The following is a 144179-nucleotide window of genomic DNA, read 5'->3' as shown; positions in this document are numbered from 1 at the left end:
CTCTTAAAGCTCTCTTCACTTGTTTGTCGAAAATGTGTATTTATTAGATCTCTAAAATTGAGATGGAGAAATAGCTGACAGTCTAACACTGCATTTTGGTTGGATGTGTACTTCATCTGATCTAAGTGGCCTTTCAACACTGCATTTTGGTTGGATGTGTACTTCATCTGATCTTAGTGGCTGTCCAACACTGCATTTTGGTTGGATGTGTACTTCATCTGATCTAAGTAGCCGTCCAACACTGTACTTTGGTTGGATGTGTACTTCATCTGATCTAAGTGGCTGTCCATAGTTCAAATATATTAAAGGAGCATCATTGAAGCATATGAGAAAATTAACTAGATTTAATGTTTGCAGACCATTAAAATTTTAATAATATTTATTACGACATACACATCAAGAGAAATATATCTGAAGCAGTTTGACAAAACAGAACACCTGTTTTGCGTGTAAATAAAGGTCGGTCAGACTCTGCACATACATATGTCCGTATACATTAATTTCTCATGTAAAATCCTGTCAAAATATTTCAATATCAAATCCTTGTCGTCTCGCACATCAGACAAGTATACTCTACAAACTGAGCTGAAGGTTTAATCAGCTAAAATCTACTTATAAGGTTATATATATATATATATATATATCTTGAACTACCTTTTCTTTCCTACCAAAATCACTGGTCATCATTAACAGTTGAATCCAACATTAACTTTCTCTAGAACTTTAATCCAATAACTTCAGTTTGACCTAGTTGTGTATTTAGAATTTCGACTGGTTTGCCGAGATTCATCACTCGCTGGGACAGCGGTAAGTCTGCAGATTTACAACGTTAAAAACAAGGGTTCGATTCCCCTCGATGGACAGAGCAGATAGCTTTGCTATAAGAAAAACACACACACACACTGCCAAGATTTTATTACAAGACAAAGAGATCGAACGATTAACGTGAGACCTCAGACAAACATATCACAACTAAATTTGGCTTTATAGCTCAGAAAGATTTGTAATAAATTTCCAAACAACAAAATATACCGACTATGTAATAATCGGCTGGTTTCAACATAGCATTCTGGAGACATTTTACTGTATACCATCTCTTGTAAGCTCAGAATGCCACCAACTTTCACTTATGATTTTTTAATTAAATGATTATTTGAACTGCTGATCAGCTAGATTGTTTATTTTTTGAATTTCGCCCAAAGCTACTTGGACTACTATTTTGCCATATAATAGTGGGATTAACCGTCACATTATAACGTCTCCACGGCTAAACAAACGAACATGTTTGGTGTGACGGGGATTCGAACCCGCGTCCCTCAGATTAACTTTTAAGAGGGACTGTGAATATTGTTGTAAACGTTGTGCCGTTGGATTCTTAGAAGAACAAGAACCACAAAAACGACGCCAGGTACAACTCTGAAACCTACACCTAGATCCTCGTCATGTATGGGTGGGTGGTGATGACAAGCTGCCTTTCCTGTAGTCTTACACTGCTAAATTAGGGACGACTAGCGCAGATAGTCCTAGTGTAGTTTTGCGCGAAATTCAAAAGAAAACCTCTAGGCTCGGCATGGCCAGGTGGTTAAGCCAGTCGACTCGTAATCTGAGGGTCGCTGGTTCGAATCCCCGTCACACAAAACATGCTCACCCTTTCAGTCGTGGGGATGTTATAATGTTACGGTCAATCCCACTATTCGTTGGTAAAAAGAGTAGCCCAAGAATTGTCGATGGGTGGTGATGATTAGCTGCCTTCCCTCTAGTCTTACACTGCTAAATTAGGGACAGTAGCTTGGGCTACTCTTTTTTACCAACGAATAGTGGGATTGATCGTAACATTATAACACCCAGACGGCTGAAAGGACGAGCATGTTTGGCGCGACGGGGATGCGAACTCGCGACCCTCAGATTACGAGTTGCACGCCTTAACACGCTAGGCCATGCCGGGCCACGAACACAAATTATTTCATGCATGATAAATAATAACAATGGCTTACGAAGAGATAATAATGTATTTTTAGTCTACAGAAACATACGATGGAGTTGTTAAAGATTTTTCTGTTACACATGACAATATAAAAGTGTAACAAAATCTCTGAAACAGTGCGTAAAAGATTTTTTGTAAAATCAACACCGACAGTTATTTACGAGAGAAATGCGAGAAACATTGTTTAATCTCCATACCTTCTTCTGCCCCCCCCCCTTTTTTTTTGACAAATCCTGAGTGTAATACAAATGTTAACAATTCACAGTTTTCTTTAATATGAACGTAATCTTATCCGACTGACTGTGTCGTTTCGAAGACGTATAAGCACTTCTATTGCTCTCTCTTCTAAAGAACGGTACATTCGACACTCCGGCTCATCTACGCGACAACTGTATAGACCTGATGGCACTGCTACCGCCCGTGGATTGGAGGACTTTCGGAAAGGACTTCTTGCCCTTCGAACTTTATTGTAAGCATCATGAACGTGGTAAATGCCAGAATGGCAACATTCTGAACTAATCTGGATCATTCTCGTTTTAAAAATATTTCTTTAGTGTTTTATTTTCAGCAATCACAGTTTTTGATCAGCGTAACTTTAACCATGTCGAACAACGTGACACCATTTAACTTTATCGGGAAACTTTGATTATACAAGCATGTGCTCACATTCGTGCGTTCGCCATTGAGAAAATGAAAACTAAAGCCTTGCCAGATCGAAGATATCTCGTGCAACCCACGTGCGTCCAAGAACGTGAATTTCTTCGCCTTTTGCTGAAAAATGGTTGAAGAATTTGTAAACGTGGTGACACAATTATGTGTTTCAATTGCTAAGATATTGTAAAGCAACTGAGTGAGATTCCTCAAATAATAGCGACTGTCGACAATACCAGAAATATTTTACCGTGGCAATTACTCAGTTCTCAGTGTAGATGATAATTTACATATTGCCGAAACTTAATCGTTGATGTACGAAATTTTAAAACTACAGAATTAGAAAGTTCAAAATGAATTCATGAAATGCACATTAAGATTTAGTAAAGAAATGAACATAGCTATAAACATTTTTCGAAATCAAGTTTAGTGGCGGGGTACATGGAAGTAGGCACCTCCGAGGTTCAATCTTTCCTTGTAAAAATGTATTAAGATTAGGAAGGCAGGAGAATGCATAATATTTAATCAATAACTCCCAGGGCTCTAAGGCGAGCTCTGGATCCAAGCAGTAACAGGTGCGCCTCAGGCGTACATTTCGTCGCTTCGTTAGGTTAAATAAATCTTGCCCCTCCCCAGTATTAAATTGCCTCTTATGTCACTGAAGTTTAAACATGTTTTAAAACTAGAAACTGGATTGTGCATTATTTATTTGTGATCGATTTCTTCTCCCAAAACTTTTCAAAAAATAAAATAAAAATATGTAGTATTTCTACATCTAAAGTGCTTTGGAATTTTATTTTTGGTATGCTTTTATAATAAATAAACAGACGAACTATCATTTAAACATCAAGGTGATGTAAAACAATAGACAGAACAATTTTCAATCCTGTAAAATATCCAAAAGGGTCTTCACCAATAAAATTAGTCACTGTAAATGTATTATTCTGACTCTGGCCTGGAGTGGCCTAATAATTAGCATATGAGGCTGTGAATACGAAGATTTATGAAATTTATATGCAAAAACGGCTCGTTTGGGTTGAGAAAATATTTTACATAGAAGAGCGAACAACGTTTCGACCTTTTTCGGTCATCGTCAGGTTCACAAAGAAAGAGGTAACTGACCGGAAGCTGACCACATGTTTGAAAGGGGTTGTGTAACTGTGTGTCGAAATGTAGAGGGCGGTATTAGATGTTTGAATATATAATTTTATTTATTTATTATATTAATATAGGTATAAAGGCGTTCCTTTATATTGGTTTATTTTGGGTTTAAGTTGTTGTATAAGTAAGGCTTCTTTGATTTTGCGTTTGTTTATGTTTGTTTCTTTATTTAGTATTTGAGTGTTTTCTATGGTTATGTTGTGTTTATTTGACTTGCAGTGTTCGAAAACGTGTGAAGGTGACTTTTTATGTTCTTTGAATCTGGTTTCCATTTTTCTACTGTTTCTCCAATATAGAAGTCGTGGCAGTTTTCACATTGTATTTTATAAATAATGTTGGTGTGGTGTTTGTCAGTGTAGTTTTTACATAGTATAGACCTCAGTTTTGTGCCGGGTTTTTGAATAAATTTGGTATTAACTGGAATGTCATATTTTGTTACTAATTTTTGCCAAATGTTGGTTATTTGTTTACTGATGTCAGGAATATATGGTATAGAGCAGTATATGGTTTCGTGATTTTTTAATTCGTGAGCTGTATTTACTGTAGTTGGCAGATCTTTTTGTCTCTGTCGTTCTTAGTATTGATTTGGTTTATGTTTCGTTGTATAAGTCCGTAAATCTCTGGTTTAATGCAGCATGCCAGTTGATGGTCTAGGTTCATTTTTTGTTTTTGTAAGTCATGTAGTTCTTTGTATTTTGTGTTCAACATGGCTTTAGGTAGTTTTTTCTGTAAATTTTGGATAATGTTCGTGTATGTATTAAAATTTTTTGAAAGTTTTACCTTTACAAAATTAGGACTTAACAAAGGACTCAACTTCGCAATAGCACCTAGGTACATTCCAACCATAGAAATCAAAACATGTTTAGAAGACCTAGCCAGGAGACTTGTGATACTTTCTACACAGAAGAAAAACAAGGAAACAACCAAACACAACCAACAGAAAGAAGACAACTTAAATAATTTTATTGACATCCAACAGCTAAACTTCCCAGGTAAAATTACAAATTTATATTTTCCAGAAACACCTAAAAACAACATCTTAAACGATTTTTCAAAGAATTTTCTCACAAACCATCAACATAATTTCACAAAACAGAAAACTAAAAACAACCTTACAAAAGAGACATTAATTCCATTAAAACCTAAAACAAGACAAAACATAAAAATTCTAAAAGCAGATAAAGGTAACGCTATAGTCATAATGAACACGAATGAATACATCCAAAAAATGAATAACATCCTATCAGACACGAACAAATTTAAACAAATAAACACAAATCCAACAAAGACACACGAGACACAACTGAACAAATTACTACTACAAATGAAAAAAAGCCAACACAATTTCACAAACACTTTATTCCTACCTACGTAAAACCGACTCACGCACACCGCAAATATACGGCATCCCCAAACCTCATAAACCAGATTGTCCATTACGACCAATAATGTCCACATGTGAATCGTTTAATTACAATCTTGGTAAATACATAGCATGGGAATTCTCCAAATATGTAACATCAGCCAGCTCATTCATCAAAGACTCTTTTAATTTCGGTTGCGGGATTCAAATCTACAGAACACATACTTAATTTTTTCAATCACATTAACTTTATACATCCCAACATTAACTTCACATGTGAACAGGAAGAAAGCAATCAAATATCATTTCTTAACCTCAAAATTACAAGAACTGACACACAATTCAAAACAGAAATCCACCGAAAAATCACCCATACTGGACCATACATTCCTTGGGACTCAGCACATGAAACAAAACAAAAACTCAACATACTAAGAAACCAAATAAACACAGCCATAAAACTATGCTCACCAGATAAAATTAACGATGAATTAGACAAAATAAAACAATACTTCATCAACATCAATAAGTTTCCTCCATAAACCGTAGAAAACATTATACGCACACACCTAGACAGAAAGCAAAATCAACCAACTACAGTAAATACAGCTCACGAATCAAAAAACCACGAAACCATATACTGCTATATACCATATATTCCTGACATCAGCAAACAAATAACCAACATTTGGCAAAAATTAGTAACAAAATATGACATTCCAGTTAATACCAAATTTATTCAAAAACCCGGCACAAAACTGAGGTCTATACTATGTAAAAACTACACTGACAAACACCACACCAACATTATTTATAAAATACAATGTGATAACTGCCACGACTTCTATATTGGAGAAACAAGTAGAAAAATGGAAACCAGATTCAAAGAACATAAAAAGTCACCTCCACACGTTTTCGAACACTGCAAGTCAAATAAACACAACATAACCATAGAAAACACTCAAATACTAAATAAAGAAACAAACATAAACAAACGCAAAATCAAAGAAGCCTTACTTATACAACAACTTAAACCCAAAATAAACCAATATAAAGGAACGCCTTTATACCTATATTAATATAATAAATAAATAAAATTATATATTCAAACATCTAATACCGCCCTCTACATTTCGACACACAGTTACACAACCCCTTTCAAACATGTGGTCAGCTTCCGGTCAGTTACCTCTTTCTTTGTGAACCTGACGATGACCGAAGAAGGTCGAAACGTTGTTCGCTCTTCTATGTAAAATATTTTCTCAACCCAAACGAGCCGTTTTTTGCATATAAATTTCTCAACAAGTGGGTTTCTCGACATCACGAAGATTTATGGTTCCCATCGGTTGCGGACAGTGAAGAATATACCAAAAGTTGACGATCATTGTTGTTGACTATCAGGTTAAAATTAACCCTTTGTGTAGATTTGCGAAAAAACTCTATAACCTATCTCAATTCGTGTCTTTGATAAGTTTACAGTTACGAACGTACTTGAAAAGGGGCCCCAGCATGGCCAGGTGGTTATGCCCTCAACTTGAAATCTGAGGGTTGTGGGTTTGAATCCCCACCACATCAAACATTCTCGCCCTTTCAGCCCCCAATCTACCCTAGATTGATCATCACGTTATATAGCCCTCATTCACAAATTCATAACAAAAGAACTTTATGAAGATGTTATTTGAAAAATCGTTTTTTTACAATAAAACTAGAAATACCCTCCCTCCCACGCAGATAGCCCTCGTGTAGCTTTGCGCGAAATTCAAAACAATCCCTCCCTCCCCATCCCTAGTGGTACAGCAGAAAGCCTGTCGTCTTGCGACCCTGAAAGAAATAAGTTTTCCGTACCTGTGATGGACGGAGCACAGATAGTCCACTGTACAGTTTTTACGCTTGACAACAAACAAACAGTTTTTTGTTTGTTTTTTTGAAGGAGGCGTATTTTCCTCACTAAATTTTAGTGCATATCTTTATATAGTAAAACCTGAAATATTATCGAAGAAAATACAACGCTAGAAACTGGGTTTCGATACTAGGGGTGATCAGAGCACAGAAAACCCTTTGTATAACTTTGTGTTTATCATCAAACTTCATACAAACAAATAAGTCTGTTACTCAGAAAAAGGAAAAAAAAAAAATCTTACACAAAAATAGAGTTAAACGTACTTCTCTTATGAGTTTGATACAAAAAGTTATACGTTGGAGACAAAAGCGTCTAATGGTCTGGTTTTGCTAACAGTTTGTAAAGTCTTTATTTAAAAAAAAAAAAACACCTTTAACGACAACTAAGTATTTCAGATAGTCACTTTTCTTTTTCAATTTACCTTATTCCCACTCAGATTTGGAAAAGGCTACTCGGATATTTTATATTAGACAGGGATTTTTATACTTGAGTAGTTCACCCTGATGTGTGGTATAGGACTGCATGGTACCGTTTCGTTCACGCTATAATTATTTGTTTGTTTCTGAATTTCGCATAAAGCTACACCAGGGCTATCTGCGTTAGCCATTCCTAATTTAGCAGTATAAGATTAGAGGGAAGGCAGCTAGTCTTCACCACCTTACGCATACTCTTGGGCTACTCTTTTACCAGTGGAATTGACCATCACATTATAACGCTCCCATGACTGAAAGGGCGAGCGTGTTTGGTGTGACGGAGATTCGAGTCCACGATCTTGAGAGCAAATCTAAAGGGACGAGCATGTTTGGGGATAGAGATTCTAACCCGTGACCTGTGGATTGCTAGCAGAATCATAGTCGGAAGAGAGGCAGCCCTCTGAAAAATGTAGGCATATTGATCACATATTATTTTTCAGCTTTTATATATAATAAACTCGTTTTGTGTAATTTAATAAAAATAAATACATTTGATTTATTTTAATGACCATTTTATTAAACATTTAGATCAGTCTCAACTTTTCAATTTATTGACCTCCTTTACCTTTTCTTACCCCCTCCCAAATGTAAAACATGGCTGTCCTACTGATTGCAAGTAAAGAGCCCTAACCATCAGACCCCATTTCAGATGGATATTCTCTTAGTTTCAAAAAACGAGTAGGTTTCTTAAAGTGAACTGGACTTTTTCCTGACATGGCACAGTGATTATGACACTCGACTCACAATCTGCGGCTCTCTGGATCAAAATACATCACCGAATATGTTCCACCTTTCAGCGGTGAGGGCGATATAATGTTACAGTCAATCCTACTCTTCGTTTGTAAAAAGTGGGTCAAGAACTGGCCGTGTTTGGTGTTGACTGGCCGCCTTCCCTTTTGTCTATCACCTCTAAATTAGGAACAGCTAGCCAGAGAGTGTCTTTAGTAGTTTTGGACGAAACTCAATTAACAAACAAACAAAGTAAATGAACACCTTTACTTACTGCGCATTAAATGCAACTTGACTACAGAATAAGGTCAAACACAAACCAGTAGATAATAAATAACCTCGGACGAAATAAAGACTTCTACTTTTAGCTGCTACACTATTTTATCTGGTTATGAGAATGCTCTACAGTAGGACTTGTGCTACAATTAATTTATTTGGCCGTTTGAACTTGTTTTAAATTATGATCTTCCAATCCTTGTTATTAGTTTGATCATCGAAGTAAACTTCAACTTTAAACGAATACGAGTTGTAAAAATATTTTTAATTGTAACATGATGTAGGGAAACCAGTGCCAAGAAGAATCCAAACAGCAATACAAAGTTGATAGAGCTACACACAGGCATCCCTACATAGCTTTCAATATTAGTTTAATATCACCCTGTAAAAGTGCACGAGTACAAAATCGCTACTAGGTCGGTCGACTTGACCGGACGTGATCAAGATATTATGATAAACAAACTGTATATCAACAATTAGGAATATATAACTGCAGTAATATTAAAGTATGCATTGTATAGCGTCATCTAAGTACAATCTTTATGTGTTTGTTTAAAGTTAAGCACAAAGTTATCTGTACTCTGCTATCCATGGATATCAAAACCCGGTTTTTAGTGTTGAAAGTCCGCAGACATAGCGTTCTGATACGGCAGGGCAGAGATAAATTATGTATAGCTGTATCATTTCTACATTATTCTTTGCGTTACTTTTGGTACTGCCATCCCTACATTATTTTACATTTGTTTTTATCACTTGTTTTGAGACATTTTCCCACTGACTGAAAGTTTATGTAGTCTTTAAAAGCGTGGAATAAAATTTAATATCATGTCTACTGATTTTTTTACTCCTTCACTTAATACATAATATAGGGGTTAGCTCCCTAAAAACGCCAATTGCATAGTGTACGAAGCATTGAGCATATTGCAGTCATCTGATGTTCATTTGTTATTGACTGGTAATTCCTGTTTCACCCTGTACTTAAGTTTTTGAAGTAACACCAGATTTCCGTAAGAAAGTTAATTTCAAGGTGTAATGAAAATATTTTACACTAGAATTGGCCCGGGATGGCCAAGCGTGTTAAGGCCTTCGACTCGTAATCCGAGGGTCGTGGGTTCGGATCCCGGTCGCACCAAACATGCTCGCCCTTTCAGCCGTGGGGACGATATAGTGTTACGATCAATCCCACTATTCGTTGGTAAAAGAGTAGCCGCTGGGTGGTGATGACTAGCTGCCTTCCCTCTAGTCTTACACTGCTAAATTAGGGACGGCTAGCACAGATAGCCCTCGAGTAGCTTTGTGCGAAATTCAAAATAAAATAATAAACACCAGAATTGTTTTTGTTGTTTGTTTGTTTTTAATTACTACTAGCTATTACGGTAAAGCGATGGCATTGTGCGCTGCCCAGAAACACACAGAGTGGATTGAGGTTTTACTCTGGTACTGTACAGTTATGAAACTAAAAATTGTAATACACACAAAATACGAAGGCAAACAATTTTTATTTGCTTATTTTATATAACATTTTATTAAGCTAAATGTGGTTGAATATGTAATTGGCGTTCCAGGTTCGAACTAAAGGCATGCATAAGTATAGCGTCTGAACCTATTTCTAAAACTACGTCATCACATCGTTTCACCAAATGTCACTTTAGTATTAGAAATAAACTTAGAATCAGATTAAAGGTTATTATTTACACCGTTTGTATTCTCATTTTTCATTTGTGTTTTTGTGGAATGCTACTGAAGCGGTAAAGCGAAACGTTGAATGTCCAGTTAAAGAAAAACAATTTACTGTTGCAAGATCGTTTATTTCTTGTATTAAAATGTCTTCTCTATACCCGTATACACTAAAGAAATTTAAATTTAATATTTTTTTACCTTTAGTTTGCTCTACGATAAAATAATTTTATCCGTTAAATTGTCCGTGTTTTTAAAATGCAAACATTAAATTGTGAGCTGTATTTTATTGACGTGCGTTAACATTTTCAGATCACAACAACTGTTATCAAGTTGACTGTTGACCTGGGTATCAAAAAGACTCTGGCACCTTCAGGTTTAATGTTTATATTTGTTTTAGAGTCTTTGAAAGTGTTTGACAAAGCGATAAGATTTGTCTTGACCTAACTGAAAAACTTACTTTTTCCTCTCTTCTGGACCGGACATGACATGAAGGTCTGCGCCCCCAATAAATAAAAAAAACGTTATCCGTATTAAAGTGTGCAGCTGTGTGCTATAAGTGTGACAATCAAATGAGAGGGGCCCTAAAGTTGGCTGTTGAGTAACTGCGTTTTCTCCAGTCTGTTTGTTTGTAATTAAGCACAAAGCTACATAATGAATTACCTATACTCTGCCCACCACATGTATTGAAGTCTGGCTTCTAAGGTTGTAAGTACAAAAACATCGCCGTGCCACTAGTGGGGGTGGGGCTCTAGTCTGTCAGTTTAGTATTGGAAATGGCTATGTACAGGTAGCCATTGTTTATAGTTCAACACCAAATTCTTGAATAAACAAGATGATGCAACTATGTAACTCACAAGAGAGCACTGAACTAAGATAAAATATCTCAGACATCTTGAAGGTTAATATAAACCCTAATTCGAAGCTACTGCAATAAACTTCACAATCTCAAGTGTGTTTGAAAAACAACACATCGATAAGACTACATCTCTAGTTAGGCATATTTTCCAAAAGTCTAAATAGCTTTGAATATGACTGCAGAAACGTCTTTTACAAAAAAAAAGTCTAAAACGTGTATCACAGCTGTTTTAACGTTTGGCTCTGTCGTGTGATTAATCCCGTCTTTTATTTTAAAAAGTTTTAGATGTGTATCAAATAATAGTTATTTTACATACAACAGTTTATATGCCCCATGTGATTTGCCCCGTGTTTTGCTTATATGGGGTGTTTTAAGCATGTATCAATAATAACTGTTTCTAACAATGTTTAGCTATATTGTGTGATTAATCATTCCTGTCACAGCCATTTAAATAGAATGTAATGTACGTTTATTATATCGTATAGCTGGTCAGTGTAAACTAATTTGATTACCCACATTACTATATATATTTATATAAAATTTGTTACAGGTTATTATATCATACAGACAGTCTTTTTTTTTTTAATATACGTATAGATGTCTTCTAGCGTTATTCAACTAAAATGTTTCGTAGATACTATACTTGCATGTGTTCGGCCTCATTTATGTTTTACTTTCCGTTGATAACGTTCCAGATTATTTTTTGAATGTATACGCACTCTTTCCAATTAGAGTTAGATGATCTAGTGGTTAACGAGCCGGTCTAAGAATGCATTATGAGAGTAACAGTCAAATCCTACTATTCGATTCAAGTAATCCAACAGATGGCGTTGGGTGCTCTTGGCTAGCTGTGTTTGAAATTAAGCATAAAGCTACACGATTGGCTATCTGTGCTCTTTCCATCACGGGTATCTAAATTTAGTTTTTAGCAGTGTGAGCCCACAGACATCCCGTGTGCCAATTGGGGGACAGAACAGCTACGATCCCTTTAGTCTGACAGTTCAACATTTTATACAGGTTTGTGAGAACATCTGAAAAACAAAAGCTATTTCTTATTAGTTTCAAATTCCTGTTGTTTTAATAGAAGTATAAAAAAAGCTATAAGAGAAACATCCTGTTCGGGTGCAACAAGTAGTTCTGCTCTCGCATACTAATCTTTGCCGTTTTAAAATGAATGGGTGGGAGGACAGGTTTGGCGTTTTATGGCGCAAAGCAACTAGGCTATATGTGCCAAACATTCGGTATAAAGTTAATATTAAAGTAAAGGTATTAAAATTCGTGACAGGAATCAAACAAAACAAAGTTGAATTTTTGAATTAAAAACTTAAACAGCATGAAATCCAATTTTTATATCTAGTGTACAGCAGTCAGGGAGAAATTATAGTAACACCAGTTTTGAAGGACATTCTGTAGCATAAGTTGAATGGTCATAACTAGCCAGGATAACTAACAGGTAAGTACAAACACCAGCGTTAGTCACCTAAAGTTGGCCTTTCCAGTCCTGGTTTCGAGTTATGTGATGTTACTGCTATGTTCAGAAAGGAAAGTAATACGAGTTGTAAAGGACTTTTTGTCCTTTACAAAAGATGGGGGATGAATCAGAAGTATTAGATGCATGAGAAAACTTTCGTGGAGAGTATTAGTGATGCTCTGGGTATCAGTAACTTCCTAAATGAAAAATGGTGACATATGCCCAAAGGATTTCTCAGATAAGAAATGGAGAATCAGAAATCGAGGTGTATAATCTGGCTGTATTGTTGACTGTACAACAGAGTCGTACATGCGTGGTCGTTTTCCAATGATCTGTTTTTTTTTTCAATTCTTTCATTTTTATTTATTTTGTTAGAAAGAGGGGCATCCATAACAAAGAAGCTACATTTCAGTGCCCACTGACCCCATCCACCATGGAGCCCTACGAGGGGACGCACTACAATGCCAAACAAGGATACTGCAGCAACGCCAGGGTTTTGTGAGCACTATATCCAAACACCAGCGTCAGATACAATGTCCACAACACCTGTTGAGAACATCCGACACTGGTACTTAATTGACCCTAGCCCAAGTGGACAAGCCAATTGACCCTAGGGGAGCCATCCCAATAACGCCCGTCTACAGGAATTCAAGGGTCACCACGCACGGCAAAAACGTGGGTGGATGTTTAGATTCCAGAGGAGGTAAACTGAAAGAACAGAACCTTCCCTGGGAAGTCCCCTCACCACGTACAGGAATCGACACCGAGGGGCCGTTTGTAAATAAGGAATTTCATTATTGAAATAATATATGTAAATACCTCACTGAAAGATAACATCAGCTAACAAGTAGAACATATTCGAGAGACCCGAGGGCAGTTAAGGCATCAATGTCCCCACAAAAACTAATTCTTTTTATATCTTAACATATGTGGGGAATCATAGTTCTACCATATGAGACTGATATGATAAGACATATTATTGGTTTAAATGTAGATTTTTTTAATTACCAATAATACCATAAGTACTTTAGGTGTTTGTATTACATATTGTTACAATTAATTATCCATTAATATAATCATTTAACTAACAAACTATTTTTTGCTTAATTATTTTCTGTACCAAAACAAGAATTTTAGTGAAGAAAATATTACATAGAGACCTAATTTATTTTTTTACTGAAATTCCGGTTTGGGTGAAGAAAAAACTAACAAATAAACGCAAGCTATTATTAATTTTCCAATTATTGCAAGACTGTTTTTTCAAAACAACTAATCAAAGGCAACCCTTAAGGTTGGAATGCATTTACAATCAGGAAACTTTATTTCGTTCACAACAAACAAACAAAATTAGTGATATTGATTGAACAAAGATGCCTTTGGTCATTTTTGATATCTCTATTACCTCAATTTGTTCTACCAGTAGGATTCACACACAACGGGTTGGTTTCCTGGAATTGGCGTCTCATAAAAATAAAAAAAAACATTAACTAACTTTCACGTTAATGTTTCATGGTTTTCAATAAACCTATTCCCTCTGAGTTTTTTAATCTTATTATTTTTCAAGTCGTGAAGTAATTACCCAGCTGGCAAAACGAATACTGCACCAATAAATAATTCTAAAGGTGAGCTATTTACCTCATTATCTTGACGTATGAACGTGTGTGTGTGTGTAAAGCTACTCGAGGGATATCTGTGCTAGCCGTCCCTAATTCAGCACTATAAAACTAGGGAGAAGGCAGCTAGTCATCACCACCCACCGTCAACTCTTGTACTCTTTTACCAACGAATAGTGGGATTGACCGTCAAATTATAACGCCCCCACGGCTGAAAAAGCAAGCATGTTAGGTGTGACGGGGATTCGAACCTGCAACCCTCAGATTACAAATCGAGCGCTTTAACCACGTGGCCATGCCCGGCCCAAGAAAGAGAATCAAATAAATTAATAATTGAAAAGTATATATATTTTACGTGCCCAAACGTTACACATGAATTAAAAAAAAACGATGTTAATAGTTAAGTACAATAACACAAGTAAATTTTATGAAGATTTTCTTCGATTCTTGTCTATACTTCCCAAACCTGAACAGTGCAAGTTATCCCTGCAATGAGGTCAAACGGTATTCTTTACAATACAAGATCGGGAACAACTGAACTATAATAACGTGGTTTTAAAACCAGAAAGTTAAAAGTGAATTTTTCAGAAAAAAGAAAACTTTGCAGTCAAAAGAACTATTCATAATGATTAATTTTGCAGGTTCACATTTTTTATAAAAATATGTGCTAATAAATGAAACATAGAACTTGGTGCAGAAAGAGCCCTTTTCGAGCGGCAATCCCAACGTTTTAGTTTTTACGTTTGCCGCTAGGAAAAGTACCGTGACGTAATAGTTGCCAAACAAACCGTAAACGTCAGCGCGTTAAATGTAAATAAACATGGCTGGTGCATACTGAGAAACAGAGGTGGAGTCTGTTTTGACTTTGTGTTCTGAACAGTGTCGAGTAGCGCCATATCAATTCGAACATACTCTGAACGAACTTAGAACAGTTACTTTTGACACAGATTTGACAAGTTCTAGTGATGAGGACAGTTCCACGAGCGAGAGTAGTGGAACTGTGAGTGATACTGATAGCGCCAGGTCGGTTGCGAGTCGGTCATACCTCCAGTAAAAGCCTAAGTCATGACAACAAATATGGTCTGTATTATTTCACGTGCAATTTTAAGCATCTCGAAACCTGTCTGGTATTTATAAATTATTGGTATCACAGACTGGTTTTTATTTGTTTATACTTTGCCGACTATGGCAACTAATACTCGGCTCTTCCACAATCATTGTACTGGGTATTTATGACTCGTAACAAAATGAATTTCAATTATACGTCATAATTCTGTCTATAAAATCAAACTGGATGTAGCAGTCTGAATAGTTAATTTAATATTTGCCATAAATGTATAATTTATGTGACATATCCCGTATGTTTGTGCAAGGTGTAGGTGTGGTTTATGCGAAAAGATGCCAACCAGGAGAGAGTGCGTTTGTTGTCGCTCATACGACCAGGTGTCAAACCGATTAAAAGATGAAGAGTGCATTACCCAGACTCAAGGCTTTGATGGAAATTACCTGAATATCGATGTCTTGGATGCATTATACTATGAATTTGTTGACTTGAATGGTCTCTTTGGTGATGAGAAGCCAAGTCACCAATGTGTATTTTTCAAGATGCAGTTAAACCTAAAATAGTATATTTGAGTTTAACCTACAATTAAAGGTACTGTTTATCCAAAATTATGATTCTACTTGAAACCCACAGAATCCAAAACAGTGGGATCCCACACAAAACATGAGCGTTCAAAGTGATCTTGACAAAGCTTTGCATGGTTTGAAGGAGTCCAGTTCTTCCTATTGACTATCCGCACCCACTGTCGCCACCTTGCCGGTTCCTTCTCCTTGAAGGGAAACGAAAAGAAGCTTTTGTCCAAAGCCGAACTGTTTTTACAACCATAAGCAACGCAGTAAACCATGTTATCATAAAACAAATATAAAGTAGCAATATCAAGACAAAAAAAAAAGTCTCACAAAGTATGTAATCTGAAAAAAGCGCCGATAGATTTACATAAAACAGCAGCACTGAAAGGAACAAAATGGTCGGCGCGCAACGAAACGTGTTTGGCAACTATTACGTCATAGTTGTAAAACGTCACAGAAACAGCCGAACGACCAAGAGGAACTTGAGTTCGAGAACCCGCATATTTTGTTTCATTTTTTTACTCAAAAACTAAAGTGTTTTAAAATATGGCAACCACACAGGAATTATACCTAACCAAAGTACAGTTTCTAAGGGAATTATTAAATTTATTGAAAATTCATCTTAAAGCTAAATATAGTACTTTATAGTGGTTAGTATAAACTGAAAGCCATAGAAGGAACCTTTCTAAGCTCTAAATCGTCCACTGGTGTGCCAGCAATGAGTTTATACAATTGAAACTCTACAATCAGGGATTCGACTCCCATGATGGACAGAGCATACGTAGTCCATTTTGCAGCTTTGCATTAAAAACAATAGCATAATAACGTTTATTTAACAACCTTCTTTTTCGACGTCTTTTAAACTTTATTAAACAAAATGTTTAAGCCAACGTCCACTATCAAATGTAACGGTTATTAGTGTAAACTAGAAATTAATAGAAATCTGGATAGTAAATTCGTACATAATAGAACTTCCATTAAGAACTTTGCTGACATTTGCTTTAATAGCGGCCATGTTGTAGTCTCTGAAACTTTTGATTATACAACTGTTTTCAATTCAATTCAGTTGTTTGTTCAAGAGCAAAGCCACAATGGGTGTTTGCTCTGTCCACAGCGGAAAAATGAAACCCGAAATTTCAGCATTGTAACTTGTAGACTTACCGCTGTCCCACCGAAGTAGTTTCACTACAAATGAACTAGATTCAGCAACAAGTTGAACTTCGAGTTCTATTTGAGTTAGTTATTTATCATCTTGATCAAACAAACAGTTATCTTACTATAGCACCGGTACATAAGCACAAATCAACTGTGGTAAGCATCTTGGTTCACAAGATTTGTTGCTTGGCCAAATATTAACTATCGTAAGGGGGAAACCCCCAGCGAGAAAACAATAAATTAAGTGTAAGTTAACTATTTCATCAGCAAGTAGGCCTTTTCTTTTTTTATTTTACGGTTAGGAAAATTTCGTCAGTTAATAGATGTTAACCCTACTTATACAGAAGAAAAATAATTAAACATGCCCTATAAAACCTAATTGAGGACAACGTTTCCCAGTGGCTTCATACTTTGAACTCGTAATTGGATAGTTGCGATTTCGATGCTGGCGTGCTATACGTTGTCGTGTCCTTGAGCAAGACAATTTACCCCAATTGTTCTAGCCAACCCAGCTGTTAGCTGGAGGGTTAACCTGTGATGGACTGACATCCTGTCCAGGATATACTGCACCACCATTTTTACCAGTTTGAGCCAATAAAGGCAGAATTCAGCACTGATTACGAAGTGTCATCTCGGCATAGGAGAGATAAAATATAATTATTATTGTATACCCAAATTATTCTGCAGTCAATTAATATTTTCACCCAATAAACAGTGGTTATCATTACAATGGGATGTCGTGATGGTACCTGGTATAAACGAATCAGTTTTGTTTTGAAATGCCGCGAAGTTTTATGTATGTATTCATTGATTTTAAAATGATCGCTGGGAATAACCGCTATGCGTCATGAATTATTCATATAACGAATATTATGTCGTAAGTGACAACGAAAATTTATTATAGCTTTTCTCTGCTTATGTAACTGAAGACCTTACTAACTATACCATTTTAACAAGAACTTAATAAAATCGTTTGCCCAAAAAGTAACATTTGCAGCTCTAACCTTTAAAACCCAAAGCGGTCAAACCCAACAGTCATGTCAGGAAGAGACATGTTAAAAACCCAAGCCGTGACACTAAGACATGTTAGAAACCTAAGTCATGCTAGTAACATACGTTAAAAACTATATAGTCATGTCAGTAAAACCTACAGTTATGTAAATAAGATAAAATGAACCCATAAGCATATTAGTGCATTAATAATTTATATTCTGTTTATTTGTTTTTTAATTTCGCACAAATCTATTCGAGGGCTATCTGTGCTAGCCGTCCCTAATTTAGCAGTGTAAGACTAGAGGGAAGGCAGCTAGTCATCACCACCCACCGCCAACTCTTGGGCTACTCTTTTACCAACGAATAGTGGGATTGACCGTCACTTTATAACGCCCCCACGGCTGAAAGGGCGAGCATGTTTGGCGCGACGGGGATGCGAACCCGCGACCCTCAGATAACGAGTCGCACACCTCAACACGCTTGGCCATGCCGGACCATATTCTGTTTAAAGCTAATGGGCTACCTCTTACCAAAATGAGGCTCGGACAACATTCCGTTTGTCTGGCACAACGAAGAATGCAATCTTAGAATGTAACTAAATGTAATTAAAATTAATTAAAGTACGCTGTTTGTTTTAAAACACAGCCGCGTGGACTATCTGCTGTGTCTACCGCGGGGAATCGAGCTCTGGATTTTCCCGTTGTAAGTTCGTACACTTACCGCTATCCAACTTAGGAACGTAGAAGTTAATATTGGTGATAAAAGTAATAAAAAAAACGATCGTTTACCATAATTCTTTGTAAAATAACCTGCCACAGTTACACACACACACACACACACACACACACACACACACATATATATAGCTCTGGTCTTGTGACCGTATGACTACATCGGAAAGTCGCCGCCAATGTTCAAACGGGAATAGACGTTTGAATATCACTGACAAATAAGTGCCAACTTCTCAAACATTGCTCAAGAGTTGTGCTTGTTTTAATTACCCAAACAAGCGTAAAAATGTCTCAGGAATCTCCTTCCATAAGGAAGTATTCACATTTATGAACTTTTTTTTTTTCAAAATGAAGGCTTTAAAGCTCGAGCAATTGAAAATTGTCATATGCTTTGCGTCTATGCAGACCCAAAGGGCCAAATGTACTAATTTCCACTAGATCTACTAGGCTATACACCGTAGGCCTAATTAAGACACTAGACGCCAGAATTGAGTTTGATATGATACTGATTTAGACTGAGGTATTAAATAAGCGATCAAGCAGCCAAATTATGAATGGAAATGGCCGCTGGTGAAAATTAGGCGCAGATTAAACAAGTTTTTGGTCCCAATGCTGTTTTTTTCTCCGATTTTAAAATTTGAAAAGAAGATTTTAGATGTTGCGGAGAGACGTCGGAAAGTATATCCTCAAAAACAGTTACAGGACAATTTCATTATTAGGTTCTTTTCTGATGGAGCAGTTCGTCAACAATGGTTGAAGAATGTAAGTCGTGAAATATTTCAGTCATCCAGACATCACAGGGTATGCAATGAACAGTTTTGGGCGAAAGATTATACGAGAGGTATAAAACTACTTGGACAATACTGTCAATACTTATCAATATTTTTGGAAAGAAAACTCAATTGTTTTTTTAAAACATCAATCAGTGACTTTATAATATATGTTAAATACATAATAATGACTGCCTATGTTTGTTACTGTTTATAGGACATGTATATTTAATTTCAGGTCTGTTTAAAAAATAAGATAACAAACTTCCAGTGGCCTTTGTGAAAACCTGGTGCAATCACAAAATTAAAAAACACAAAACAGTTTTCATTTATTTCCAGGAGTGCACCCAAGAGACATAAAAGAATATGACATCTTGAAGTATGAACCTCTGGCAATGCCTACCATCTTTCCAGATCATCCTCTACATAAGCAAGTTGTAAAATCACAAAGTAGACCACCTCCAAGAAAACGAGCTCCTGAAATCAAGGAAACATGCCCAGTAGCTGCCAAAAAGAAGAAAAGACATCAGGTGTCGAGCATTCATATTGTTCAACTGTCCCAGTGGAAGATCAGCTTGAAACAAGTAAGGACAAGCTAAAAAAATTACAAAACGACTTGCAAGTAAGCGAGCAAAAAATGTATTCTTTACTGTAATCTCAAAGAGAAAAGGTAAGTTGTAACATGAAATTACTGAAATAAGAGAAACTGTTTAAAATGGTCCCCCAGTGGCATCGTGGTATGTCTGTGGGCTCACAACGCAGAGCACAGATAATCATTGTGTAACTTTGTGCTTAATTCCAACAGCAAACAAACAAAATACTTAAATGAATTGAAAATAAACAACAATAAAAACACAATATAATGAATTTATTTCCCATGAAATGTATAACAAAGTAGAAATAAAGTTATATTTAACCGAGACGGTTGTTTTTTGAATTTTTGCACAAAGCTACACGAGGGCTATCTGTGCTAGCCATCCCTAATTTATCAGTGTAAGACTAGAGGGAAGGCAGCTAGCCATCACCACCCACCGCCAACTCTTGAGCTATTCTTTTACCAACAAATAGTGGGATTGACCATCACATTATAACACCCCCACAGCTGAAAGGGTGAGCATGTTTGCTGCGACGGGGATTCGAACCCGATAATCGAGACAAATCTAAATGTCAGCAACTGGTATTACTTGTAATAGAAAGAAATCACAGGCTGTTGCACAGAATGACTTAATTTCTCTAGATTTGGAATCACTCTCTCTAAGACTGCTTTTAAAATTAACACTCTTTCTGTATTTTGAGTAATTACATGATTAACTTCTGGGAAATAGGTGAAAATCAGAGGAAGATCTAGAATTTTTAGTGTGTGGGGGGAGGGGGTAAAATGTTAACTTTGGACAAAACCTTATGTTGTACATTTTGTTGTAAACTTAAGCTTATAAACCTTTCTGGTTCATTTAGTATCTGAAACTAGTGACATTAATAATACTTTTTAGTAATTGTAAGTTCGCCTTTTTTTTTTTTTTTTTTTATAGGAATGTGGTATTCTCAGGTGAAGGTAGCTTTCACTGATTAATTGCAAATCCAACAGAAAATATATCATAGATTAAGTTCAAATTCTTCGACCTCGAGTTTGAAGATTAAGAGAGATTGTACACCATTTAAAACACACTGAAAACCATCTTTATTCAACACTCAAAAACAATCAAAGTTCAACAAGTGCACAAGGCTAAAGATAGTTTCTTTATCAAATCAGTAAAACAATATTCTAACTTTTATTTTTAATAAAGTTAAATAGTTTTTAGGATAGTTATAATCTCATCCTAGAACAGTGAAATTCATGATTCTGCTTGTTTAAGTTGCGCACAAATTGTTCCCTGCCAGTTTCCTTTAGATGGTTATATAGATACTGTCACTAAAACTTTTAAAGTTCAGTAGTCTATTTATCAACAATAATCCACAGTAAGCCCAACAGAAACATATACACAACTAAATTAGACTTTCAGATAAAATATCCAATTATATAGTTTTGTATTCACAACACTTTCTAGCCTGTATAGTTATTTTTGCCAATATTAAAATAGTAATTGTTTAAGGCAAGGTGACCTGAACGTCAGACCTCCATGTGGGTGTTTTAAATTCATCAAATACGTACTGTATGAACTAGTTGTACACAGATTTCACCCCTTTTATGTTATGAATTAAATAATTACTTTTAATATGTCAGTAATACCAGTCTATCACATCTGCATCACAAATAATGTAGTAAAATGTTTTAGTTTTGTGATACTGTGGAAGAGAAAAATTGCAAAAAATATAAACATGCATTTTCAAAATCCAATAAATTAGTCATTATAGCAAGAAGTATACAACTGGGATAATAGAAATTTGGTACAAATCAGTATATTTCTTATTAAGTTACTTTAGAGCAATGTAATTCTTTTATAGAATATAGTTGCCTCGTTTTATACATACAAAAAATTTGACTTTTTTTTTCTTGTGTATTTGTTGCTAGTAAGTGATTATTCATTCTAATTCATGCTAGTTTCGATACATCAAATAGCTTTCAAAGGTTTATCCTTTTGGACGAGTATTCACAATAAATGGATGCTATATCTATCAAGTTTCCAAAATTAAGGGACAATTGAACCAAAACATCTCAAGATAAATGTAAGTGTTGACTTTTCACGAAAGGAGAACCAGTTTTACATGCTAATACCAGCTATTAATCGTTCCTACAAATCTTACCAAAGTAGATTCTGGATGTTATTTGTCTCGAATAACAATATGCTGTGTATGATATATAACACAGTGCATTATCTTGCTGGAAAAAGTATGGTACTTCTTCACAGATTTTTGTAAATGCAATTAGACAGCACTGTTCAGAATATTATGATACGACAAGATGTTTATGACAACCTAGTTATATTCAAATGGTTCTCAATATATTATTAAACCCAGGCCCATCCATCTCAAGTGAAGGAACAGTAGGATTCTTCATATGTTAGTTTTGTTTTACTGTAACATTGTTCCACAATTCCATAAAAGCCTAGTGTTAAAACGTTCATTAAAGTCTTAAATCATAGACTTAATGGCAAGTTCATGGCCTCATTTACAAACATTTCACAGTCTGTATGACTGGAAAGTGATTAATTTCAAGCATTTAAGTTGAATATGCCACATAAGTATGTCCAACACTTTAGACAGTAGACTTTGGAACAATTAAATCTGTTAAGATATCTTGGATACATATGCCACAAATACTGAATCAAATAGGTGTTCACCTAGCTGGATCTGGCACCTGTTAACCTTTATATATCCTACACAACATTGCACCATATGGTTAACGTGTAAATTAATTGGTAATGAGACCAATACTAGCTGGGGCATATTGGTCTGATGTGTCTTTTGTAATACAATGTGCAAGTGTGGTGTATACAGCATACAGCTTGCAAAATCTCCATATGCATGCAGAGCAGCTGCAGTCAATTGATTAATAATCATAAAAACTCAATATATATTGGCTAATATACGATATTAAAATAAACCTAATTACAATAATTGCTGTAAAGATTTCTTTATATCATGTTCACAGTTGTTTTGGAGAGCTTTTTTAACTAGATTTCTTCCATTTTTAGAAAAGAAGATAATCTTTCCTAACAACTAAAGATAATAGAATAACATATACTCCTGGAAGGTTTATGCTTCCTATAAATTTAAAAGTTATTAGCTTCATTTGCATATTACCATATTGCCATACCTAAATAAAATCTACATGCATGCAAATTAAAGCCATACGACAATATAGAAACATTTAAGTTAATTAGAAAGAGCTTAGAAAACTTCATTCATCTTTAATAACATTTTTCTTTTCAGGATATGCTTTGGGATTTAGACAACTATTACAAAAGATATATTATCCATATTAATGCTGTATTCAATTATAATTATGTATCATCCTCTTTCATTGTATGTTATGGACATGTTAACAAAAACACCAAATTACAATGATACATTTTGTTACTCATACTATTATAAAAACGGACATAGAGATTTTTATTCAATACATCAGCTGGAGCTTTCAACACAAAGAAAAATCAAAACTACATGTGCTTTTATCGGCATACTGGGTTTCACGTTTTAAAACAATATATCACAGTAAATATGACAAACAAGCAACACAAATAACTTATCTACAAAGTAAATACAGAAAAATAAAATAAAAATATTAAAATCACTGAAAGAAAAAATTGGTCAACATTTAAGTCAATCCCCCTTTATTAGGTTATTTGATAAAACTTATTTTTTTCTTTTTTGTCAATTCATCAAATAAAGCTAACACAACAACACTTAGTCTAACTAGAAGCCAACAATAAAACTCAAAAATGATCAGAGGTACCTAATGAGATTTTGGGAAATACAACAAACAGGATATAAAAAAATCACCTCTCCAGCTAAATTCACAATGATGTAATATTCTCATGTTTTCTGTATCACAATGTACACTTTTCAATATGTTTTGAGCATCCTCATTCCTCAGCATAAACTCAGAATCTGTCTTTTTCAATTACTGCCCAAAACATATTTCTTAGCTTTTTCATCAATTTGTGTACACAATGTTTTCAGCCTACTATTACAATGTAAATACCACTATGAAAGTATCCAAAACATAAACTTCTCAGTCCATATTCAGAAAATATACTTCTCAGTAACTTTTGATCAAACATTTCTTACTCTCCTTCAAAAGGTTTCTTTTCACTGAGTTCACAGTTCTAATTTATCATTTTAAATTATGATATGTGAAAAGTAAATTTTTAATATCTACTTCAGTTTTGTTTTGTTTTCTCTTTAAGTCTTGTATTACTTCTCAGCCTTTTTTCTTAGAGTTTCTTGTAAAATGAGTATTCTTTTTTCTATATCTGACATCTTCCAGTTCTATGTAACAAACATAATCACATTAAAGTACTATATTAAATTTGTTTATCAAATGAACTTAATGACCTCATTTGTTGGAAAAATGTAACCACCCTCATTTCACATTTACATAGTACTATAAGGCTAAAAAAAAATTTAAACTTACAGTTATTAAACTCATCTTAATCTTCAAAACTAACAGGAATGACAATACCGTAATACTATCAGAGCCTCACACTAAAACTACACAACAATAAAATGCAACTTTCACATTCTTTCTTCACCTACAATAAACATAATAGTTCATATAAGCCATCATTAAACAATCGTATTGTTTCAATGAACAGTACTAAACTACTAATCCATAATGGATTAACCAATGGTATAAATGATACTGCCCACTTAATATCTAGAAACACCCAGTAAGTAAGGAAACAAAAATAAACAAGTGCATAATCAAGGAAGCCCTACCTATACAGCAACAAAAACCAAAATTAAACCAATATAAAGGAACATCTTTATACTTATACTAATTAATAACCTAACATCCACATGCAATACCCCCTACAATCCCATACCTGTTTATACTCTTGTCCCTAAGACAAGTGTCCATCAACGGTCACATTCAAACTCTCTTTTTCTTAACCTGAAGATGACCTGAGAAGGTCAAAACATTATTCTCTCCTTATCAATAAAAGTGTTAATACCCATACCAGCTGTTCTGAGATTCAAGCTAAGTTTAAATCATTTTGTTCTAACCTTCATGTGTATCCCTGCTGAAATTAGTCTCTGACGTTTACAGTTGAAAAGACCAGAAAGAAAGCTACGATGATGTGTTTAGGCCAGTAGCCTAAGCTTCTGAGTTAATTTCCTCACACAGTGACAACTGAGGTTGAGAAATGACTGTTAATTAAAACCAATAAAAATATACTTTTATTAAAGTTACGAGGAAGGATTAGCCATGTTTCACTCAAAACTATTATGACATTCCATCTAAAAAACTACAAGTGTCATATCATCATCCTCCAGAAAAATTAAAGAAATACACAAACACCAATGATTTGTTAGGAGCTCACTGAAATAAACCCTAAATCAAAATGGTGTAATTTTGTCCCCAGATGTTAAATAATAATTGCAAAATAGGGGAACTGGTTTGGAAGATCACACATGATGATCAAGCCAAGTCTTAACAATTCTGCTAGACTGATATAACTCCAAATATTCCTCAGTCACTGACTAAAATAACAAGGTTTGCAAAAAATACACACTTTTAATGCAGTGGTCACCTTCTTATTGACATCTTCATAATCACTAAATATATATAATAAAATACTCCCCTTTTTTGTAAAACCATTTGAAAAACAATTTATATTCTTCTATAAACAGTTATTTTTACCAGTAAAAATAACACAAAAATTTTTTATTTGTGTAGAACTTAGTTTGAGATAACAGTACAATATTTTAAGATTAAATACGTGATATTATATACATATTCTAAGCATAAAAATTATTAGCACATATCATATGGTAGACTAAAAGATCAAAATACTACTGTTACATTTTTCAAGTTAGTTATATCATACAGTTGCCATAGTGGACCTTTCACAGATAATTTCTGTAGTCTAACTGCTATATGTTGAAAACCTTGTCTGTCAAAGAAGATAATATGCTTGTTTTATCTTGTAAATTAAACTGGAATACTCAGAGTTCATTTTATGTATTTCATTTTTACCTCTCAAGACATTACATTTATTTCTCTTAAAAACAGAATATGTACTTATAATAAAGTACATCAGCTCTTAAAGAATTGGAAAACAAGATATGAAAGAAATAACAAAAAGAATTATACCACTTTGTGAAGAAAATTGGTTACAGTTTCGTAATTCTGAAATTACTGCAAACTATATTGCAGTCCAGTTCATTCCTGTACCATAAATGGTAAGTTACAGGAGTTGTGGTTAAAAAATAAATATTAAATATCTGACTTTAACAGAAACATATTGAATAAATTAAACATATATAAATGGCAAAAAAAAGTTTTCAAAAATGCATGCTTCACGTACTGCCAGAAACACAACATTCATTGATATTTCCTTTCAGCCTCCACTCAGGTATTTACACTTTTTAATGACATTCATTCACATCAACATATGACATCTGCCAAATAAAACAGTCAAATTTTTTCTGTTATAAATATATTTCTCGTGAACATAAAACTTGTATATATGAATATAGCACTAGTTCTATTTCTGCATGAAAAAAAATAATTCAGTATAATTTTACCTACTTCATACTTTCTTTCCACTTCAGTTTTATTTTTGGAGTTTCCCTCACTATGTACTGATGGAACCTAATAATCAATGAAGATATAAACCATAATTCTAATTTTTACTCTATATATTTCATTACAAATATAAATTAATCTTAGCATAGATTATATACATTAAAAACAAACAATATGTGCTGACAATTAACACAACTTCTGTCCATTATACTGTAAAAATTATCACATCAGATTAAATGTGAAATTAGATTAATATTTAAATAGTATTTTAGGAGGGAATTAACCAGTATTATACTAGCTGTGGATTTATAAAGATACATTAAGGTTAAATATTTAACTTTAGAAAAAATTAGTATCATTCATGTTAAAAATATTTACAATTAATATGTACTTGAAATAATACAATTTGTCAGAAAATGTTAAAAAGTTGACATTGTAAAATTTAGTGAAGAATTAGAATAAATATTCCTCTTACCATGCTCATGTAACTTGGAGACAGACCTTCTAAGAACAAGATTTTATCTTCTAATACCTTCAGTCTTCGGTAAACATCCGGTGACACTGGCTGACCTAACAAAAAACCAAATTTCTCAAAATTCTTAATTTTTTACCTTACAAAGATAATATTCCTAAAAAGTGTTTAATTGTAGAATTGACTGTGGTTCAAGTTTTCTTTTTAAACACATTACTTTAGAGCATGTCAGCATTAAGTTGCTTGTGGGCCAATGACTGTTTGTTACAGAATCCTTCATAACATACCAGTCAACTAAAAATATTCAAAGAACACCCATAAATTTCATATATCACAATAACACTGTACTTCTATGTATTTACAAAGAAAAAGTGTAATTTAACGACAAAAATTATTTAATATGATGTCACACTGTGTAATCTTTCATGCAAATATACCAACCCAATTAAGGAAAACAATATTGTGTATAACAATAACATAAGCAATTATGACAATGACAGGACTTAGTGACGACTACACGACATAAAAGTTGAAACTGATGATCACTCGTCTCTTGATAAAAATGCTAAGTTATTAAAAATTCTAATGAATACCGATAGCTAAAATTTATGTTTACAGTGATGAAGAGCTGAAAGAAGATTTTTCAAAACATTATGTGGAGTGGTTTACAATATCAATGTTATCAGCAAATGCTTGAAAAAAAACAGACCAGGTCCAACTATATTTGTAAGAAGAAATAAGGGCACAGAATCATCTGCATTCAAGCTGTTCTTGAAGAATATTACAAGGAAATACCAAAATGAACGAAGAAAGAATGGCATTGTTTATTGATATAAAAATGGAATCATCTGAATTCTAATGACTGCAATGTTTCTTCAGTGTAATGGTGCTAGCTGGTGTTTTAATTCAACAACATAATTAAATATCTTTGTAATCAAAACAACTGGAAACTATTTTTCCACAAGTAAAGAAACATGACAGATTTCAAATTTCAAGATGCCTTCAAGTGAATACTACTAAAAATTAAAAAAAACCTTCAATGAATGGAAAAACTTCAATTAATCAATTATCTATGAGTAGCATTTACAGCATTAATCTTGTAAACTATTTGATTAATATCAAAAAATAATCAACTAATCAAAATTAATGTTTGAGGTTATTATTATTTATTATTTCAACAACTGCTCAATCAAAACCATAGTTAAATCTTTTTATGAAAATCATCAACTACCCAAAAATATTCATTAGTTATAACTGTTTATAATTATTTAAACTCTCCATGTGATCAAAATATTATCAACAAGTTATGATTTGAAAACTTCCAATTAGATTCCCATTATTGCTAAACTTGGTCATCATGTTGCAAAGCTACTAATGTTACTTGTCATAATTTTGAACAGTTGACTAGAGTGAAGACTGGCTGATAACATTCATCATCAGTTCTCTGGGTACTCAAGTATTCAATAAAATGCAGATTCACTGTTTCTTTTACACTGTTTTATGTTTTTACTTTATAATTATATAACTGTATTCTTTATTGTTGTATGCATAGGCATAGATATGAAAAAGGTGTCGAGGGAAGTGAAACCTACTTCACTCAATTTTTTCCTTTTTAATTAACAACTATTCATTTAATATTTAAGCTCTCCTTCCATTTTTTTTTACAGAAATTAATAAAATCAGCCATTCATTTTTACATTGTCATAGTGCATCAAAAAGAAATACTAGAGGTCAGTGTTTTTATACAACTGCTATTAATTACTATAAAACATTGAGGTTTTCTGAAATTAATACAGATAGAGTCTAATGAAATCCACTTAATGTCTAATTCAGTAATGTATTTTATCTAAGCTAATATAACAATACGAATGTTAATTAGATTTTCATGTCTTGCCTTTCTTCCAGACACACTATCAGCACGTCTAGGCTATAGAGATTTGGTTTAGAAGACTTGCAGCTCTTATAACATAAAACTGTTAATTATGCAACTCTATCCCAGTAAGTATAAAAGTGGGTAAAATGAAAACAATGCACCCCAACATGTAGAGTGACTAAAGTGTGACACACCATACATGGCAAGTCGATTACAATCTAAAACCCAGCTGCTGAGTACCAACATCCATGTGGGGGTAGGAAAGAGGATCATACTACCAGCAAGATGACAACATTCCTAAACCCATGCCACCAGAAACCAACATTATGTGGAGGGAGGAAAGACAATCCTATCGCAAGTCAACTATAATCCAAAACTTGGCCACCTGGTGAGAGTAGGAAAGAGGATCATATAATCTTCACCTCAAGTTCATGAAAACAAAGAAAATGTAGTACCCCTTAACTCACAAACGAGGCAAATATGAATATGATAAATTGATCCAGGAACCCAAAATCCAATATCAAAAAATGTCTACATAATGTAAAACATCTCCCTCTAAAATGAGATTGACTGGCAACACCCCAAGCACATTAACATCCTCTGAATAAGAAACATTGAGGGATAGTAGAAGGGAAAGAATTGTAACAGTCTACAATTACCTTCATTGTGACCCACAGCAATGATGCAGTTTAAACGAGGAAGGAATATAGACATTTCTAATATATAAGGACTTATGATGATTGGTTCAATTCTAAATTGAAAACCCACTTACAAGGAACCAACATTCACATGGAGATAGGATGATGGATCCCAATTGATGGGGTGAAGTGCAATTTTGACATCTCACTCCCACTTGTTTTTATGTTACAGATTGGAAGATATCATGTCATCTACATCAGCAGACCATACCAATTCATTAAATACAAGACATGGCAGGGATGGGCAACTATCCCATTGTGTTTTACCAATGTAGTCCATAGGATAGGCAAACTTATGAAGCAATTCTATTGAAAAAATAAACCTACAAAAGATCTTTTGGAACACCAAATCTCTGCAGCATGCATTGTATGGCTATGTAATTATGATATGCAAATCAACAGAACAAATATGAACAGTTAGATAATACCTAGTCTGGCACCACTCACCACAGAGTGGGATCCAAACAATGATCATTAATAAAATGGAAAATGGTCCTTGAAAAGAAAAAAAATACAAAAAAGTCTCATTGAATTTTGATATTCTAGAATGGCTATCTGCAGAAGACAATAACATTCAAAGAGAAAGAAAACTGTAATCCAATACAAATAGTAATAGACGAACATATCATGGGTAGTCCACAAGCCTGATTGAAGAAGCATCTTTAAAAGGTGATGAATATTAAATGTCAATGAAAAAGTAAAATACTGAATTTGGTGAAAACACACTTGGAACAAAATACAGGAGGAACATGATAAATCAAATGAAGAGCCAAATCCAACTGGTGAAGAAGGAAGGAGAAAGAACACAAGTATAGAATGGTTGCCAAGGATAAAATAAAAGAGGTGTAAATGGGCACTACAAGAGGAAGCCGTGCAGGCAATATAACAGGGAAGAGTATGTACAGGACCTAGAGGCCTATCCAGATTAAGATGGGAATACAGGTGTAAAATGGAAAGAAGGGAAAGTAGCTAAATGGAGTTATCCTTATGAGCTGCTTAAATGTTAGGGAGAAAATATGATTTGGAAAAAGGAAAAGATATGTAGAAGGATAAAGAGTACGTGAAACATCAATGGCAAATAAATAAGACCACTGATGTCCAGATGTGAATAAGAAAAAGGAAAACATAAGAGAAGGTGAAACAATGGGCACTGAGAGGGTAGTATGAACATAAGCAAAGTGAAGCTGGGCAGGACCACACTAATATCACTATCAGGGTAGCCTGATGCACAAACAGCAAACTGATAAAGTGTAGAGGAAGTAAATACCTGTGGGATTGAGAAAATTGAAAAGTGGGGACAGAACCACCCAAAAATCTGAGATTGAGGATCCAGATGACCCCAATCCAAAAGTAAAGAAAGAAAGAAAGAAAGAAAATACACATGAAAAACAATGGGTTGATCAGGGGAAAGCCATGGAACCAGAAATCAACAACAGAAAAATTCCTTATGCATTGAGAAACCTCCATGGATGAAAAGGCAAATGAAACAAGCCAGAAAACCAGGTAAGAAGCTGGATCATAGGAAGGTCTGGATGAAACACTGGTGACTGAGGATGGTAAAGAACAAATGGAAACAGAGGAAATGAAGTTGGACACTGGAAGAACTGCTGAAACCATAACTGAGATGGCTAGGAAAGAGCTATCAGAAGGACTTAACAAGGATGAATGAAGTTATCTGGAGAAGAAGAAGAAAAATTGGAGGGTAAACAAATGTGTAGATCCAATCCTGTCTGAAAACCTCAACAGCCAGAGAAAGAAAAGGAAAGGGAAACTAAAAGCAAGGTAATTTCTAATTAATGGATGCAGCAAAATCTTCAATACAAGGAGTATCCCACTGAAGTAACAGTCACTGGAAAATAAAAGAACTGACAGACCAATTCATTGGATAAATGTCATCTGGACTGGAATTTGAACCACAATAAGAGCAAAAGCACCTAGAACATGACATACAATTATAGGAATATCAAACTTGCAAGCCCAAAATGATATCCAATGTATAAATACAAAGGGATAAAAAGAATGGATGCCACCCTAATAACTGAGATAAGTAACTACTGAAGAAAATATGGAATAGATCATTATTAGATGATTTCTGACCAGATGGAGAAAACAACCCCTAAACATGGCATACAGTGAGAAGGTCCAGGGCATTGAAAACCAATATTCCAAATCTTCCATACATCAACCCACACATTCTATCTCCTAAAGGATGCATCCGTGAAATGTGGAAAACTAGATGAAGAGAAGGAAGAGGAACACTTTCCAACATGCGAGTCATATCTAACTACTAATGTCAATCAACAATAAATGTAGGAGGAAGTGTAATAATTGCCAACAAAGGATACCTACAAAATTTCATTGGTTGTAAAAAAACTTTCAAAAGAGCCTGCACATAAGTCTGACCCAAAGGGAGAAGAGCTACAATCAAAGATCACATCCCCAAGAGTGGGAGAATTTCCCAAGCTGTAACTGAACTGTAAAATACAGTTTTTTTCCCCATAATAAAAATTATAAGCTACAGATATAAATTAATTAAGAAAATAAATTTGAGCTTTGACATCTCAAAGATCAAAAGTGCTTTAAATGCTATAAAGTAAACTCACAGTAAACAATCTTGTGCAACAAGCTACACAGTGATAAAAAAAAAAAAAAGTCTTTATTGTATGGTACAATTCAGCAATTTGGAATGTGCATTTGTTTGCTTTAGCACCAAACTACATAATAGGCTATGTGCACTCTTGTCCATTGCAGATAATCAAATCCCAAATATAAGCATTGTAAATCCAAATACCTACCATTAACCCACTAAGGAAATAAGTTTTGGATGTATGAATTTCTTTTGAAAATGAAATGAATGTCAAGTACACTGTTTTTCAGTCTTGCATTTTCTCCTTACCCATTGCTTAAACACAGGGATATATAACATACTGGATAAGCAAAATTTCAACCGATATTTTTACTGGTATGGTCAAACACCAAATAATTCAATACAAGTTAAAACACAGTGTCCAATATTAAAAATATGGATAAAATTCTTTATTGGATGCTTTCTTTAGATACAAAACAACAAATTTTTTTTGTAGATGTAGAATAAAATTACAGACAACGTTTGAGTTAATTAGTTCAAGTTTCTTGCTTTGAATTAATTAATTCCTATACTTATTTCACAGAAAAGTTTGAGTTTTATGACATTTATCACAAAAAAAATTTTTGTTTTAATAACTATCTACTTTACTCACCAGCTTTTACCTTCAAATGGGATTCTAAATTTCGTAGCCTTTCTTCCACACTCTCAGGCAACTCAGAGTCTTGGTGCACTATACGTTCAGAACTCTCTTGTCTTTTAATATCAATAACATGATGATGTAGTTGGGTTTGGGGTCCCCACTTATTATCTACCCTAGAAACTAAAATAAAAACTTTTCAGTTCAAGATGCTATGTTGGTAATTAATTTCACAAGCTATAATTTATTCTAAAACAACTAACTATTTAAGAACATTGTATAAAAATTAATTAATCAATTTTTTAGTCTTTATAACAAAATAATTACAAAAAAAAGACAAAATAATGTGTTTTTTTAATATTTCTTTTGATAGGTAGGTAACTGATAATTTACAATATAGTGATAGCATTTTTGCAATGTTATAGAGAAGTAGAGACCTAAAATCACATTTTATATGAAAAAGAACACAAAACCATAATATTACAAAGTCAACATACATACACAATAATAAATGGATTAAAAAAACTTTAAAAATTCAAAGAAAAATATAAAATACTTCTTAAAAATTCACAATTAATCATCATAATAAACATATTTAAAAGTACTTATTTACCTTTAACACGATTTTTACCCACAGACCTTGGTATCAATGGTGCATCAACTCTAGCACAAGTTGTTCTTTCTCCATCTCCTACAAAGTATCAAAACACAGTTGATAATTTATGGAGAATGGGTTATTCTTGTGAAAATTCTAGAGAAATGACTGAAAGAAAAACATGTAATAAAAGGGAGAAAATCACTATAATTTGATAGCCATATTCTTGTGTACACATAATAAGCACATATGCTTTTATTCATGTTTACTGAATGAAAGTATATAAGTACACAATATACCATTGTATAAACACATTCCCATATGTGTTTGTATGATAAAATTCCTATACAAGTGACTAGAAAATAATCATACAAACTTAAGTGTACACATCTGCACTCATTATGTTTCTATAGCTGCAGGTATTTAATCATAAATCTTTCTTCAGTTTCTCAAAACAAAATGATAACATGGTAATTCTGGCTTACAGAAATTATTTTATTCCACAATATTCTCCCCCTTTTTTCCTGGATTTTTCAACAAGACTTTACTTATTTTGGCCCAATTTAGTTAGTTTTCTCAAGAACAAATAGATATCAATAATTCTTTCAAAGTTGTAATATTTTTCTGTTCAATAGGCTACAGAAATGTCAAAAAGTTGAATCAATTTGTATAAGAGAAAATGTTATGTCCAAGAAATTTTGAAATACATAATTTCTACTATAAATCATTTGACATATTAGTCTTAATATTTCCAGGCTGATGTACTCAGCACATTAATACAGTTTAATAGTATTTTTAGTTGTTTTATCCATACCAAAATGTTGACTCAGATATTTTGTACTATATATAAATGATTCACTCAAATATTTACTTAAAAATATTACATGCACTTATAGAATTAATTAAAATTGTATATTGCATTTTATTTGCTGAAAAGAAACAAAACTGATATGGTCTGTGGTTTATCAAAGCACACTTGGTCATAGTCATCATCAGATCAGTTCTATTTATTCAACAAAAGGTTTAGGATTTTTCAGCATTCCTATCCACCCACACAACCAAGTTACTAAAGGCCAGCTCAACAAATTTATCAATGTAAATGTCACAGAGAATAATAAACATGTTCTTGAACTAGTTTTATAGTGTGCACAATAAGTACAATTCAAGGTTGGGCACATCCTGTTCATTCAGAACATCTAAATACCACTCTCTTTACTGGAATTATATCTCATTATATGCAAATATTGTGTGTTATATAAGAACTAAAGCTATAACATGTATAGGTTGAAGATAATTTCAAATAATAAACTTTTATATAATTGATACTTGAAACTGTCTGTACTTGGTGAAACTCCATAAGTACAGATTTGAAAAGAAAACAAAAACAATTACATGTTTAACAAAAACTTCATTTATTCACCACCATGGTTTCACCACTGAGGGCACCACAAAGTGTTGACAAAAGCATGGTTGTGAATAAATGAAGTTTCTGTGAAATGTAAAATTGTCTTTGTTTTTTCCTCAATATTGTAATAAACTTTTAGTTGGGCCAAAAGTGTAAATATTTCTTCTATTAAGACTTTGAATAACAATAAAACTTTATTATACATTGTAAGTTTTGTCATACATCTAATACTTTATTAATAGAGCACACAATACTGTGTATCTATTAAATTTTCTTCAGAAAAACGTACATATGTATCATGAAGAGTTATTCATTGATCATACTCCACTTTTAGAAACACAATCTTTTTCTTGCATGTGTTCTAATTATTAATATGAGTAGACATTTTCTACACTGATTTTGGTACAAGCCAATGGCATGACAAACTGTAAAGAAGATTTGACATAACTAATTCATCTGTTACAATTAGTGCTGCAGTTTCTGGCTCACATCCAGTGTTTTAATTGAAAGTAATAATAGGAAAAGTAGAACACTGAAGTTACTTATGTAAATCAGAGAGACTACTTGTATCATCCTTCAAGAGAAAAAAATTTGCTAGTACAAAATGAAAGTCTCTCCTTTTATGCATCTGGAATTGGCTTTAATTTTTAAAAACAGTCCAAACGTATGTAAATTATATGATGACTTTAAATAAGAATGGAACATGAACAGAATTCAATGAAAAATCTCTTATTTGAAGAAATTAATAGCTGACAACTGAAAAAGCCCAGTTGTTGTCTTATATAATAATCAAAATACATCATTGAAAACTACAACTTGTATTAATAATCTTCTTTTAAATGTTTATAATATGTAGATAATTGTTTTGCAATTAGCTATTATGTACTTGCTTCATATGCAAAAAAAACTTAGTGTAAAAAATATGTAAAATAGTTGCAAATTATATTTGCAGGCAGGTTTTCATAAAAACATTGACTGTTTAACTAGTAAGTTCTATTTATCAAACAAAACAGAAACATCAACACTATGAAAGTATTTCTACCATGTAACATTACTTAAAATAGTGTAGCACGCTAATTAAAGTCCCAACTAACACTCTGCTCAACTTTTTTTCTTTTTATGATTTAGAACCAACACAAAACAAAACTCAGTACCCCATGATTGGTTATATTCATCTTCAGGAGCATGATTACAAAACTCCCGTAAATTCCATTCATCAACCTCTTTCCGTTTTCTGCTAATAAACGCTGTGATTCTTCTTTCCAACTATATGTAAAAAAAATAAATGGTAACACATTCATAGTGATACATTTACACCAATCAAATTTATGAAATGAAATTTTTACAATACCAGATAAATAAACAAAACACTTTGAAAACTACATTATACAAAAGTGGTCAACAGCCAAAGTGTTATACTAAACAATTAAATAATGAATAATCCAAAGTATATAATGAAACATCATACAGATGAGCATCTTGTATTCAGTTAATTTAGATTATGAAATAAGATTGAACTTTACCTCACTTCTAGTGGCTTTAATCTGGATTAGCTCTGCATTATCTTCATCAACTTTTATAGTTTCCATTTGTGGGGCAGAAGACACTGTTATACAGTCCTAGATCATTAAAATCAAGTCAGTTTTTTGCATGCAATTTGGTATATAAGTAAAATTATACAATGTAACACTGTATTTAAATATGAAGGTCCCTGTTTTTCTCAAATGAGGAACGAAAACAATTTTTTTCTCTTAAATTTTGAAATAAATACAAGTATTCATGTAAGATTACTGTATGAAAACAATATAAAAACTTTCAAATTATAGTGATATACAATCAAGAGAAAACAAAAAACTGGAAGAACACAGCAAAAACATCAAACTATTAAATAAAAGAAATTAAACTGTCAGAAATTACCAACAATGTAAATATACATGCAACAACAGACTCTTACTTGTAGTTTCATAACATCTGTATGTAGTTTTTGCAGTGGCTTTAAAAGTTCAATCAGGACTGATGTTTCTAAGCTGGAAGACAACTTGTACTGCATTGTAAAATCTTCTATTATTTTATTCTCCTTACCCTAACACACCAAGCAGAAAAGCATAATTCAAGAGTAAATATTTACGACACAATATTATTTCAACTGGATTATACATCCAAAGTCAAAAATGTTTAAACAACATGTAATTATGATAATAAAATGATAAACCTACATAGCTTAAAACATTTGATTGGAAAACAAGTTTTATACAGTTAATTCAAATAATTAGGACTTTTATAATCTGTCTCTAAGTCAAAGGTTGCATTGCCTTTTACAAACCTGTATACACCAATGAAGGAGTTTTCAAAAATGAGACTGGCAGTAACAGATTTATCATATGCTAAAATGCAAGGAACAAATCTATTATTTTAAATAACTAACACTAAAAAAAAAGCATAATACATTTTTTACAATGACCACTATGTACAATATCAACAGAATCAAATTTAAAATTTGTTAGTTAAAGATTGCTGCTTTTTATTGAAATGTAAAAAAAAAACATTTATTACTAAGTCATCCTCAAATGACTCTGGTCCATCATGTTGATAGGCAAAAGACATCAATGTTGAAGTTACCTAACTGTGACCACTGTGCTGTGAGAACCAATTTTTACATACTAAGTACTCTCTTTCTGACAGAAATGCTGAGAGATGTGTTTGCAACTGTACAAAACCTAAAACACTTTTTTAATAGTTGAGAATTATAAGTTAACAAGCTTTAACAACTGTGATGCTGCATGGAGATACTCTAAGTATCCTCACAGCCCCATTGGTTAGCTCCTATTTGTTGGGAGAGCACTGAATTAATCAGAATATATATTTTTAAAAAATTTGCACAATTAAAGATAAAAATGTTTTGATAACTGCTACCACCAGGACTAATGAGTACTAAAGATAGAGATGATGATAGCCATGTCACCAAAACTAGTTGACTAAAATTTTTAATAGATATTTTATCTTTTATTGTATCAAAAACCTTTTTTTTTTTTACTTATAATAAGAAGCACAGCATGCTTAAAATTAAAGTAGAACAATGAACTGTTGGGAAGAGTTCAAAAGAGAGCTAATAGGATGATATCTAAATTAAAAGGCTGTTACACAACAGCAGAATAAAATCCTGGAACTGTTTTCTCTGGAAAAAAAAAAGAGAGAGATGTTGTTGTTGTCAAGATATTTAATAGAGAGAATAGCAGGACAAGGGGACATATATAAATTCTGACATGGTAGGAGTCACCTTCAGATAAAAACAGTTTTACTTTCCTAAAACAATGGTTGACCTTTGTAATGGGTAAATAGTAAAACAGTAATATGATAAAAGCTGGCTTTTAATTCATTTCTGTCATTTGAGTTTAGTTTAATTAATTATAAGAACTTGTGAGGGAAAGTAAAAAAATATAATAATATATGTACACACTATATCTGCTACATCCATAAACCAAAGCAGATGAGGCCCTTTGTCCTATAAAAGTGGCTAGGTTGTAACTACCTGCTGCAGTATTCGAGATCAGTAAATCAGACACGAGCCTCCAGAGCTGCATGAACAATGTAGTAATAGAAAAAGGCAACTCTTGCATCCTCATTAATTACTTCCTCATTCACATGTAATAGTGATGTAACTACAATATGTTTTCATAATTCTGAGCTATTATTTTGTATCTTAATACTCAAGTTGAAGTCACTAGTCAGCAAGGTAAGTGTGTTTCAAAGGCAGTTTTTAATGTGATGAATTGATTATTTTAGACTACATGGAAAACTGAGAATCGATCCTCTATAAGCATTCAGGGCATTTTTCTGTTAAAAGCCAATAGCAGCCTAGTCCAAATCTGCTTGTTACCAAGCTGTATTTTAATTCTTTTACCTTCAAACTTGCATATAAAAATGGGCTTTACCTCATATATTGTGTATAACAATAGCAACTTTTGTTAAAGATCAATAAAAAGTGTTTTAAAAAAATATGGGCCTGCTAAGTCCAAATTTATCAATACATGTTTTTACTCTTCAACCCTCAATACAAAAATTATCATCAAAATAATGGATAAATGAGTGTTGAAATTACAAAATGAATATATACACAAATGTATATAAACATTTAAGTAAATGAAGCAATAAATACATACAAATTCTTATTTATTTACTGTTTTAACATTTACCCACTTACTTCAATGTTTATTTTTTTAAAATAAAGCTAATACTTCTGTGTTATATGTAAAATAGTATATAATGTGTCTGTTTCTTGCACTTAATGTACAATTAACTTAAAAGGATAACACATTTTTCCACAATAAACCAAGTAACAGCTGTTATATAATATGGTAGTTTTCTGAGTTCAGTTGTGTCAGTTGAAATTTTTTACAAATTAGTTGGTGAAAATTTTTTACTCAATCTCAATTGCTCACTTCTCTCCCAAAGGGGCCACCTTAAGCTCTGACTTTAGAATATACAAGAAATGGCTATTAATTTAGAAACTAGAAAGTCACTATAATAAAACTCTGTATTACATTAGGCATGTCTAAATTTGGTTCTCACTGCAAGTGCAAGGCAAAGTGCTTAGCTTCAATATGATCCAGGGCAAGAGAAATGGCATACAGTTCAGCAGTGAACACAGAAGCTGTAAAGGGGATTCTGCACACAACCACCGAACCGCCACAAACCGTGGTAGAGCCCACAGAGGTACCTGATTTGGAACCATCCATATAAATTGGAATGGAAAGATTGTTTGAAAGATGTTCAGTAAATAAAAGACAATATATCCAATCGGGAGTATCTGCCTTTCTCAGACGACTGAAAGAAAGGTTACATTTGGGGACTGTAATAAGCCATGGTGGGATGGTCTGACCAGTGGATTCTGCAGTGTTATCCAAGGACAGACCCAATTCATCCAATTGTGCCTGGATGCAAAGGCCAAAAGAAGCAATGGCAGATCATCTGTTCTGAAAAAGTATGGCCCAATGAGGAAAGAAAACATATCCCCAGGTGGAATGCTTTAGTAAGGAACAAAGTTTCAAAGAATATAGTAAAGATAGTTGCAAACGGCAAAGGTGCAGAGAAGGTTCATGAGATTCAAGTATAAGCAACGTATAAGAGTCGAAGTCCTTGGTGATGAATGGTGTCCAGCATCTTTAAGGCTGAGGGTCTGGCAGAGCCATAGACCATTGATCTATAGTCGAGTTTTAATCGAAAAAAGCACGATATACCTTTAACATAGAACATCGATCTGCTCCCCAACTGGCAGTAAAGAGGACACGGAGGATGTTCAGTGCTCTTGTGCATTTGACCTGTAGCTGCTTTAAGTGTGGTATAAAGATCAGCTTACGGTCAAAGATAAGCCCCAAGAACTTGGTCTCAGGGACCAATGGCAGCGAAACTTCACAAATACGGAGTTCAGAATCAAAATGAATACCTCGTTGGCGGCAAAAGTGCATACATACACTTTTAGAGAGAGAGAAATTAAAGCTGTTCGCCGTGGTCCACTTTAGTACACGATTGAGGGCAGTTTGTAGTTGCCACTCAATATATCTCATGTTCGACGATTCACACAAGATGTGAAAGTCGTCGACATAGAACCAGTTTGCAACAGTGAGAGGGAGTTGTTCAGTGATGGCATTTATCTTCGTATTGAAAAGTGTGACACTCAAAACACAGCCCTGAGGGACTCCAAGTTCCTGTACAAAAGAACAGGAAAGTGTCGAACCCACACGACTTGGAATCTCCTGTCCATTAAAAATATTTTAATAAACATGAGTAAATGGCCACGTAACCCATATGTATGGAGGTCTCGCAAAATGCCATACCTCCATATTGTGTCATAAGCCTCCTCAATGTCAAAGAATATTGATACAAGATGTTGGCATTTGAGAAAGGCTTCTCTGATTGACGTTTCAAGTCAAATTAGGTGGTCTGTGGTGGAGTGCTGTCGTTGGAACCCACACTGGGTGGGCGAGAGGAGGTTGTTTGATTCAAGGAACCAAACAAGATGAGCATTAACCATCCTTTCTAAGGTCTTCCAGAGACAGCTCGTCAAAGCAATTGGATGGTAGTTTGAAGGAATCTTGGGATCTTTCCCTGGCTTAGAGAAAGGTAAAGTAATAGCCTGGTGCCAGGCATCAGGAAAAACATTCTCCTGCCAGATCCGGTTAAAGACAATAAGAAGGACATCAAGAGAAGCAGGAGATAGATGGTGCAGCATGTCATAGTGTACATCATCAGGTCCAAGAGATGTACTGCCAGACCGATGAAGGGCCATTTTCAGTTCCACCAGTGTAAAGGGACAATTATAGTAAAAAAGACAGTCAGTTCGAAAGGAAAGAGGTGAACGCTTCGCCCGAGTCTTGATGGCCAAGAAGGTGGAGGAACAAGCAGAAGTGCTAGATACCCAGCAAATGCTTTCACCTAGAGTATCAGCGATGCTCCAGACATCAGCCACCTCCTGACCATCAGAGTAAGATCGAGAGGGGGACAGAATTGTAGTGCCCACTGACCTTTTGAATCCTGTCCCATATGACCTTGGAACTGTTGGTAGAAGATATGCTAGTTGTGAACTGAATCCAAGATTCCTTCTGGCTTAGACTTCTTACTCACCTAGCATGTGCATGGGCCCGTTGGAAAGCGACGAGGTTCGAAAGTGTGGGATATCTACGAAAAGTATCCCAGGCCCGTTTTTGAGCCTTCTGTGCTAACTGGCAAGCAGGATTCCACCACGGACAAGGGTATGGTGGAAAACGTGTCGAGGTTTTAGGTATACACTGAGCAGCTGCTTGAATAATACAGCCAGTTACCGCTGCCACACAGTCTCTGTTGATGGCTGATTCATGATGGCAGGATCAAGTTCTGCGAGAGCAGTGAAAGTGGACAAGTCTGCCTGATCCAGCTTCCACCAGGGCACGAGGATAGGGTGGCATCGACCACGGCCAGTCTCTCTCAAAAGTAGAGGAAAATGATCACTGCCTAGTGATCCTCCATGAATAATGGGAGAATAATGAAGGGGAGCAAACTGAGAGATCAATAGTGGTAAAGGACTGACTAGGTGCATGAAAATAAGTGGAAGACCCAGTAGTGAAAAGAGAAAGGTTGTGATCAGAGAGCATACTTTCTACAGAGCGACCCCTCCCATCAATAAGAGCACTTCCCCAGAGGGGATGATGTCCATTAAATTCCCCCAGGAGTAGAAAGGGAGATGGCAACTGTTCAATGAGAGCATCAAGGTCTGATTGATCATATGTCTCTCCAGGGGACAGGTAGAGAGAACAAACAGTGATTGTATGACCCAAGAAAACTCGGATGGCTACGGCCTCCAAGGGTGTGTTGAGTGGCAAAGACAGGGTGGGCACATGCTGATCAACCAACAGTGTACCCCTCCATCACACAGTCTGTCATTTCTGTACAGAGAAAACTGCCGAATAGTGACTGTACCAGCAACTTTTAGAAATGTTTCTTGTAAGGAAAGACATACAGGATGGTACGAAGCAATCAGTGTTTTGATATCATCCAGATTATAACGTAAACCTCGACAGTTCCATTGTATCAAGGTGGCCATTTTTAATGACGAGTAGGCGAAGTGGCTGGAGAACCCTTCTGTTTACGACCACGTCTTTTTTCCTTACTGTCCTTAGTCGGAGGAAGCCTATCAACCTCCATGGATCCTGCCCTGGGTCGATTGGGCAGGTCTTTGTTATTGGAAGGGGATTCCAGTAACTGAGGATGCAAACGAATGATTGTTTTGCATCTTGGGGTGGGAGAAAAAGATGTATTAGAAGAAATGCCTGCATCTGAAACTGAAGGATGTGGTTCATGGTGCTTGTTGGAATGCATGTGAGGAACAGAGATAGATGTAAGTCGATTCATCAACCTTTTTAACCATGGAGGTCAAAAGGCTTTTCATTTGTTTTGAAAACGATTCTCTTGGAGGCACAGAGAGATCTGTCTGCACTCCCACTGTAGTTATGGAATGAAGTGCAGCAACATATATCCGAGATGAAGTGGCGGAAAGCAATTTCCGAGCCTCAGGATAACTAATGTTAAGAGTCATTTTCAAATGCTGCACCTCTTTTTCCTCCAACCATTTTGAGCAAAGACGAAAGTAGGAAGGGTGAGAACCATTGCAGTTGACGCAATGTGAGCCCATGTCACATTCATAGGTATTGTGGTCCTTGCCACCACAATGAGCACATGTCAGGGAACCACGACATGATGTCTTTGAGTGGCCCAACCTCTGACATTAAATACATGGGAGAGGGTTTGGAATGTATGGCCGTACCCTGCAAATTAGATAACCTGCCTTGATGGTGCCAGGTGCATGTGATGTTGTAAATGTCAAAACGAGAGCATTTGTTGGCAGTGTAACTCCATCTTTGTGAGTAGAGATGCTCCTCACTGCAGAAACTCCTTGAGACTCGGGGATGTTCTTTAAATCCCTCTCAACAATAACTCCTCGTGATGAATTCAAGGTAGCATGAGGGGTAACCTCAATAGGTATATCCCCAATTGCCGTTGAATTCAAGAGGAGTTCACTGTGTTGGGTTGTGGATGTTTCAACTAATATGTCTCCAGATCGAAGCTTCTTAACTGACTTTGGAGAGCCAGCAAGACCCTCTAGTCCCTTCTGAATAAAAATGGGGGACATTTGCCCTAAAGGTTTTTCTCAAAGAGAATGTAATATAAGAAAATGAGGTACGTGTGTTACAGATGTTGAAGATTGCTGCTCAGAGTCTTCAAGGCATGGTCATTTACCTATTGACTGTTTTTTCACTATTTTATTTAAATTTTTTGAAGGAGGATCCATAGGAAAAAAGAAAAATTTCAGTACCTACTGACCCCACCCACCATGGAGCCCTACGAGGGGACGCACTACAATGTCATGCAAGGACAATGCAGCAATGCCAGGGTTTCTTGAGCACTATACCCAAACACCAGCATCAGGCACAATGTCCACAACACCCGTTGAGAACTTCCAACACTGGTACTTGGTTGACTCTAGCCCAAGTGGACCAGCCAATTGACCCAAGGGAGGCCACCCAGAGACTGCCCATCTACAAGAATTCAAGGCCAAAGTGGTGTGTTAGGGTTGGACCCCTCAACCACCAGGATCCTCTCCTCCACTTCACGGGTCACTACGCACAGCAAACACGTGGGTGGATGTTTAGATCCCAGAGAAAATAACCAGACAGAACAGAACCTTCCCTGGGAGGTCCCCTCACCACGTACAGGAATCCACACAGAGGGGGGAAGAAGTTCAGAAACAAAATGATTGCATAATGCTTGTTCAACTTTCAAAACAAACAACTGAGAGAAGCTTATTAGCTAAAACCTGGATGAAGTTGAATATTTAAAGGAAACTCTAAATCTAAATGCTTATTTTTCACTGGAGGGGAAAGAGCCTGTTAAGCAAAACCCTGCTAAAGACCACCAAGCAGACATCTCACAAATTACAAAAAAAGACATAACTCACAGTAGAAAATATCTACTCACTCGAACTTTACAATGCTTCAAAATATACTACACCTAAAGAGAAATAAACAGTTTTCTGAAACAAATCAGGATTATAAGTTCATTATTCTCTTTCTGTGGATTGGAACAATGGCACAACTATGCAAATTTATAAAACTTTTTCAATAGTTTGGTGATCTCATAAGCAGTGAAGCTACTACGTTGTCATAAATTACACTTATAAAATCAGGCATTAAAATGCTTGTGATGTGGGTTTAAATGACATTAAAGCTCTGAATCAAAATGTTCTTCATAGGCTTAATAACCACTTCCCCTGAGTGATTGAGTGAAACTAACTTCATGTTTTGACATTAATACAAAGAGTTGTATCACCAGTTCCCTGAAAAAGAAAACATACCTGATAACTAAAAAGTTTGTAAAGGAAACAGAGAAGCAAACAAACACTCTTCCATCTGAAGAGCATCACCTCACAGACAGAAATTGCACAATCATACCAAGTTTTAAATAGGCATGTATATCTTTATCATACAATAATTAACCACCAGTCCCCAGTTCTTAATGGAGCTGTCAAATCATATGCCTATTTTAATTTTATAACCTATATTTCTTCGTTAACATTCCCACCTCCTCTCTACTACTAACTGCCTTTTTATTTCTGATGAACAGAAAAGCATCATGTGGTATATCTTACCCAAAAAGCACAAGATAATAAATAACCTGAAAAAGTCATTTTAAAAATTTCACCGAGATGGAGTCGTAAAAATTCAACTAGCTGAATAGGTTGAAATTTAGTGCAGTCAGTCAGAAATACATTTATGACTGATTCAGGAGCCAAGTACATGTTCTTTCACTTGCTTTGTCCATCTACTTTAATAATTATTATTTTTTCTATATTAAAAGCCAAACAATCAAAGTACAGTTTGGTAACAAGCAAATTTGGACTCAATACATTCAGGTTGTGTTAAAAACAGTTGTTATTGAACTTTAATAAAAAAAAAAAATGATATTGTTATACACAAGTAAGAAATGATTTACAATTTTGAGGGTCAAAGAGTTCAAATACAGCTTATTAATAACAACTTACTCAGTCTAAGAAAAGAATTGTACCCAACTTTTAACAAAAAATCCAGTCAAACTATTCAGAACAGTTTTCACATACTGCAAGTGGAATTTCCCTAAGAATGTATACTGATACTCCAAATACTCAAATTTTATTTTGTGATTAGCATGAAAACCAAAAAATACTACATATAGAGAACGTTCTATGTATAGCTCTTCAAATGAAAGACCACATTAAATTAAATGCAAAGGTTATTTATTATTATTCTACTTCCTTGAATAGGCTAAATAAAAAGACCTATATTTGTCTATTAATTAACAAATTTTTATACTTCCTGTAAAATGTGTTTCCAGTGGAGCTATAAGATTGTTTTGCAGTGGAAAATGAATTACCAAATTACAAAACCACCAATGTACCACACATCAATACTTTAGGTCATGCAATTTGTTTTTATGGTTATTTCTCCTTATGGGTGTTCGGAAAGTCACTGTGCACTTATATATTGATTAACAGGCATGTTTCAATATAGAATACATGAGGTAAATATGAATGACAATTGTGAACAATGTTGAAAGTGACTCTTACTGGCATCAGTACAGGCCTGGATCCTTCTTATTTTGTTTCTAAACACCGCTATCAGTTGCTGGCTTGAAAAAGACTGAATAAAATGCTTAATTACTATCCTTTTATGTTAATATAACCGAAAACATAAGAAATCTACATTTTGAAAGTGCTGTACTTCTTGTTTTAAAATATAAAAGAGAAATTAGCAAAATTCCAACTCTTGTGAGTTTTATCTGCACTGAATAATTGGTTTGATTTCAGTTGAATTGTTTTATGTGGGTTTTTTTTAAAGAAGGGTCAACAGATGGGTTAGCCTCAATGAGTTGATCTGGAAGTTTATGGACAAGTACTGGCAACATACCCTTTATTGTCCTCAAATGTTATATTAAGTTTAAAGTTTCTGTTCTGTTTAGAGCAACTCTGAACTCTAGTCTACTAGTGCTGATACTTATATACTACAGTGTCTAGCTAACTTTTTTTAGTTAAGTATTCATGGTTTCCAGTCCGATTTACATTAACGGTGGCTATTTCGGTTTCAAAAATGTCCGTGTATTATGTAGTTACTTTTAAATTTACGTTAACAAATCCGCAACCATGGTAGTCATCACGTATTAGAAAGTTTCGTGATTATGTTTTATGGGCGCGGGGATTTTCACCATTTCAGTATGATGTCAATGAAGGTTATTTACTCTGACGTTTCAAGGCAACTGACAATTCGGGTTACCGTCATATAGATACTGTCAAGAGAATCGGGGGATAAGCCCTGCGTACCAGCGCCTAGCGACGCCTCTGGTCACATGTTGAAAAATAATTTTGTATCTTTTAACAAAAATAAAAACACAAACTTACAATATTAAGTAATAAACAAAAGGAATCAAGCACGCTTCTTAACAGCTCCACCATAGTCAACACGCTCAAAATACTTTCGTTCCCGTAATTCTGGTACTTCTGCCAGTAATACTCGTAGTCCAGCAGTGTCAGTGGTACTTACGTCACTAAAGTGTAAAAATACAGGCGTAGTATATATTATTTCCCATATATACTTTAATTAAAGATATTAACGAATTAAGAAACACCATATTTACATAAATTCCGTATAAGTGCAAATATAGCAGTTTCATAGCGATAAATTATATTTCTTCTCAAATGTCTTTTCAAAAGCTAGGTCTATTCTTCTTTCAACAAAATGAATATTAATATACCATGTTGCAGAGAAGTAATAATCCATAAATTTAATGTTGATGAAGAATTTTTTAAATATTATCACACTAATCATCCATAATTTGAAGCTAACATATTAGAGAGAAGGCATCTATAATATAATGGTCAGGCCCACTTTTCGTTCATAAAATAGAAGCCCAAGACTTGACGTTGAGTAATGTTGATTAGTAGACTTTCCCTCACTCTTGTTTATCACTTCAAAAATAGTGACTGCTAGTGTAGATAACCCTCGAACACCTTTGCGTGAAATTCAACAAAGTTTCTGCGTATCGCTATAACATTATCATTTGGAATACATGATTCAGTTTTGTTCTCAAGCTTTAAGCTAGAATGCGAGCGTTTCTTTATGAACTTCTTGGAAAGTAATGTATCAAAATTGATATCTAAAGTTAAACAGCTATCATATGCATACATTTCACAGGAACTTTCGGCTTTTCTGTTGTACATCAGTGAGCCTGAATAACACATTAGTGTGTTATACCCTGGTACAAATTAATTGCAAGAAGACGGAAAATTACGATTTATTTTCAATTTTTTGCGTTTTATTCTGAAAATCCAAAAATTACTCACAAATTAATACATGATATGACCGCCTTTATTTTTCAGAAAATCATTAATCTGCTTTGGCATCGAGTCCACGACTTGACTGCATTCTTTACTAATTTTAGGATCGCGATACAACACATCAATTATGGCCTCAATTAGCTTATCTTTCGCAGTACAGTCTTTTCCTCGAAGTCTTTCTTTACAAATCGCCCAAAGAGTTTCAATAGAATTTAAGTCCAGAGAGTTTCCAGGCCAGTCCAACATCTTTATTCGCGTTGTAGTCATAACATTCTTCACAAGTTTCGATGTGTGGCATGGAGCCAGATCTTGCTGAAAAAAGCCAGATCCATCTGGAAATCTCTTTTTCAATTCTGGAACGATTCTTCTCTGCAAAACTTCGATGTACTGTGTTCCTTGCATCATATCTTCTACGATATGTAAGCCTCCGACGCCATAGTAGCTGAAAAAGTCCCAAAACATCTTCTTCAATTATGTTTTACGAACTGATTGATGTGAGATTCTCAAAGTTTCTCACCTGGAGCTCTGCGAACATGCAGACTTCTTTGACCCTGTACGAAGAAATGAATCTCGTCACTGAATAACACCTTCCTCCATTGTTCTTGCGTCTGATTCTTGTATTTCAGACCCCATTGATACCGTTGTTTCTTCATTGTGTTGGTAAGAAGTTGTTTTTTGACTGGTCTTCTTGCCCTTCTAACGCAATTTTGAGTGACGTAACATTCCTCAACATTTCGTCATATATCCCAAAAATAGATCGACCGTACTGACAAACACAGCTAATGACGTAGTCTGTGTCAAAAAATGACTATTAGAGGAAATCAGCGGGTCCAGCAACCCTACACCGGCCGCCATGCTGAAAATATTGTTTGTTTATTTTTTAATTTCGCACAAAGCTACTCGAGGACTATCTGTACTAGCTCTCCATAATTTAGCAGTGTAAGACTAGAGGGAAGGCAGCTAGTCATTACCACCCACCGCCAATTCTGGGATTACTCTTTTAACAACGAATAGTGGGATTGACCGTTACATTATAATGCCTCCACGGCCGAAAGGGCGAGTATGTTTGGTGCGAATTGGATTTCGAACCCGCGACCCTCAGATAAAAAGAGAGAGAGAGATGAAAAAGGCTACAGTAACAATTATAGTGACTTCATTTTGGATAGATCACCCTATCCAGATACACATATCAAACTATAGTAGAGCCCAACCAAGGGCCAACCAACCACACTTGTAGCCAATGAACAGACAGGACTATCTTGGTCCTCCCATGTTTTATATGTCATAACTTATGTTTCTAATGCCTCAACCAGGCTGTTACTCTGGAATAGAAAAGCAAAGCACATACTTTGCCTACAAAATGTTGAGTCCCTTTCAAATGAACTGCCTGTATATTGTGTTATGTATTATAATTTATCTCGAACAAGTCTCTAATTTATTAGATAACGTACGTCACGTTTTGCAATTACAAATTGCTGGAGATTTTAATTTTAAAATAGAAGTTAACAGAGTCTCGACATGTATCAAATTTATGATATTTGACAAGATTGATACATACGAATTTCTTTCTTAACACAGATATATTTTAATATTCAAAAAACAATACAATTTATAATAACCGTTATTAAAAATAAGGTTTATATACAAGAGATTTACAAACAATACTGAGTCTTACATCTGGTCTAGAACTGAATATTTTATCGATGTTCATGGCATGCATCAAACTGAAACAAACGTAGATATTGAAATGAATGTATAACAGTAAATACGTTACACTTAAAAAACAGCAAGGTAGTCAAGGGTATTAGTTTTTGAATAACTGTGTAACAGATACAAAGAATTCAACAGTAGACAGTGAATACTGCTGCTACATCTCTGAGAAAATAGAAGACCCCAAGTTGGAATTGACTCCAAAACTGGGGTGCAACAAATAGTTTGCACTGAAGAATGTAGTGGCTATCCCAGCTATTGTAGAGCTGGGTAGTTCTTGTTATATGCTTATCGGAATACAAAGGCAAAAGATTGAGTATGTGGTTAATATGAAAGTAGCCATAATACTGGTATATCTCACAAAATATCAGGTTCTTTGAGGAAAATTACTGCTTATTTCTTGTGGATGGAAATAGTATGAATGTGAATGAAGAGGTCATGCTACGACTACGTCTATGAAGTTTTGCTTAAATATCTGAGGCAAGATAGTTAGGGCGCTCAACTAATAAGCTGAGAGTCGCGGGTTTTAATACCCGTCACATCAAACATGCTCGCACTTTCAGTCGTGAGGGCGTCATAATGTCACGAACAATTCCACTATTCGTTGGTAAGAAAATAGCCCAAGAGATGGCGGAAAGTGGTATGACTAGATGCCTTTCCTCTAGTCTTACACTGCTAAATTAAGGACGGTTAGCGCAAATATCCCTTTTGTAGTTTTACGTGAAATTCGAAAAACAAAAAACAAAGCTTAAGAATCTAGAATGGCGTCCTTGGAATGCATGTGCTTTGAAGTATATCAATCAGTTTTGCCTTTGAAATTAGCAAACTCATGTTCTGTAGCAGAGTTGTTTGATATAAGGTGGATCAATCCCAAGAAGAGTGATGAAGAAAGTCGCAATATCCTAAGGTAAATATATGTAGCGTTCCATGGTTTATAACAGTCAATGTCTATTGTGTTAGTGCCATGGAACACGATTATAGAGCTCATTCGTTAAACTAAACTCTTTCCTGTCCAGAAAGCAAGCAGCACTAATAGGGACAGTTGTGTCCAATGAGTGAATTTCCCGTGGAATTATACAGCTATGGGCTATCCAGTTGATACTGGATTGTCTTCAGCATGGTAAATGAAGTGAAAGTAGCCAATGTTTACATTAATATTAGGATCGTACTTGTCATGCTGCATCTAAAATTAAATACAATGATATGAAAGTATTTAAGATTGTGCAGAGAATCTAGGATCAACAAAATGACAATAACTCAGTAACTTGTTGGCAAAGTATTCTGATGTTTTTATAGGCCTTGATAACTTATTGTATTGCAAAATAGATATGCAAATTTAAATAGGTACAAGTAACTCAAATCTGATTAAGTAATCATCAAGCAGGTTTCCCTGGAGCACTAGGAATATAACTAGGACTGAAGCAAACTTGATGTTAAAGAATAGAATTATACAGCCTTCAGAGAGAGATCTTGTTCGTCTCCTTAAGAAGGAACGTACAACCAGGTGCCTTGTTGGTTTTAGATGGATGAGTGTAATAACTCGCGTTAATGCTTTTCCGTTACTGCGATTGTTTATTGGTTTATTGTTAAGTGCAGAGCTAAACACTGGGCTATTTGTGCTGTGCCCATTGAGGTTATCAAATTCCTGTTTTTAACATTATAACTATTCAAACTTACATTACTGTAAACAGATAAATTTCTCTGAATATGTTGGAAGAAACCTATTGATTCAGTATTGGAAACCTGGCATCTGGATATTGGGAAATCATACTGAATGACGAGACCAGACGTAAAATATCTTTAAACTTGCGAGATGGCTTGTATGAGTTTCATGTCATAAAATTCCTGTATAATACACCTGCAATAGGAGAAGTGCGTGACATATGTCATCGATATCTTATTGTTTGGTCAAACATTTGAGCTTACTGTCGAGAACTTAAAAATATCAATCCAATGAATAAAAAGTCAGGCCTGAAACTGTAAGCATAACAATATGTATTCTTGTGCATAGAAGGATATATCTTAGTCACGTTGAATCTTGTTAAAAAAAACAGCATTGAAATATTGGTCTTAATCTGTAGCTAAATGTGAAGTCCACACTTTCTTTAGTTTAATATAACGTTGTGAATAACTTTTCAAAGATTGCCTCCCCATTACTGTCTCTAACTAAGACAGAGAAATAGTTCATATGAAATGAGGAATTCGAGCAAGATACAAGCCTATGAAGTGTGCTTTAATAAAATCTCCATTACTGACAGGATTGTAAATTTCTGCTAGATTCTGACGTCAATGGTAGTATATTATTACAGTTACAGGATTTAGTATAATGTATAACTGCATATTCTAGTCATACATTCATATCTCAGAAACACATTTATCACTATTTGTATCGTAAAATGTTTACTCTTCGTGTGGACCATGCATGACGAAGTGGTTCCCGAATATTAAAAACTCTAAAGAGATAATAACGTACAAGATAACAGTATTTAAAGAGTATGATGTAATAACGCCTTATCACCCAGGCTCATAAAACTTAAACATAGAAGGATTGTCTACCAACTAATGACATCCTGTCCATTCTTTGGATATCCTGATCCTAGACACTATATAGGAATTGAGACCATTTTTGCCATAATAATAAGCCATAGTAGGAGATTTTACTAGAGGGAAATGCCATGATTATCACTTTTTAACATCCCTGATGCGTAAACTGATGAACCAGACCTAATCTGGACACCCTTTTCTATGCGGTAATGTAGAATACGGCTGGCTGAGATTGAAGAATATGTACAAGCAATTACATGTGCAAAAAGGTGTGCTGTACTACTGGTATAAATCACTGAGAAGTAGTTATCAGCCAGTGTTACAGCTAGGGGTTCCCAGAGTTTTAAGGCAATTGTTCCTACAGACGTTTCATATAGCAAAGTGTGAAAAGTATCATGATACACATGTTGTGCCAACTTCAAGTCAAAATGTTCAATGCTGATGTAAATAGTATATTATGTGTGCTACCTATAGTAATAGCTTGCCTAAACAGGGTAAACTCCAACAAAGAATTATTAGTTGTTCTCTTCAGATAATATCCCTGGATATTCCTGGTCAAATCCTGGAGATAAAACAAGAGCACTTGCATACATGTATACTCATAGTTATAGAATACTTCAAAAAGTGGGAAAAATCTTATTCATTGGCTAACATGTTTGCGCGATCTGCGGTTGATGTGCTGGCAAAACACTGAATAGTCTAGTTTAAAACAACTAAAAATATCCATATAGATTTGGAAGCTAACTTCAATAGCCAACTTTTATTTAATATTTGTAAACTTTTAATTGTGGTTAAGACGTGCACTCCCTCTTAGTACCACCCAATTGGGTGGGAACTGAATAAATAATGTAATACAGGTTGTCAAACATATGCCGGATCAGTTTGTCAGTCCTGACCAAACTGACTACGATAACCACTTATTCTACATCATAACAGTACATCATGCAATTTAAACAAATCACCGGGTTGTTCAACAAACATTTTCATGTCTGACCAACAGGAACACCACATGGTGTTAGTCACTAGTGTTGTATAATATGAATGGATAAGCTACATAATGGACACAACTCTCAATCCCCATGTGGGTGTAAATAAAGTATTTGATCTGAATGTTAAGATCTTGTGATATAAAGTTAACCACGATTACTGACTTTTAAAATATTATTTGAAAATACAGTGCATGAGAGAATGTTTAAATTTTGACACTGAAATATTTGGCAGATATTGCGTCGAAGGACAAGTGTAAAGAAGAGACTTCTACTGTATCCAAGGGAAAGCATTGTTTTACCTGTTCTTTTTCGGTAAGGGTAGTGCATGATAATTTCAATTTCATCAAGTCTGAATGTTTATGATAAGTAGATGAATGTATCAGAAGTTTATGAAATTTTTAAACAGTGCCTTAAATATCACAAGAAGTATAAACCTGGTGTACAAAATGTTTTATTCGGTTGGAATAAAGTGTTTTCATTCATGCAGGTTTAAATGTTTGACAAAGTGTAGAGTTTTATAAATATTTTCTCAACACTCTTTCACTACAATCTGTACTATCAGATGCATAAAAGTGCAGGTTGTAAGAGTATTAAAGGTAATATTAAAAGTTTAATATTTGCACCATAGCGAATATTAAACTTTTAATGGAAGACGGCTCTAAAACGAAAACAATTAATCCTAATGTAAGGGTGGCGTCACAAAACTCAAATTAGCACATGTGAGTGGGTTCCAGTTTTTCAGCCGATACCCTATCCTTTAACCTTTGGAAATGGGTGATAGTTATGTAGCAACCAGAGACTAGTGAAAAAAAAATGAATCCGGGTCAAAGATTAAGAATTTTGGACATTATTATGAAACTGGAAATAACTAGTTGCAGAACTAGTTATGTATTGCTCATGCAGTTGCTCAATAAGATCTGGACAGAAATTTTCACTTGGCAAGTAGAGCTGTGCGCATATGAATAAAAAAACTCCGAGAAATGTTATTTGATTACTCAGACTTCAAAGGTACTTTTTAAACAGAAGTATTGGTTATAACTGGGCTGTTATGACCATTTTCAACCGACAAACCTAACTGACCTTTCGACAAATTGAAATTCATCAGCCCTGTGTTTTTAATCTGGACTTTTACAGCTCTTTAATATCGAGTTTTTTATCATTTCACCTATCTTGTCTTCAGTTAGTCAGTGTTTTTTATTTTCCTCTCTCTCACTTATGTGTCTTAAAGCCTTTTTTTATGAATTGTCATGAAGGGAAGATATTTTGATAATAAACAACTATATACCTGTAACTTGCTTCTAATTTTAAGAAATTAAATTTGAGGTTAACACAAAACTTGTAAAATTAAATGTGTTTGACTGTGTTCTCTTCTGTCCTCTATGTCCTATTTTAAAACTTTGCTATGGACATTTTCTTCTGGTGTATCATTACAAACCTGTTGAATAAGGCAGATTCAATAGTTTGATAGTTGTTATACCTTGTAGCTGGAAGATTAACTGATGTCACTAAAGCTAATCCTTTTAAAAGGTCAGCAAGATAATATACTCTTCAAAACAAGAAACGCAAAAGGGATATTTTTTGTATTTTAAAGAGAAATATATGTAATAGCATTACAAGCTCAGAGTATGTGATGTTACACGTGTTAAGGCACTGATTGTCAGACCAAAATGACAATAGTGGAGACTAGAGATGGAAGGATGAGCCAAAATCTTCCACAAGATCCAGAGAAGGCAGTGAAACAGAATGATGAAGGCCATGACTAAGAAATAAGTAAGCAGAATGGAACCAATCCCTGATGCATGATAGCAGTGGACAGTGTCATATGACAGTTTATCACTGCTATACGAGTACTTAGTAATTTAATATTTCTATGATATTTACAGTGCCTTGCCACAGATTCAAATGCAAAATCTGTGAGAGGCATTTGCTCTCTTAATTGAGCTAAAGAGAGAGTCATTCAGTGTGGGCTTTATGACCAAATAAAGTATACTCTTCAAAAAAAGAAACGCAAAAGGGATATTTTTTTTATTTTAAAGAGAAATATATGTGATAACGTTACAAGCTCAGAGTATGTGATGTTACATGTGTTAAGGCACTGATTGTCAGACCAAAATGACAATAAAAGTTGTGCACTTTGAAAATGGAGGAAAACTTTGGATTTTCGCCAAAACGCATGCGTGTCCAATAAATTTGTTTGAGAGATCTGCATGTTCTGCAAGTGCAATATGTGCAAAATCCCTATAAAACTGACGGGTTCTCGGTTTCCATAGCTCAGTGTTAAGCCACCGACACGCAATACAGTTATGCCAAGACTGACTGATGCACAACACAACAATGCCATTGGTCGCTTGGAAGCAGGCGAATCTCGATCAGATGTTGCCAGAGCTGTGAAAGTCCACCCAAGCACCATCACTAGGCTACGAAATCGTCACCAACAACATAGATCAACTCGTGACCGTCCACGATCTGGCAGACCTCGTGTGACCACACCTGCACAAGATCGCTACATCTGGTTACGTCACCTTCAGGATAGGACCACCACTGCGACGTCTACTGCCTCAACCATACCAGGGCTGCGTAGGATTTCCGATCAGACCGTACGCAACCGTCTACGAGATGCAGGAATCCGACCTCGACGTCCAGTCAGAGGCGTCATCCTCACCCAGCAACATCGTCAAGCACGGCTGCAGTGGACTCGGGCACATCGGGTATGGCCTCATCGACGATGGAGGCATGTTTGGTTCAGCGATGAATCACGTTTTATGCTTCGTAGGCAGGATGGAAGGACCCGTGTTTACCGTCGCCGAGGTGAACGTTTTGCAGCAAACTATGTGCAGGATGTTGACAGATATGGTGGTGGCAGCTTCATGATGTGGGCTGCCATCGCCTACAATGCCAGAACAGACCTTTTGCACATTCGAGGGAATCTTACGGTTCAACGATACGTCGACGAGATTCTTAGGCCCCATGTGCAACCCATCATGGTGAACGTCAACGACGTTTTTCAACATGACAACGCCCGTCCTCACACAGCCCGACTCACCATTGTCTTCTTGAGACACCACAACATCAATGTTCTTCCCTGGCCCTCCAGATAACCAGATTTAAACCCCATCGAACATCTTTGGGACGAGTTGGACCGACGTCTGCGGTTGGCCGACGTTGGCCTTTTGTGTTTCTTTTTTTGAAGAGTATATATTGTTCTTTACTATTCCACCTATAGAGTCTGGAAATTATTTTTAAAAGGGATTGATATGCTATCATAGTCCATTGGTTTCTCGACTGGGTGATACTGATGAACTGACCGGCTAAATTCTGTATATTGGTTTCATAGTGTCTTGGCTAGGTTAGCCTGGGAAGGTTCTGCGATCACAGATGATACAGTGTTATTGGTAACTGATGTGTACCAAACAAGTTCTCTAGTTTCATATTTAATAGTAAATAGTGTCTTAGGTTGTAACTCTTAGGCAGATGGAGAAAGAAATGTGGCTGGCTGGACCTTTTCATTTACCAAATTTCTTTCATTGCTTTTTGGACTTTTTCAGTATTATCGTTACAGTATTTCTGTACTTCATTAATGTGTTTTTGATTTTCTTCATTTTTGTCATTAAGTTCTTTCTTCATACGTATTGCTATAATCCTTCTGTACAGGCCCGGCATGGCCAAGCGTGTTAAGGCGTTCGACTCGTAATCCGAGGGTCGCGGCTTCGAATACCGGTCACACCAAACATGCTCGCCATTTCAGCCGTGGAGGCGTTGTAATGTGACGGTCAATCACACTATTCGTTGGTAAAAGAGTAGACCAAGAGTTGGTGGTGGGTGGTGACGACTAGCTGCCTTCCCTCTGGTCTTACACTGCTAAATTAGGGACGGATAGCACAGATAGACCTCGAGTAGCTTTGCGCAAAATGCAAAGCAAACCTTCTGTATCTTGTCAATAGCTTCATGGATCTTGTCTTCAATAAGATTTATTTTATTCTTAAATCTTCTTAAAACTTATCTCTTTCTTCTAACTCCTCTTTTAAACTTCTATCTCTTTTTTCTTTATCTTTTAATTTTCTGCCGTGTTCTTCTAATCATCTCTAGCTTCCTCTATTCAGTTTTGTCTCTCATTCTTCTAAAGTTCCGTTTCTTTCTTCATTTTATAGTTTCATCATTTCCAAAAAATTATTTAATCTCTCTACCATTCTGTGTTTTAACCATTTCAAAATTGAAGTTTAGTGTAATATAAAGTTCTGCTTCATTTCCACCACAATAATCCCATTTCTTACACTGTGGTATTTTCATATAAACAAGCTGCTGGTTTTCAAAAACGTACCTGACACACAGATCTACTAATACCTATATATTCGTTCATAAAATAAGAAAAGTGGGTTCTGATCTAATAACTTAACTAAGCTTTTCGAGTGTGCGCATGCCCGGCATGGCCAGGTGGTTAAGGTGCTGGACTCGTAATCCGAGGATCGCGGGTTCGAATCCAAGTCACACTAAACATGCTCGCCCTTTCAGTCGTGGGGTCTTTATATTGTGACGGTCTATCCCACTATTCGTTGGTAAAAGAGTAGCCCAAGAGGTGGCGGTGGGTAGTGATGATTAGCTACCTTCCCATTAGTCTTACACTGCTAAATTAGGAACGGCTAGCGCATATAGCTCTAGTGTAGCTTTGCGTGAAATGCAAAACAAACTAAACCAAACCTAGTATGTGCAAAATAACGAGACTGAACAAAGTTGGTAGAAATGAAAACAATCTTTGTTATTAGACAAACAAACAGAAGACAAAATATTTGTTCAGATTGAAACTCAGTCGATTCTGTTAGAGTATGTTTAGTCCCACAGCTTTCTTTCCCTTAGAATTAATCTTAAGGGGATTAAAATACAATGATCTTAAAGCATATTTTTATTCAATGATTTTCTAACAGAACTTGCTCAAGAAAACATGCCTGAATTGAACTGGTAAACTCGCTTTCTTTACTCGATCAATAGAATCATCTTCTAACACTTGTTTACTCATACCATTGATTGGCTTTATGGTTTAAACAGCGTCAACTCGGTCATCAGAGAATATTACAATGCCAATCATTTCAACCCTCATGCTGTATTTTACAACAATATTTGTTTAAGAAGAGCAGACGTTATCTACTAGAGGACACAAAGAAACAAAGCAATTAGAACAAGGGAGTATCAAAAACTTTCTGGACCACATGTTACTGTCACTGCAATATGTAAACTAAGTAAATAAAATAAATTCTGATACAATTATGGTAAGTAAAAAAACACATTATGTACTTGCTTATCACACCACCAGTGTTATAACATGATCTCTCATTTGGCATGTTCTTTTGAATTATTTGGAAAACAAATTCCAAATACAATCCACACAGGCGTCTCTAGGTACTTAAAAAATTCAGCGTTCGGACCCACACCCGCGGGGAAATTTTCGATCATGATTTTCTATTGTGATTTTTCAAGACATCAACTGAAGATTCAAAGCACGATCCCCGTGTGCTAGTGCTTATCGACGTCTCTGTCACTCAACTGACAATAATGAATTAAGTTATCTTCTCGTTAATTAACATTTACTACAATATGTACTCACTATGAGAAAAGTTGTAAAACTGTAACAATGATGTTGCAAAAGAGATTTTGTGAATAATGGCACCTACATCTAATTTACAAATTATTTATTTACAGACATTTATTTACAGACATTCGGTTAACTGAATATACCTGATAGCTTTCAACTCTAATATTGAATAATTTTTTCTGGGATCTAACTGAATCACTCGCTCATTACTCAATAACTTTTCATTAACTACTCAACTACTGCTTCACTTTTATTGCATTCATACTCCACTTCTTTTCGATATACAAACTTTACCGATCTTGATAACATTCATCCTAGAGTAATTATCTAAATTAAGTGATTGAGAAAAAAGCTTATAATTTTATTTATTTATTTGAAAACTTACAAAATACATCTTACATTATAAATACATTACAACACAAGTTATAAATAACCCGAAAGATTTTTACCTCATCCGAATTAATAATATAAATTATTTACTATTTTTACTTACTCATCTTTAACGTGAAAACAAAAATAACTTTTTCGCCATAGAAAAGAAAGCTTTTATATTTTATAATCAATCAAGCATTCTCTTAATTGTACTTTAAAGCTAGTCCTATTATTTTCTTTTTTATCATTCAAGGTAAATTATTAAACATTTTTGCCACTAAAAGACAGAAATCATTATGCAAAAATCTTCTTTTGACTGTAGATATTTTTAAAATTATCCCTGTATTGGCCTGACACAGGACAGGTAAAACAGTCGGCGCATGTCCTGTGAAAGTGGGTTTTTCCGGGGCATTCCCCCCCCCCCTCACATCCAAATCTCATGCATTGGATCTTTAGATCCCAGCTAAGGCAATATTCTTGCCCGGCCCCGAATCGTGTCGTTTGAGTTGATGTCTCGTCAGTTATTTCAACTACGGGCTCCGTCCTGACCTGCTTCTCTTGTGCCGCCTTTGTCTCGCTCCCCTTTCTCACCCATCATTTTCATAATGCCCCATCTCACTTTATCACCTTAAACAAGTCAAATGAAATTACAAGAAAACTTCCACGTAAAAGTAAAGAATCTTCCATGAGCGGGGACGAAGGTAACCACAACATACCTGACCACCCATGTTGGGGAGAAAATTCCTCAGACTTCTCTCTCTCTAAACTAAACCCCTGCCAATTTCGTTTGCGTTTGGCCTGACATGGCCAAGTGGTTAAGACACTCAACTCGTAATCCGAGGGGGGGGGCGGGTTTGAATCCCCATTCCACCAAACATGCTCGCCCTTTCAGCAATGGTGCATTATAATGTCATGGTCAATCCCACTATTCGTTGGTAAAAGAGTAGCCCAAGAGTTCACGCTGGATGATGACGACCAGATGTTATCCATATAGTCTTTCACTGCTAAATTAGAGATGTCTAGAACAAATAGCCAACGCAAAGCTTTGCGTGAAATTCAAAGCAAACAAAGTCCCTGTTTTATGTTAAGCTAAATATCATTTTTAAGCAATAACTTTTATTCTTTATAAATAGTAATATTCTATATATATGTTATTAAAGATCTTACAGAAAATGTTTTAGCAGAATGTTCCTTTTATAAATTCTTTCTTATTTACTGTTATATTATATTTTTTTACAATATTGTTTTGTAATGATTAAGAATAAAAATAAAAAATGTGTGTGCAAATGTGAATAGGTTAGGTAGAGTTCACACAGTGTTAAGTAGTCAGCAGAAACAGAGTTACCGATTTCAGTCACATCTTTCCAGTCCCCCTCTAAGTCGGCAGTAAGTTTACGCTTTTACAAAGCTAAAATCAAGAATTCGAAAAATACGCGCACATCTTTCCATCTTGACTTTAATGTAAAATATTTTCCTTTTGTAAATGATAAAGAGCCTGGCATGGCCTAGCGCGTTAAGGCGTGCGCTTCGTAATCTGAGGGTCGCGGGTTCGCGCCCGAGTCGCGCCAAAACATGCTCGCCCTTTCAACCGTGGGGCGTTATAATGTGACGGTCAATTCAATTATTCGTTGGTAAAAGAGTATCCCAAGAGTTGGTGGTGATGACTAGCTGCCTTCCCTCTAGTCTTACACTACTAAATTAGTGACGGCTAGCACAGATAGCCCTCGAGTATCTTTGTGCGAAATTTCAAAGCGTAAGTGGTAAAAATAAACAACACTAGCCCTTTATTTGCAGATCTTACTGTTTTAATGAATTCATCATTGTACAGGATTTTTGTTGTCTTGTTTATCATCTTTAGTCTGAGTTAAAATAATTTGTAATCAGAATAAATTTCCAGTTAATAATCATGTGGAAACAAATCTAATATATCACTTGCATGACGACTTAATTTTAAAAAATGTTATTGATGGCATTACTAAAATTAATATTATTAGAACAGATTAATATTACAGTGTTTTTACTACGAATTAATAAAAATTAAAAAGAAGAAAAACGAAAATATGTTTAGGAGAAGAGCGTGTGTTAAGGAATGAGAATATTAGTAAAAAAAAATGAAAAATACACGAAACCATTAAACCCATCTTCCATCTGCACTTAAGAGGTGGAAGGCAGAAGGCACACTTAGTCACGAAACTAACACAAATGAAATACAAAATATTGCAAATTAAATATCTTGCAGATAAGTGATTGTACTAACTGTCAATCATCATGCAGCAGTCATACTATGTAATACGTACAGAGTACTTCATGTTACCCTCAGAGTTCGGAAAGCAAGGTGTTTGTTACACTCTTTTGTTAAGTAGTCTTCCAATGAGCCATCTTATCTTTGATAATCAAATAGTAGTCACAAAACATGAATTCTACCAGACCTTACTACTCAGTAGTTAAGAAAACGTTGAATGACATTTTTTTTAATTATTTGTTCTACGAATTAACTATTTTCTTAGCTTTGATAATCAGTGATCAGTTCTATCCTTATCACTTAGGACCCAGATGATGGTATTTCGTCTGTTAGTTTCGACTGATAGTTGCATCTTCCTACAACTCCCCATCTAGCTCATTAGAGATTTTCAGGAAAGTATCTGCAGTTTCTCCTTCATTAAGCAGGTATAGAATATTCGAGATGTCCTAGACAAGGACGAGGTTTCCTACCAATCTCCTAATCAATAACTCGTCTATAATGTATGGACACAATATCGTATTTCACATGCTAAATTCATAATTTAGAGGACAAACGTACAAGAGTATCAGATACAGACCAATCTAGCAAGAATCAAGCTGCTTTCAGGCAGTTAGCATGTACCACAACAACATCCAGTCTCCACACTGTAGCAGCCATTTCTTCCACTCTCTAATTATAATCTTTTGTAATCATGCTAATTTTCCAAGTTGTTGTTAGGCAAATTCGTGTGTGTCTACTATTATTGGTCTTAACCAACTTTCATACTTATGAGAACACTGGAGAGAACTCATCAAACAGTTGGTTGTTTAATATCCATGTAAATGTCTTCCAGTGTTTTGAACTATACTATCTAGTTTTCAATTAATACATCTGTAATAACTTGTATTACCATATCAATCAATGGATAAGCTTCTGCCCACTTTGTGAAATAACCAAAGATAAGTAGGCAGTGATGAATTCTTGCAGTCTCTGACAGTGGATTAACAATAATAAGAGTTATCGTCTTCACTAAGCCTTAAAATTTTATTGAAGTTTATCCTGTCTTGGCCAGTTTATCATGTGGGTAGCACATACCTTATATCGATAATTCACACCAGTGCTGAATATTTTGACTCGCTCATAGCCAGAAGAACCACTGTTGAAAGATAGCCCAATTTCAGGGGCTATTTCAGATTACACCTTGGTGTTTTTCAGGTTTTGTGTTAAGCAAAATCCAAAGTATTTTTGCCACATTGTTCTGAAGACCATTAGCTGAAGCACCAGTGATTTCTACAGTAAAGAATATCTTGTTGCACTTCCAATTTCTTGTACACATTTCACAGGCTATATGCATTTGTGTTGTGCTCTTCTATTAGTGCTAGTCAAGTGTGGTCTTGTTGGACAGCAAGGACTACTCACATTATATCCAAGATCCAGCAGATTACTTGGCCTCAGCTCCCAACTCATCGTCTGCCACATCATATACTTGCCTTTCCGTATAGACAGCCATATCTATATTTTATTGGTCTATGTACTTTATCAGAGACTCAACAATCCTGTTCACACTCTAAAAGGTACTGTGAACTCTGCAACCACGATATCCTATGGTCATGGTTTCATAATTTAACCTTTCTTACTACTCTATTATATTTTTTGGCATAAGTAAGTACCTCATATTAGGCAGTTAGATCTGCTAACTGAGGCTCTAAGATATCAAGCTTTACATTATATTATATATTTATTAATCCACAATTGGGTACTTTACGCAAACAATAAGATGAGAAACAAATGTTGATTGATTTCAAAAAGGAGAGAGTGAGAAGTCACAACACTCTAAAAACAATACATTAAAGTACAGTAAAGTAGCAAGTGTCTTGAGGTGTAAAAATGGTGATGAGATAATATGAAAAACCTTTATTGAAAAGTTACACTAGCTTAAATGTGACCTCTCTCTAAGTTCTGTTAAAACAGTAGTAGCCCGGCATGGCCATGTAGTTAAGACAGTCAACTAGTAACGTGAGGGTCGCGGGTTCGAATCCACATCATACCAAACATGCTCGCTCTTTCAGCTATGGGGATGTTATAAGGTTACGGTCAATCCCACTGTTCGTTGGTAAAGGAGAATCCCAAGAGATGGCGGTGGATGGTGATGACTAGCTGCCTTCCCTCTAGTCTTATACCTCTAAATTATGGACAGCTAGCGCAGATAACCCTCGTGTAGCTTTGCGCAAAATTCAAAAACAAAAACAATCTGGCGTACCTTTGCACGAAATTCAAAACCCAACCAAAACAGTAATCTAAAAGAAATAAAAAGAAAAATCACTTAAAACAAACTGACAAAAAATTCAAAATAAGATAGATTTAAATGTATCGGTACTTTGATATCTAAGGTCTACAGTTCATGCATTTTTTTAACAGATTCGTTAGTCAATAATCACATACTACAGCGTATTGCGTATGTTATTTTGTTGAAATTGTTTTACAGCTTCGAAAAAATTGGGCGTTAAGTTACACTTTTATTAAATGATGTTAACCTTCCTGTGGCCAAACAACAGTAAAAATATTTACATTAAAAACATAGTCCACAATAATGCAGTTTTTAAAGACCCAAATAGAAATTATGTTTGACATTTTAGAAACGTTGACTTATAAAGCAGTGTTTCAACTAATACTTTCTATTTTGTGACCTAGGTGATCTAGTTAGCTTTGGTTTGGTTTGAATTTCGCGCAAAGCTACACCAGGGCAATCTGCGCTAGCCGCCCCTAATTTACCAGTGTAAGAGTAGATGGAAGGCAGCTAGTCATCATTACCCACCGCCAACTCTTGGGTTATTCTTTTGCCAACGAATTGTGGAATTGACCGAAAAAATTATAACGCTCCCACGACTGAAAGAGCGAGCCTGCTTGGTGTGAGGAGGATTCGAACCCGCGACCCTCGGATTACGTGTCGAGCATCTTAACCACCTGGTCATGCCGGGCCATTAGCTTTGGTATTGAGCAAAAGTTCTCGTCTTCGGCATACGGCAAAGTATAAAGTAATTGTATAAAAATACAATCTGCTTGCTAGAAACTCATATTGAGCTTGTAACGAACGCCATTATAAATTTCATTGTGATGCAATATCACATATATATTATTAGGGTTACTAATTATCACAGTGCCTCATCTAAGGACACTTCCTACGATAAAGTTCAATGAATCTTATTCTTTATTATAGATGTAACGTATTACAGTTCTTATGGTTTGAATAATTCGTATGTTATCTTAATACTGAATCCCCGTCCCAACAAACATGCTCGTCCTTTCATCCTTGAGGCTTTATAATGATATGGTCAATCCCATTATTCGTTGGTAAAAGAATAACCCAAGAGTTGGCGGTGGGTGGTGATGACTAGCTACCTTTCCTCCAGTATTACACTGCAAAATTATGGACGGCTAGCGCAGATAGCCCTCGAGTAGCTTTGCGCTAAATTCAAAAATCAACCTAAATCAAACAACTTTGCAATACTGTCATAAGATGTTAAAACGACGGCAACCATAAGAGGACTGGAAAAGGTGGATATATCCATATATATGCTGAAATGGCACAGATCTGAATTTATACGTTTTTAATTATTTCTACTAACATAGTGTGAATGCCAGTTTGCTTACGAGTCATCGTCTTATCTTCCTTTTTTTTTTTTTTCTATTATGCTAGCTGTAATGATACTTGTAGCAGTGAATTATTACAATAACACACAAAAAACTCACAATGGAGGTGACATAATACATTTTTTTTCATAAAATAAATAATTGATATATACCTGCGTATATATCAGTTGTTAATTTTGTAGAAGCATTTGTAAAGTGATATATATGCATCCATACATTGTGATTTGTAACATTTTATAAAATAATAAACAAAGTAAGTGTTGAAAAATAAATATTACATTTCGGTTTTAACGATATATTTTTGTTTTGTTGGGCCATCGATGTGTCAGCAGTAAGTTTACGGACCTCCAATGTTAAAATCCGGGGCTCTGTTCTTCACAATGTATAGAGCGTAGAATACCCATAGTTTAGCTTTGTGCTAAAATACACGCACACATACGTTATGCTTCTACCCAACAATTTGTATGCAGTTCCCTTAGTTCTAAGTCGCGAAAAAACCTACACAGAAGGCAAATTGTTTATCATCAGCGTGACGCAAGTAATATCAACTGACAAGAAAGACAAATGTGCCTATAGTTCATTCGTGGTTATTCGAGTTGACTATTATCATTTAAGAAAAGAGGCATATTTAGTAGTATGATATTTTATCAAACTGAAAGCGAAGTTTGAATTACACATTTTAGTATTTGTTCTTTAATTACTTACATTAACTTTTCTTTTTGGTCATATTAGTTATACGACCATGTGGAAAGAATTTCAAGTGTTCAATGTCTGTTTTGCATAATAAATTTACGACGTCATCATTCCCAACTCTCTGTTGCCTAGCGCTGTTCCTACCCTCAATTACAACCAATAAGAAATTCGTTAAGTATGACGTCAAAGTACTTGTATATTTTCTAGGAAGAAGTTAAGCCTAGTGCTAGAGACAGTAGAATGTGAATTCTGAGAGATCCAAGGAAACTCAACAGGCAGTTGGTGTGGTATACGTAGAAAATCGTGAAAGGAAATTCAGATTGATAACTTGTTAAATATTTTCTGATATTTTTGTGATACTAATTTATTCTGTGGATTTTTTGGATTTATTTATCTACACAACAACCTTTACGTTATATATTCAAGGGGCTGTAGGTTTAATTAAATAAGAAAAGCATGGCATTAATGCCTGGAGTGAATAAGGAGAAACGCAGGTAAGCTAAACTTCGTTAACTGTGTCATCGTTAAGCCTAATTACCTCAAAATTAACTATTTTTTGTTACGCGAGTTTCACAATTGCATATTCGATTTTTTGACATATTTGTTGCTTAAATACATATTAACTTATTAGAAGATGAAATTATGACAGTAGAAAGTTATGAAAATTGTATCCTGCACGAGTGCTAAATAATACATATGGTAATATAATATTCTGTAGAAATTTTTAAGTTGAAAACTATTTCTTGTTATGGTGAATAAGTGTGTTTATAATTGTATTATGTTGGAATTTCAAATTTCTATCAATAGACCAGTAAAGACAAAAACAATGGAATCATATTTATAGGTGATCAATTTTAAGGTGATAAACTTAAGTCTTCCAAGTGATTATGTGAAGGAGTTGTAAGTTGTAACTTATAAGATGTACATAATTTTTCCTATTTATATTAATGTTGTGACAAATATAATGAAACTTGAATCATAAATATTAATACATTTAAAGTTGCACACCTTTTATAGAAATTACTGATGTTGAAAAATACTAAAATGCTTGTGAGATTTGTAGAAGTGAACTGTCATAAAAATAAATAAAAAAAATGTAGTGGAGGTAATTTAATCAGTATAATAAAATTTTATTAGATAAAAGTTAAAAAAATTTGGTAGATTAAAAGTAAAATGATGATGGGACCACACAATATTTCCTCTGGGTTTTTAAAAGGTCAACACTAAGATATGAAAGAGAAGTTTTCATATTCATAAGTTTATCATACAGTTTTTTACAGGTGTGTGATGATTTTGGTGTTACTGATGTTATTTTTTTTAAAGACAGTGCTGAGAGTTACTCTTAAAAATATCAGTTTAGTTGGTTTTATTTCTGTAGTGGAAAAATTTAATCTGAGAAAAGGTGTTTTGCAAAAATTATATAGTAAAATATAATATTCTCAAACTTATAAAAGGACTTGTAAAAGTCCATCTGGATTTACTTAATGGAAATACTGGATTTATAGTGTGTAATTTTAATTTTACTTACCTGGATGGAGGAAAAGGTATGACTGGTGCAGTTAGAATTTTGAATGCTTTGATAAGGTGCCACGTAGAAGGAAGGTCTAGTTAAATAGATTTAAGGGTGTCTAAATTGAGGAAAGCATATGGTCAGTGAAGAAGTCTTGTTAAATGCACAGAGGTTGGTGCATGAACATTTGCTTTTTTCCCGTAATTACATTAATGATATTGATAGGGAAATAATTATTAAATTTATAAATTTATGTTTGATGGAAGGGTTTTGTTATGGATGTTGGATAATATTTTGAGAAAAGAATGGTAACAGGTAGTTTTTCAAAGTTTACAGTATTTTCAGGGAGATTGATAGAATAAAGGCCTCTGATTTCTTTGTGCTGAAAGAAAGTGCATGCTAAAGATTTTGAAAAGAACAGGCAAGGGTTCAGCCAAAACAGTTTTATTTTACCAACAAGGTGATTTAAAGTATGGAATGAGTTACTGTCCACACTAGTATAGGTCAGTACTTTAATATGTGAATGAGTTGCAACTTTTATCATTATGTAAAATAGCTGATTTAATCAAAACTGTTGTTTTCTGTTATCACTATATTTTTTATTATTCTAGTTACTCAAGCAATCAAAATATTATCATGACTTCTTAGTATTTTGTATTAATTACAACTTATTCAACTTAATGGAGTAGTGTCACAGTTTGTGGCAATAAACTAATGAACATGACAGTTAATTGATTATTGAATACCACTAATTGCACAGCTTTAATAATGATTTCCTGATTAAAAGGTGGTTTGAAATTTTTATATTTTCTCAGGAACATGCATATAAGGACAGCCTTGAATGACTATATTCTCCTCTGTTGTCTGTAGTGTTATGTTTATTCCACTATTATGTCTACATATAATCAAAGTAATAATAGTACGATCATCAGTACTGAGTTGTTCATGTTAACATTATTTCTAACCAAATCTTTGCCACTAGTAGCTGGAAGGCCTATAACAATATTTTGCAGCTTTTAATGGTCTGAGGAAGCAAACAATTATGTACATTATCTGAAAAACTCTGTTCTTGTTCAGAAAGTAAAACTTGTTTCCTTAAAATTGAAAAACAAGAACCTTGAATTATTACACTGGACAACAAATGTTTTACTACTGGAGAAAACTCAAGTGATTTGTATTGATATAGCTGATTTCAAAAGTTTAGTTGCTGTAATATCACAAATTAGTTTATTGTAATATTTCAGTATTTTATCTGCACTATGTGAAATATCGTGCTATCAACTTAGTGGAATTAAGTTTGATGGGTAAATCACCCAAACAGTTTGTTACATTTGTTGAAAATATATTATACATTTACTAAGATAAGGATCACTTATTATTACTATTTTGGGTGCAAAGTTAGGGATAAAAGAAATATTGGGACCCAGTAATGTTCTATGGCTTGCACAACTGGCTTGACACAGTGATTGAATAAGAATGGATCAAGTATGCTATTTGTGGTCTCAGGATATGACATGAACCCAAAGATCATCTAACTGACTTTTGTTTTCCATGACCAATGTCTGGATATTTAGGCAAAACTAACAATGTGTTAAATATTCAGATATTGCATTTGCTTTGAAACAAGTATTTAATGGGAATGGTTTTTCAGTGCAACATCCATCAGCAAATTGGAAAATGGAAGTTATACTGCAAAAAAGACAATTAATTCTCTTCATCTAGTAATTCTATACCTGTGGCACCTCAACATAAACTTCCTCATCTGACTACACCACAAGAACTGAATTATCTGATTTATGACTTATCTCTGTCAAAGCATCATGGGGGATCTTCTTGGCTCACTTACAGCAATGGAACTTATTAGCTCCAGGAATAAGTTTCAGTTTACCACAGTTGCCATCAAATTCATAATTCCCATGAAAGCATGTAAGATATGTTTTATTTCTGTACAAATGTTGATGCACTGAGGGAAGAATTAGGTACTGAATATCATCTTTAAGGATGAAGATGTTTTCATTGTATTGTTTAAAGCTATTTTGTAAGCTATACTTTTGCACAATGTAAACACTGAGCTATTGATTCTTGTTGCTCATTCTGTAAACATAAACCTTGTCAAACATGTAGATTATGCATTCTTAAATGTGATTTTCAATGAACAAGTAGTTATTAAAAAGTTCTTTCCAATACAGTATCTTAATTCACAAAATAGGTTTTCTCAGTACTACCCTCTATTAGTACAAATTTTCAATGCTGTTAGCCTTCCATTTTCTGCTTCTGCATATCTACATGTAAATAACTATGCAGCAGTTTGCTTGTTTTTGTTTACAAATTTTTCAATATTTTCCTTTACATTACAGATTTAATTTTTCTTTACTATGTTTTTGTTACTTTTTTATTTACTGGGACCTTTCTTCCTAGTGTTTTGTGGACCCTACTCTATAGTAAGTAGTCTAATCAGATTTTGTTTTTATTTTGAGAACCTGCAGTGTGCTTCCTGTAACCATGCTTGATGTCAGTTACATTGTACTTCTTCCTATCTTAAACCTGATCGACAATTCCAGATGTTTGTGTATATCTGTGTAAATATCATGTATGTTGAAATAGTTATGTCTCAGGATTAGGTTACGCACATTGTAGAGATGGGATGTTGTATTGCATTGCTAGTAGTCATCGCCAGTGGTCTTTTGTTTCATAAATATGTTTGTCCCAGACCTTACAATCTTGAGCATGCACGAGTTAAAGCAAGCAGGTATTACTGCCTATCTTTAATGCTTTGTGGTATTGAGATTATCTAAATTGGTTCTTTCACGTGCACTTGTTGGCATCCTTCCTATCACAAACTAGCTGAAAAATGCTCAGTTCTGCCAGGTTTTGAACCAGAGATTTTATCCAATCAGGGCTTTCCTCCTTCCTGTTATCTGCTGGGTAGCAGTTCATGGTGGATCAGGTGTTGGTTAAATTGGAAATGTGTTCAAGTGGAGATAGGTTTTTTGCAGAGTTGGTTTTCCCTACCAATGACCTTTCAGAGGTGAAGAGGTAGTTATTGATGATAACTGTGTGATACTTAATCTTGAGATGTTTCATACTTTTCATTTAATCACTTATTACAGCAACCAACTTTAGTTTTATTTTAATTTTGAAGAGTTTTGACAACTGCTTTAAACAACTGTTATGTTTGAAAGTGTTAAGTATCATGAAATCAAGGTTATTTTTATGTCATGTATTGAATTTCTTCACATGTAGTTAATGAGTATTTGAGCTTATCTACCTTTCCAGCTTAATCTTTTTCCTTGAGCTAAAACATTTGTTGTAGCAAATCTCATATTTTTAACAGGTAAAAATTAGTTTTTAGCAATATGTGCTTTCATTAGATGGATAAGTTAATGACAGAAAGAAATTATTCAAAGAAATATTATGTGTTTACATTATAAATCTATAATGGGAACTCCTGTATTCTTCATTTGTGTAATGACAGAAAATTGGTAAACATATACTTATAATATAAAAACATATTTAAGGTCTGGCAGGTTGCAGTGAAGATGTTATGATTTTATAGAAAGGATCACATGAATTGGTTAGTTGGACAAGCACATGGCAATTTTCATTTGATTAAGTGCAAGAATAAGTGTGGTTATCCTATCTTACACCTAATTTACTTGGAAATCCTCCTTATAGTGTGGATGAGAAAAAGGGGCTATGGTGTTGGTTGATATTACTCTTAAACCTTTAGTCCTTTTGCAACTTGTAAACATTATATATGTATGTAATATTATAGGAATATTGACTATATGTATAAAAAGTATATGGTTTTGTTTTTGTAGTTGCTTGTTAGACCTCATTTATTGTATTTTGTACATTTTTACCCCTATGGACCCCCACCCTTGGAAGGACTTAGATTTATTTTAGGGATATATGTTATCGTAAGAGGATGACTTTATCTCATAACTTGTTTGTTTTTTTGGAAAGGAGAGGTTCACAGGGATCACTTAATTGAAGTACTCAAAGTCATGAGGGGAATTGATAAAATTGTGGAATCAGATTTTTTGTGTTTAGTTCTGCAGACAGTAGGACAAGAAGTTAATTTAGAATGATCAGATAAATATTGACATGTAGATGAACCTTTCTGTTTGTTTAAACTGAAAGTTATTTTAGGTTAACTATTCAGCTAGATTTTAATACTTGTGTTGTATGTTTCTGGAAAAAAATGGTTATTTTGGCTGGGTATACTTAAAACAAATTGGGATCAGTGTTGAAAATATGAGTATTTATGTATAGTTTAAATACTGTTTGTGTTGAGAAAGAAAAAAAACTCAATGTGCGTTTTTTTTATTCAGATATTTCACTCAAATAACACATGAATTTTAACTATAATTGAAAGACTAGAATGTCCAAAATGACTGGTATTAGTTATCTACTTGCACATTTCTTCCATATTTATTCAACTGAATATAACAATTTAAAAAGAAGGAAGAATATGCTGTTTGTTTAATTGTTTGATTAATAAAATATATATAATGCCCAATCAGTGTTATTTGTGTTAACACAGTTAAGTCTTGCTTAGTGTAATACTTTTGCAATATCATGACAAATGAATTTGCTAGACTTTTATAAAATATTGTTTATAAATTTTTAATTATTTCATATATTTTTAAATGAGTGTACTTGGATGGTAAAATGAACTGTTAAAAATAGTTCATACATACAGCAACACTATACCAAAATTATACATATAGGCCTGTAACTCAAACTTCATATATGCAATTAATGTAGTACACTTTACCATACTTGAACTATGCCAATAAAGCTTTGTTCACATTCCAGGCTGATGAACACCATGCAAGGCTCTTTGTGAAACATGAAACCTGTTTTTTAGGAGCTTAATCTCTAAAACCTGTATAATTGCTCAGAGAGCTTGTAATGATCTATAACTACCCATTTTTTAAGCTTTCAGTCAGTAAAAAGAGACATATTTACAGACAGAACTTTTTGTTATTCATTTAAAATGTAAAATTCCATTTTTAATTGTAGTTTTAATACATATTCCCTAAAGCAGACACTTATTGTGGCCAATGACATGTATGATGTGGAAGCAATACCTTAGAATACACAGCAATTAATTACATACAGTTCACTTGTTAGTCTATCTCCATTGAAGTTGTTATCATTGGTATGTTTACTACTTGTGCTTAAAAACGTAATGCAATAGGAAAATCTGTGAATAGTTGCTTCAGATATTGTGTATGCAGCTCAAACAATAAGTTCTGGAATGAATATTTTAAGTTACTGGAAAGAGATTATCATCAATTTGTTGGGAGAAGGTGGGAAACTGCTGTTTGATGTACACACCCACATTTGGTTATGTAGTATTTAATTGTGCAAGTTATAATTAAGCAAGATAATGTGGGTTATCATAAGTTATTTTGAAGGGAATAACCTAATAGCATTATTGAAGAAAAGGATCTAGGAGTTTTGGTTGAATAGTCTTAAGCCATTCAAGCAGTGTTCTGTTGCTTGAAATAGTAAATAGGAATTTCAGTTGTACCTACAGAAAAAATGAACACAAGTCTAGAGAGGTTATAATTTTGTTACATAGATTATTGTTTAGGCCTCATTTGGAGTGTTGTGTTTTGGTTTTGAATTGTTGGAAGTGGTTCAAAGGAGGGCTGTGAAAATACTCGGGATGGAAATGTTGTTATCCAAGGACAAGTTCTGATATCTGAAAGTGCTTTCCCTTTCAAACAAAGGAAAATTAGAGGGGATCTGATTACTTTAAGATTGTTAAGGGAGTTGATAATGTTGATGCATCTTTGTTTTGCTTAATGATGAAAATTGTAGTAACTGGAGGCACATAAATATGTTTCTTTTTGAAAAGTGGGAGTTACAGTTAGTTAAGACAATTTCACTTCTTCTAATAGGGTGGTTGGTGTTTCAAATGGACTATGAGTTGTGGCAGATGCACTTAATGCAGGTTAAGTGCAGGCTTGGTAAATATTCATATGGCAGGTAGTCATACACTTTCACATTTACTGAAATTAAACCTGCTTTGCATTTTCTCATGCCATATCCTATTTCTCCAGCTAATTTATTTCACTTTTTTAGAACAGATTATTATTCAAATGTAGTTCTAGAGGGGGGTGTTAAAGGAGTCTGGACTCCCCCTTCTTCCTTTTTTTGTAAAAACATTATTAAGAAAAGCATATTCTTATACAAGCACATAGTACCAGAAAGAAATTGGTCTTTTTATTTTATTGGTATATTAATTACTAAAAAAGCTTTTTTTTTTTTAGGTTTTCACAAGTCAGTGCAGCTGAAGTTAATAGCAGTCTTCTTTGTGGCTTTAGACAGTAACTGATTATTTTGTTAAATGTTGTCATGGTAAATTTTCAAAACATTGGCTTTTTCCACACATTAAAGTTAAAGAGCTGATGCTGTTATTGATTGTTTATTTAAAAAAAAACAATCTTTTTATATCTGTGTGTGAGATTCATGATAAGCATTATAAGGGTTTGCAGTTTGTGTGCTCATGTGTTTATGTAAGTTAATTTTATGATGCTTTTACAATTAATGTTTCATAAACTTACTAGTGTCTTTATCACATTTCTATCAATGCTAGTCAATAGCAGTTAGTGCTTTACCTGTTTTATTTGTATGCAGAAAAGTTTTGCATATTTCTTTCACTTGCACATATTTTACGAAGTTCAGTTAACATAAATGTCTGACCACATTTGCCACAGTTTTTATGAGAAAAATACAATATTTTCATAGGATTTTTAGTTAGTTTTGTTACTAGTATTGTAAATGCACAGGTAAACAATGAAAGCAATATAAATTTATACATATGAGTTAAGATGTAGTTGCCCCCTCCCCAGTCTGCCCTCTTACAGAATCCTGGATTTACCCATGTTACTGATGTAGTTTTGTAAGTATTTGTGGTTAACATTATGTAGAGACCTATACAATATATAATAATTTGGGAGTTGCAACAAGTCGTAATATTTGGCTGTATGAGCGTATAGTTGTAATGTATACACCAAAATCGTAATGATTGGCATCTCTGTATTCCTACACCATGGTTGGATATTCCTTGTCCTACAAAGAAATGGCATTCTGCATAAATCTGATAGAATATTCAAGCTTCCCACAAGTATAGGGCTGGAGGCCATAAAGCAAGCTCTCCTCTTCGTGCTAAAAGCAACAAATCACAATTAGGCAATGCCACCAATATAACCTTTGTGACTATCTCATAGGCAGTGCTTCATGAAATTCAGAATGGCTGGTCGACATACGCAAGTCAGAAAGTAAAACAGCTGCAAGGGATGACTATCATCTAGATGTACATGGCAGGCTGACGAGTTAGCAAGAGAAATCCCTTTATCAAATCTAGTACAAGCCTACTTGCAGGATATTGACCTTCTCTGGAAAACTAAGGTGAAGGTGGTAACCATGAAAGGTTTTCAGTGACATTAAAAGGAAATGGAAGTGTTGAAAAATAAAATACCATATAGCTAAGAAAAGCAGAAGATGGAAAATTAAGACAGTATACAGCCAAAGAGCCTTTGGTAACATTAGTAAAAAAACCTGTCTTCTGCTTTTTGCAACACAGTTTCCATGCAAGGGGGTCAGAGTCTGTTGGTACACTCCCAGGATTATCACCATGTGCTCATTCAACAAAGTACTCATTTGTAACCACCTTAAGTTTCAACACGTAACAATTTTTTTAGCCTTTTGGCATTTCTCTTTACTTGGCAAGAGTTAAAAAAAATAACTTTAAAAATTCACTAAATGTTTAACAGCTTTATCCATGTTTTGAATTTCATTCTTGTGTATTACATGTAAAATTAATTCAATTCAAAGTTCCAAAAATATAGCAACTAGTCAACATACCTACATGTTTAATGAGTACAAAATAAGTTCAAACATTTTTAACATGGTGTTATGAGTTTATTAACACTTCATCATAACCCCTCAGTTGTCTTGTTTAACAGGAAAAAGTTGGACATGTAAAAGGGTACATGAAAAAAATATAAAACTTTACAAGTTATTCTGAAAACAATAGTATTAAACTTATTCTAAAAATCAATTAAAAAAAACTTCCTATAATGGAAAGCAACAAGGAAAAAAAAAGGTTTCTGTGAAAAAAACACATTTAACATACCAATCTGCTTGTCTGCTATTTTACATAAATTGTTTCTATATATATTTTATGTTAAAACTAAAATTAACTGTATAATTACTGTATTTTAACTAGCAATTGTAAGGAATATAATGATTATGAAAATGCATGGTAAGGTAGAATATAAATTTATCAACAGAAGGTAATTCATGACACTAATTATGGTCAATTGGTTTAGTAAGTATTGTAGATCAATAAAATTAAGCATAAGATGAAAGTTTAAATCACATTCCTTAAAAGTACTTCTGACTTGTAAAATATCAAGTAGCAGGAAACTAACGAAAACCAGAAGAAAAAATTATATGCTTGTTAAATATGAAACAGTAAAAGAGTCTTAACCAAATCATAGAAGAAACAATTATGTGCCCTGGAAAAATAATTAAGCACTAACAAAATGTTAAAACCTGATATTTTGTAGAACATTTTCTTAATCCAAAAACCATTATTATTAATAGTAAAAAAAAAAGAAAAAAATCTAGAACTGTTATAAACAGACTCTTTTTGTATATCTATATCACAAGCAAATTTAAAATTCATCTATTTTTCAGAAAATTATCAACTCCCCTTTTAAACTTGAGTAATGTAGCAGCTATGCTAATGTTAAAAGCAACTTGTATTCAAGCTGATTACCCTATTAAAACAAATAAAACTTCAACTATATTTTGACAAGACAGGCTTGTCTAAACTTGTGTTCTCTTACGTCGCTGTCTTCACAATCCAGTACAAACAAAACAAAATGCCTTAATCTTATGAATCCCCAAGGATAATAATGCAAGCTTCTATAATGTCTGCCCTAATCCTCCCTTTCTCAAGGGAAAAACGATACATAAAACTATCCAATTAATATAACCTTTCCATCCCTAGAATAATTCTTGCAGCTCTTCTCTTGTGGGAGAACCCATAGTTACATTATCAGTGCTTATCAGCCAATCAATGCTCACATAGATGGGTATTTCTCGTTTTCTAAGCAGCATAGAAACGCCAATGCGATCGTTCACAAGATGGGAAAAAAAAGAGGCCTCATTCACCAGATTGTCTTGTTTCTGGCAAATCTAAAAGGACTAAAACTGTGAATAAAAAAATTTAGGAAAGAGTAGTGCAAAATATCCAGTTATTGCATCAAAAGTCAGTGACAGTCATGCATTTTGTACAGTTTGTCACATCGAATTTTCTGTGGTGCATGGCGGGATAAACGATTGTTCCAGAGAGACATACAAAATCTGCATCTCGCCAACGAAAGCCTGAAATGAAGACAAAAAACGATGCAGCTGACGACATTTATGAGTAAGAATTCAGAATATGAAACCATAATTGCAGAAGTGATGTTCACGCAATTCGTTATTGCTCATAATTTACCCCTAGCTGTAGCTGATCATGCAGGACATCTATTCAGAAAAATGTTCCCAGACTCTGATATAGTAAAAAAATATGGCTTTGTTAGAACCAAAACTACAGCCATTGTACAAATGTTGGGTTGTGAAAATGACAAAATGATTTCAAGCATACTTACTAACAGTGTTTACAGTTTAGCCACAGATGGATCCACAGACATGGATGACTCAAAACTGTATCCAGTGGTTGTACAATATCTGTACGGGCTCTGTCTACAATCATTATGCTCAGTCATTTGAAATAGTTGGCATCTCTTGGAATAATCCATGGTTATAATGAAAAGTGACTGTCCATAATGGACTTCATGTTGGTGCTGTTAGGTGTTTTCTGTTTCATTAGTGTTAATGAAGTAATTTGTTAAGTAATTGTATTATAGAGTGATCTGTGTTGTATTTTGTAATAAATATATTTCAGATTCATATTAGGGTACTTAGGTAGCAGAATAGAACATTGGATGAATTACCACACATAGAAGATGGACTAAAATATATCTACATCATTATGAACCTTAAGCTTAATGTAGTCGTGTTTCCATGAGTGTATATGTGATAGTTTCAATACTTATTATAGTTGTACAACTAAGCCAAGTAAAGATTTGTTAACATTATTTATAAATAGTAATTTTATAAAAGAAGAAATAAATAGAAAACTGAAATGTTGTCATACTGTTGTGAATGGTGTTCAGTTAAGTTTTAAACATTAAAACAATTGTATTTTACTTTTGTTATGTGTGAGTACTTTTAGTTGTACTCGATTTGGCATAAGCCAAATATTTTCCTTTATTTCCCATATAATGGTCAAATATTTAATATTGCTATCATTAGTAAATTAACTAAATATAGCACTAAAAGTGTCATGCTTGTAACATTTAAGTTGTTTTGAGAAGCTTGTAGGGTGATGAAATGTTTATCCCTTTTTCTTCTTTTTTTTTGCCACATCAAACTTGTACTTTGTGGTAACTTGGAGTATGAAAAAACTGTGACATTGCCAGAAAGGAACTGCTTTAGCCTTTGTTTTCTTTTCAGAGAATTTTCTGAAAATGTTAAAGTTGTTAAATGAGATTACAGATAAGAGAGATAAGAATTTTTGTACTGCAAAGATAAATTTAGAAATGAGTAATCATGCTTCGAAAGAGAGTATTTAAATAAATATGCATTACATTTTTATATTTGTTGGATAAAAGATAGGAAACCCTCAGAGAATAGAGGACAAGTGTAACAACAGTTAAATCTCATTGTAAGTTGAAATTCTTGTAGATTATTAAGGCAAGTACATGTAGTAGACTGCTTAATGGTGTGCTGTTAAGTGTGTCTGATTTGCTGTATGTATTGTGCCTAAATTTTGATTTTATCCTTGGTACTTTGTGCTGTATTATTTGCTAATTAGTAGTAAAAGATTAACATAACAACATAAATTGTAGTTTTGAATTCCAAAGTATAATTTTGTGTAGTGTAGTTAGTTTTAGTTTTATTGTTGGTAAATTGCAACATACATTGTAAATGAGATTTTATATTTAGAAAAAACTAAAAGGTTTACTTGAAGTTAAGTGTGTATATGCTCATATAAAAATACATTATTCTACTATGGATTTTCATAAAATTTGGTTTTCACTGTAGTAAGAAGTTGTATAAAGCGTACTTTCCCCATAACTTCCCCATATAATGTTATAAATATAACATTGTTATAACCTGACAACTCAAACATTTGGGCAAGTTATGTGAAAGATGTGTAATTAGTAAATTAACTAGAAACAATATATAATATTGTAAAATATTACAAATCTGAAGTAAAATTTAAGAGATGTTATTACTATAGCTTTTAACAGTGTGTCAATACATTTTAAAGCAATGTAGAATTTAATTAGAACTTCACATTTTTAGTATGCATAATGTAATAAGGCAAACATCTATATGTTATATATGTATAAGTGGTGAAACATAAACACAAGTTGTTTTTTTTCATATTCCCCAGAACTTGTGTTTACTTTGAACCAGAAATATGTAATCTACTGTTTTTCTCCTGCTAGAATTCACCAATGGAAAGTTAGACCAACTTGTACAAGTCTGGCTTTGTTGGAGAGTTCTGATACTGTATAAAAATACATCCTTGACAGTGTCCAGTTTCAGAAAAAAAAACAAAAAAAACGACACCTTAAGATTAACTAATCACACAAACCTCTAATTTGAAATTAAGTACATAAATAGAATCTTTCATTGTTCTTATTATTTTGGTGTAAGGATTCTTGTTAAGTCTTTTTGTATAATGTAGTAAATGTGTAGTCTGCAGTGAACAGTTCTGCAGCATATATATAAAAAAGAAACAGGGGTCATTGGCCTAAAAACCTATTCTCTAAAAGTATTTAAGCTACCACACAACATCAGTGAAGGCTTTCACATGCTGGATATGTATAATCTGCCTTGGGGAATCTCCTTGAGACTTGCCAGATAATATTTTGTGTTTTTATGATTACATCTCTTATCACTGAGCTGCAAAATGAAAATCTGGAATTTAATTTTGTATTGTATTATCTCTACTGTCATGTTATTGGTTGAGATTTGTTAAATTAGTAGGTTTGAAATAATTTCAAGATTTTTGTACCATATGCACAAGTGTATGTATTTTACCAAATTACAAATAAAGCAAAAACAGAAAACAGAACTGATTAGATTGGACTGGTTAATCTCAAGTTTGGTCTGGAAGTACACTAGATCTAATTTTATTTTTTTCAAAGTAAATTTAGTATAATGTTTTTCAGATGAAACTATAAATCAAATGAAAAAAACATTCGTATGTCTGCCAGCTTGCCTCTTTCAAGTTATTTTAAATTAAGTGGATAATTTTTCAATGGAAGCATTCATAGGCATAGTGTTGTAGAGACAGAAATCTGTGTATAAAGGTAGTTATAAAAAAAGATGACTTAAATTTGTATGTGATTCACAAATTCAATTTTCTTATGTCGGAAGTTATTAGTTTTTAATCATTTATCATCTGCTTTCATATCTTGTGGTAATGGGAATGGGGGGGACCCTTACATGGTTGATAAAGGGTTAAACAAATAGTTTTTATGGAAATGCATCAGAAATAAGTTTAAGTTTGTATGTAATTATTTTTCACAAAAATAGTTTCCTGAACATCTATCTATCTATCTGTACAATATAAAATATTGTAATTATTTTGCTAGGTGATTAGTGGTACTTGCTAATTGATGGAAGGGGCATTATTGACTGCATTCAATTGATCAGTTATTACACTTCAAAGTGAAAAATTGATGTATTCTGCCTTTTTTCTACCATCATTGAACTATTCTAATGCTGTAGTAATCTTCCTGTTTTCATTTACATTGTTTCATCTCTGTTAAGTAATTTTTGAAGTTAAACTTGCTTTCATATCAGTCTCCTTCTGGTGCAAAAACGTATTTTTGTAATGGTAAGATTTGCTGTCACCAATAAGGGTAATGTAATTTGTTTTAAATAAAAATATTAATTGCAGTAAAAAAATGATTAAGTAGCCAGTTAGCCAATTTTATATATTGTTTAAATAGGATAAATATAACCAATACTCAGTAGACTTGAGTCATTAGAATTATTTTTTAGTCACCCACTAAACAGTAAACTTGTCCAGTTTGATTTATTATAAATTATGAACATGGTAACTAAAAATAAATTCATGTTTACCAATATTGAAATGCAATAAAAACCATGGTAAGTATATTTAAAAAATAAAAACACCTTAATTTTAAAGAAGGTCAAACATCAAGTTACTTTTATTTTCATTCATGTGGTATTTGTTTCATGTACTTCTTGTACCTCAAGACAGCAAACTTTGTCTAAATGTTGTATATTTGTTACTCTGTTAAACTGCTCATGAAGTTTTCATCATAAGCTTTCAAATAAATTTAACTTGAGACACAAATAAAAGGACCTGAAATGAACTTTTGCAAAAGCTATAAAGAAATGCAACATTAAACCTATATATTTTTACTGTTAAGTGATAGTATAATTCCTGCTGTATCCACTCATATTTAAATTTTCTTTTATAGCTGTTTTCAAAGCTATTTCACAAGTAAGTGAATGGACTATGTAAAATGACATCAGTGTTTAAAGAAAAGTAAGGAAAATCAATAATATATTCTCAAGATGACAGCTTTTTAACAAAAAATAACTCTTCTGAAATAATTTGACAGGTTGGTTGTTTGGTTTGTTCTTTGCAGGTGTGTAGGAATGTAAATATTAACTTTGTTTTTCTTTATAAATTACATTAAATGAATGTCAAAAAATAACATGTTAATTCTAAAATATGTTAGGGTTGAGGTATAGTTAAAATTTAGTTCATGAAATTGACTTATATTTGCCTTGGAAAATTTAGCAAGAGGTAAAAAATATGAAAAATCAGTGGAAACTGTTTCAGGCATCAGTACAATAATTTAGAATTGAGTTGTTGTTTTTTTAATCCTAAGCATTGTACATGAAAATGCATTGCTCGCATAACACAATTGCAGATTTTAATATTTAGAAACAGTAAAAGTTCTATTTGCATATTAGTCACCTGTTGGTAGAATACTGTATGTGCTTTTTTGTACTTATTTTAAACAATTCATTATTGTTTTGTTTGTGTGTGTGTTTACAAAGGGTTGAGTCTTAAATGTATAACTATGCAGTTATGAGAACAATTCTAGAGTCATAAAATAAACTTTTTATTGGAATACATAATAAATGAAAAGTAATGTGAAGTTGCTGAAGAAACATTTTGCCATACTAATGTTTTTTTTCTTCAAGGATGGTACTTTTTATCTGGGTGATGGAAAGGAATGGAGACTTAATGGATTTTTGATAAGGTGCCACACAATTAGTTAATTAATTGTAGGATAATTAAATAGGAAAAAGCAAAAGGTTGATATTGAGTCCATTCTGACTTGACATTTATTACTTATAGATTGCCACAGGGTTCAGTACTTGGGCCTTTTATTTTTCTTATTTGTAGAAGTAACATTGAAAGGGGCATCATTACTGAATTAATAGTTTGCTAATGATGTTAAACTCTTAGGTATTTCTGGTTGTATTAAGGATGTTGAGGTGTTAGAAAATGGTTGTGATTATTTTGTAAGTTGGACAAATAAAGTGATTTTTAGTAACTGAAGAAGAGGATTTTTATGGATCGACATTAGCCATTGATACAAGTATCTGTTATTAGAAGCAAGGCTAAATTTGGAGCATATTTATGGTCAAATTGATGGTCTAAAGGGGTAATTTTCTTTCAATACAAATCACTACTTAGGTCTAACTTAGTTCACTATGTACAGTTTTAGGTACTGACATACTGGAAAAGGTTCAGAAGAGAGCTACTGGAATGACTCCAGAAATTGAAAGGTTATGTTCCAGGAATAGGTTAAGATCTGTTGAATTACCCTAGCTTGAGAAAAGAAGGGTAAGAGGTGATCTTATTGAACAATGAAATATTGTCAATGGGATTAGTAGGATCAAGGTGTTTGCTTTCTTTGTAATATATTTTACAGATAATAGGGTGAGTGGATGCAGGTTTAAGATTTAAAGACATAGGCTTGATTACAAGTAAGACAATTTTATATTTGCTAATAGCATTATAAATTACTTGTAGAATGGCTTAACATTAACAGTAATGAAGGCTGGCACCTGTCAGGAGTTAGAGAAATTAGTAGTTCCCTGAAAAATATAGGGTGGAATTATCTTTTGAACTTTCATAAGGGTGTGTTTGAAAAGAGCAATTCTGTAGGACTGAATGGTCCTTTGTTTGTACATCATGATTTTTTCTACTTACTTTTATGTTACAGTATTACGTGAAATTATGGAGAATTGTAAATGTAATTTTTGAGGCATACATATATATGTATGGTTTTTATTGGTAAGAAAATTGTTTACTATAGATGAGTTTGCTAAAATTTATTGTTATTATCTTGGATAAAAAGTCAGTTGCTATTTTATGTCAGAGATTCAGAAAAATATATTCACGTGAATTTGTGCAGCAGTAAGATAGTTTAACGAAATGAATAATATGTGTAATATAATTTATACGTGCATAATTAGGCATATTATTTGGTTATAAAAGGTCCTTATGGTTAGTACCAAGTGCTTATTCAATTTCATGCTGAATTGAGATCCTAAGCAGCATTCTTCATAATGAATAGGAGAGTTAAATGGTACTTGAGTTTATGGTCATCATATTACATGCACAATCTAGACAGAGCTGTGTGTGAGCCTGTTAGCTTCCTTAGTCAGCAGTCTATTTCATAAGTGTAAGGTATTTTCTTTAAAAATTAACTTGTATTGATCAATGGCAGATTGGACAGCTTGCACATCTTTGTTATCAGATCTGCCAAAGTAAACATTTCAATATATCTAGTAAAGTTTACCAAACTTAATTTTTGAATCTTTGGTGTTTTTATCTGAAAACAAGTGCTTTTTAAAAGCAAGGGCTGGAACACTTTATAATGAGATTTTTTTTTTTCTTAGAATTTCAAATCCAAACACTAATTTTCATGTTAAAGAATAGTAATGTCATCAAGTTTTAATATATACACCGTATGGTATATTTATAATACACATTCTATATAGTGTAGTTTTTTTTGCAAAGTACGTTACAAAGTCTGCTTATTCAGGTTAAATCTCAGCTGTATGATCAATTTATCTAGCTAGTGCATGATAAACTAACAGTATCATCTGGCTATGTATGTCCCTTGCACCTTAAGTGTGTGTGTGTGTGTATGCTGAAAGTATAATTGATTTTGTTTGGTTTTCTAAGAATTGTAAAATTGTTATTAGCAGAACTGCACACTTGTTAAATCATTAAGGTATCTTCAGAATTTAAATCCTTAACATTTAAGGCATTACATATTGGCTGTGTACACATAAATGATATAAAATTCTAACAAATCCAGATTGTATTTATAGCATTTAAACACAGGTGTTATTAGTATAATTATTTTATCATAATAATGTAAAGAAACGCTAACAGTAGCTGTTTTGTATTTTGAAACTATTTTCAGTTAGTGTTTAACACTTAAATTATACTGTAGAATAAGTTATATAGATGTGTTACAAAATTTTTAGTTTTGTTTCATTTCAGTCAAATGTTATCAAATTGCATCTTCATATTATTTCAGTGAAGGCTCTTATCAAAGTTTTATTTTTCATTGGTCATTGCTTCAGTTTTTTAATGTTTGTCACTGCAGGTTATTAAAACCTGCATATTAGTCCTTTTTTTTTACCTATCTTGTAGAAACTTCAGACTGGGATGTTTCTTGAACTTGCTTACTTGTCTTTAAGTTTAAAAAAAATGTGGTTATAGGAGCTTGTTTTTCAAGACTTGCCAGATAAAACATTGTAGGGTACTGGTTGAACTAAATCATACTGTAAATAGCTAGTAGAAACTTTCATTTTTGTTTACAATCTGCACATTATATCTAGTTATATAAAAGCTTGCCTTAATCTGACCTGATTAATCATTATTTGTATTTGTTTTACTTTCCATTTGACATAATGCCTTGAATTTTGTGGTTGATTGTATTAATAGATGATTTACATGGAGGGAGTTTGCTGACTTTTATATCATTTAGTATGATTGTAGGATATCATTCTTGGATTTTTATGTGAACTTCCTTTTTGATTTTCATAATAATTATTATTTTTACTCTTATTATTAATTTCCTGTTCTGTGAGTCTGTTTTATAATTTTAACTTTTTGTTATTGATGGCCAAGTTTTGTGTTATTTTGAAAACAAAATGGTTAATCGAAGACTTATTACATGCATAGAATATAACCATAGATAAGAATGCATTATACATGTCTCTTTAGTAATATAATATGCAAATTATATCACAAAAATGTTGAAAAATGTATTTAAGGTTGTAACTAGATTTTAAGTTATTTTATATGTTTACGTTTACTCATATTTCTGTGTGTAGATAAAACTGTTTTTTTTTTTAATTTATATTTTTGAGTGACAAATAATTTGTATAAAACATTCTGAAATATGTGTATACACTTTACATGTATAATTTCCCCTAATTAGTTGATGATGTCTGTTGATGACAAATGAGCCTCTGAGGTAAAAAGTAGCAGTTGCTACGTGGCCTTCAGAAAGTTGCTTGACTAATAGAATAGAACAGTAGTTGAATAGATAGAGGTTTCTTTCATGATATATCACATGACCACTTTTCCTCTATTCACTGTGTTGGCTGACTCAGTAAACTGGCAGGGTTTATATCATTGATTCTACGACCTTGGTTGTGCATAAGGTTTTTATGGGTGTTACACATCACTTTAAGAATATGGAGTTGACTCTTTGAATAATATTTATATAAGATAAAATGAATTTCAGCTTATGAAGTTGATAAGTCTTTTTTTTTTTTTGTCATTATGAAAATGTCAAAATAGTCTCTGAATTTTATTTTTTCAAGCACTGAATATTGGAGATGTTTAATATTTATAACTGAAGTAGAATTTGTGAAGTTTTTTTATACATACCAGAAATATTAAATACTTTTTCTGTGCAAATTGTATTTATAGGCAAAGTAATGCTTGTCTTTTTTGTGTAAAAATTACATGCAATGCATATATAGTCCCCATATTTTTTGTCAATGTGTCTTCATATGGTTATATTATTATGCAATATGACTTGGGTAATTTTCTTGGTAATTTTATTTGCACTTTTTTCACTGTGTTGAAATCTGTTCATTGTAATCTTAAATCAACAGTAAAACTTCGTTCAATATTATTTCTGTCTGTAGGGACTTTTTTGGTTAAATATTAAATATGTAACTGCAAGATATACAAGTTTTTATAATTGAAGAATATAATATTTTTGATATTTTAGTGTATGTGTTATAAAACTTAACAAATTAATGGAGATACTAGGAGGATAAAAAGAATTTGTATCCTAAGGGTAATTGTAAGAAAGAATATTTTAATATTTCTATGTAAAATATTTTTCAAGGATAAATTATATTTTATACACATTGCAATGCTCCTTTCCTTTGTGTAATTAGCACAACTTTTTATTTATGATAATGTACATCTGGCTCAAAGGTTTAAGTTTCTTCTTCCTGTGGTGGGGTATGTATTATAGATATCTCTCTGTGTTAATCATGTAAAAACAAAGTTTGAAATGTCCAGGTGTTTAGATATACACACGTATATGTGTGAAATGAGGACTTAGGGTTTAAAAACAAAATTCATGTACTACTGTATTCTCTCTATTAAATTCCAATGGGATGTTAAATAACAGGTCTATTCCTTTTTCTTGATATATTCTATACATTTTATATTTAAGGCATATAATACTGTTATAATACGGCAAATTAGATTACTAAACAATGATTTTTCTTTATATTTTCTGTATTCCTTGTTTGTCTGATAGCCATGAATATATGCTAATCTCCGACAATGCAATTTCTACTCTAACAAGCCTTTGAGAAGGATGGCAAATTAATTCTTAGCCTGCTCCTGACAAATTTTCCACAGGTTATTTACTGCATGTGAACCCTAGGTTTCATGTGTGCTTTTAGATAGATCAAAACCAAAGTCCATGGAACCTAAATTGGGAAACTAATATGTGATTGAATGGAATTATTGTGGTTTCAGTTTTTGTATCATCCTTGTGAGTTTTCTTGAACTTCAAATCCTTATTCTTAATGGTACAAAGGGATATGATTTGTATCATAACAGTGGGTTCTTGGGTTTAGGGGGAGAATATTTTTTTTTAACTATAGACTTTGCAGTGATAGCTTTTTTGAAACTCATTTGTGGTATGGCTTTATAACCTAATACTCTCTTTAAACACTGTGTGTGTGTCCCCTCCACACTTTTGTAGAAAACATTTGAAATGTTGCCCTTCGTGCTAAATCATGTCAGCTTTGACATAAACATCAAGCCATAGCCTTATTTGAGGTTGAATGGCATTGTTGAATGGTCATGAATTCACTGTTATTCAAATAGACAGGTGTTGAGTTACCCATAATGCTACAGCTCACATATGCGAGGATGCATCATATTGAAGCTTTGAAGAAGACATAACAAACAACAATGGATACAATTTTATGAAGTGTAACTTTGCACAAACATTTAAATATGAAATAACAGAATTGCCATTCAGAATTTTTGGAATATTTTTGAATAATATTGTAAGTTTTAAATTATACAAATAAATGTTTAATTTTATAACATTCCATTACACAGTTTTGTCAAAGCATTTCAAATAAACCAAAGTTGATGTTAATGCATTTTGAAATTTACTAATTGTTATAAGGCAATAACACATTCTTTCTAAATAATTTGCTTATTTTAAGCCTTTGTGTATTGGTTATTTTGCTTTATTCTCTTTCCCAGACATGTGAGCTGAGAAGCTTGTTTTCATATTTTGTTGCTGTATCTCAGTTTAACAATACTTTAAACATTGGATAAATGAAGTATTAACAAAAGTTATATTTAGAAATAAATTATGACCAAGTTTCTAGAGTTATAGAGGACAAGTTTCTCTCAACTCTATCCATGGTGAGTAAGTTACTCAACCACAAGTAAAATAGGAATTTTTGTCGGTTATTAGAGGAATGATTTGTATCCTTAGAGGACTAATATTTCACCCATAACTCAAAAGGATGTGTGTTTTTTTAAACTTCATCCCTAATGTACAAATTTGGTCAGGTTATAAAAGGTCTTTTGTCGTCATTGATTAAACATTAATATAAGGTCAAAATGTAATATTCTAGATCACTAAAAGTTCTGAAAATCTGCATTTCTTATGAAAGATGTTGGTAAGTTGATTGCTTTAAAGAATTTTATATTCAAAATAAAGTATTTGTGTTGTTTTATATAACTGTCAACAATTTTTTTTCTTCCTTCAGAAACTCTGAAAAACGAAAGGAAAAGTCCCGAGATGCTGCCCGTTGTCGCCGAAGTAAAGAAACTGAAATTTATTGTCAACTTGCAAATCAGTTACCACTTACTTTCACACAGCTGGATAAAGCTTCTCTCATGCGTTTAAGCATCAGCTACTTGAAAATCAGAAAGTTGCTTAATCCTGCTGCTGGTATGTATTTTACCTAAAAATTGTTTAAGATGTTTCTTAAAATTTCTAATGAACTTAACCCATCTTTATTCATGAGTCCAGTGTAAATATGTGCATTTACTTATTTTATTTTTGCACTAAATTATTTAAAAAAATTAAGTTAAAGATGTCACTGTAAAAAAATGTCTCATTATATGATGAAATAATGTCAGAAAAACTAAAAACTGTAGATTTCACAACAGGATTAAATTCTAACATTATTTATTTTCTAATGTTCTTATTCCACTAAGTTAAGTAAAAAGAATAATTAATTTTTAAGATAATTATTCTTTTCTTTTTACTTATAATTATTTCAAATTGTTGCTTTGTGGTAACTATAAGTAAAATTTCATTTCGTCTTGTTTGATGTTACAATGGAATGAAATACAAAAACAGTTGAATAGAGAATGATGTGTTCTGAATAGTATAATTTAATGTTTCTTACATAGGGAAGCTTACTTATTACAATTTTTATAATAGATGGGAATATTCGAAGGCTATTATGACAAATGTTCTTTGGGTGAAGAGATTTTCAAATTTACACTTGACAGTTCTGTGCTTTTTTATTTAAAAATCTTGTATAGTACATTTAAAAGTTTGATTCATTCATTTTATAATTTTTAGTCTAAATAACTGCAACTGTGGATAATAAATGGCTAACATTTAACTATAATCTAACACTATAATAATTTGATTTTGGCAGAATATGGCTAATTTTGGACATTATGTATGATGATATGTAATAATGAGTATTAATTTATTCATTCATTTATGTAAATTGTAAAAAACAAAGAGAAGAAAAAGCTTTTTTTTATTTGGTGGCATGACAGAGATAAATAGACAATGTTAAAATTTAAAGTCTGGTGATTGCTTTTTTGCTTGCATTCACAACTTACAGTTAGTGTTATCACACAAGATTGCCATTGCACAATGGACATAATGATATAAATTTTTTTCTTCTGGATAAATCTTTATTTAAGGTACACTGATAATATAACAGTAATATACTTGTAACTTGAATGGCCCAAGCAAATGCCCCACTGTAGGTTTCCATGGCACTTTTAAATATTTCCAGGACTGAAATACAAGAATAAAAGAAACTTTGAAATGACACATTCAAAATTTATTGCTCAGTTGCTAACTGTAATAAGTTCTCATATTTTCACCAGTACAAATATAACTCATTTATAACACACAACTATGTTTTAATTGTACTTTAATCAGGGCAAAATTCTCACTTGCCAAATAGAAACTTTGTTCTAAAAATGAAACAATTTTATATTGTATGAAGACATGATATTGATTTTAATTAAATGTTAAGGTGTACAAGCAAACATCTTTCTGATCAATATTTGTTGTTATTGTTAAGCCTGTCCTTTACATGTGCATATCATATGTAATGTTTCATAAACATAACATGGTATACCTGAACATGCTAAATTAACTTCCTTGTTTTGGCTTGAAAATGAAAGCTTCTCGGATGTTATTTCAAGTTCAAAGTGAATTGTTTAACAAGAAACAGAAGCACTAGTTATATAACATATTTTGAAACATTACTCTAAAGGTGGTGATTTTAATAATTGACTTTGGAGCAATAAGCAGTGTTTCTATTTGACAGTAGTAATTATCATAAACACAAACATATTGTCCATTGCTAGTTTGGAACCAATCTTACACTAATGTACATTTTATTTCATTAAAAATGTACTTACCAGTATTTACTCATTTTTATCATGATTTTAGTAATTACTTTAGAATCTTCATCAGTAAGATTCTTAACATTCAGCTCCAATTAAATTTTACTCATACCAAATTTATAATAAATTTCTATGTGGGTTTGCTATTATTGTATTTCACTGCCATAATTTTATTTAGTTTTCATGAAACAGAAAATTATATATTTTGAATGTAAATTTATGTAGAAGCATGTAAATTTGAAACTAGTCACGACATTCAAGAAAACATTTTGATAATCTATATAAAAAGTTGCATGCTGTGTAAATATTATTTGGTCTTTTGTGTTGTGCATTACATACAATGCATGTACATGTAGCTTGTTTCATTTGCTTAGTTGTTGCATTGATTAATGTTTAATATTATTCTCATTATATTATTGTTTATTATATTTATATAATTATATTTTTTATTTATATATTTATATAATTATATTTATAATTATAAAATTTATTATACTATTGTTATAAGTTATATTTTTAATGTTGTATGTTAAATGCAAATTACATTAAAGCCAAGTGCATGCTAGAACATCTACGGGGTGTTCAGAAAGTCACTGTGCAGTTTTGTATGTTAATAAATACATAAGGTAAGATCAGGGATAGCAACTTCAATAAAAATTAAGATGGAAAATGTCAGACATAAATACCAGTGGGTCAGTCAGTTAGAACTTTAGTAGTAGTGAAATGTAAATAAGTATTCAGTGAATCAGTTTAGTTAAATAAAGTATTTTGGTCATTGTTAGTGATAACATATATTCAACTGTTTGATTGATTAGCCATGAAATTCTATAAGTAAGTTTATTTTTATGCAAATCACAGAACTGTTACTGAGGTCTTTCTATTTGAATGTCATTTGTAAATTTAAGCTTATAGAAATTTTAAGGAAGAGATTGGTTAATTAGTTATCATTAAGTGGAATAGACTTTGAATTATTTTAACTCAATTAAAGAACCTGCCCAATGAAAGAATCCAGTTCTAACATACTTTTTAACCCTATAGACTTCTGTCAATGTTTACATCTGCCTTTGATCTGGTAATTGATTCACTGTACAATCTGTAGAAGCATAAATTAAAAAGTTAACCTTACACATTAACTTTTTGTTGTTACTTGGGAGAAAATTGTTTGTAGATGTACATATCTAACTCCAAAACAGAGTATTCTTTGAACATTATATAATTCATCCTGACCTCTATGTAACTTGCAGGTATGTTGAGATAAATGTGACGGTTAGAAATTGGGTATGTGTAAATGGATGATGTATGCAAATAGCATGTTTCAATGGAAGCTAGTGTTGAAATTGTATTGTTTAATGAATAAAAAATGCTCAATATATGTAGGCTAGATTTGAAATACAGAACATCCTGAACAGTTTGAGTGAATAAGCCCTATGGTATGTGCTTAAGATATAATGATTGTCCTTTTTGGTTTGGTTTTTTACATATTTTCATGTTTTAATAGTTTGAGAATCTTTGTATATGTGTAAATATAATTGATTTTATCAATTATTTTTGCCTTTCAACTTGAGTGTTTAAAGTTTTTCCATGATAAACAGGAGTTAATTATAACTTATAACAGATGTGTGTTTTTTGTTTCTCTTTTAAGCAGTATGTATAATGCCTGCAGTTACAGTTGTATGCTTGAGTAGAAATCGTAAAATATTAATGGTGGAAATGGAAAACCACTCTTGATAAATCTTTCTCTGAAATGTTGAATGGATTCAGACATCTTTTCTGTTTTTAGTCTGTGTTAATATTTTCCTATTTAATCTATTTATTTAAAATGTATAAAGTATATTTTTTGTACGTGTACCATTATTCAAACTTAACCAAGCAATATTATAAGTAAAAAAAAAACAACAAAACTAATGATATACATTTTCTTTCCAGATTTATTTTTGATTTGTTTCAAAATTGGAAATAATAATTAAAATTAGATTTTAAGATATGTGATAAAGCACTTTAATAGTTCACATTAACATGCATGAAAATCGATATACATAATGAAAAAAGAGCAATTGCTACAGATTAAAAGTTTCATACAGGCATATAGCTTGAGAATACATCATTTATATCTCAACTGACAGCTGTAGGCCAGTGTACATGTAGATATCAAACATATCTGACCTCTTTTCAACATTTCAAAGAACAAGCAATAGTAGTCTTTTAGTGTATAACATTCTCAGAACGTATTTATTTACTTCAAACAAGCATAAGGACATGCATGTGTGTGTGTGCATGTATGCTAACTTGATAAAAGTTACTTACTTGTAGAATGTGAATAGTAATATTTTTTTATTTTCTTTGTTTGTTTAAAAAGAAAAAAGTTTGGCATATGAATTGCATATACATTTTTTTAACTAGCATAAATTTGGTATTAAATATATAAATGTGATCATGAATGTATGTGGAAATTATAGTATAAAACATTGCTTCATTAACAAAGACTTTTATTGTAATTTTAAACATTTTCAGAAAGCTATTTTAATAACTTTTATACTCTCTCAAATAACTGTAGTGTAAATGTGGTAATTAAAGAAATATGGGCAAAGACAGGTTTTTGTTCAAATTAACCATAAATGTAATGTTTGAGTAAGATTTATGGATGGAGTGTGTACAAAGTACTAATGTGTTAACACCTATAGAGTTAGATCAGTGAAGTTGATTCTTTTCATCACAGTGCATCCTCACTTTTGTAACATTTGTCATTTTTGTTGTAAGCAATTAAAAATATGAACAATTTTGTTTTACAAAACATGCTTCCTCTGACATTTGACTATTACTTGACTTCCAGAGTTTCTTCCTTGCCTATCGAAACATTGGTCTTTTATACCCTTCTGCCCCCAGTTGCCCTTGGTGATACTCTCCACTTATGTCAAAGCATCCTTTATCCTAATACAGTATATAAGTACCTCATTCAGATAATTTTTCTCACTTTTGATCAACAAAGCATCACTAATGGGCTTCCCTGTCTTGTGATTGTTTAGAGATATTTTCAGTGTATTATTTTCATAATAACAATAACTTAGTTTCTTCTTCCAATTAGTGAGCTCATTATGACATGACTTCTCAGGTTATTATTTCTGACATAAAGGTAAATGAATTTACTCTCCCATCTCTAATATCACACAACAATTGGGAGGGGGACACTCTCAGTTGAGATTGTTAATGGTCTTATTCATATGAGATGGAGATATATATTTGAATCTGTGGTGGTTCTCCAGGGGGCACTGAAGCTGCAATTGAGGATAGTTGTGGCAATTTTACTTTTCCCTGTGCCTTATTTTAGTCTGTTGGGGTTCTAGGGTTTGAACCCCAAGGGTGGATGCTACAGATAGCACAAAATTGATTTGCTATAATAAAACAAATTTACATCAGAAACTACTATACTAACCAATAGTAATCAACACAGTCTCTATATGACCTAGAAAAACAAAGAGATCTGCATTTGATTTGTTTTTGTTTTATTGGTTCTTTAAGAATGTGAAGTTTTATGGGAAGGGATAATTAGGCCTTATCTGACATGCTGTCAAAACTTCGTGATTTTGTCTACCACCATCTTTTATCACCACCCTCACCCACAAGATAAAGGGTTTCCATCTACTGCTGTTCAACATGATTTGGAATTTGGTTCTAGGGTTTTGTGAATTTGGTTGGTCTTGGGCTAGTGGGAAGGTTGAGCTTGTTCTTCAGAATTTTTATTCCAATCAATTGTGGGCCTATACAGACAAAAGATTGGTGTCCAGCCATTGATATTTCTTATCTATATCAATACCTAGATTCTCCAAGGTAAACAAGTTGCTCATTTCTCAGTCCATGTTGAATTTTTCTTTTTCTGGGACTGTAGATGCCCAACCTGGTTTTAGTCCACTCCTATCTGCACTCTGCCATAGTGGTGGAGTCCCTCCATTTCCAACATTTCTGGTGCACAAGGGTCAAATACAACAGTTTCAGATTTTTGCTTTAAGACTCACCCAGGCTTCACATGGACTCTTCATTCCATCATACTGTGCATACACCATTACTTGGTCAACTGGATGCTGCTAGCACCATCTCATTGATTGTTAGACCATCACTCAAGTTATACTCTCATATGTAACTGAGGAAGGCTTGCCATTTCAGGACAACATCTGTTCTTGCTACAATTTAATATGTCATCAGTTTTGGTATATTTTATTTTCATCTCATCTCTGTCAGACTTGACTGTCTTCCATTCTTCTCAGTGTAGTAGAATAGCACACCACATTCATACTCTTCTCTTCTTCTCACATCTCATGGATGGTTCATCTCTTTTGAGAATATCAGCATCATCCAAATTCTTCATGCCTTTGGGTCAAGAATGCAAGCAATTCTTTTACTGATCTTTAAGCAATAAAAGTTCATGGACATCCAAAATCCCCAGTTTCCTTACTTGAGATCTTTCTTTGATCTTGAAGGATTATCAAGTCAGGACACTACTACGGTATTGGTTTCTATACTGCTGCATCATCCTGAGTTCTATTCTCTTCAGAAATGCCTTGTTTCAGAGATGGAGTACATATATCAATTTTTTGAAAGTTTGAATTTAAAGCTCAAGGACATTTGTTTAAATATAGATAATTAATGAAGAATTCTTTAAAGACAATGTGATGTTTTCTTTTAACGATTTAAAGTTCAGAGGCTGAATTAGGCTTTGAAGTAATTGCATTCTCCTCTATGCTCCAAACTTTTATGTATTCTTTTCAAAATTCTTACACTGTTGTAAATACTTTCCTTTGAAAATGTAGATGGAGCTTATCACCTTATAACTAACCAAGTGTTATAGATTTCTTTAATTTTACAATTTTCATAGACAGTTGTAACACTACAATTAATATGTTTCTTTATTGGTTGTTTTCAAATGTGCATTCAACCCTATTTTTCAACTTCAGATTAGTTGGTAATCATATCTTGTCAGTAACTCATTCAAAACAAATAACTGAGATATTAACTTTGAAATAAATGTTCTTTGACATACACTTCACAAATCATGACCCTGAAGTCTAGTAACTAAATCTCTGTAAATAGTTTTACTGGCCAAAATTGCTCATAAATAGTCTTATATGTATATGAATAGCTTACTTCTAGAAGAATTTATCTTTTACAGTTTTATTTTCAAGTATTATATACGTTACTCAAATATTAGCTTTCACAATAAAATGTAGTTACATTGATTCACACAGTTAATCACTTTAATGATATTTTTAGATTAATTCTGGAAACATTTAAATTACTGACTTTTTCTTTTGTGTGTGCAAATTATTACTGTTGCAGTATACATATTATATTGAGTTATGATTTTGTCTGTTTCAATATTCAGTGTACTGAACTGACCAAACACAATTAGGCAAAATCTTTCATTTTTATGTAAAATACATGGAAGATCCTAACCATAATTAATAGCATTACTTGCAGTAATTATATGGCTAGTCGATGTACTGTAATAAAATTACTGTTTCTCTAATAAGATGCATTACAAACTGAGATTAATTTTTTTTTATCAAGATTCATGGTAGTGTGTCATGTGGCCAAGATAACCTGCACAACACGGGGGTGATAATTTAGCAATTTTCACCTTTCTGTAGCTCTGAATGTTGTGATCTAGACTATTGCATGTTTTCAGTGTGTGCTCTAATGGATGCTTACTTTACATACTGAACCTCAAGGCAATGAAATAAGAAATACACAAGACATAAAATTTTCAATTTTGATTGAATTTCCACCCTTTTTATTATTTGCACTAAAATTGCAGAAAGCTTATTTGATAGAAAGTAATGCTTTTATGAACTTTTTCAAATATAGGACACTGATAGATTTTTACAACCTGCAGTTAGGTGTCAAAGATTTGTGTAAATGTAAGCTATACTTGCAAAAGGATTCAACAAAAACTACTCTGCTATTACCAAAATTTTTGTCCATGCCTTTGCAAAAGATGTCATGATCAGTTAGTCTGACAATTTACTTCAGCTTTATCTGAGAGTTTTAAGGTGGACTATTTTTAGATTTTTGTTATTCAGATTAAAGGCAGCTAATTTAGAGCAATAAAACAAGGGTGAAATCACATGCAGATACATAAGTATTGATTAAGTCAAGCAAACTATAATAGAAGTTGTTGCTCAGAAGTTCAAAATAATTGCATGGGTGGATGATTATTAGTCATGGCCAACTTTTAAGCACAAATGTACTAAATTTTATGAAATTCTCCTGATTTAAAGAGCATTCAGTATCACTTGATATTAGCTTAAGCAATTAGTGTAAATAATATTACTTGGATACGGCTGTACTGAGTGCATGTAGCAGATGATAAGAAACTGTAAATCTAGTTTCCATGGTGTTACTATAAAGGAAGTTAACACCATTTTAGAGATGAAAATTAGCTTTGTATATTTTGAAGACTCTGGTTGGTTCTGTGAAGTATAAATATGTTCTGAATGATAGGGTTGCAGTTACAAAGCTAGTATTAGTTACTATTAAGTGTTACTTTCTTACTTGCTATGATTTATTTGTGTCATATCTAATCAAAAACACCCTTTAAGTGTGGAGGGGAAAAGTGTGCCAAAAAAGAAAAAAAAAAAAGGATTGAGCATGTGACCTAGAGGAATGGAATCAGTATTGGTGGCCAAACTGAAAGCTAAATTTATAGAATTGATAATTTTATAGCAAATATTCATTTGTTAGTTAGACTGCATATTTTGTTTTACTCACCATTGTACCCCAAGCTGAACAGAAAACATAGCCAACTACTGAAGAGGAATTTGTTTTAAAAATCTTTTCATTGCTATTAGTGTAGCTACTAGTTTGACTGCCATATATTAAGTATTAATAAACCTAAATACTCAAAAGGTGCCGAGGAGCAATCAGTGTCTGAAACTCGTATGCTACTAGAGAAATTTAGCTTTGAAACATAACTGTCGAGCACTCGCTGGTGGGGCACATAACAGCCAACAACATATTAGGTTGTACACTCAATCCTTTTGTGGCCACACCTTTCTTTCACACCTAAAATGTTTTTTATTAGATCTGTATGTACTGCACTGAATTTAATGTATGTTTCTACCTAGATCCTTAGTACTGCAGTTAATATGTTGTTAGCTATTGTATATGTAATAATTTGAAATTGTAGCAATATATACTATATTGAAACTAGTAGGTATTTCTACTATTATATTACATTTTGAAAACTTTTATTGAGCTAGTTGTACTTTGCCAACAAATATATGGTTATAGCTCTCTGTAGTTTTAACTAAAAATGTGTTGTTTGTGGGTGTACAATGCTGATATTTATAGATGAATATATTACATTTTAACCCTGTCTTGAATAGTAGTTGCCAAGTTTTGGGTATAAAACTGAGTTTATTGCTTGATCTCTTGCTTAGAAAAAAAAATGTAGCAAAATTTCCAAGATACTTTTTTTTATTTTGATAGGCTTCCCAAAACAAGGGCAATTTTGCTAAGGGATGTTTCATTTTGACCCTAATGTGTACCATAAAATTTCTTGACGTGTGATCAGTCTTTGTCAATTGCTGAATGATCTAAGACATTTTATTGTTTTCACTTCAATCACTTTCAGTATCTTATTTTTATTCCTTCTGCATCTCTTTTGTCTTTATCTGTTGATTTAAATTTTAGTTTATTTAGATTTATCATTTAGTTGTTTTAACTTCATTGAGGACACAATCATGACTGCATCCATAAGGTTTGCATTTCATGCAAACATTACACATTACATCTTCTAACTTTGCATGTGCAACTGAGACCAGGGTAAACATACATTTGGACATTCTCACAGTATATATATAGACAAGTTTAGCAAATAAAGTACACTTCTTTAGGTGAATTTTTGTAATTGTTTTTTATCAAGTTTGACAGAAATGGTGAATAAAAACTCATTTTCAAATGATTTCTCTGCAAGTGATGAAACAATGAGCAAAAAATTGTATTTGAAAGCCTTATTACTAGATTATTGTCAAAAAATAATTTTAGTGCTTTGTATTATTTTCTACACACAGCAATAACCAAAACAGTTGCAACTAATGTATGATTCACTTACTATACACTAGTGTGTTGTCTGTCAGTCAGTAAATACTAAAATTACCTTATATATGGGATGTTTAATGTTATAATTTGTACTGTTGTCAGGTCAGTAAAACATGCATGCCATGAATCAAGAGAAGAATTATGCAGTCTATAGACAACAAAATAGCACGATATATGAACTTCAAAAAAGAAATAATTTATTAATCTTAATTTTATTTACTCTTTTAAACAAAATTTTCAGGAACCATTTGGAAAGATAAGATAAAATTATAGTATGTATATAAAAATGTGTACATCATTGACAGTGAGTTCCAGAACAATGACACTTAGTTCTATCTTTCAATCAGAATGATGTATACTTCTCAGCCAATAAAACTGAAAGAAATGTGTAACCCAATGTCATTCCAAGCAGAGAAGCATACTTTTTCTTTTGAGAAATATGCATATAGATAAATAAAAAGAAAAGATTTGTAGCTCTTTAAATTCCTGTTTTTAAACTTGTTTGCTAGCTTTTGTAATGTCACCTATGGACAAAGGATTACTTGATATAGTAGCCAACATATACATTGTAATGATAATGAACTAGTAGCTAGCTGATATGGCTAAATTGTTTTTTCTGCAAAGAGGAATCATACATAAAATGTCATATTAGCTACACCTACTTCATTGAAAGTAACATTTGGGTAGATCTGAATATACAATACTTGATTTAAGTTATTTCTAAATATATTGAAATCAAACTATAAAATATCTTCATGGCTACTTTAGTAGTTTCAAAGTTCTTTTGTATCAGTGTGTTTACTTTGCTTAATTTAGTTGTTACAGTTACAAGTAATCTTTACCGATGGTGTTTTTCATTAGAAATTCTCAAAAGCTTACCATCAAACTCCAGTAAATGGGACTCTGCTTTTTTGAAAGCTCTAGAAGGATTCTTATTAGTCCTGTCAGAAGAAGGCGATATTGTTTATTTATCAGAAAATGTCCACCAATATCTAGGACTTACTCAGGTATGAGACTGTGTATTAATAATCCAAATTTGTATTAAAGGTGTTTCTGTAGCATTCATGAAGATTTGTTTCTAGTCAACTTCATAGAAGAGTAATCTTCCTGTAGATGAAGTTCACAAAAAAGAACCAAGTTGTATTTGATATTTAAGTATGAAGTTTGTACTTTTTACATTAGTTTGTATAAAAGTTCAGTTCTTTAGTGTATCACATTTCAAGTGCCGATATCTTTTGTAAGCTGGAAAAATATATTTGCAAATACATGTGTAATTCTTGATAAGAAATACACATAAATAGAAGAAAAGTGTAGTTTTCTATTTTTTTCTGTATTACAGTGTTTAAAAATAAGTTTTACATGTCCTCATAACACAGGTTGTTAACCTGTACTAAGTAGGATTTTCTTTGTTTATGTGGTCTTTTAAAGATATTTAAGTGTCATTTTAAAAGCATAAAACAGATTTTAAATTGTTATAATGGTTTAAACAAACACTGTCTTTAAAATTAATTGTTGTATTTTGAACTTGTGAAGAAATTTAAACAATGGTTGCAGAAATGCTTAAACTTGGCAAAGAGTAGATTTACTGCAACATCCAAGTACTACATCCCCTCAGCGTGGATTCCTGTACACGATGAGGGGACATCTCAGGGAAGGTCCTGTTCTTTCAGTTTACTTCCTCTGGGATCTAGATATCTACCCCACATGTTTAACTTGTGTGGTGACCCATGAAAAGGAGGAAAGGTACCTGGTGGTTGAGGGGTCCAATCCTAAAACACCACTTTGGCCTTGAAATCCTATTGATTGGCATTCTTGGGGTGGACCCCCAGGGTCAGTCAGCTGGTCCACTTGGTCTAGGGTCAACCAATTACCCGTGTTGGATGTTCTCAACAGGTGTTGTGGACACTGTATCTGTCCATGGTGGGTGAGGTCAGTGGGCACTGAAATATTTTTTTTATTATGGATCCTCCAAATACAAAGTAAAATTTGAAAAACAGTCCATAGGTAAATGACCACATCTTGAAGATTCTGAGCAGCAATCTTTAACATCTGTAATTCCTGTACCTCATTTCCTTATACTACATTCTCTTTAAGACAAACCTTTAAGTCATATGTCTCCCTTTTTCATTCAGAAAGGACTAGAGGGACTTGCTGTCTCTCCAGAGTCAGTCAAAAGCATTGCTCTGGTGACATATTGGTGGAAACATCCACATCTCAACACAGTGAACTGCTCTTGCATTCAAAAGCAATTGGGGATATACCTATTGAGGTTATGCCTCATGCTGCTTTGAATTCTTTACAAGAATTTATTGTTGAGAGGGATTTGAAGAACATTCCTGAGTCAGAGATTCTCATTGGTTTTTCCACCTAAGGAGTTTCTGCAGCGAGACGTATCCCTACTCATAAAGATGGAATTATGATGCTGACCAGTGTCCTCATTCTGACATTTACATTCCTGTATCCACCTGCCACCATCAAGGCAAGTTATCTTAATTGCAAGGTATGGCCATATATTTCAAACCCCCTCAGGTGTTTCTAATGTCAGCAGCTTGGTCACTCAAAGATATCATGTTGTTGTTCCTTGACATGTGCTCATTGTGGTGGCAGGGACCACAAGCCTGTGAGTGCGAAACAAACCCTCATTGCATCAACTGCAATGGCTCTCACCCATTCTACTATCATTCTTGTCCCAAATGGTTGGAAGAAAAAGAGGTGCAGCATTTGAAGACAATTTGAAACATTACTTACCCTGAGGCTCAAGTTGCTGTCCACCACTTCATCTCAGATGTATGCTACTGCACTTCGTTTCACTACTACAGTGGGAGTGCAGACAGATCTCTCTATGCCTTCAAAACAATTGTTCTCATACTAAATGAAAAGTCTTTTGACCTTCATGGTTAACATTGATGAATCAATGTCAACACTGATCTCTGTCCTTAACATTCTTTCCTGCAAATCTCAAGATCCACTTCCTTTGCTTCTGGGTATAGGTATTTTCTCAGATACATCTTCTCCAATCCCAAGATGCAAAGTGATAATTTGTTCATGTGCTCAGTCACTGGAATCCTCTTCCAACAACAAAAACCTGCTAAACAGACCCACGGCAGAATCCATGGAGGTCGATAGACCTTCCTCGAATAAAGAAAAAAGAAGTGTTCATAAACAGAAGGGTTCTCCACCCAATTCACCAACACATAAATAAAAATGGCCACCTTAATACAATGGAACTGTCAAGGTTTACATTCTAATTTGGATGACATCGAAGCACTGATTGCTTTCCACCATCCTGTGTGTCTTTCTTTACAGGGAACATTTCTGAAACCTGCTAATACAGTCACCTTTCAACAGTTTTCTTTCTACAGAAATAACAGACTGTGTGATGGATGAGTGCATGGAGGGGTGGCACTATTGTTTGATCAACACATCATTAGAGGCTGTAGCCATCTGTATTTCCTTAAATCATACCATCATTGTTTGTTCTACCTGTCACCTGGATGTTCCAATTGAGCAGTTGTCATCTCTCTTTTTAATCGTGGAGGACTTTAGTGGACATCATCCTCTTTGAGGAAGTGCTGATGTTAATGGAAGGGGTCTTTCTGTAGAGCATATGCTCTCTGACCAGAATCTTTCTCTTTTCAATACTGGTTCTTGTACTTATTTTCATATATCTAGTCCGTCCTTTACTGCTGTTGATCTCTCAGTTTATACTCCACTATTCTCCAACTTTTCATGGAGCGTTGACAATAACCTATAAGGCAGTGATCATTTTCCTATAATTTTCAGAGAGACTGGCTGTGGTTAATGCCACTCGACCTGTGTGCCCTGGTGGATCAAGTAAACTAGCCCTCTTTCACTGCTCTCACAGAACTTGATCTTGCCATTATCTGTAAGCCATCAATAGACAACTGAGTAGCAGCAGTAACTGACTGTATTATACAGGCAGATGCTCAGTGTATTCTTAAAAACCTTCACACATTTTCCATGATATTCTTGTCCATGATGGAATCTGGCCAGCCACATGGCATGGAAGACTCAAAATTGGCCTGGGTTATTTTTCGTTGGTATCCCATACTCTCGCATTGCATCACTTTCCAGCAGGCCTGTGCACATGCTCGGTGGATAAGACGTCAAATCTAGAAGGACCCTTGGATTAAGTTTACAGCCAGCATCTCTTCTACCATCAGTTCCAAAGTCATATGGGACAAGATTTGAAAGGTCAGTGAGCAATATAATTCTGTTTCCCTCTCGATCTTGCTCTCTGATGGCCAGGAAGTAGCTGACACCAGGAGGATTGCCAATACTCTAGGTGAAAGCTTTTATCAGGTATCTAGCACTTCTGCTTCATCCTCCACCTTCTTAGCCATCAATACTCAGGCAAAGTGATCATCTCTTTCCTTTTCAGCTGATTGTCTTTGACTGCAATCATCCCTTTACAGTGATGGAACTCAAACTAGCCCTTCGTCAGTCTGGCAGTACATCGGTAAGACCTGATGATGTACAGTACGAAATGCTGAACCATCTATCTTCTGCTTCTCTTGCTTTTCTTCTGATTGTTTTTAATCAGATCTTGCAGGAGAATGTTTTTCCTAATGCCTGGCACTAGGCTTTTGTTCTACCTTTCTCTAAGTCTGGAAAGGATCCCAAGATTCTTTCAAACCACTGTCCAATTGCTTTTACAAGGTGTGTCTATAAGACCTTAGAAAGGGTAGTTAATGCTTGTCTTGTTTGGTTCCATGAATCAAAAACCTCCTCTTACCCACCCAGTGTGAGTTCCAACAACAGCACTCTGCCATGGACCACCTGATTCAACTTGAAACATCAGTCAGAAAAGCCTTTCTCAAATGACAATATCTTGTATCAATATTCTGTGACATTGAAAAAGCTTATGATACAACGTGGAGGTATAGCATTTTACGAGAGCTCCATTTATATGGGTTATGTGGCCATTTACCCATGTTTATTAATTTTTTAATGGACTGGCAATTCCAAATTTCCAGTTCTTTTCTCCAGGAACTTGAAGTCCATCAGGGCTGTGTTTTGAGTGTCACACTTTTCAGTATAAAAATTAATGTCATCATTTAACAACTCCCTCTTACTGTTGCAAATGGGCTCTGTGTCAATGACTTTCACATCTCATGTCAGTCATTGAACATAAGGTATATTGAGTGGCAGCTACAGACTGCCCTCAATTGTTTGCTAAAGTGGACCACAGCAAACAGTATTAACTTCTCTCTCTCTAAAAAAATTTACATGCACTTTTGCTGCCAACGGGGTATTCACCCTGATCCTGAACTCCATATTGGTGAAGTTGTGCTGCCTGTGGTCCCTGAAACAAAGATCTTGGGGCTTATCTTTGGCCATAAGCTAACCTTTATACCACACATCAAGCAGCTATGGGTCAAATGTACAAGAGCACTGAACATCCTCTGTGTCCTCTCTTCCACCACTTGAGGAGTGGATCAATGTTCAATGTTAAAGATATATCTTACTCTTATTCAATTGAAACTCAAATATAGATTACTGGTATGTGGCTCTGCCTGGACCTTGGCCTTGAACATGCTGAACCCCGTTCATCATCAGGGACTTCGACTCTGCACCAGGACATTTTGCACTTTCCCATCTCGGAGCTTATACAGTCTCATGAACTTCTTCTGCACCTCTGCCATTTTCAACTGTCTTTACTGTATGCTTCGATACTTCGTTTCTTACCAAAGCATCTCACCTGTGGTTGTGTTTTCCTTCCAATGTGGACCATTGCTCCTCTTGGTCTTCTTATTCAGGCGCAGTTGAATGAATGGGTCTGTCCTTGAATAACATTGCTGTATTCACTGGTCAGCCCATCCCACCATGGCCTCTTACATTCTCCATGTGTGACCTATCTTTAAGTCATCTGAGAAAAGCAGACACTCCCAATTGGAAATACTGTGTTATTTGCTGAACATCTTTCAAACCATCCTTCCATTCCTATTTATACAGATGGTTTGATATTGGGTGACTCTGTGGGCTCTGCCATGGTTTGTTGTGGTTCAGTGGTTTCACGCAGAATCCCCTCTACAGCTTCTGTATTCACTGCTGAACTGTGTATGCCATTTCTCTTGCCCTGGATCATGTAGAAGCTGAGTAGTACTCAAATTGCACTATTTATACTGGCCCTGGAATTATTTCACGTTAGTTCTCACCCTGATCTCACCAATATTCAAAACTGACTGGTCCATTTCTCTTTAACATCTACTTCTATCAAGTTTTTCTGGATACCAGGCCACATTAGTACTCACAGGAATGGGCTTCCTGAAACTGCAGCTGAATCTGTCTGCTCTGGCACTATCACTGCTTTGCCTGTTCCATACATGGACTATGGTCCTGTATTCAAGGCTCAGCTCTGTGCCAGTTGGCAATCAACTTAGAGAGCAATATGAAAATAAGCTTTTTCAAATAAAACTCTCTCTTGGACTTTGGTCATCTTGCCTTCTGTAAGGATCATTTTCTTTTATCTGGGACTGATGCACCAGTGTGTTGTCAGGTCACAATAAACCACACTTTACTGTCTTGCCATCATTATGGCTCTCAGTGACAGCACCATTTTAAACATATTATATCCCAAGGTTTATTCGTAATGTTATTGGTGATGGTGAGACTGTTCACCTTAGAAATGCTTTAAGTTTTTTATTTTATACATTAGACTTTTTTTTTAATAAGATTCTCTTTTAAGAATCAAACTACATCTAGTTCGATTTGAAATTAGAAAATTGCTGTAACATCAAATAACTTGAAACCAGAACTGGAAAGGCCAACTTCAGGTGACAAACACTGCTTTTGAACTTGCTTGTTAGTCATCCTGGCAAGTTTATAGTAATTAAAATTTTGCTACAAGTCTTTTGAAACTTGTATCAGTTTACTTTCTGAAAATGGCCGTAACATCAAATAACTTGAAACCAGGACTGGAAAAGCCAGTTGTCATCCTGTCAAGTTATGATAATTACACTTATGCTACAGAAAGTTCTTTACAACTTGTATTACTGTAGTTTTTCTCTTGCTGCTGTAGACTGATATAAAAATTGGATTTAATGTTATTTATGTTTTTAATTCAAAAATTAAACTTTTTACCTTAATTTCTTTTTATGAATTTTAATTTTACTTTAATTTTAACTTTTTGCCAGATGTTTTGCATAGATAGCCTAGTTGCATGCACCATAAAACACCAAACCAACCAAGTACTGCATATTGTTGTATATCAGTTTAAGTCTTGATATTTGAGTAATTGCAGTTACAAAGTATATTTACATATTTATAAGCTTAGGCTGGCTTAATATTTTTAACACAACTTTTGTTGTCAAAACTTGTGTATTTTTAAATCTAGTTGAAGTTTTAAATGTGCTTGCTTAACTTTGTACATTGTTGACAGGTTCATTTACAGGTATCTTACTGATAGTTTGGCCAAGAATTCAGTAGAAACTGATTTTCTGTGCCATCTGCCACTTAAAAACATGAAATAACTTATAGTAATTTCAAGAATATTGCTAACAATTGCCTTGTTTAATTCAATAATTTTTTATGACAGATCATGCATACAGTGTACAAAAGACTGTTTTATTTATGGAAATACCAGGTCACTTGCTCTTTAAGTGTTTAACATTTTTTAACACGAGTTGATCAGATTAACGAAGCATATATTCAGAATTATTTTTCTTTATGGCAAAGATATTTTAATTATGCTACCCATTTTAAGCAAAGTTACTGGTGTTTAAGCACATTAAAACACAGGTCACAAAAAAGTTTAGCAACTATAATTAGTGTGTTGGTGTGAGTAATGTATAGTTATAATTATGAAGAAATTGGTTATGTTATATTAAAATTGTTTTCAAGCCTTTTGTCATTGTTGTGGTTGATGTTGTCAAATTGTTGCTATGTCAAATTTTGAAGAAATACATTTGAAGAATTTAAAAATACAAGGCAAAATTCTGACCTTTCCTAAAATTTCATGTTGTTTTTTTTAAAGTGCAGCTTTAATTCAGTCTTGTATGGTGGATGACCCTTAACAAAATCCTAAATAATTTAAAGATACAATCTTGACAGCAACAACAACTTCCATTTCTGCTACAGCAGAGTATTTTCATTATTAGGAATGATCTATTCAAAAGGGGGAATAGACTAAAGATGGAGAAAGCTGCTAAATTAGTCTTCATTTATAAGCATTACAATTAAAAAAAACATTTAAAAGCAAAATCTTTTGTTTTAATAATGGTAAAAATGTTATAATTTTAATATTGAAATAAAATTCTTTATGATGATTTCCTTTCACTTTAGAATCACATTTTAATTATTCTTATACTTCATATCACTTTTTAAATAACTAACCTAAATCTTATAAAATTTAAAAAGAAACATCAGATAAATCAAGAAAAGAAACCTGTGGTTATTTGATTTTCTTTAAAAAATTCCCAACCTTGGAAGAGCAAAGATGTGTCTGTGAATTGTGTAACTTCAGCAGTTTTTTTTGTTAGAATAAATAGTTAATGAAGAAAAAACACAATCTCTTATTTTGTAATTATTTTAGGTTATTTCATTCTTATGATATATTTTTTTTAGTGGCTCAGCAGTGAGTATTTTGAAAACAGTTTTTGTAAGCTAATAGGTAACAAAAAGTTCCTTTGGTCTAGTGCCAGAATATGAGAGATTTATTGCCAGTCTCCTGTTGTTTATTTTGTAGATTGACTTCATGGGGCATAGTATCTATGATTTTAGTCATCCTTGTGATCATGAAGAAATAAAAGAAATGCTGTCTTTCAAAGATAATGAAAACGCAGGCTTGTCTCTCCTTCGATCCTTCTTCTTACGATTGAAATGCACGTTGACCAACAAGGGACGAAATGTCAATGTTAAGTCTGCTTCTTACAAGGTATAAAGTTTTAAGGACTATTACAATTATTTAAGGATAAATCATAAACCATTATTATAAAATATTTACAGGTTATTTATTTTATAACCTTATACTACCAATAATTTTACCAGTCAATGTGAATATTATTACAAGTTTGTTTTTTTTAAGTGCAAGAAAAGTTAAGCAGTAGTTGTCAATTGTCCCAAAAAATGGAATGAATTGAAATAAATGTCTAAGAAAGACAAACCACTTCACATAGAGGATTAGGAATTAGAATACTATGTTAAGCCTTATAGAAAAACTTTGTATTTTCTTCTGTTTTATTGCAGGCAAAGCTTGGAATAGCCTTAAGAAAATATTAAATCATTAGATTAATGTAATTTATTTCTTTTATTTAATTTAAATATTTTGCTAAATTGGAAGTAATCTTTGAAAAAAAAATCATTGAATTTTAACAGCCTTGACTCATTGCCATTAGAATTTTGTGGAAGCTGGAAACCTTCTCATGTATGGTGTTTGTTTAGAAATAAACCATAAATTGTGAAAACTGTTAGCATTGTGGTTTATCAGTAAATATTGTTTATCAGAATTTTGAATGTGATTCTTTAGGACTTCATACTTATGACTCGTTATTAATTAAGAGCATAACATGCAGCAGGTATTTGTAAGTTTTTTTATTTGTTTGTTTTGGCTTCTAACTTGCTTTAACATTTCCTGTTGTTATTAATGTAAAATTACTTGATGTTTGGCAGCAATTTATTGCCACAGAAATATTAACATACATTTTTGTAGAACTTTTTATCTTAATTGTACTAATCAAGCTCTTTGTAGCTGCTTTAATAGTTGAGTAATATCATAATTTCTTTCTTTAATTTTATATGAAAATATGCACTTGCAGGTGATTCATTGTAATGGATACATAGTGAATGATATTCCTCTTGTAAAAATGGAGGAACAGTCCTACAAGACTGACCACACCCCAATAAGCTTTTTCATATCAGTTGGTGAACCCATTCCACACCCTTCTAACATTGAAATTCTTCTGGACAAACAGACTTTTTTAAGTCGACATTCACTGGACATGAAGTTTACTTATGTTGATGAAAGGTAAGAATTGTGAACTAAGAAGCAAGTTTGATTAAAATGTGACTTTGGTCACTTCACTAATAATTTTGAAGACTTTCCAGTTTACAAAGAAAATTTAGACAGTGACTCCATAAACTCATGAACAGGTCTTTAGTAAAAATACTTAAATAAAAACGTTTTGTTTGCAAAAGACTAAAAATTTGCCAAATTTTGTGAAGATATACTTTCTACATTAAATAAAAGTTATAGAATGTATAGTTTGATGATTGCAAGGTTATACAGAACAAACATGTCTCCATATAAATAGGGTTAAGTGCAGAGCTACTGAATTTAATGTATAAAGAAGTGGCATGCTGACAAGCAAATTACCTTTCACTGAAAGTGATTTAATTTATAAGGTTGGTGGCAACAAATTTGAGGTATAAATCATCCAGTGTTAATATAAACTGCCATGACTAGATGCTATAGCATGAGATATGTTGGTAGTAAGTACATGGATAGTGGTTCTAAAACATAAATTAGTAATATTTAACATATTGAAAGGTTTTCTGCATAATAACAATTTAATGGACGTCAGTATTTTGGGGGAAGTAATATATTATTTGCCCAAATTAATTTGGTATAATTGCTAGTTGTTATCTGGTAAAGATATTGTTCAAATTGATGATATATGATATTGTTGTTACATGACTATCAGCTAAACATATTCTATATCCACTATTTTATTGCTCATGTGTTACATTGTTATAATTCATTTCATGATTATAACATCACTGATAAATTCAGATACAGCTTATACTTAAGTACAGTTTTCCAGATTACACCATTGCTGTTTTGCATCTTTTGCATATGTTTATTTCATTTCATTCATAGGAAAACTGCTTTGATTTTCATCTTGTTTAAATTTAATGCCAGAATCAATGTGACTAAATGTTGACTTTTAAATGTGCTTGTTGCCCAGACTTATTAACAAACATAATTCAACACCTCCACAGCATGTACAAGCTGTAAACTTTGAAAGTATTAGATATCAGACTACAACTATAAAAAATTAATAATGCACTATTCACCAGGAAAACATTCCCACAAAAATAAGGTATTCTGTATTTTAACTGGCTTTATTTTCAGTTATCTTCTCTGTTTACATGTGTGTAATTTTGTGCTGTGCTTTACATTTACCTGAATCATGGTGAGACAAGCATAAACACCCTTCATACCAGTTTGGTTTGTTTACTTTTATAGGTAGATTTTAAAAAATATTTTTTGCATTATATTTAGAATTGAAGATTTGCTTGAATATAAAGAAGAGGAGTTGCAAGGAAAATCTGTATATCAGTACCATCATGCTCTGGATACCCGAATCATAGAGAAAAATTTCAAAATAAGTGAGTGAAAGTTTTTATTCATAAAAATAGTACTGTAGGTATTGAGAAATAGTTATGCTTAACGAATGTTGTGTGTTAATGCAGTAGTACTAGTATTTTTCATTTTAGTATTCACATTGTTTTTTATTAAGATAAAATGTATAATTTAATTTTACTATGCTTCTGTGTTTTTGTGCATAAGTTTACTTTTGAAATTGTTCTATTTTAGAAGTTTTGAAATGTATGAAAATATTGAATATTTATTACCTTATTACCTAAGATATATTGTAGATTTATTTTGATTTGGTAATTTTTATGTTTCTCTCTATTTACTTTTACAAGCACTTTTATTACCATGTAAAATAAACTATCTTGCTTCTTAATTTCCATCTTTATTATTGTAATTTTATTTTCATAATATCTGCTAATTGGGTAATAAAAAGTTACACACATGCTGAAAAATTCTTATCTGAAAAACAAGATTGAAATTGATATTTTATTAAAAGCCCATGTATGGTTTATTGTGATAAGTGGTGACTGAGTTGGGCCTACTCACTGGTTAGTTTGTTAAGCCATGAATCTGAAAAACTGGAGTTTATACTGTATTATTGCCAAAAAGAAAAATTGTTTTCTGCACATTGGGGGAATGAATGTGTTATGAGATTGATCCTTGTTTCATTATTTAGTCTGACAAAAATAGAAGGTGAGTGGAATTGACTGGCTATTCTGTCACTTCACAATTGGGAATGGTTAGTTCAAACAGCCTACAAATCAAACAAACAAATAATATTATGGTGCTTAAAGTATTGAAAAACACTGTATAGCGTATGGTATATTAAGATTCATTCATGATCTTAAGGCAATATGTAGATTTAAAAAAAAATCAGTTAAAGACAAAAATTACTAAACTGTGTAAATCAAGTGCTTTTGAAAGATGAACTTTTCTTCATCAGAAGCAAAATGACAAATGTATTACGATTTATATGTAGGGTAAGTTAAATTTATCATTAACTTTTGTTAAGTACCTTATTTAAATATTTTTATGTAGTAAGTAATTTTGATGTATCTTGAGCAATGTTATACTGTTGAAGTGTAATTGTTATGTAAGACAGTGCTACATAAGTGAGATGTATAAAGATATTGCGTGAACAATGCACTACCTGTGTTTGTTGTCAGTCATATATCTTATCTTATTTTAATTGATGCAACACACAGTTTAAATCCTCCCCAACCCCTCCAGTGATTCAACTTAAGAATAAAACACAAATCATTTAACTTAATGTAAACAGTTAAATACAATGAAAAGTAGTATTGCTATTGGATCACTTTCATTCCTGGAATTTCCAAAGATTCTGTTGAATATAGCCAGGCTACGTTTATAAAATTGGTGTTTTGTGTATTCTTCTATTGATTGTAGAAAAACTTTATCTCTATTTTGCTACTATGTACACACAATTGATAAGAATTGTTGTGGCAATCAGTTAAATGACTAATATTTTGAAGTTCCAGTTTGTGCCAAGCTAGTATTAAAAAATACTGATCTTTAGTTGCTATACTTACTGGTGAGTGTGGCATTAGTAAGACCACTTCTATGTTCTGATTTTCTGGAAAGCATTTTTGTTGGAAAATATCTAAATGATAAATAATCCTGTCAGCAGGTTAGTGTGAAATTAGTAGAACCACTATAGTTTGCTGAGTTTCTCTAAAGTTATGTCTTTGTTTCTACATATTTTAATCATTTAACTTTTTATTTCACATTTCTGAGTAGGAAATATTGGTTATCTATAATTGTCAGTGAAAGAGACTTTTTTAACTCTGGTCCTGCTCTTAATATTGAAAATTTATTAAGTAACTTACACTTGGATACACCTATCTTCAATTCTTGCAGGAATCTTATAGTGATGATGATAATAATAATAAATCAAACACCAAAATCTAAACTTACTTAATCCAGTAATGCCAAAATTTATGGTTAAAACTTTCTTTTTTTTTTTCTTTTCATAAAAGTGATCACTATCACTGATTTTGTGTATTAACCTGTTAGTATATCTTTGTCAAGTGGTTGAAACAACTGACAGATTTTTATATTGCTAAAAAGTGTTTCTGGGAAATGAAATTGATTGCTTACAAAAAAAAAATACTGATTACTGTAACTGATAACAAATATTTATGTAATGTTTTTCATGTAGAGAAAAAATGGACATATAATATTTAACACTCCTACAAAAAGACATTTCTAGTCCTGATTTCTCCAAGCCCGCTCCCCTGGCTGTGGTTTCGCTAGATAGTAGATATGGACAGTGGAAATCTCGTTAATCCATTCATTAATGGATTTAAATGGCAATTTCCTTTAAATACAAAATTATTAGCCTAATATTAATAACCTTTCAAGTTGCTCTGGGGCCTATTAGGCCCCACTTTTCATAGGAGTGTTGACAAACTAGTTGCAGCATAATTTTAACATGGTACTGTGTGTTTTTATCATAGTAATATTTCATTTCGGTGTTTGAAACAAGTGTGAAAGAACCAAGAGTTTTATCAATACTTGTTCAGAAAATTACACATTCACTAGATGTTTCTGTAGACCAATCACTACAATAGTGTATAAAAATATTGATTTTTCTTGGTATGGAGTACCCAAAATTACTATTTTTCATTTTTTTTGTAATTTTTATTTGTAAGTGAATTATGCCTTATTTCAAACATAGGGAACTCTTAAAATTAGTGTAAGTGGTGTATAACCATATAGTTTTGTGTTGTAAATAACACTGGTTGAATATGACAGTTTTACTCTGCTGTTTCATTGTAATAACTGAAACAAAGTCTCAAGTTGAACCATACGATACAACAAGTTAACATTTATGTTATTTAAGGAAACTAGTGCTGCACACACTGTGCAATTGGTTAAAGTTAATACAATGTACTATTTGTTGGTAGTTCTTGGATTTACCTTTCATTATTGATTTCATTCAACAGTACCAATTTAATTTAAAAGATTCTTTAATTTCTACTTAATAATATATGAAATACATTTTTAAAAATGATCTGCACATACTTATTGTATATTTAATTTAACAGTGTTAGAAGCTGAATTCTGTTGACCTTACATCATTTAATGCCATCACAACACCAGTTTGATTATTACATGTAGCATTTTCCTTTTTTATGTGTATTCTGCCTGTTTTTATTCACTGAGCTAGGTTTAAAGAAATTGAAAATTTGATAAATAAGTACTTTAAGCTAAATGAAAAAATACCTTATGGTAAAATTATTTAAATTGCCTCATTGAGAGCTTAAAGACAAGCAGGAGTGACAATCTTGCATCAGATAATAATCATTAAAAGGTTTTTAAACTTGTACTTCATTTATTGCCTTTACTAGTAAAACCATGGTAGTAATAAAGTAACTGTGTGAAATGTACATATGTTTTTTTTTCAAATTTCCACTTTTTTTTTGGTTATTAATGTATTCATGTTTGTTTATATTTCATTATAATGTTAATTTTTCCTTAATCTCTCTTGGTTTTGTGTGAAATAGAAATGTAGAATGCAGTTTTTTCTGATCTAGCTAGGTTAAACATGTTTTAAGCATATATTTTTGCAAAAGTCACAGCTTGTTTAAAAGGTCAGTCTGTATTTTTTTTCAATATCATTTTGACCAACCTTGTAACCACCAAAACAATATATGAAATGAATCTAAAATACTGCTTCTTTCTTTCTAGAATGACTACGAATTGTGAGAAAATATTACAGTTTAACATAAATAGCATAAAGATGATAGTAATATATATACATACAAGTTTTTATCAAATATCTATTTGTAATGCTTCTACATGCATAATCTGTTATTGTTTTAATGTTTGGCACTTTTATTTAGTATGAATTAAATCATTTGCTGTTTATCTTGTATAGCATGCATGAATACTGTGTAGTTGCTAATTCAGGTGTGTTTAACAGTTGCTGGGCTTTTGTTTCAACAGTGACTTTGCAGTATGTGTATAATTTGTTTATGTATTTACACATACACTCAGGCAGGCAGAGATGGGGGGGATAATAAATACCAATCGCTACACTTGTATAGACTTTTAAACACAGCTGGAAATATGGTACAAAATGACAAAAAAAGATATTGTTCTGTGAAAGTTTTGTTTTGTATATTTTTTTCCCTGCCAAGCATTTTACTATCTAAGATTATCACCCACTCAGGCTTTCTGCTAAATATAGTAACAACCTATTGGATCTTAAACCCATTTAGCTTTGCAAGACTTCCAAGCACATTTTACTAAATGTCACTGCAATGTCTTGATTTTTACCACTGTGCTGAAGATAGAATCAACTGTAGTTTACCTTGGCATTTAGTTTTACAGTGTTGAGTGTTAGAAAGGGTGTTTATAAATAAAAGGGATCTATTTTAAAATATAAGCCTGTTTTTTTTTATATTTTTCTGTTTTATTTTTGGCTTTTTTTATTATTAAAAAGCCAATATGAAATGTATGTGACTTAGTTAGCATTAATATTATTACTTTTGTGTGAAAAGACATTACACTCAATAAATTATCTGTACAATAGGTTTTCCTAGCTTATGTGCAGTGATTGTTTTGTTTATAATAGGTTTCTACTATATGTGCAGTGAATTAAGTCATTGCTCAAGTTTAAAACTTTGGTTTTAACTGTCCAACATTTCAGTGATTAATTAAGGGATTTTTTTTGTAATTTGCACACTTGGATTAAATAATATATTTGTCATTAGTTTTTTTCCTGTAACATGATAATTTTGTATGTATGTGATTTTCATTTCAGCAGCATTTAAAAGAAATTCTGGTAAATGTTAAAATAATTACCATTTTCACATATGGTTCCTATAATTGTTTTATGATAGAATTGGGACAATTGACTAAAAACATTCTTCCATTTTTTTCCACACACACACACACACACACTTGTGTATAATTTTTTTTTTAAATATTATTATATCGAATCTGTTTTATAGTGTTTTCCAAAGGACAATGTGAAACCGGGCCATACCGTTTCCTTGCTAAACATGGAGGTTATGTGTGGTTACTGACACAAGGAACAGTCATTTATGAAAATAATTCATCAAAACCACAGTGTGTTGTTTGTGTCAACTATGTACTCAGGTGAGTATTCTATTTTCAGTAGTTTTTAAATTTGGTTAATTTACACTAATAATTGGATAACAAGTATTAAAAATAACTTTTTTTTGGTAGTTTTCCTATGTCAACAAAGTAAAGTTATTCAAGACCTTGGTAATCCAAAGGTTAAACCTAGCTATTTGACTCATGCAATAACTGAATGTTTATGGATCTGATGTTGAAGGACAGATGTTGCAATTTGTTACAAATAAATTGAAATATAAGGCACAGTGTTGAAGCTAAGCTAATAAATTTTGTGGTCTGATTTTTCGTACGGCCTATGTAGATGCGGTATTGACTGTTGCAAATTCCTTTAACTTGGTGCTAGCACATTCAATCATTGTGGTTCTGATAGCAACTTCTTTTGTTGTTGAAATTTGGTTGAATATACTGTCTAACACCTGTATACCACGGAAACAACTTTATTTAACCATTTTGCAACAGGAATCCCCTTTTAATACTTTTCTGTTCTAGTCACTGTGTGACATTCAAAATTTAAATAAAAATCTTCACAATCAATTTATATGAATGTAATTAATATTACAATGTTCATTATAATCCAAAATTTTATTTTATCCAAGTTGTAAGTCCTTTATTTTAAAATAAACCTTTAAAAACTACTTAAGACTTCAGATGTTCTATGACCAACAAGCTGTGAAAACTTTACTTGGTTTTCTGTATCTTCAGTAATATAATAGTTAAATAGTGGTATGTCTAGACAATAAATGCTTCTGTAACCTTTGTTTCATTTAATTCAAACTTCTCTTTGTGAATATAGTTTAAACAAGTGATAAATTTTTTCATCTATGACAGGTGATATGCTTCAGTGGCTCTGTTTGAACTGTATAGTCTACATATTGCATATGCACTTGTATAGTCATTAGAAAGGAATTGTTTACATTCTAGTAATGGTTATTTTGGAGTTGGTGCACAGTTATTGTCATGTTACATGTATACAATAGATTGTAGTATTGTTGACAGCTTGATCTACTATAGCACTTTCTCTTGTTTTAACCTAATTATTTTATAGTTAGAGATACAGTTTAAATTATATTTAGGCCTTACACATAACTAAATAAAATATAATAGTTACTTATCTTTTAAAGATACATATCATATTTTGCATCCATTCTCAAGGCTTACAATGTTAGGCATTGAATAAAGAATGCTGCAAGGGTATTGGTTACTTTTGCCAAGATGAATAACAAGTGATGAAGGGCAAGAATGGAAAATAAAATATTAAAAATTATGTGAAAAGGAAAGTACTTAAGATTATTAATTTAACTAAAGGAAAATCTTTAAATATATTTGACAAAAAATTAAGTTTTTTCTTGTTTCCTAATTTTAATGATTTCATTTCATCGTGCATTGATTATCATAATTATTTAATGGTATGGTAAAGAAAATGAAAATGTAGACACTTACCTTAAAAAGCTTTTGATATTCCTTTAGGAGATAAAGTTTTGAGACAGTTTGTGCAATGAAAAACTTTGTTATAACTGTACAACATTTTTACAAGATTTTGTTATCCTCAGGTACAAAAATTTTGCAGAAATACATGAGTAAATGTGTATATGCATGATGAAACAAATAGATCAAGTGACAGTTTAAATGTTCTTCCCCAGTCAAAGTGAGTCAAAATGTACTAGCTAGTGCTGTAAGGATTAATTAATCAGAGATACTTGGTATTCTAACTTTCAAATGGTGTCACATAGACTTCCCTTCACAAACTTATTGATCAAGATATATTGTTAGTCAGCTGCCATTGTTCTGAGATATACTTTACTGGATATGTGTCAAAGCTGGTTATCATATGCACCAGAGTTCTTGTGGGCAATATATTTATGAGCCTTGATTTCTGCTAGGTAGATGCTCATTCACATGAGTGTTGTAATAGCTTCCAGCTACATAATTGGTTGAGTAATAAATAATCCATTCAACTAAGCAGTAGAGCTCTGTCATTTCATCCTTTGTCCAGGCGACAGTCTAGATCTTCCTTCATTGTAATCTTAAATGATGAATGTGTAATGTTTCAGCTTGTTACTTATTGCCTGTTGTAGCAAGAGAAACTTGCTAATATGCTTATCATTCCATAGAAATTATTTTAGAACCAGTGACAGCACAGGCATCAGCATCTTGTGTAGCAGCCAAAATTTGTACATTCTAATGAATGTTGAACTCTGGGTCATGCTTAGTTAAGAAACGCATTGCCACAGTAGTGGTTTCTTGATTCAAGGTCACTCAAATGTGAAATTAGGGTAGATGCAAAGTATTGTTGCTTCTCTTCTCATTGTGAGAGAACTCTCGACTTCTCCTGCCTATATCATTTGCTTACAGTGACAGCATATTATTTATATGCAGTAATTTTTATCTCATCTCCAATAGGTTGTGTAGGCAGCTAAAAATCTTCCAATGCTTCTACAACTATTGTCCAGTGAAGGGTGTAGCCAGTGCTGAATGAAGTTTTTATGGCTCACTTTATACATACTGCCCCATTTAGTTTCATTAAGTACATGATTAGCAACACATTTTTGATGCTTGCATCTTTTAGAATTGCTGAACTATTTGAGATTTAATAATGCAACCAGGTGCACCTGATTGAGGATTTGAAAACTTGATATACCACTGCAGTAACTAGGCTGTGATTTATAGCAGCAGTATTTGTTCAAATGAGGAAAGCAGGGGAAACCTGAAGGTTAAACTTGATGCAAAAACATATGATCTCCTTAAAGCATAATATTTTTGTATGGATGTAGTATATGAAAGGTCAGGTGCTGCAATTTATTACTGTTGAAAGAGAAGACATTATATTGAAGTCAAACCAAAGTGAAAATATGGAAATAGAAGAATACAAGTTATTTTCAAAGGATAAAAACTGTTGCAAATGAACTGAATGAAATGATTAAATGGTCTAGGTACAAATCACATAATTGGTAGCTTTGATAGTTAACATGGGTAAAACTTTTCTGTGGTGTTAGATTTAAAAAAGCCAAGACACTACTTCCACGAAACAGAATCAATTTGATGTGAAAGCACAGGAACTGCACTCATAATACTCATTCTTCCTGTGGGTGAGTAGGCGGGAAAGCAGGCACCAAAATGTGGAAATATCTGTGTTCAATGTGACAATCACAAAGTAGTCATTCATACAAAAGTTGAAGTAAATATTTTGTCAAACAGTAGATAGCATGACACTGTATGCTGAATGTAACATGTGACTTTAATTGGATTTAACCTGTTCCAAGTTATAACTTTGAAATATTAAAAATATTTCCAGATATGTTATATATAAAATGGAATTGTTTAATATTTGTCTGTTTCAAGGTGTTACTATTGTAAAACTCAATAGTGTTATAATTCATTTTGATAGTGGAATAGAAAATAAGAATGAAGTGGTATCAGGAGAACAGAAAACCAAAGAACTAGAATCTCTTCAGGAGCCATTGATCTTCAAAAGTTCTACACAGAACCTTTTCTGTCGCCGTACTGAAGACATGACCAAAGGATTCGTAGTATTTTCAGAAGAAAACAATGGCTTAACTGGTAAGAATATTTAGCAGATGTTTGTTATGCTATGGATTGTGTAAGTACATGTAAAAATCAGTTCAAAATAGGTAAATCTTTAATCTGTAGTGTAAAACAACTAAACTGGTAAAACATTGCCCTTTTCAGTATGATGTGGCATTACATTAAGATGAATAATAATTTTAGTTTGAGTGATCCATTGTGGGTCTTTTGTAAAGTGTTCAATAATGTTTCTTCAATGTTTCTTACAAAGGATCTTAAGGGTAGTATTGAAAGATAATGTTTGACACACAATAATTATGTCTTGAAGGTTACAAATGTAATGTGTTAGGTTTTCTACTTGGTGATTGCATAATTTGTGGAATAAAATTTTTGTTACTTGTTTAAGCAACTCAAATGGAAAGATTAAAGGATTGCTCATTTTGTATTTAGTGTTTTTCTTGAATTGATTCTTTTTATTGTTTATTTGTATGTCAGTGTTTACTTGCTTTGAGAATAAGGCTGTTTTTATACTGCTAATATTTGTTTTAAAAACCAATTTTCTTATTTCTTCACATTTGTTTATTTTTCTTAAGAATTAGGCACAGATTTAAGGCCTTGTTTTTTTTTTTTTTTAAATCTAGGTCTGAAGTAGCTGTTCTGTTTTTAACTTTGTCTTAAATGTGGAAGTAAATTTTAAAATGATTCTATGAGTAAAACATATAACAAACAAAAACTCTAACACTTTAAGGATTTTTTTGTTTTCTGTCTGTTGACTTTCCGTTTTGTTGTTTCAGTAGTATTATGTTAAACTTTATATATACACAGCCATGTTAGCATATTGCTACTTGATGTATGTTATCATGCAAACATGCTAAATAATTTTTTGACATTCTAATTAGCATGTTCTAGAGAAAGTACTTTATCAAAACTTTAATTATTCATACAGAATGCAAGGATGAACCAGAAGATCTTACTCATCTTGCACCTAAAATGGCAGACTTTAGTATTTCATTGGATTGTAGTCCTTACTCATCAGGTATGTGGATAGTTCTCCTATAAAGTTAAACTAGTTTATAACTAAACAGAAGAGTTCATAGTAGAGACACTATAATATCAGATATTTATTACTGTAGATACAGTATGAAAAATCAGATATAAGTGTTAATGGCTCCAGCATTTTATGCTGTGGTTGTTTTTTTTGTTATGAATCATGTAGAAAGAGTACAATTTATTTATAGAAAAGAATGTTTACTGATCTTCTCCAAATAATGTATGCAATGCAAACAACGTAAATAGCACATCTTCTGTAAAACAGATTATTGATTCTGAAAATTTGGGTAATCTTTTTAAAAGTACGAGTGTATGTGACAACATTAGGATTTTTACTTAAATTTGGTAGATATAATGTTTGCAAACAAACATAAAGATTCAGCTTAATTTCAGAACTGTAGTATGCATTTGGTTTCTTCTAAAACTGAAAATTTTGACAGAAATAACTGCTTAATGACATATTCTTCACATTAACATGTTGTTTAATACTCATAAACATTTAACTATGGAGGATAGATGACCACAACTAAACTAAATGTTACTTAATAAAGAAATTTAATAATTTAAATTTTAACTATTCTTATCCATTATTCAACTTGGTGATCTTATTGAATCTTTCTTTTATTTTGATAAAATTGGTTTTATTTTCAAACCTTAATTTTTCTTTCTTCCTAGCAGTAGTGTACTTTCACTGATAATATTAAATCTATAATGTTTCACACTTTGTGTATTTAATGTGTGTGTGTGTGTAATACACACAAATATTTATACATGTAAATGATGGGGTAGGACACTTGGACTTACTTGCATGCTCTCTTTTGGCTCGGCAGTAAACGTGAGGGATTATTTATAGTACTAATATTTGAGGTTTGATACCTGTAAAATAGACTTTGTATAGCTTTACATTTAAAGACTTACCAAAACTGGGCAATTCCAAGTTATGTTGTTTTTGTTTGTTTTCATTTTCTCAGGAGCAGCAACATTTCTGCAGTTGGTTCTAAACAATGAATGACAATTTAAGTGTAAACTTTTATGAATTAGAACACTCACAAATGCTTATTATTTTGATTTTAATCTATATTCACTTTTGCACATGAGATTATTGATTAAATTTAATAAATTGCATTTAAAGAAACCTCAAAACTATAATTTTCAACATGCACAACCATCCTTGTTTTATTGGTGTTTTTTTCCATTGCTGTTTCTAGTGTGTGTGTGTGTGTTGTTGTTGTTATTATAAGATAATATTCAAGTAGAACATTTCACATGTGCTTAATTTTTTTTTCATTTATTCATAGCTCCAGCAAAAAGTATTAAACATTAATATGTAAGATTGAAAACTACAAAAGCCATATCCATGATGCATAAAAATCATAGTTTGACAAAATAAAACCCATTAACTAATAATGTTAGAACAATACCCATTTGAATTAAATCATGTTAACATTATTGTTTGAACAAGATTAATTATTTTGACAGATACGAATGGAGAAGTAATGGTTTTAGAAGATGCCAAGTCTCTATCCGGAAAGAGTTTAGCTGTTGAAGTACCATCCCTGTTTAGTGACTGTGACAGTCCTGTTAATTCAGATCCTTTTTTAAACTACAGGGACGATACCTTGTACTCCCCACTTTCTGTTGAAACTATGAGCCCTTGTTTAAGCAAGGTATGGTTAACAGGTGCCATATTATTTGATTTCATGTCAAGCATTAACGTAAGTGTTCAAAATATTGCACATCTATTTATTGGTTATTTGTTGCACATTCCAAGTTTTAGAAAATTTCTAAGGGAAAAATGAGGTTTATCAAACAGGTTTAATCAATTTGGCACTTACTTTATAGTTGTAGGTCTGGAAATAGTAAAATTGTTCATATTCTGTTTACATTATTCATGGAAATTTATCATTTCAGATATTTAGCAACTGAGTATTTAATCACCAATTTCTTTTTCTGAAATATAAGCAAAACACAATAATTAAACTAAATTTCTTTCATGCTTTTTTTATTGCTGGTTTTTTGTCTATTGGTTACAGAGTGTAAGTAGCAGTATTTCAGATTTGAGTGGCAGTAAAACATGTAGCTCAATGGTAGATCTTCCTACTTTGGAAACTCCCATGGAGTCTATGACAAGTTTGGATTTGAAACTTGGCACATCAGAAGTATTTACAGAAGATAAGTCTGATATACAGGTACATTACATTGTTATATTGCATGTTTGTTTCTGTATTTTGCAGAGGCATACAGTACTGTGTAAAATGTTTGAGCCAATTGCATGTATAGTGCAATCTTATGGTCCTGTGTTCCTAGTGGGAGGAAATAAAGTAATGAACACAATGTTATATTTGATGATAGACAATGACAGTTGTAGTTTAGGTTTTAGTGTTTTAACTTTAATAATAATAACAGTTTGGTGTAGAGAATTCCTTCTTGCCTTACTAGTATAGTACTAATAGCTTCATTTTTGAATGCAGAATGGTTATATGTTGAAAAACAACAAGACTTTCAACAAATTTCTTGTTTCATACCAGACTCCCTCAAACATAACCTTGTTCTAAATCTTCTAAACAGAGCATGCAATTACAATTTTATCTACTTCTGTATTCATTTGAACTTTTAAATTCATAATATATTACAATGTAATAGTTATCCCCCCACCCTTAATTTCTTACACTATATCACAAAAACATTTTAAACAAATGAAATAGAAGTTACCAAAGAGGCACACATTGTCTCAAATTATCCACTAGTTCTTATTGTTTCTTTCATTGGCAAACAAAGTTTTTAAACTCAGATATCAAGTAATTCAAAACATATAAAATTGATACTTAACTGTCTGTATTTGGTTAAACTTTTTAATTACAAAATTGTGGAAAAACAAAAAAAACTATATTTTACAAATATGTACAGTTGACTTGTTTTCCCCTAATTCTACAAAACATATTACCCACAAATTTAGCTATATTTAATATTTACATAAACATATAAATTAAAAATATGTTTACACCTAGAGACGCTACTCATTTCTATGCACTTGTGGGTCGTATATAAATAAAGTTGTGGTAGGTGTAAAGCTACATATATTAATAAAACTACATATCACCAACAAATACATGCACAAAAGTACATGGGAATATCAACAACAAGTGAGTGTAAACTAATTAATCCACCACAGTCTTGTATCTAATTACATAGAATAATAACCATCCAATGTTTCTAAAAACTTTAAAATTATTGACTCTGGAACCACATATTACAAACCCTTTATTAAAGAAGGCATCTCCAGTTTAATAATCGTCCAGTGCTAAATATCAACTCCTCCCTGTTGTCATTAATGTAATTAATTCCAAATTCTCAGTGTTTTTATTTGATATTTATTATTATTTTAAAGATAATGTTTATGCTTATATTTAAGCCTTCCTGTATAATACTTTGTCTTAATGTTATTTATTTAATGTGTATATCACTTGTTTTATCGTATATTCCATTACGTTGTTACCATTTAAATCCATTCTTTCTTAAACTTTTGATTAGAAAGAAAACTTGTTCAATGCTAATGTTATTGTTTTTATGTAGTTGGAATATAATGAACTAACTTATTTTTTTGAGATATTAATGTTGATGATGGAATTTAAATAAATTCTGAAACATTCACATTAAAGATCATTTTGGTTTTTACCATGTTTATAATTCTTATTATAATATATACCCAGTATGCCACAGAATTAGTACTTGGATTTTGTTAGTGCCATGTAGTTACATACTGATGTGCATGCAAGGAAAATATAAAGTAACACATTTCATAAATGAAAACCTTTGAAAAACAGCTTGTGTAAAACAAAATAAGTACCATTTTATTTCTTAATTAGGAAACTTAATATTGGTTTTAATTAAATTGAAATTCAATACTCATCATAAATTTTATTTTCTGTACCAAACTAATTCTACTTATAAGTTTTACAAGTTTTATGTATCAGCAAAATTCAAAGAATACATTTTTATTGTAACATAATTTGGTGTTAGATAAAATATGTACTAAAGTTTTTTTGAGAGACTTTTATCTATCTGATGTTGATAATGCAAAGTTGCACAGCTCTTTTCCTCAACGTTTTAAAAAACAAACTTGTACTGATTCATCTCAGTATTGAGTTATAAGAATTTGAGGGTCTTCTATATGCATTAAAACCCGAGTCATGAGCAAACCACAAAGTAAAACTAAACCTCTTGTAGTGTTGAAAAGAAGTTTGGTATTCATTATGTCCTTCAATTGACACATTATTTATATTTGAATAATAGGTTATATGAGCATTTCTGTTTGTTTTTCATATTACTTGGTGAAAGTTTTTTTTTCAGTTTAGTTTTTCTGATGCCTGAAATTTACAAGGTTTTAAAAGTTGTTTGAAGACTATCTGATCAGACCCACTAGTAAACACGTGTTAACACCCTAAACATTATAGTCCTCTCAAAAATAATTTTGCTGAGCCTACTTAAGTTAATACTGTCTTTTACATAAACCATTGTTATTTATTTGATAATCTTCCAAAATGTTTTAAGATAATCCCAATATTTTCAACTTTACTTATGTATCTGACAAGTAGGGTAATCAAATTTATAGATTTAAGTAAACAATAGTATGCAAATGTTTTTGGTTTTTTGGCTCTTTTACAGTAAAAAAAAAAGTTGAATGAGGTATCAATTTGTCAAGTTTCTGAGGAAAAGTGAAAAAAAATTTAAAACATAGTCTTAACGGTTTAGAATAAATGTGTTGTGAGCATTGACTTTTGAGCCAATTTGTATTTAAATGTTCAAGTACAAGAAAATATAAAAACCTTTAAAAAATAAAGTAGATAACTTTTGTAAAGAATTGATAAAACTTGTATTCCAAAACAATTTCATCATGAAATTCAAATTTATATGGAAATTTATTATAAGTGGTACTCTTTTGTGTGTTTTTTTTAATATATATAGGATGAAGAGTTAATTGAAAGAGCACCTTACATCCCCATGACCACTACAGATGACTGCCTGCTTCTGAATCTTCCCGAGAACAAGATGTGTGGACCACAAGGATATCCTCGAAGGAGATCTTTGAGCCATAGGTATTAGTAGTTTCACTGTTTTAATATGAAAATCTAATATTTGAGTACAACTAACCTAATAAGCTTCTAATTTTTACATTTTAGTTACTTTTACAACAATAAATGAAGACACGATAAACAAATATAGTATTTACCTAGATCTTCACTGTTTTGTTGTTTTTTACATCATATTTGACACCTGCATCTTTATTCTCAGCTAAGTGATTTCTGCACAAGTTGGATGAGCATTTGGAGTCATTATCTTCTTATTACTAGGATCCTTTTACCAATAATATGCAAACCACTGGGTATACCATGATTGATCAGTTTCTGATGGTACTTTTGCTGGTCCATTATTTCATTTATTTTGCAAGTATATCTTGTTTCTTTGGCAGAAAAACTCTCCAAACTATCTCCACCTTGTCTTATGGTAAGTACTATACATTGAATTAAGTTTCACCAGGTGTACAACCCACACTTTGAACCAGATATTTCAAATTTGAACTCATCCATCCATAACACCCTTTTCCATTCATTGGCAGTATGTTTTCTGTACTTTTTTAGCCAATTTCAGTCTTGACAATAGTTAGATTAAAGTAAATGTTTTAAACTGCTACACGACCAATTCCATTCTCAGTAAGTCTTGATATTGTGGATCTGGAACACTTTTCTGTCATTTGGTACATTGTTACTTACCTCATGATTGAGATCATTGGCAGTCTTACTTCTGTCTCATAGGCTGTGTAAATGAAGACACTTAACATCAGTATCATTGAGTTTAGGCATTCTGCCTTTCCCTTTTCTGTTTTTAAATATATCTGTCTCAGTCTCACAATTTATGGTGTACCTGACAATGTTTGGAGAGCATTTCAAAGTCTGCAGCAATTTCATTCAAAGTCCAACCAACATCACATAAAGCTTTTATGTAAACCTGGCTCTGTTTCCAATTCTACATTGTTGTTTTTGGGGGTGTGGCATGCATACCAAACTTAAAATATAGTGTTAAACACTGTTTTTATCAAGGTTATTTTGTGAAGTGTTGTTAAACTGATTACTTCTAGCCTATACCAGTACCATATACTGACTCTTTTTTAACATTTTTCTGTATAGTTGAGATACTACATTAGCTAATGTACCATGATAATTATTTCAGATCCTAAATTTTATCACTAAATTCATCCAGTCAAAACCCTCATGATATGCCCTTGATATAAGTATATGTGAATTGTGAAGAATAAGTATTCTTACCCTGGCTTATTCAATTGTCAACAGGGATCATTAAAGCATTTCTTTTATGTTGCAATTTACATTCTATAATGACATTGAAGAATTAATTCCATAAAATGGAAAGAATAACATAATATTCTTTTTAACACTTTTGCATAGTACTGTAACTAAAGTCATAATATGCACTTTGACCTGTCTGTGAAAGAAAAAGGCCACCTATAAACTAGACTCACATTAGTTTAGGGGTTAACTGCTAAACATTGAAAGAGTTTTATGTGAATGTTTTATAGTTGATACCTATCTAATCAAAGTGCAAATAGTTATGGAGATATAAAGAGAAATGACTTATTTGCACCAAGTGTATGTGTACATTGTGTATGGACATTGCCCTGATAGGGGCCTGATAAGTGCAGGTTAATCTGGTCCTCGTGTACAATTTATAAATACACTTGACAGATGCTGAAACAAATACAAAGAAAGGAGAATGATCTGTCTGTGAAGAGAAGAGAGTTGAATCTTATATAATGCCAGAGCTCTTTATAACTTACTGTTTTAAGGTTATTGATGCAGGGTACACCACAATATTTTAATGATGATTTAAAAAACAAAACTGGTTCATCCTTTAAGAGGTGTACAACCTTTGAAACAACAACAAGTTTTTAATAGATGACGAAATCAGTTGTAAGGGCCTGTCAGATATGATTTATTATTCAAAATATTACAAGAAAGTTAAATGTTCAGTCCATTAATAAATTAAAAGCTACCCATCAAAATCAACAAATTAAAGAACTAATCTTACTGTTGGAAAGAAGCAGTTTATGTTAGTGTTTTTCAGACAAATAAACAAAATGAAAAACAGTTTTAACCAAAAGATATAGTTTTGGCATTTATTTATGAATGTGTGTTGAGTTATATTTGTTTTATTTCAGCCCTTGTAGGCCTATATTTGACTTGGAAGATGCCCTCACATCTCCAAGGGTCTCTCCAGCTGCCAGCACAACTTCTTTGTCTCCCAATTCACACATCAGCAGCTATGGAAAAGGCATTCGCAGCCGTGAGGACAGGTCAGTTTTACTCATGGATAAAAGATGCAAGAACTTGCGAGCCATTAGTAGTCGAAGCTTGTCTTCATCTGCCATTGATCATGGGGGAGGATTTAGTAGAGCTGTTTACAAAAATGTGACTAATAATGGAAAAATAGTTCTTACAGAGAAGTTACCTGTATCCCAGGAAGTGTTAACTCCTGTTAGTGGAGATTATGAGAAACACATTATTTTACCCAAAGTTTGTGTAACATCAGTTGATGAATTTTCTAACACAGCAGAAACTGCACATTTTATCAGTGCCCTAAAGGATATGCCTTTTAAGAGAACTAGTACTACCTTTCAAGCACCCTTGAATAGTCCCAAAAGAATGAAGTTTGAAAGTGGACAGTTAACAAGTAAGTTTATTTATTTCCTAAGAATTCTAAGGATTTGTGCAAATTATATTGTTCAGTCAGTTGTTCTTAAACTTTAAGTTTTTTGTTTAGATAATGTGTTATTGTTTAGTATCCTTTCTTTAAACTGTATCATTCCTGGAATTAAATTCATACTATTATCCACTTTAACTATTAGGTTACTGAATGAGTCCAGTGGACATGCATCCCAAAAGTAAAATCTTGAAAAGAAAAATTTGAAAATATATTTAAAAAAACTAATGTTTCGAAAACCAAACATTATGGTTTGCATATTTTTATCATTCTTAACATTTAGTGTATTAAGTAATCTTTTTATTCTACATTTAGTTTATGAGTATTATAATAATAGATGGTAATAAACTTCACATTTCTTCGTAGTACCTAGAAATGTTTTTGATATGAAGGAACACACTAAGAGCAATATCTAATAACAGTAAAGCTAAATAATATGAAAGAAACATTCAACTTTGATAGAGATTAACCTTGTATCTACAAGTCATGGGTCATAGGCTTGCATTCAAAAATTTATTAAACTTCTATTTTATGAATTTATGTAAATAACTTGGGTATGAAACTTCATATTATAATTCAAATTTTAGTGTTATACATTATTCAATTGTATGAAATGTACAAACAAATTATTTTGTTTCATGTCCTCCATGTGCAAAATTTCTTGAGGCTTAGCAAGTTAAAAGAAGCAGCAATCAAGTGTAAAGGTCATAACAACAAGAAATAATTGTTTGCTTTACTTCTTTATTTAGTGCTCTATATTATAAAAAAAAAAAAGTTTCAGAATAGTATTAATCTATTTACATATGTAATGTTTAATAATTGCAATGTCACTATTTTATTAAATAGTAGTCCATTAAAACACAGCCAATATTGGTCACTTATTATTAGATATAGTAACAGGAGTGCAGTTGCACAGTATCATTGTAACTTCTGTAATGTTAGCCAGGTACAACTGAAAGGTCCATACAATAAAAGTAATAAATATATATTAATGTATAATGTTACGACATTTAAACTAAAATTTGTGGTTTCATATTATAAATTGTAGTCATTCTAGAATGTGAAAAACATTTATATTTATCTCCCAATTTTTATGGAGGTTACTACAGCAGTCAAACTGATAGACTCCCTATTGTTAGTGTAAAAAATATATAAAATTTTACTGAAAACAACATTTCAAATGTATTTAGGAGATGTTAGAGATTACACAAATAATATATAAGAATATTTGGATGAAGAGATTTAATTAACTTGAAAATCACTTCACTTTTGGAGTAGTAATGAAACACTTTTTCACAAGCAAACCTTTAGTGAAAATTCTTTGTGTACAAAAGGCTTAATTGTTACTGAAGGAATACCAAATTTTTTGAAAATACACTTACAGCATTAAAAATTATACTATGAATGCTTAATGCTTGTAAATGTGTATATGAACTTGTATTTTATACCAAGCATGTCATGAAAAGGTCAAAAGTGTTAAAGAATAAATATTCATCTTTCTCCAAGGTATGTGCAACTGGCAAAATAGTGGAGAGGTTTTCAGCTTTAAATTTAGATACCACAGTAATGTTTGACTTCAGACTGTTGATTTTCATACACTTATGAAAACTGTTACATTTATTATCAAATTTCATTTAGCTGCTATAACATGAGGTTGTTGATTTACATTTAGCTACTACACGTTTATTACACTGAGGTAAAGTTTTATCCAGACACTACAACTACTTTACAATACTGTTGATTTTCATTTAGCTGCCTCAAATTTGTGAAACTGAGATTGTTAGGTTTCATTTAATTAACATAACTATAATAAACATGAGGTAGTTGATTTTCATTTAGTTACAACAAGTTCACTATGGTGAGGTCAAGTTTTGTTTATCTACAAAAAATATGTTTTAAGGTAAAAGTTTTTGTTATCTGTTATTTAATGCACCATCAGATGTTGACGAATTTGTATAATATTTTAAAATGTAAAAATTTAACTTTAAACTTAAAATCAACCAATCAAGATGCATACAGCTAAATGAGTTTTGGACCATTATTCCTAGATAATTTGATATTTTAATTCATAACATTAATTTACTTTTGTTACTTTTTTGTTGCTTAAAAATTGAAGCAGGGTGTTGTGATTTATTATCCTTGTGAGTATTAATGTCATTTTATTATAACTGTTTGCCTTCTTTTGTATGACTTGTTAGATTCTCCATGTATTTGTGTGATACAGTATAATTGGTTTAAGTTCATTTATCAGTATTATTTGTGCATCAGATCTTAGTTTTTTTTCTCATGTTATTTTTAGATGAAACTTGTACAAATGCTAGTGTGCTTCTAAACTTGTTGATTAATGGAGAAGATGTCAGTTATGGATACATTACCTGTAATACCAAAATGGACACTAAGGTAAGTGTTTGTGGGAACTTGTTCATTTGAAAAATTCTACTCTTCTACCTCAGAAATAATGGGTACTGTGAAGAGCTCATTTTACTATTTCAAACAACTTTTTCAATTTTTTTTATTCATGAAATTTAGTTAAATTTGATTTAAGAAAAACAAACTAAAAGCCTAATCATGGCAGTTCATATTTTTCAATTAGCTTTTGAACAAACTATGCTTATAGATTAGTTGCTGAACTTTATTAGTATGTACTGCACAGTACAAAAATAAAAATCACACTTTAATTGAGGTCAGCATGGCTTGATTATTAGTAGCAAATTTCAAAATGTGATGCAACCAAACACACTTTTTATCTGCGTATATGTTATGAAATTGACAGTCAGTGGTAATATTTCATGCAGACAGCTGGTAGGTTCTTTATATTGACTGCTTTCCCTGTGGTTAGTAGTTAACCTAAGTTCTGGACTTGGTCATTGAACCTTTGTGCAAGTAAAGTGCTCTTCAAGCTGATAATTTCATATCCATTTCAGGTTTTGAGATGCAGTTTAATTTTTAGTATTTGTTCAAAGATTGGTTGAGTATTACACCATGAATTTTGATTAAATTTTGAGTTTTAGATTTTCTTTCAAAGTTTAATTTAAAAAAAACAAACAAATGAGGAATAATTCCATTTTTATACAGAACACTCAGAAAAAGTTTATTTTATCATGGCTTATTTTGCTAAGTGCTTTAACAATTATACAAGTTTCTTTGTTTCTGATAGTCACAAATATACATACAAACAAATGACTATAGCCTCTAACTTTTCAAATGGGAGTAGATATAATACTTCAATAATATGGAATTACAAAATACATGAAAGGATTCATAAATGAAAGCATTAGCTTATAAGAGTGCTTGCAAAACTTCATTATTTTCTTTTTATTTGATAAAAAGGAAGTCATTTTACAGTTAAATGAAAAAGCTGACTCCATAGAATATTGTAAATGACTGGAACTATTGGAATTCATACATGTTTAATGTGCTCACATTGTTGAAAGATAAAATTTTAATCAACTCATTCTAAGTAACTTTGTAGGCAATCTGAAAAGTACAGGTATCTTTGAATGTTTTATATAATTATATTGAGTTTAGTAGTATTTTCTGTAATGTATTTAAATTATATGAAGTCTTACTTTCTACACAAATACTTTCTCATCTGGAAACTAAACAGCATGAGAAATTAAACATAAAATGCTGAATAAAGAAAAACAGGTTATACTCAGTGTATTAGGCAAACAGAGCAGTAACAAAAATAGTTTCATACTTATATTACTTTATGTTTGTGTGTATTGCTATTTATTTAAGACATGATGCAGCCATTAACATGTTAGTTGATTCATTGCTTTCCAGTAAATCATAAGATGAATATTTTCATTGAATTATGCAATTAATGCTTAACAGTAATTAATATATTTTTGTCATTATTTGATCTCCAAGCATGAGTCTCATCTTACGTGAGCCTGAATATTGTGATCATTTGCATACTAGAACTCTAAATTTGTTAAGTTGACATATTTTTAATAAACATAATGTCTGTTGTAAGCACAAGAAATTTATATTTTATGAAGTATGCATATTAAATGTGTTTGAATTTCTGAAGCATTTACTGAGTTAGTCTCAATGCAAAGTGATTTTAATACTAAGAATAGAAGGGTTTTTTTTTTTCATCTAACAGTTTTTATATTTCATTTGCTTAACCTCTAGAACCTCTTATATGAATATTAAAAGTATTTTGTTGTTTTTTGGAGTAATTTTTTTTCTGTATACTAACACTGACTGTAGCTAAATCACCAATGACAGTAATATGAAAATTGTGAATTAAAATGAACAACAATTTTTACCTCTATGAATGAATTATTTGTTATTGTGTCTTGAGTTTTCTTGCATCACAATTTCAGCTTTATACATTTGATCATATATTTATTGTACTTTTATTGTTCTACTGCCTGGCTGATACACATCACATCACCATATATCTATACACTTGGATGTATGCATATGCAGCTTTAGACTTGTGCTCTCATAGTTACCTGAGCCTTTTTTATTTTTCTCTCTCTCTCTCTCTCTCCCTCTCTTTGAAAGCTGCTTTAAAAAGTCAAGTATAGATGGGCAGTGCTTCTTGGTCAAGAAACCATTTCTCACTATAGGGTTAAGTTAGCATGTTAAATCTTGGAATTATTTGTAGATTCTCTCTAGAATATTTCAGACAGTGTAGGTACTGTAATATTGAATTTGTTCAAACTACAATTGGAGAATTTGAAATATGGACATGTCACATAATGAGAAATGAAGAGTGAGAAATTAAATATTCTTTGACAATTGATAAATTAAAACTTGAATAAAAAATTTAACTATAACCATCACACTAATGCTAATAAAGTTGTTTAACCTTATGTTCATTGGTGTGGATCAAAATGCACGTTATGACCTCCTAGAGGGTCATTCAGTGTAGTATTAGATATTTGATGTCAGAGTTATCACCTGTTCATTTAACCCTGTCCCATCATGGCCAGGTGGTTAAGGCACTCAACTTGTAATTGAAGGGTTGCTGGTTTGAATCCCCATCACACCAAACATGCTTGCCCTTTCAGCCGTGGAGGCGTTATAATATGGTGGTCAATCCCCATTATTCATTGGTAAAAGAATAGCCCAAGTGTTGTTGGTGGGAGGTGATGACTAGCTGCCTTCCCTCTAGTCTTACACTGCAGAATAAGAGACAGCTAGCACAGATAGTCCTCATGTAGCTTTGCATGAAATTCGAAACAACCAAACAAACTTAATGCAAAGATACTGTTTCCAACACTGCTGTGTATTTGCAAACCAACAACCCTAACTTCAATGGTAATTCAAATCACTACTCTCATTATCAGCAAACTTCTAGTAGTAAACTGGATGAGGATATTAATTGTTGTCTAGCAACTGATAAATTATAACACTTCTTTCTTATTTATTTAACTCATTTTGTTTAATATTACTCAAGTTACACTGTCAGAACCATTTAGTAACCTTTCATTGATCACTAGATGTTTTTTACCTATAATCCATAAGTGAAAGCAAAAAAAAGAAAAGTCAAACACTACATTTGCTATGTCCATTGCAAAGGTAGATAGTGCATAGAGCCCTTGTGTAGCTTTGTGTGAAAATCAAAACAAACCAATCATTTAACTCAACATTGTGAATTTAGTAGTAGTTTGTGAAATAGGAGAATAAATACCTCAAACAACATGTGAATGCTGCAAAACCTGTACATTTGTATCTTGGAGGTTCTTCAAGTTAGATAAATGTAATTTTCAAACTTTATGCTTAACAAAAGTATTTTTACTCTTCACGTGAACATCATCTTGCACTCCAGTGTGTCAGAGTCCGAGTATGGCTGTCATAATCAGTTCACAATCATGTTCTTCTAACACATCTGATTTTTTTGTGTACATTCAACTTTTATGTTTCACTGAATTTTCTGTATATACGTGTAGTATAGTCAACATTATTTCTCCAGTATGAAGGTTAGTACACATTTGGTTAATGAAATTTTGGATGTAACTTTAATGTTCAGAAAAGTAACCAATTTTGTAGGTTAGAGGAAACAGTAGTGTTTAAAAATGTAGGTTTATTTAAGTATTAAAATTTTGTATATTTGTTCAACAGTCTTGCCCACAGTCTCCTCTGGCATCAAGGTTTGAAGACCAGATGCTAAAATCTGTGAATCTGTCAGCACTTCTTGATCCAGAAGGTTCAGCTATTCCATCCTTAGCTGATATTACACAGCATGATGCAGAAGTTAATGCACCTATTCATTCAAATCATCTTCTTCAAGGAGAGGACTTGCTGCATGCCCTGGACCAGACAGTGAGAGATGTGTCTTCTCTTGTATAGCACTGTGTCAATGCTGGAAACAGAAAACACTTCTCATAGAATTGTGTTGTTAAACTACTGTGTTCATCTTGTAGTATTTGCTTTCCAAATATTAGACTTTGTTATTGTGTGCTGCTAAATTGTTGTGATAATATTGAGAATTGATGAATAATATATTCTCAAAATGGCTTCTGATGTTGCTTTCTTCATCACTTAATATAAAATTAAAATTTTAGAATGGTTTCATGTTAATAAGTTATGTAGACACTTATGGAATCCATTATTTTTAAAAATTTAAGGTTGCCAAAAAAAAAAATCCCTACTGTTTTTATTGAGAATGAAGTGACAAAATTTATTTAACAAGAAATTGTTACATATGTTACATATATAAGAATACTCACTTCAAACCACAAGTTGTGTCCAAATACTGTGGACTTGCATGCATGCCAACATATTTTTTTAAATCAATGTACTGTTCTTTACTACCATCGAAATTGGAAACTCTTGGATAGTAGTTAAGGAAACTTGCTGTCTTTTTAGATACTATTTATCATTGAAAGTTATTTTGAGAAACATCTTTCTTACTAGTTTGCAGTGAATAAATTAATATATAAATGTTTTTAAAAAGAAAGTCTCCTTAAACAAGTTTAAAGCTGTTTGTATAAAAAAAAAAATTTGATTGGGGACCAATCGGACAGATAAAATGTCAAAAGTATGATCAAATAAGCATTTTATGATCATTATATCATGATTTATAGAATAGGTTTAACAAAAATTAACTTTATTTCATGAAGAAGTTCCAATTAGAAAAGCATTTTAAGATGTATTCTAAATCTTAAAATGTGTCTTAACTAATGTTTACAGTGGTCAAAATTAATGAGTGGTCTTCAAATTATGTTTTTATAAAAGGACTTAAGTGCTATAAGATGCTACAGAAATGTAAGGATAATGTACTGTATAAAACTTTCACTTACCAAGCACACTTTGTTATTATGAATTGGAAGTTTGCCTTTTTTTAATAACATGGTCTTGATAAAAGAATATAAGATATGTCTTTTGAAATACATTGAACTCTTCAGAAATTTTTAAAAATATTGCATCCTCTTAAGTTTGTGACTTGAAATGATGGGCCTGGTGTCATAATTAGTAGCTTTAAGATTCATGGATATTATGAATGTACAAACTGTTCTGCTTATTGAATGCATATATTTAATGGTAATTATAATGTTATTTATTTAGTTTACTTTCTATTTTTCAATGGAACCATTTTGGATCCTGGAATAAGGATGTGTTGCATGTTCCTTTCCCCCTGAATTTATACTTACGTAACTTGCTTTAAACAGTGTTATACATATACATTCTTCTGTTTCCAGCTTAAATTTTTCAAATAATTAAAAAAAAAGTTGTTTATGTTAACTTGTCCTATATTTTTAATATACTTTTTCCTGGAATATAGGAGGTTAGTGCATAATGTACTAAGCTGTGGAAACAAATGCGATATTGTTTTTTTCATAAGTTTTATTTTGGAAATAACTTGATAATATTATAATTTTATGATATACAAACAGTGGTTCAAGGTAACATCATATGGTCTTCTGGTACTACTTATATCAATTTATTGTTTGTCACATTGTGCGTATTTTGTGCTGCAAGCAACGTTCATAAGTTGATTAAACTGTAAAGGTCTCAACTTAAACGTTTCAAAAATAAGTCCTCACATTTATTGTGACTTATGCAAATACAATATTTTAGTTTTTATTCTGGTTTGTGTTAGTAAAATACACAGCAAACCTTTGTTGCTTAGTTTTCTTTTGAGCACTCTTGATTAATCTTGATCTCAAATTGTTTAATTTTTTTTTTCTAATGGAAAATCCTTTATTTCAGCTTAGCTTAGTTTGTACATTATTCTGTAAATTGTAGCAGTTCGGTTGTCAAGACTTACTTATGTCTGTGAGATAAGTAATATAAATCAGTAGTGAGCTGATTATAATCTGGGTGTTTGTTATTGAGTATATAAAGTTTATATGTTATTTTCATTACTGATTGAAGGATATTCTTGTAAGAGAAAACCAGTTTATAAGCATATTCTTCTGTAAATTGCAGAAGTAAAAAAAATAATAATAAAACCTTGTATGCCTGTCAGACATGCAGCACACAATTTTAAGTGCCTGACAAAAAATTGTACTTTTCCAGTTCCAGCAACCATTATTGCTCTACTGATGTATGTGGCTGGAATTCAACATTGTGGGTTGCATTTACGCACCTAGAGAAATGCTTGAAGACATAACCAGCACAACTGAGTTAACAGTAGATTATATTTTGTTAAGTGATTTGACTCTGATATTCCTGGCTTGGTTTGAACAAATAGTTATGTACTGTTTGTCTTGTTTACAGTTAAAGTAATATTTCTTGTTTGGTTCTGATCAATTAGTTTTATACTGTAAACATTTCAAAAGTAATACTTCTGGCTTCATTTTGAATGAGAACCTATATTTCACTTCTTTTGAGCAAGTTTATTTTTTTTCAGTTGCACTTAAAAATTTAGTTAAAATGACAGGTTAGTTGTAAAAGTTTATCTATTCCAATTGTTTTAAAAGCATACATAAATGTCTTCAAACTATTGAACTCTTATAGTGGTTTGTTTGTTTTGTGAATCTTAAACATTTTACAATACAACTAACCACATATTAGTATGATTAATTTGTGATCAGTGATGTTGAGAAAACCCACTTGTAGAGAAAAATATATATGTAAAAACGGCTTGTTTGGGTTGAGAAAATGTCTTGCGTTGAGGAGCAATGACCAAAGAAGGTTGAAACATTGTTTGCTCCTCTTACTAAAACATTTTCTGAACTCAATCAAGCCATTTACATATATAGTACGACTAATTAATTAACAAAGCAGAGTTAATTTAAGTAGCCCTTTGTTTTTTCTTACTTTTTCATGTTTATTCGATGCTCCTTAGTACATTTTTCAGTACAGCTTAATGTTAGCTATTTGGTTACAGAATTTGAAATACTTATATTCAAACATTAACTTACAAGAACTGACTTGCATCTTTTAAGCCTTAATAATAACTTCATGCATGTACTTTGTATATACACTTCACATTCACTAAATCTACAAATTTTGTTGCAGGTTTGCCATCATGCATATACTGAATGTTGATACTTACCTCTTCTACTGTTTTACATTTGTTATTCTTACTGCCATCACACATGTAGTAAGTACTAACTGTGCCACTAAATAGGTTAAACATTTCTACAGTGATCAAATGACAAACTGTTCTATTTTGTTGTGCAGTGTTTGGAAACTGATAACAAAATGTTTTACCCCATCAATGTATGTTCTTCATTCCATTCTAGCCAAGTGAGCTTTTTATAGGGATTTATTTGGAGCACTGTTTGCAGTTGTTTTTTTCTCTACTCTTCAATTGCAGGTTCAAATATATATTAGACATATGAACTTGAACATGTGGTTCATGTATAGATGCTTCATATTGTGCACTGCCAGTTTTTATCTCAAGGAATTTTTGAATAACATTTTCTTTCCCTTATTTCTCTTACTACTTGGTACAACGATATTAATGATGTAATTCTATTGTGTTTTGTTACCATGATTTTATTCAAATTCATCATACCAACCTTCTTGAATGGTGTTTTGAGTGATACCAAAAACAACTCGCAAATGACCTTTACTTGTTATAAATACTTGGTAGTCCAGATGCAAAGCATGACAAAAGTTATTTTCAAGTGGTACTATTGTTTGTGTACTTTTGGTTTTCGTTAACAAATTTTGTGAAAGTTATCCATTTCACTGATTTAAGTATGTGGTAGTTCATATACTGTTGTTTACGACTGATACTAAGGAATCTTTATAAGAATAAAACTTCAGTAATTGTTAGGCATGCAACTTGCATCTGTAACAATAAGAAAAACAAATTGTTTTAAGGACAGAGAATTGTTAAAGCCCTGGATATGTTGGGTGATATCTTGGGGGCACTATGTATCCAGTGCTAGAAAAGAATTATAATATATTTTAATTTTTGAAGCAGTTTTCATGGTCTATTTTGAAGTGCAGTTTGTGAACTAAAAGCACTTTAGTGAAAGCAGGGTTCATTGTAAAGTAGCATAATATTCAGGTACATAAGTCCTAAAATATATTTGTCAAGGAAGGCAAACTATTTGTATATTATTTATGGCTAGTGTTCTAGAGAGAGAGAGAATGTTTTTGTATGCTTTGTTCAGTGATAGTGAAAACAATTAGGTAATAATTATGAATCAGAAAATAAAATTCTTTAACTGAAAATCTACTGATGATAGACATGAAACTGCAAGATTTTAAGCAAGTTAAAATATGTTAGTTCATTGTCTATTTAAGTAAAGAAGTGTTTGTGACATCCCTTTGTCATTGAAGATGAAACACATTTCTAGTGAAGTTGCATCTCTAGGAAGAGTTTTGTAGACATCCACAATCAGATATGGTAAATATAAACTTTTAATTAAAAAAGCTATCAAAAGAAACATTGATAAATTATATAGGGAGATCACAAAGTTCATGCAAGTATTTTTTTCTTCCTTTTTTTTTTTGTGGAAATTACACACTAAGGTTTAACACTAAGTGTTTAGCATGTTTAGTTACAGTACTAATATAGAGTGTAAGCAAAGTTTCATGCAAAACAGTTGTAGCATAGAGAATATTTGATGTGTATAAGATATTTATTTAGAGAAATTTTATAAGTAGAATTGTGCTGGTTATGCACAGTATGTTGTTAGAGTAATCTGTTGTGAGAAGATTATTTATGGGACAGTACTTAGATGTGTATAACATCTTTACTGGAAGATTAGAATTTGTACAACCATAACAGTATAATGGCATTAAAAATTGGTAGTACCAGTAGTACAAATATCTACTTTGTACAAGTAATACACCAATAAGTTATGTCTTGTTGTGTAACAAAAAAAATGTTTTATTTACATTTTTGGGGCAGTACTAAATACACCCTAATTGTTACTGTGAAAAACAATTATAAATGATTTAACAGATTTAGTAATTGTCTAAAGATTGTTGGTTTTTTTTGCAATTCATTTTACCTTTAAAAAACACAAGAATTTACAGTGGGTGGGATAATTGTTTTATAGGGAAAATAGTTTACCATTTTCTTTTTATTACTTTCAAAACATTTGTTTAAAAATCTGCCACATATTTTATGTATGTTTAGACTAGCAACTCTTGTTTGCTCATTTTATTCTTAAAAATATATTAATTTTTATAATATATACATAGATATATATACACATATATATAAATATCCAAATAAAGCTAATGTGTTTTGTTAATAATTTTACAGCTTAAGAAAAGTTAATGTTAGTAGAAAAAATATATAACTAAGGAATTGGTTTGTTTATAAAGTTGTTGTTGTTGTTGTGACAACTGAATATTTGAAATTCTGTAGCATTGACCGGTTGTTCTTGCTTTTTGTCAGCTTCACTGACTTTAATTTTTGATTTATCAGTTAGCTTTGTTTATACTTGGAAACAAACAATTGTTAGCATTGAGCAGATTTTACACAGACTGAATGTTTCAATACCTGTACAAATTAACACTTGCCAAACCGGGAAAGAAACGATCACAGATGGATGGTTGTTAGCGTTAAGTATGATCTGTACAGACTGAATGTTACAAAACTTCTAGTAATCAGCTCCTGTTGAAAGAGGATTAGTGACCAATAAATAAACTCCTGTGGCTTTATCAGTTCTTTTATCTTTGTTTCAATTAGTCTTTGTAAAACCTCTGTTGTATATTTAGATTTGAACCATGTTATAAGTGCTCAGCATTCATTTTAAGCTAACTACAGCTACGTGTGTGGTTATTGTCCTTATGCTAACCTTGTCTGTTAGCTAGTGAGTTGTATTATTGTAGCCTCAGTATATTTTAGTATCAAATAAATATTTAGCCAAAAAAAGTATTTCAGTCTTGCATTGTAGTCAGAACACAACGAACACACACCTCCTTCCCATATCGGTTAACTCTTAAATTTTTGTCTTTATGAGTGAAGCTTCACTAATTAATGACCAAAGGAAATCAACTTGTTTAAATTCCCACTTCATGTCTTTTTGTTTTTCTTTCTTTCATTCAGTCATGTACTATTGGAATGTGATTAAGTTTTTATGTGTGTTAAAAGTAATAATTTACTATGGATTGAGATCAGAACTGTTTAAAGAAGTGATTTATTATCTCTCGTATATAGAAGACGCATATGTTGAGTCTTTAGTTTATTATAGATGTAGCCACACGGAATTGTTGTACTTTCATAAGTGGCCATGGGAAACCGTGAAAATTTCTTACGTATATAGGCAATAGGAGAAAATGTGTACCTATGTTATGTTTTCCTACACGTTTGAGATGGAGTACAATAATTTATTGTAATTTCATATATTATCTCAAAAGAGTACATAATACAAGGATTCTTTGTAATTTTTATAAGGTTTGTAGGGGTTACATAATACAAAAGTCCTTTTGTAATTCTGTATACAAGGAGCATAACACAATTTTTAATTGTTTTTACAGTTTTAAGATGACATTGAAAAACAATTATTGTAAACACTATAAAGATAACTGAAAACGTTCAATTTTAAAGGGGCAGGAAATTATGTATTTAATTTTAGCTTGTAGTTTATCGCGTATTTAATAGTTACGAATTTTACTTTTCATAACACACGCAAAGTAAATATATGTAAATAGAACATGGAGTTTACATAAAATAAACTTTAAACGGTTAAAGAATTCGGCAAAGAAAAATTTAAATAAATTCCTTAAGGTTTATCAAATGTTTGCATGGAATTTTTGGATTTCAAGAACATGTACTTAATTCAGTGAACGATATAAAGCGGTCTTCTAACTGAGAACCAGCTAGTTCCTATCCTAGAATTCTAGGGAACATTTTATACAGTATTAAGTTTTGAAATTACACTTTTAAACAATGCACGTAGGCAGCTCTTTTTTTCTTTTTCTTTTTTAACCGTTTTGGGAACCAACACCGATCGAGGGACTGGTGGTCGGTAACCACTGCCGTAAATTACTTAGAGCTTGGTCAAATTTGTAACTGAAAAGCCAATTGCAGTGTTATTTCACTTATTTGGGCGGGCCAGGTGGTTAAGGCAATTGACTTGTAATTTGAGGATTGCAGGTTCGAATCCCTGTCGCACCAAACATGCTCGCCCTTTCAGCCGTGGGGTTGCTATAATATGACGGTCAATCCCACTATTCTTTAGTAAAATAGTAGTCCAAGAGTTGGCGGTGGGTGGTGATAACTAGCTGCCTTCCCTCTAGTCTTACACTGCTAAATTATGTACAGCTAGCGCAGATAACCCTTGTGTAGGTTTGCGCGAAATTCAAAACAAGCATTGATTCGGTCTAATATAAAAACTGAGCCATCTAGCAGGTGGAATTCTAAGCTTTAAATGTGCAGTAAAACACCTCAGTATGACAACAGCTGAGCATAAGGATACTTTGTTCAGCAAGTTATTGAAGGTATCCCTTAACATCAATTTGTTTCCATGGCAATGAAGTAAGGTAGTGTCCTCATACAAGTTGTCAGGACTTAAAAACAAAAAACTTGTCGTAGCTGTGTGGTAATTCAACACTAAAAAATCGAGCTGAATTTCTTAAATCAGGGAAAACTTTTGTAAATAAAACAGAGAAATTTGTATCTTTCTTATGAAACCTTAGATTTATTTTTGCAATCACAGATGTGATGTTCTTTATAATCGCTGGCTGCAGTAATAACTTCCAATTTGTTGGTTTTGATATGGTTGGTTATTTGTCTATTGTGATGCTTCTATTTGTATTTTGTGATATATTGTAATTTGTTTTGGACGAGACTCCGATTTATTATGTGATGTATATCAAGTATTACGATTTCAAATAGCTGGAAATTTTAATTTAGAAGTTAATTGAATGTCAATATATATTAAATTTATTATATTTGCTAACAAGGTTGATACCCAAAATTTTCTTTCTCAATGCATATATATTAATATACAAACCGTAATACAATTTCTACTAACGGTTATTACGAATAATTATTTATATTCAAAAAATTTTATGAACTCGCAAACAATATTTTAGTCTTCTGTCCGGTCTGAAACTGGATCTTTCATTGACAATCCAGGTGCGCAAAGATCAAGTTAATTTGATGCTGACACATCGATACATATCACTTGACGAGAATGCTACCTTGCTCTATTGTTCAAACGTCAATTTTTCACGACGACAATATCTAATGTCTTACTAGAAATATTAACGTTCAAAGTTAATTCACTGAAGTTTGTTATGTTTGAAATCTATAAACGTTCTTGGTTTATCGATTAATAAGCCTTTGTCACAATTAATGTCTTCCGAGATTTATGGCATACTGACTGTAGCGGCCAAACAATAATCAATTACTACGTCTCATGTCTCGGCTAGCTTTTATACCAGTTAGGTGAGATTCTCAAACGTTCATCGTTATTCGAAGATGCGCTAGTGTTTTCATAAAATACATATTGTTGGTTCTTACTCTCGAGAATCTTCTACATATTTAGAGAAAAGACGGAACTTGCGCAATACATATTCAACAAAATATGTCACATGCATCAAACTAAAACAAATTCAGATATTAAAATAAATATATAAGAGTAAATTCGTTACAATTTCTTACAAAGTTTATGATGTTTTCACGGTTTATACATTTTGAATTATTAAAGACATTCTGTGAAACTCAACGTGTATCCATTTGATGGATTCTTTTTTATTTACATTATTTAAATAATATTTTATGTCTCAAGATGGATCTACGCATACCACATGTCATTCTCCAGTACTGCGTAATTTATGTTTCTGTTTTTCCTTTCTAAAGTTCTAGTTGAGGGTGTGGTAAGTCTTATCGTTATCTGTGGTAATTTAACCACACACATGAATTTCTGTACAAAGAGTTGATCGAGGTGGCAATCTAGTATTTTATGTGATAGTTGCACGTAGATAAATTAATTTTGAAGCTTTTTTCTGTCACTGCATCCAACCATGTATAAAGTACACCACTATTGTTTTGTGATTTTATCTTGTGATGTCTTTATATGTAATACTTATTTCATTCTATAGTGAAATAGGTATATAATGGAAACAACTTGTGTTGCTTTACCAGACTGAGATCCTTATTGATTGTATTGTATTCTGTTCCCTGGGTCAGCTCTTTTGCCATTGAGCTTCCCCTCGGTGTAAATTCCTGTACGTGGTTAGGGGACTTCTCAGGGAAGGTTCTGTTCTTTCTGGTTACCTCCTCTGAGATCTAAACATCCACGTGTTTGCTGTGCGTGGCGACCCGTGAAGTGGAGGAGAAGATCCTGGTGGTTGATGGGTCCAACCCTAACACACCACTTTGACCTTGAATTCCTGTAGACGGGTGGCCACCCTTGGGTCAGTTGGATAGTCCACTTGGGCTAGAGTCAACCAAGTACCAATGTTGGAAGTTTTTAACGGATGTTATGGACATTGTGTCTGATTCTGGTGTTTGGGTGGTGCTTATGAAACCCTGGCGTTGCTGTAATGGTGGGTGGGATCAGTGGGCACCGAAATTTTCTTTTTTTGCTATGGATCCTCTTACAAAAAATTTAAATAAAATAGTGAAAAAACAGACAATAGGTAAACGACCACGTCTTGAAGACTCTGATCAGCAATCTTCAACGTCTATACCACCAGTTGTACCTCATTTTCTCATCCAACATTCTCTTTCAGAAAAACCTTTAGGGCAAATGCCCCCTTTTTTATTCAGAAAGGACTGGAGGGACTTGCTGGCTCTCCAAAGTCAGTAAAGAAGCTTCGACCTGGAGACATATTGGTTAAAACATCCACATCCCAACACAGCGAACTCCTCTTGAATTCAGAGGCAATTGAGGATGTACCTATTGAGGTTATTCCTCATGCTACCTTGAATTCATTACGAGGAGTTATTGTTGAGAGGGATTTAAAGAACGTACTCGAGTCAGAGATTCTCGCTGGTTTCTCCACTCAAGGAGTTTCTGCAGTGAGGCGCATCTCCACTCGCAAAGATGGAATTACACTGCTGACAAATATCATCGTTTTGACATTTACATCACCACGTGCACCTGCCACCATCGAGGCAGGTTATCTAAATTTCAGGATACGGCTGTACATTCCAAACCCTCTCCGATGTTTCCAATGTCAGAGGTTTGGCCACTCAAAGACGTTATGTCGTGGTTTCCTGACATGTGCTCGTTGTGGAGGCAAGAACCACGATAACTACGAGTGTGAAACAGACCCACATTGTTTCAACTGCAGTGGTTCTCACCCTTCTTACTTTCGTTCATGCCCTAAATGGTTGAAGGAAAAAGAGGTGCAGCGTTTGAAAACGACACAAAACATTGGTTTTCCTGAGGCTTGGAAATTGCTGTCCACCATTTCATCTCGGACATATGCTGCTGCACTTCCTTCCACCACTACAGTGAAAGTGCAGACAGATCTCTCTGTGCCTCCAGAGAATCGTTCTCAAAACAAATGAAAAGCCTTTTGACTTCTATGGTTAAAAAAGTTGATGAGTCAACTTCTACACCCATCTCTGTTCCTCCCATGCATTCCAACAAGCACCATGAACCACATCCTTTGGTTCCAGGTACAGAAATTTCTTCAGATACATCTTTTTCTCCCACCACAAGATGCAAAACAATCATTCGTTTACGTCTTCAGTCACTGTCGAGGTTGACGCTTAAATCTGGTTGATATCAAAATTGCTTCCTGTATGTCTTTCCTTACAAGAAACATTTCTAAAACCTGCCGATGCAATCATCTTTTGGCAGTTTTCTCTGTACAGAAATGACAGACTGTGTGATGGACGAGTACATGGAGGGGTGGCACTATTGGTTGATTAGCATGTTCCCACCCTGTCTTTGTCAGTCAACATACCCTTGAAGGCCGTAGCCATCCATCTTTCCTTGGGTCATACTATCACTGTTTGTTCTATCTACCTGTCACCTGGAGAGACATATGATCAATTATACCTTGATGCTCTCGTTGAACAGTTGCTGTCTCCCTGTCTAATCCTGGGGGACTTTAATGGACATCATCCCCTCTGGGGAAGTGCTATTATTGATAGGAGGGGTCGCTTTGTAGAGCTATGCTCTCTGATCACAACCTTTCTCTTTTCAATACTAGTTCTTCCACTTATTTTTATGCACCTAGTCAGTCCTTTACCGTTATTGATCTCTCGGTTTGCTCCCCTTCATTATTCTCCTGTTTTTCATGGAGGGTTGACAATAATCCACGAGGCAATGATGATTTTCCTATACTTTTGAGAGAGACTGGCCATGGTCGATGCCACCCTACCCGCGTGCCCCGGTGGAAGCTGGATCAGGCAGACTGGTCCACTTTCACTGCTCTTGCAGAACTTGATCCTGCCATCATCTGTCAGCCATCAATAGACGACTCTGTGGCAGCAGTAACTGACTGTATTATACAAGTAGCTGCTTAACGTATTCCTAAAATCTCGACACGTTTTCCACTATATCCTTGTACGTGGTGGAATCCTGCCT

The 144179-nt window shown here is 32.8% G+C and overlaps 3 protein-coding genes across 8 annotated transcripts; 2 read left to right on the top strand and 1 right to left on the bottom strand.

Annotated features, from left to right (window-relative positions):
• Positions 1 to 18832: 18832 nt before the first annotated feature.
• Positions 18833 to 32544, top strand: LOC143251524 (uncharacterized). Of its 2 annotated transcripts, none has more exons than XM_076502806.1 (3): positions 18833 to 19509; positions 19778 to 20022; positions 27721 to 28593. In XM_076502806.1, the coding sequence occupies exons 1-3, from the start codon at positions 19278 to 19280 to the stop codon at positions 27721 to 27723; spliced, it is 480 nt and encodes a 159-aa protein (XP_076358921.1). In that variant the 5' UTR covers positions 18833 to 19277; the 3' UTR covers positions 27724 to 28593. The 2 variants fall into 2 exon arrangements, with proteins under 2 accessions (XP_076358921.1, XP_076358914.1); XM_076502799.1 differs by lacking the exon at positions 27721 to 28593 and adding an exon at positions 29008 to 32544 and having other exon boundaries at positions 18836 to 19509.
• Positions 21093 to 47012, bottom strand: LOC143251507 (MAP3K12-binding inhibitory protein 1-like). 3 transcript variants are annotated; one of them, XR_013028616.1, is made up of 10 exons: positions 46857 to 47012; positions 36852 to 36980; positions 36421 to 36516; positions 36052 to 36163; positions 33511 to 33588; positions 32913 to 33080; positions 27106 to 27200; positions 26634 to 26696; positions 25106 to 25249; positions 21093 to 24367 (listed from the first exon to the last, which is right to left on the bottom strand). XR_013028616.1 is itself a non-coding variant. In XM_076502788.1 (9 exons), the coding sequence occupies exons 1-9, from the start codon at positions 46908 to 46910 to the stop codon at positions 24293 to 24295; spliced, it is 870 nt and encodes a 289-aa protein (XP_076358903.1). In that variant the 5' UTR covers positions 46911 to 47012; the 3' UTR covers positions 21093 to 24292. The 3 variants fall into 3 exon arrangements, 1 of the variants encoding a protein (XP_076358903.1); XR_013028618.1 differs by having other exon boundaries at positions 25106 to 25232; XM_076502788.1 differs by lacking the exon at positions 25106 to 25249.
• Positions 47013 to 65431: 18419 nt separating this feature from the next.
• On the top strand, positions 65432 to 137500 carry LOC143251487 (hypoxia-inducible factor 1-alpha-like). 3 transcript variants are annotated; one of them, XM_076502779.1, is made up of 16 exons: positions 65438 to 66050; positions 67412 to 67569; positions 87506 to 87690; positions 98358 to 98503; positions 106204 to 106392; positions 107273 to 107481; positions 108739 to 108845; positions 113814 to 113961; positions 117347 to 117519; positions 118430 to 118519; positions 120013 to 120200; positions 120567 to 120722; positions 123499 to 123629; positions 125765 to 126276; positions 128606 to 128706; positions 132388 to 137500. In XM_076502779.1, the coding sequence occupies exons 3-16, from the start codon at positions 87636 to 87638 to the stop codon at positions 132613 to 132615; spliced, it is 2433 nt and encodes an 810-aa protein (XP_076358894.1). In that variant the 5' UTR covers positions 65438 to 66050; positions 67412 to 67569; positions 87506 to 87635; the 3' UTR covers positions 132616 to 137500. The 3 variants fall into 3 exon arrangements, with proteins under 3 accessions (XP_076358893.1, XP_076358894.1, XP_076358890.1); XM_076502778.1 differs by lacking the exon at positions 67412 to 67569 and having other exon boundaries at positions 65432 to 66050; XM_076502775.1 differs by lacking the exons at positions 65438 to 66050; positions 67412 to 67569 and adding an exon at positions 81373 to 81465.
• Positions 137501 to 144179: the final 6679 nt, after the last annotated feature.

The sequence above is a fragment of the Tachypleus tridentatus genome, chromosome 1, assembly GCF_004210375.1.
Source record: "Tachypleus tridentatus isolate NWPU-2018 chromosome 1, ASM421037v1, whole genome shotgun sequence".
Classification (NCBI taxonomy): domain Eukaryota; kingdom Metazoa; phylum Arthropoda; class Merostomata; order Xiphosura; family Limulidae; genus Tachypleus; species Tachypleus tridentatus.
Note: the sequence above shows the minus strand (reverse complement) of the source record. Positions and strands in the feature narration are given on the sequence as shown.

What these genes read in the sequence shown, in the direction of transcription:
- LOC143251487 (XM_076502775.1), top strand. Translation starts at nt 81,389, where the DNA reads ATGTTTTTTTTCTTCAAGGATGGTACTTTTTATCTGGGTGATGGAAAG. An exon ending in CTTAATGGATTTTTGATAAG is followed by an intron (nt 81,466 to 87,505) that starts GTGCCACACAAT and finishes TTCTTCCTTCAG; the next exon opens with AAACTCTGAAAAACGAAAGG. An exon ending in AATATCTAGGACTTACTCAG is followed by an intron (nt 98,504 to 106,203) that starts GTATGAGACTGT and finishes TTTATTTTGTAG; the next exon opens with ATTGACTTCATGGGGCATAG.
- LOC143251524 (XM_076502799.1), top strand. Translation starts at nt 19,278, where the DNA reads ATGCTGTTTTTTTCTCCGATTTTAAAATTTGAAAAGAAGATTTTAGAT. An exon ending in GGCGAAAGATTATACGAGAG is followed by an intron (nt 19,510 to 19,777) that starts GTATAAAACTAC and finishes ATTTATTTCCAG; the next exon opens with GAGTGCACCCAAGAGACATA. An exon ending in GGAAGATCAGCTTGAAACAA is followed by an intron (nt 20,023 to 29,007) that starts GTAAGGACAAGC and finishes CCTTTCTTCCAG; the next exon opens with ACACACTATCAGCACGTCTA.
- LOC143251507 (XM_076502788.1), bottom strand. Translation starts at nt 46,910, where the DNA reads ATGGTGGAGCTGTTAAGAAGCGTGCTTGATTCCTTTTGTTTATTACTT. An exon ending in GGGTAAAAATCGTGTTAAAG is followed by an intron (nt 33,081 to 33,510) that starts GTAAATAAGTAC and finishes TTTTTATTTTAG; the next exon opens with TTTCTAGGGTAGATAATAAG. An exon ending in CTCCAAGTTACATGAGCATG is followed by an intron (nt 26,697 to 27,105) that starts GTAAGAGGAATA and finishes ATTGATTATTAG; the next exon opens with GTTCCATCAGTACATAGTGA.